Raw genomic sequence first — 144179 nt, forward strand, 5'->3', positions numbered from 1 at the left:
AAAGATTCCTCTAGCATTGGATTGGATGTTCATTTAGTTCCCCACATAGTGGGAACACTAGTCCGCCTCCAATTAACTCAACACGTTTTGCGAGATCTGCTTCATCAAAAGTACTATTCAGAAGGAATTAATCTATAAGAGAGTGCAAATAATAAACAAGGATAACATTTATATTATAAATACACTGGTATGAACAATCAAACAACACTTCCACCATCCCATGTGGGTACATAAACTCGAAGTATATATCCCTATCCTTCACAATTATGGGCCCAAATCCAACCGGTGGGAGTGGGAGATATAACTTATGGACTGGTGTCAACTCAGTCCAGAGGCAGTATTGAGATAATGACCAATGATTTCTGACTTCTCTCCAACTTTCTTAATGCTTGTGTAGAGTATAGTGGGCCTTGGCTGCTTAACAGCAGGGTCATGATTTCAGCTGGACTGTCATGTCTCCCAGGTGAGGTTACTGAGAAGGGAGCCTCCCCACTGGCTCTGTGAGAGGATTCTCATAGGGCAGTGGAGGAAACCCAATCAATGGCTCAGTCAGGCTTGTACAGTGCCTTGCGAAAGTATTCGGCCCCCTTGAACTTTGTGACCTTTTGCCACATTTCAGGCTGCAAACATAAAGATATACAACTGTAATTTTTTGTGAAGAATCAACAACAAGTGGGACACAATCATGAAGTGGAACGAAATTTATTGGATATTTCAAACTTTTTTAACAAATAAAAAACTGAAAAATTGGGCGTGCAAAATTATTCAGCCCCCTTAAGTTAATACTTTGTAGCGCCACCTTATGCTGCGATTACAGCTGTAAGTCGCTTGGGGTATGTCTCTATCAGTTTTGCACATCGAGAGACTGAAATTTTTGCCCATTCCTCCTTGCAAAACAGCTCGAGCTCAGTGAGGTTGGATGGAGAGCGTTTGTGAACAGCAGTTTTCAGTTATTTCCACAGATTCTCGATTGGATTCAGGTCTGGACTTTGACTTGGCCATTCTAACACCTGGATATGTTTATTTGTGAACCATTCCATTGTAGATTTTACTTTATGTTTTGGATCATTGTCTTGTTGCAAGACAAATCTCCGTCCCAGTCTCAGGTCTTTTGCAGACTCCATCGGGTTTTCTTCCAGAATGGTCCTGTATTTGGCTCCATCCATCTTCCTATCAATTTTAACCATCTTCCCTGTCCCTGCTGAAGAAAAGCAGGCCAAAACCATGATGCTGCCACCTCCATGTTTGACAGTGGGGATGGTGTGTTCAGGGTGATGAGCTGTGTTGCTTTTACGCCAAACATAACGTTTTGCATTGTTGCCAAAAAGTTTGATTTTGGTTTCATCTGACCAGAGCACCTTCTTCCACATGTTTGGTGTCTCCCAGGTGGCTTGCGGCAAACTTTAAACGACACTTTTTATGGATATCTTTAAGAAATGTCTTTCTTATTGCCACTCTTCCATAAAGGCCAGATTTGTGCAGAATACGACTGATTGTTTTCCTATGGACAGAGTCTCCAACCTCAGCTGTAGATCTCTGCAGTTCATCCAGAGTGATCATGGGCCTCTTGGCTGCATCTCTGATCAGTCTTCTCCTTGTAGGAGCTGAAAATGTAGGTCTTCGTAGATTTGCAGTGGTCTGATACTCCTTCCATTTCAATATTATTTCAATATTATCACTTGCACAGTGCTCCTTGAGATGTTTAAAGCTTGGGAAATCTTTTTGTATCCAAATCCGGCTTTAAACTTCTCCACAACAGTATCTCGGACCTGCCTGGTGTGTTCCTTGTTCTTCATGATGCTCTCTGCGCTTTAAACAGACCTCTGAGACTATCACAGTGCAGGTGCATTTATACGGAGACTTGATTACACACAGGTGGATTCTATTTATCATCATTAGTCATTTAGGTCAACATTGGATCATTCAGAGATCCTCACTGAACTTCTGGAGAGAGTTTGTTGCACTGAAAGTAAAGGGGCTGAATAATTTTGCACGCCCAATTTTTCAGTTTTTTATTTTTTAACAAAGTTTGAAATATCCAATAAATTTCGTTCCACTTCATGTTTGTGTCCCACTTGTTGTTGATTCTTCACAAAAAATTACAGTTTTATATCTTTATGTTTGAAGCCTGAAATGTGGCAAATGGTCGCAAAGTTCAAGGGGGCCAAATACTTTCGCAAAGCACTGTATCTACCCCAGAAGGCAGATTCTGCCGCAGAGGATTCTGGGAGTGGGTATATATTTAAAGGGAAGGCATGACGCAGCATCTTTGGCAGGAAGCAGAGTCCCAGGAGGGAGAGTACGGCTGTCTCTCCTCCTGTCAGAGGAAGCGGGTGTCCCGGGTGGCGGCCTGGGAATCCAGAGAGTGTGAAGCTGAGCTGTAGAGGGGATCCGGTGTGCCGAGAACCAACGGAGAGAGAGAGAGAGAGGGGTCCAGTTCCAGGAAAGCCTATAAAGGTCGTGAGTACTGTGGACTGCCCCTGGGGGTCTGCCTACTGTCAGAGGGGACCACTCCGGAGAAGGTTCTAGGGATCCAGGAGTCAGCTAATTGTGAAAGGGGATGCCTAGTCAGAGGACCCTGAAGTATTAGAGGGGGTACCTAGGTAAAGGACCCTGAATTGTGAAAGGGGGCACCTGTAGTTTGGGCCCTGAAGAGTCACAGTACAGTGGGAAGTGTACAAGGTTAAGAGTTGCAGCAGCACAGGTATCTTCACAGAGCTACCTCAGCCAGTGCAGGGCTGGAGGGAGCTGTTATGTGACTTTTGAGCTAAAACAGAGTGTCAGGAGTCAAGTGTTCTACAGTCCTGGATCTTCTGAGTTAAAGTCGAGGTTCCAGCACAGTTTCAGTACTACAGTATCTTTAGGTGTCAGGAAGCGCTGGTCGGCATTCAGCTAGCGTCAAGACGGTGCCAACAGGCATTTACAGGCATCATACACTACCTGTACTGAAAGAATACGGCTGCTACTGCCATCTTTCTGAAAATGCAGTTTGCCTGTCATACAGATTCAATGGATTTAATACTGTCTGTGTCACTGAGTTGGAACAATCATGCAGAAGCGGAAAGTCAGAGCTCCTAACCTGTTCTCTTGTTCTGGTTTAGTGATTGCAAAGGTACCAAATGGATCAGCATGACAGCCAGGAAGAAGGTATTTTCAAAAAGGAGATCTGCACAGGCAGCCTTTCTCAGTCCAGGTTTCCTATAGGGCCTTTTCACAGGATTGTGTCAACAGGCGCAATAACATAACGCATGTTACATGTGTTGGTGCAATGAACCGTCAGTCATTCTAGTGGCACCCCAACACACTTTGTGGACGGATGTGTATTGCGGTGCAGCACAGGACGCCCCAGTACAACACTAAGATGTGTTGCTATGGAACGCACTACCAGAAATGGTATATGCATTTTTTTGGTGCGTAAGGTAGCCAAATTAAATGAATGGGATGCCTTACCGCAATATGCACAAACGTGTGCGCTAATGCACTGCAATGCTGTGAATGGGCCCTTACCCTAAATATTTTGTCTTTTTCTAAGTGAAAAACAAATGCCATTGCAGCTTTAGCTGCGGTGTTCTCATTTCAGAAAGCTGGAAGGTATGCATCTGTTCTGGGAAAGTGTTTGTGAACGGGCATATCAGCACATCCCCTACATTTATCTTAGGTTGCAGATCTTTAAGAGATTTAGCCAAGCATGCATATGATCAGATCTGACATATCCTGATGCTTGATGACTTAACATAAACTTCCAGACCACGGGTGTGGGGGCAGTAAACGCGGCTGTACACAATGACATTTGCAATCCATGTTTCATATACATGAAAAGATTCAGAAAAATACACTTTTATTCCCCAAGTCTGTACACATAATGGTACTCTCAAACCATGCCTACTTCTTACAGTCAAAAGGACTACCAGCCAGGCAAAAAGCATTTTCAAAAGGAGATGAGGAAATGATTTCTCCCTACAGAGACACAGTTGTCAGCAGTGCTCAGTGGTTCCTCCTGGTGATCTCCACCACACCATTGTGTCTTGTGATGCTTGAAGGTCAGCAGGAGGAACCACTGAGCACTGTGGGGGACTCAGGATATCGATACTCATGGGAAGTGTCAGTTTGCCTGCAGAATTCACACAAAGATTTATTTTTAACATTACGACACTCTAGTGACATGGGCAGTGAAAATGGTAAAGCTGCCCATACACCGGTTTAATTTCAGCTAATTCCCAACAAAATTCACTTGGTGGGTGAACCTGTTCACCCCTCCCATTCAAAATCCTGCTACTGAAAAACTGAAGGAGACAGGTGGAAAGTTGTTAACTAAACAGTGCCTGCATCCAATCAAACGCAGGCAGTGTATGCCTATTTTGAAATCAGGCAGGGCTGGCTGTCACAATACAACAGCAGCGGGCATTCATCCATCCACATTAATGGAGGAATCTGTTAGATGTTCATAGATTGAACAGAAAAAATCTATATGTGTATGGCCGACTTTTAGATTTAAAGTCTTCTTTTACAGGCATGGGCGTCTGCAACGGGGGACAAATGCCTCCCCCTGGAATCTCAACTTCCCCTTTTTAAAGTGGTTGTCAAGCCACTTGATGCCATCCTGTCTGGTCTATTTAATAATCCTGTGTGCCTCTGTGTCTGTGTTTTTTTAAAAAAAGGCGTTCTTTACCAGTTTTCAGAGCGCCGCTCACGTGACCTGTCGGCTCTCTCCTCTCCCTGTCTGACAGCTGCCTGCAGCGGGTGGGGCAGAGGGTTCCTCGCTATCATAAGTCGGGAGGGTAGGAGGAGGGGAGGGGAGAGGCGGCCAGTCATGTGAGCGGCGATTGGTGCTCTGAAAACTTTAAACAATGGCTTATTTTTATAAAACACAGACACGGGCACACAGGATTATTAAACAGACTATAAACAGGATATGAAACTTTAAATGAAACTACAGCAGCAGGAGGGGAGGATGCGGGCACTGACACAGGAGCAGACAGGCAGGGAGGGAGGGGGGAGAGAGGGCAGAGGAAGACAGGAGGGCTGCGGATGACGGAGGCAAGCAAACTGACCACGGTGTTAGGGCTCAGCAGCCAGGGTATACTGTGGTCAGTTTACAGGAGGTAGGACATAGCCAGGCAGGATCAGCCAGGTATTTTAGGTGATACGGGGGGAGGGGGCAAATTACACAGCACAAGCACTGTGCTGTATAATATTTTTTTTTTTTTTGTGGGTTAACAAATGCTTTAAAAATAAAGACTCAAAATAAGTATAATGAATAAGCCCCTCCCCTTCATGACATTGTTGAAAAGGGGTGGAGCATGGGTCACCTTAAAATGATGCCCTCCCTGAAAAAAGTTATGCGGGCACTAGAGCTGCACGATTAATCGTATGAAAATCGCGATCTCGATTCACCCCTCCTGACGATCTAACCCTGAGATATGCTCGATTCTTTGCATAGCTGCATAGCAGAGAGAACAGCTGTGGAAAAAAAAAAAAAAAAGCCTCCCGACAAACAGCTATCAGCAAAGTCTCCCAGTAACTATAAACAAAAATGATTACATTGTATCTTTTCCTTCCCTCTGCCAGGGAGAAAGGAAGTTTAACCTCTTAAAGACTGGATCTTTTTCTGATATTTGTTGCTTGCAAGTTAAAATCAGTTTTTTTTTTCTAGAAAAGTACTTAGAACCCCCAAACATTTTATATATTTTTTTTAGCAGAGACCCTACAGAATAAAATGGCGATTGTTGTAATATTTTATGTCACACTGTATTTGCGCAGCAGTCTTTCAAACGCAATTAATAGACTTTAATGAATAAAAAAAAAACGTAACAGTAAAGTTATCCCAATTTTTTTTTTTGTTACACAGAGAATCGTGAGAGAATCGTGATCTTTATTCCAAGCTAAAAAATCGTGATTCTCATTTTGGTCAGAATCGTGCAGCTCTAGCGGGCACCCATGTTTACAGGTATGCCTGCTTGGACTTTTTCACTTTGATGACAGGTTCACTTTAATACTGTAGTACTATTGTAAACGCTGATGATTCTATGCATGGCCTGACTGCCATCCACATCTCAGGTGTGGAAAATTGGTAGGTGGATTTTCCCAGCCATCAGTATCTGATTCAGGGGGAATGCACTCTTCATCCGGAGGTGTGAAAGGCACTTAGATGCCAGAAGTGGATCTTGTTAGGCCCGGGGAACCCTGGGGCAAATCTAGCATCGCATCTGGAAGGCATACATTGCTTTTTGCAAGGCTAAGAAGTTCAGTCCTAGAAAGTACTCCTGTCCTTTCTCCAATCTGGCCTAAACCAGCATATGGCCTTGAACACTATCAAGGTGCAAATCTCGGCTCTAGAAAGCCTGTTTCAGAGACCCTTGGACTCTCATTACTTATTAGCAGGTCTTTTTGCAGGGTGTTTGCACACATTTCTCCCCCTGTACGTTCTCCTGTGCGACCTTAAAGCCTTACCCAATGCTGGAAGAAAAAACCCTTGCAGTGGGACCTCTCCACACTGCGAGGGTTAAATGAAGGGGAGATAAAAAGGCTGCATTTCTTTCTTTACCCCTGCCCTGGCGCTGTCCTCATTTCCCTCTTGTGCTCTCTTCTGTGCATGGCCCCTCTGCGTCAAGTACAATGCAGGGCTATTTATATGTAGAGGAGTGTGACCGTGGCTGGATGCGATCTAGAGAAAAGGCTGCGGGGGACTGGTTGCCCTGCTGAAACAAGGAACAAGGTAAGTATTACACCCTAGGTATGCATTCTTATGCAAAAATTAGCATTTAACCCTTGTAGTGTGGAGCATGCAACACTGCAAGGGTAGTTTTTTTTCTTGTGCCTGGAGTTGGGCATTAACCTGGTTCTTTCAGCCCATCAGTGGTCACCCTTCAAACCCATTAGAGATATATCCCTGTCTGACCAAACTCACATGGTGGCTTTTCTCATTGCTTTTACCTCAGGGCAGTGAGTTAGTTGCCTTATCCTATTGTAGCGCTACCCCCACAGGAGCCGCTGCTTATGTCGGGTCCTTTGTTCTTACTTTGACTCTGACAAAGGCTTCCACCCCACTGACACCTCAGGGTACGCCACTGTAGCAGCTGTATATTAGCAGTTTCCCAGTACCTTAGGGTCACACTGAAATTAGATTTGAGACTTCATAGCAAATAAGAGAGTATATTGTCAAGTAATTGTTAGAAAAGACAGCGCATAACATTGAACGAAAATATAACAGCATAACAAGACACTAGGTTTTTTTTGTTTTTGTTACTGAAATACACTCAAATCTGAACAGCATACAACTGTAGCCCTCCACACTAAATGAGCAGAAAAAGGCAACCCAGTATCAAAAAAAATAGACACAGGTTAGTTGCCAATGGGCTTTTGCAATGAGAGTCTAAGCCTAGACCTCTTGTAAAAGAAAATTGCAATGTAACAGTAACTACTCTCAAAAGTAAGTAAACTATGTGGACTGGAGTCTTTATAATTAGCCTTCTGCCAGCTACGTTGGGGCCCTTGAAGATGTTAATGCACTTAATCTTGTTGGGTAACCTTGCACCTAGTGATAGAGTCTTAAGAAGACAGAGGGCTCCTTAGGACACTGAAGTAGAATGTGTCAGATGAGATAATGAGCTAAAGTTCAGTTATATAAGCAAATAGGACTAGAGATGTATAGTAACTAAGTAGAACTACTTCACTATTGTACTTAAGTACCGAAAGGCGGTATCTGTACTTTTCTAGAGTAGAATTTTTTTCTCCTACTTCCATTTTTACTTCGCTACATTTTTTCAATGATTTTAATACTTCTACTCCAATATTTTTTTTTGTGCTGCATAGTTACTCGTTACAATTATAAAAATTACCACTGCCAGAACAGTAGATGGCAGGTTTCATGAAGCTCAAAACATGTGTATTATCAGCGCATACGAAAATAAAAGCTACTGTATGTATAAATAAAAGCTGCATTTGAAATAATAAAAAACAATATGATGTTCAAACTTTTGACTTCTTTCTTTAATAACTACATAACACAGTACTTGTACTTTTACTTTCAGTACTTGAGTAGCAATTTTTTTTTTTCAAAACTACTGGTACTTATACTTTCAGTACTTGAGTAGCAAAATTTTTAAAAAAAACTACTTGCAATACTTAAGTACAAAAAATGTTGAATACTTTAGTACTTCTGCTCAAGTCACTTTTTGATCGAGCACTTGTACTTTTACTCAAGTATGGGTTTCGAGTACTTTATACAACTCTGAATAGGACCAGCAGTGCTTACTAGCTGTCAAGTGTAATATTGGGTAGGGCAAAAGGTGATCAATCTTCACAAAGGATCTGCACAGTGTCAGCAAATAGGGCAATAATGGGTTAATGACATTCTCACCAACTCCCTCGGATCTGTTGGAGCAGGTTTTGCCGATAGAGGGGCCCTCCTTTAGCGTGATGAGGATTCCAGGTGGCTTCTTTTAGTTGTCTGGTGAATGGTGATCCCAGTGGTGCAGTAGCATTATGTTGGTGTCCCTGAAGCAGACCTGAATAGCAAGAGGACCAGATCAGTGTACAGAGCTGTATACTCTGATTCCCCCGGTAGCAGATAAATGGGCCTCAGAGTGGGATCTGGCGACAACAGGCAGAAAAGATACTCTACAGGTCTCAGTCCAGCATTCTACAGCTGCAGTGAGCAGCTCTCTTGTCTGGATCTTCCAAACACCCCACTCTTTCCCTGGCTTTTTTTTTTTTTTTGAACCAAACAAACGTTTATTGAGTTAAGCATGACATAGAAACATACAAAAGAAAAAATACCGTCAGACATTTGCACAAGTACAGGAGTACATAATCAAAAAAATGCAAGCCTCACACTGGGCAAAAAGTAAAAGGCATAAGAGTCAAACAGTAAGATAACAATACACAGGACGGGTCGTAAGCAGAGCCGAACTACCCATCTCAGTCCAACTCACAGTAGAGGCCATGGGCGCAGGCCCAGAAACCAGTCGCTGTGTCAAAGCATAAACGTACAGTATCCACTGTCTCCTAAGTCTCACATGTGTCAGGGGCCTCCAGCCACCTATCCCATATTTTGTTGTACCTTTTGGGGCAGCCCCTATTAGCATACATGACTTTCTTGAAAGGGAGAGTAGCGCTCACCGCTGCCTTCCAAGCCGCAAGGGTAGGGGACACAGGCTGCATCCATTTCAAGGCTATTACTTTCCTAGCAGTAAACAGGGTCTCCCGGAGAAATTGAACCATATGTTTGTCTGCATCCGACTCGGGAAGTATCCCAAGTAGGCATAGCTTGGGGTCCAGGGTAGTCGGGCATCCCATGCGGTCATGCAGGAACCGGACAACCTGCGTCCAAAATCCCATGTGCCCGAAGGTGCCCGGGGAGTGAGAACACCTGGGGCATGCAGAGGAGCGGTAGGAGTCAAAGCGAGCCAGTCGCACAGGAGTAAGATACGATCTGTGGACAATATAGATTTGAGTTAGCCGGTCCGACAATTTAGGAGAAACCAAGGTGCAAGCTTCCAAGGCCTCGTCCCACTCCTCGTCCCCCAGCTCTCCAGCATCGCTCACCCAGGACCCCCGCACCCCATATGCCAGAGCAGTCACCCGTTTGGTGCCTAACATTTCATAGAGCAACGAAATGAGCTTGCGGTGTTCCTGGCCCCTGATCACCTCAAGTATGTCAACTGACGGTAAGTCCGGGATGGCATGGGCAAATTGCCCTCTCAAAGCGTGGGACAACTGCAAATAATAAAAGTGCATGGATGCCGGGAGTTGGAATTCCTCCTGGAGTAGGCTAAAAGACTTAACAGACCCAGCAGAGACAACATGGGATAGCAAATATACATTCCTACGGATCCACACCCCAGGGTCAGGGATATGGAGAAGCTCCGGCAGCTGACGGTTAAACCACAAGGGAGTTATGGAATGCAAAGTCGCATCCCCGGTTCTGGACAACGCCAGGTCCCAGACCCGCCTATGATGGAACAAGAGACTTCCCCGAGGAGCCACAGGCGTAGACCCGGCAACACCTCTAAGGACATCACAGAACGGGTGAGGGAGCCGCGACTCCGCACCTCTGCAGACCAGCGCCATATACCTGACCGAGTCCTGTTTATCCAGATGAAAGAAATGCGATAATTGGGCAGCTAGGATAATATGTGTGTGGAAGATTCAGCGCTGAATAAATTAACTTGCAATGAGACCAGCAGCTAACACTCAAGGGCAATCCAACTCCTTCAATGAAATAAATAATAAATAGTGTAGCGCAGTCTATGATAGATTTTTGGGATTCAATCATTGGATAAAACACTTTAAACCAATAATAAATATATTAAATATATTAAAACATGTCTAAAAAGGAGATAGTCCATATAAGAGGCGATAACAGTCGGTAGAGGTAAAAAGTCCACTTGTGATATGGTGAAATAATAACAGGTGTGACTCTGGTGCTCAAATCCCTCCACCAAGCAATATCTGCCTCTCACCTCCAAACCATGACCCTGCAGGGCCAGAAAGCATAAACAATCTCCACAGGTAACCAACTCGTGTTGCTCCGATACAGGCAAGACCAAGACTCCAGCACTTGTCAGCACAAATAAGGATATCGCTGCAGCAGGTACAACTCACACTCGATTCCAAGTTTCCCAAGATATATAAATAAAAGAGGGGGAGATGTAGTGCTCTCTGTTGTAATACTGAAAGCTTTAATTCACTCAAAACATATTGCACTTACATTGTATCCGACCATAATAGGCATAGTAGTTGCAGAGTGTGCAGCGTGCTGGATGGTGCCTGGTTACTTCCTGGTTAACAGCCGTAGGACCGATTGACCAATCCCCCGTACGCGTTACGTCAGGTGGGCGTAGACTTCTTCAGCGGGGATGGTGATAGGTCGAAGGTCCGGCTTTTTATATTATCCCTAAGCTCCGCCCACTATGTCACTTCCGGCGTTTCACCATCGCCATGGAGACAGAGTGTCTCCTGAGACAGAGAGATAGAGGGGCGGGCTAAAAGTAATGATATTCATTCGGCCGTGTTTACAATTACATTTGTCACTAAGGAGCAGAGATGTATAGTAACGAAGTAGAACTACTTAAGTACTGTACTTAAGTACCGAAATGCGGTATCTGTACTTTCCTAGAGTAGAATTTTTTTCTCCTACTTCCACTTTTACTTCACTACATTTTTTCGATGATTTTGATACTTCTACTCCGATATTTTTTTGTGTGCTGCATAGTTACTAGTTACAATTATAAAAATTACCACTGCCAGAACAGTAGATGGCAGGTTGCATAAAGCTCAAAAAAATGTGTATAATGTCATTTGTAAATCAGCGCATACGAAAATAATAAAAGCTGCTATACCAAATCTTTCCAATAAAAAGAAAATATGAAAACAAACAAATAAATGGTGCTACAGTGCTTAAAGTGCATCAAGAAACTACTAACAAACACAGGTTAATCATTTGAATAAATCATTTGAAATAATAAAAAACAATATGATGTTCAAACTTTTGACTTCTTTCTTTAATAACTACATAACACAGTACTTGTACTTCTACTTTCAGTACTTGAGTAGAATTTTTTTTTTTTCAAAACTACTGGTAGTTTTTACTTTTAGTACTTAAGTAGCAAATTTTTTTAAAAAACTACTTGCAATACTTAAGTAAAAAAAATGTTGAATACTTTAGTACTTCTACTTAAGTAACTTTTTCTGCGAGCACTTCCACTTCTACTCAAGTCACTTTTTGATCGAGCACTTGTACTTTTACTCAAGTAGAAATTTTGAGTACTTTATACAAGTCTGCTAAGGAGACATACATATATCTCGGAGATCGGCCGAAGGATCACTTATAACAGCAGACTAATATTGTATGTCTTTCTTTACAGGAAGAACCATTTAGAAACTGCTCAAAGTTTTTTAATATTATTAAAAAACGAACTTATACTCAATCATTGATTTGTACTGTGTTGATCTTATAGGTCGTACGGCTATATTAGCAACCAGACACCAGATGGCAGCACTTTTGCTCACTTACATAGGGAACAGTGTTAAATACAATAATATACATAAAACACATTATAACCACATAAAAACATATAAAATCGTACATAAACCCCAATAAAATAGTATAAAATTTACTAAATAAGTATTTAAAATTTAAATATCCTAAAAAGAAAAAACAATGACCATAAAAAATTATCTGTCTGAAATAAAACAATTCAGATCAAAGTCGACATTCAATCCTAGGGGCGTTAAGACTTTAGCCTCATAAATCCAAAAGGATTCGCGACGACTTAATTGTCTGATGAAATTACCACCCCTCCAATGGTAGCTTACTTTTTCAATCCCCCAGAATTTTAAGGTGCTTGGATTTTTATGATGATAATTTTTAAAGTGCCTAGATACACTGTGGGTAATAAGCCCCTTCCGTATGTTGTTGACATGTTCCCCAACACGTACGTGTAGAGCCCGCGAGGTGCGTCCAATGTATTGTAACCCACAGTCACACTCTAACATGTAAACCACACTTTGTGTGGCACATGTTATTAAATTTTTTATCAAATAGCTTTTTTGTGTGACCGTGGATACAAATTCCTTGCGTTTTTTGATATTTTTCCTGCAACTTTTACAAGTAGCACACTTCCCGCACGCATAAAAACCTGCCAGGAAAGGGAATATACCATTGCTCTTCACCTGGGGTGGATCAACTACTCCCGGGGCAACTTTGTCTCTGAGGGATGGAGCTTTCCTGTAAACAAATTTGGGCTGCTCTGATAAGACAGGGCCCAATACCCTATCCTCTCTCAGAATGGCCCAATGCTTACGGATGATTTTTTCAACTTTTTTATGTTGGATATTATAATCTAAGACCATTCGGAATTGCGTATCCACTTCTCTAGATCTGGAATTATCCAAAAGGCGATCCCGACTTGTGTTTTTAACCCATTCAAGCTCATTTTTCACATTTGTTTTATCGTATCCCTTTTCTAAAAACCTTCCTGTTAAAACCTCTGACTGTGTAATAAAATCCTCCTCAGTGGTACAGTTACGCCTTAAGCGTGTAAACTGTCCACGAGGGATATTACACAGCCACTGTCTGTGATGGCAACTGTCAAGGGGGATAAAAGAATTTCTGTCTGTGGGTTTAAAATAATTACGGGTTTTAAAAACACCATCTGCTTTGTACACTTCCAAGTCTAAAAAAATTATACTCTCATATTGCAAATTCCATGTAAGAACAATATTCTTTTCATTGTTGTTTAATTTGTTCATAAACGCTTCCAAACTCACCATGTCCCCCCACCAAACCATGAATAAATCATCGATATAGCGACGGTAACATATGAGCTGTGGGGGCAAATCTTCAAACACAGTTTCTTCCTCCCAGTGGGCCATAAATAAGTTGGCCACACTGGGAGCAAACTTAGCCCCCATCGCAACTCCTTTGACTTGCAAATAAAAACTATGGTTGTACCAAAAATAGTTCTTCTCAAGACAAAACTTTAAGCTCCTCTGAAGAAACCTAATTTGCTTTCTAGGTAACTGTGAATGAGATAGACCCCATTTAACCGCACTCAGTGCATCCGAGTGGTCAATAATGGTGTACAATGATCCAACATCCGCTGTAATCATTATACATTCAGTGGAGCTTGGTATTGTATTAAGTATTTGTATAATATGTTTAGTGTCTTTAAGGAACGATTTGGTTTTTTGTACAACCGGCTGGAGGAAAAAATCTATGTATTGACCCAACCTGGCCGTGATGGAATCAATCCCATTAACTATGGGGCGGCCAGGTGGGTTTTCCAGCTGTTTGTGTATTTTTGGCAGAAAGTATATTATAGGCCTCCTACAAAATAAGGGGTCTAGATACTGGGCCTCTTTATGAGTGAGGACTCCACTCCGTTCGCCTTTAGTAGTTAGACCATGTAGTTCTTCTTTGAACTCTAACATGGGGTCTTTAGACAAGATCTGATATGTGGAGTGGTCACTCAGGAGTCTCAACATCTCATTTTTGTAATAACTCCCACTGAGTACCACCAGACCCCCCCCTTTATCTGCCGGACGTATAACGATATCACTCCTTTTTTCCAGAGATGCAATACCTCTTTTGATACACAATGGGTCATACGCTTTTTTATACTTCAATTTATCAAGGTCACTACACACCATGTGTTTAAACACATCTAGGTGCTTAGTGTCCTGTCCAGGCGGATTGAAGGTTGATTTATTTTTTAGGGAGGAATGGTGGTATGTAGAGGAGGCGGAGTTGCGGGTAACAGGATTAGACAAGAAATATTTTTTAATGCTTAATTGTCTAGTAAATTTCTGTATATTAACATAAGTTTGAAATTTGTTCAAATTCCTGATAGGAGCAAATTTTAGCCCCTTATCCAAGACTTTGAGTTCGTCCTCCGTGAGGGGAACTCCACTCAAGTTATATATTCCTGTACCTATCGTGGCCTCTGCCTTTTTGGTTCGTCGTCCTCCTCGACATCCTCTCTGTTTTTTCTTTTTCCTACACTCTGATTGGCGTTTTCTAGTTGGTATTGGTTCCCCCTCCAATTGTAATTCTGGATTGGGGTTCTTGGGGCTGGGGACTGGAATTGGGTCCGTGGTCCCCTCCATGGGGACCTCCCTTCCTCTAAAAAATATTGTTGTATGTCAACTGACGGTAAGTCCGGGATGGCATGGGCAAATTGCCCTCTCAAAGCGTGGGACAACTGCAAATAATAAAAGTGCATGGATGCCGGGAGTTGGAATTCCTCCTGGAGTAGGCTAAAAGACTTAACAGACCCAGCAGAGACAACATGGGATAGCAAATATACATTCCTACGGATCCACACCCCAGGGTCAGGGATATGGAGAAGCTCCGGCAGCTGACGGTTAAACCACAAGGGAGTTATGGAATGCAAAGTCGCATCCCCGGTTCTGGACAACGCCAGGTCCCAGACCCGCCTATGATGGAACAAGAGACTTCCCCAAGGAGCCACAGGCGTAGACCCGGCAACACCTCTAAGGACATCACAGAACGGGTGAGGGAGCCGCGACTCCGCACCTCTGCAGACCAGCGCCATATACCTGACCGAGTCCTGTTTATCCAGATGAAAGAAATGCGATAATTGGGCAGCTAGGTAATACCTTGCCAATTCAGGAACCGCCATGCCCCCTAACTTGGTGGGTTTCTGGGTGTGCTTCCAGGACAGCTTGTGTCTGGAGGAACCCCAAATAAATGATCGCAGCAAGCTCTCTAGAGTCATAAAGTATCTATACAGAATATAAACCGGAGAGTGCCACAGCAGGTATAGGATTTTGGGGAGCAGGATCATCTTCACCAGGCCCACCCTGCCCATGATGCCCAAAGGCAACCTAGCCCAAACCTGCGTTTTGTCCTTAACCAAGGCAAAGAGGGGTTCAATATTTAACGGGATATAGTCAGGAAGGGATCTAGTCACCCGGACCCCAAGATGCTTGAATTCCGACACCCGCGACAGGGGGAGCGACGCTTGGTCAGCTGCTGGGGGGAAACTGTCTATAGGAAGGACGTTGGACTTGTCCCAATTGACCGTCAGACCAGAAAATCTCCCGAACCGCTGTATGACCTCCAGGCAGGGGCAGACTGGCAACTTTCAGCCCAGGGGGCAAGTACAAACCAGAGGCACACGGTGCAGCGACTTAGCCCCTCTCCCACTCTCTCTCTTCCCGGCCTCCTTGTGACCCCCATTGCAGGCTGAAGCTCCGCTCCAAGTACTCTCTACTCACCGGCCGGATCTGGTTTCCCCACCTGACCAGCAGGGGCGGTTGGGGGGAGCGGGGACAGTTCGGTCAGGGCTGGCTGGAGGAGGAGAGTCTCCAGTGGGGCATGGAACCGGCCTCTGCTCGGACATAGCTTACACCATCCATGCTGGGGGGGAGGGCAGCACTCTGTCCTTGTCTTAATCCCACCCTCAGTAGGTCAGCGGTGGGGACTTTTTACTTCTCATCACCAGGAATCCTTTAGGCATATCTGTGGCAGAAGCAGTGCAGCCTTTTTATGGGGCATCAGAGTGGCCTGGGTGGCAATTGCCCCCCTGCCCCCTGGCCCAGTCCTCCCCTGCCTCCAGGGCACGCCTCAAAGAGGGTCCGGAGTCTGCCAGGTACAGGATCATGTCGTCTGCGTACAGCCCAATACGCTCCTCAAGGTCCCCGCGGCGGAGACCCTTAATGCCTGAGTCCGCCCGGAGGGCCATCGCAAGTGGCTCGACCGCCAGGGCATACAGCAGTGGGGAGATGGGACACCCCTGACGCGTGCCACGAGAAAGAGGAAAGGACCTAGAAGTCCAGCCATTGGCCACCACCCGAGCCCGAGGTTGACTGTATAATGCTGTAAGCCATTTTATGAACTTCGGACCGAACCCAAATTTACGGAGACACTGCCACAAGTAGGACCACTCGACAGAATCAAAGGCCTTGGCGGCATCCAAAGTCACAACAACCCTGGTACCGACACAGTCATGGGGGGCCTGCATGTTCATGAACAAGCGCCTGGTGTTGAACGCCGTATTCTTGGCCGGCATGAATCCCGTCTGATCGGGGTGTACCAAGGAGAGGATCACTACATTGAGTCTAAGGGCAAGTACCTTGGCCAGGATTTTAACATCGCACTGTAACAGTGAGATGGGCCTGTAGGATTCCGGATACCGGGGATCCTTGCCAGGCTTGGGGAGCAAAATGATCAGTGCCTCACACATCGAGGCAGGTAGAGAGCCCAACTCAAATGCCGCCTCAAACACCGCGAGCAGACGGGAGGTCAAGGACTCCGCATACTGCAAATAAAACTCGATGGGGAGACCATCAGATCCAGGCGCTTTAGCCCTAGCAAAACTAGAAATGGCAGAGACTATTTCGGTCCGAGAAATCGGGGCCTCAAGCACCGCTACCTGTTCAGGGGTCAGTGCAGGGAACTCCAGGGTATCCAGCAAACCGGTCAGATCCAACGGGTCATAATCCACCTCAGAGGAATAAACCTCGCTAAAGTACGAAGCAAATAGCTCCGCCACAGCCGCTGGATCCGAAGAGTCCCCCAGCACCGAAGGGTGAAGTGTAATCATCACGGACGGTCTATCGTCCATATGTGCCAAATAGGCAAGCAATTTGCCCGATCGCTCACCATGCTCAAAAACGCGTTGCCGGCTGAAAAATAATTTATGATTAGCCCGTTCCTGGAACATATGGTCCAGGGCCCTAGACCGTAGTTTGAGTTGGGAAAGTGCGTCCGGCGTCGGAGAGCCGGCATATTCAGCCTCCAGTTCAGCCAATTGACGTTCAACAGTAAGTAGGTCTGTCCGCGACGCCCTGCGATGTCGAGCTATACGCGACGTCAAAAGTAAACGTGCATGGCCCTTGAAGGCCTCCCACACCAATAACGCGGAAGCAGTGTCAGAGTTGGAGCTGAAAAAAAAGTCCCATTCTGTCGTCAAGGAGTCAATGTCCGGGATAGTCTTGAGCCAAAAGGGATTCAAGCGCCAATGTCTCTGGGGAGGGGCGGTAAGCGGGGACAGAGTAGCCATGTACGGGGCGTGGTCCGAGAGCAGTCTCGGGCCAAAACGGGCACCCAGAAGCCTGGGCAGAAGGGCCTGGGAGATCCATATACCATCAATCCTAGACATGGTGGAGTGGGTCGTGGAGAAGCACGAGTAGGCCCGTGCAGTGGGATGTAAACACCTCCACGAGTCAAAGAGGTGACAGCCGGACAACAATCTATGGAAGCGCGTGGCTCTATCCGGGCAGGGTGGGGAGCCCGGGGCACCCACCCTATCCAGAAACGGATTGGAGACCGTATTAAAGTCCCCCATCCAGACTGCAGGAACCGAGGGGTACCTTGCCATAAACATCATGCCCTCCGTCAGAAGGGTAGCACTAAAGGGGGGAGGAAAGTACCAGGCTAAAAGAAGAATGTCATGCCCCCCTATAGCTCCAGCCACAAAGACATACCTACCCAAGGGGTCCGTCACCACCTCCCTCACCGCGAAAGCCACAGACCGGGAGACCAGCAACGACACACCCCTCGAATGAGAGGAGTGTGACGCATGAAAAGCCCAGCGGTCCCACGGTCTGCGGATGGCCCCGAGTAAGTTACCCTCAGCATGCGTTTCAACTAGTGCAATGACATCCGCCCTCTGTTCCTTGAGGTAGGACAGGATAACGGTGCGCTTGACCTTGTCTCGGATGCCCCGCACGTTCCACGTAAGAAAGGTCAGCCCTGCCATATCATCAAGGAGGAGAGAACATGTCGTGGCACAGGACGTGGACAGCAATCCGGGACAAGTTTAAACTGCACCCGCCGCCCATGGCCCGAAATCCAGGAGACCAACCAAACAGTGCTAAAATATAGGGTAGTGCAAATACATGTCAGTACACAAATCACATAGCATAACTCAATAAACATAAACCCCCACCCCCCACCCAGCCCAACACACACCCCAACTTGTGTGAGCATCAATCCCAGAACCAAACAGTCCACAGGCAGCAGTGACCAGCCGCCCCGGGTAGTTCCACCAAAAGGCGAAGCCCCCCAGGACCAAACAGAGCACCACGAACCCGTGGGGGTGAACAATCTCCGAAGAGGGGTCCCATTTCTGGAACGTAACAGTGAGCACAAAACATGACATCGAAAATTCACAGTACCCATGGTGGGCATAGAGGCCTCCCGGCCGGAAGGCAAAAGTAGAAAGAAAAAGTCTGTATCGGCAAACCAGATCAGAAAAAGAAAAAAGTTCCAGGGGGGAGGGGGAGGGAAAGGGTCCGTTCGACCAAGGGGAGTCAAAAGGGGGGCAGGTAAAAGGTAAACAGGCATCCCATGAAGGAGTTCATTCCAAGGATACTAGAGTGTCAGGGGGACAAAGGGAGTGCCAACACGAGCTTCCAAGGCATGCAGGGCAGGTGAAGGGAGTGAGAATCAATGCAATGGGAGAACCATCAGGGCAGTTCAGGCTGAAGTACGTACAGTCTTCCAATGTACTCAGGGGCGGGGAAGGGGCAACAGACTCACCGCTCACGGCAGACGATCCAACCAGGCTATCGCAGCGTCAGGGTCCTCGAAAAAATGTACTCTATCCTCACCAACCACTCGTAGCCTGGCCGGGTATAACATCGCATACTTGAGGTTGCGGGTCCTAAGGCGCCTCTTGACTTCTCCAAACTGGCTGCGCTGCTTCTGGACTTCCGCCGAGAAGTCCGGGAACGCCATGATGTTATGGTTGTCCAGTGGGATATTCCCCCGCTCCCTGGATAGCCGGAGCACCGCATCCCTATCCCGAAATTTCATGAATCGGGCGATAAAGACCCGGGGTGGTGCACCTGGGGGCGGCTTCTTAGCTGGCATTCGGTGCGCCCGTTCCACAACAAAGGCCTGCGAGAATGCCTCCCTGCCGTATGATTTAACCAGGAGATCTTCCAGGAACGTGGCAGGGGACAACCCCTCCGCAGCCTCCGGCAAGCCAATAAAACAAACATTATTACGCCGGGCTCTGTTCTCCAGGTCATCCTGTTTATGTAGCAAGAACTGTATATCCCTGGCGGCCTGTTCATCAGCGTTCTGTATGGGGGGTAAATCATCCTCCACTCTGGAGAGCCGTCCCTCGGCTTCCGACATCCTGCCCCTCAACTTCTGAAGGTCCTGCCTGAGCAAGGATATGTCCACCTTTACCTCCTCTATTTTTGTGGTAAGGGACGCCTTGCAATCCGTGATGGCAGCCAGGATGATCGCCTGGTCCACAGCCTGTGCCGCTGCAGTGGGAGCTGGCTGGGACGGTCCGCCATTTTGGGCCACGCCGCTCACCTCTTGGCGCCGAAACTTCTCCAGCTTAGCCGCCGCTTCGGATGGCCGTTTCGGTGGAGACATGACCAGGGCTGGATGGCGGTGTCCACCGGCGGTCGGGGGTAAGGGTATCGCTCGAGTTCGGAGCCGCAGGATGGCTTAAACGGAGATCCGCCGGGAGAGCCTCTCTAGAACACGTCCGCTCACATAGGTCTTCAGGCCACGCCCCCCCCTTTCCCTGGCTTTTTAATTTATCCCCCCCCCCCCCATCCCAGTCTCTGGCTTCTCCTGCCTCTCAGACTTCTGGGGAATTGCAGTTCGTCAAACTCCCATTAGCACAATGTTTTAAATGCTGTTGAAGATCTACACTTCCCAATATTCTTTACTTCCCAAAATGGTTGAGGAAAGGGTCAGCATCTCAATGCCCCCATTTTGTGTCCAAAAGGAAGAATTGCATGACTCTGTAATTTTACATTATAGTCTATGAATGTACTGCATAACTCAGTAACCGCATTCCTTGGTACTCTGTAAGGCTCCTTTCACACATGCGGACACTTCATTTCATCAGTTCAGTCACGTCAAAATGGATGAAGTATTCGTCCGTTTTTCATCTGTTTTCTTTCACATCCACTACCAATGCAAGTACCATTTGTAAGTTTACATCCGTTTTTTGTCCAATCCATTTTTTTAACGGAAGAAAAATAGAGCTTTGATCAGTTTAACCGGTTGCCGACCGCCGCAAGTACATATACTGCGGCGGTCAGCCCCGGCCAGGCAAAGTGACGTATCGGTACGTCACTAGCCTGTCACTAGCTTGTGAGCCAATAGCGGGCGAGCGCGCGCCCCCGGAGGCGCGCTCCCACCCCGGCTCGTTCCCTAACAAGTCCGTGCATGTGACCGGTGGACCCGATGTCCGCCAGTCACTCGCGATCGTCCGCCGTGAAGGGAGAAAGGCAGGCGGCTAATGTAAACAAAGCCAACAATCAAAAAGGACAGATCCTGCACATGCTGATATACAACAAGTACAAAGAGGAGTACTTCACCAGCCCATGGCGCTGTCCATGTGTTCACCTCCTTTGTTTGTATGTTTTATAGCTGAAATGTCCTGGTTGCTGCTGGTCCTCTCTCACTCCACTGGGGGGGGGGGGGGGCGGATCAAAACAATTCAAATCTGTAAAGAAAAGCGCACGCAACCTCAGGCAATAACGCTTTAATAAAGGACAACAACACAGTACATTGGAATTGCACTCACACTTTTCCTTTAAGACAATCGCTTTACAGCATTCCAACAGGAGCTACTCGCTCCTCCCGTCCCTCCAGATGGTGACTCTGCGGTCTCCTCATTCGCGGCTGCCGCCGCTGTTTCCCCGCTCTCCTTCACTTCCTGTGTTGCCTGGTCACCGGATGCCGGTTCTAGTGCGCCTGCGCACTATACCAACGTAATCTACGGCGCCTCAGGAGAGCCTCAGCCAAAGCCGGAGCCACAAGTTGTACGGAGCTGCGAGGTGGGAGATTCAAGACACGGGTGCACTGCCTCTGCTGTTACTACGGACAACGCGTTTCGGAGGCGGAGCCTCCTTCCTCAGGACCTGAGGAAGGAGGCTCCGCCTCCGAAACGCGTTGTCCGTAGTAACAGCAGAGGCAGTGCACCCGTGTCTTGAATCTCCCACCTCGCAGCTCCGTACAACTTGTGGCTCCGGCTTTGGCTGAGGCTCTCCTGAGGCACCGTAGATTACGTTGGTATAGTGCGCAGGCGCACTAGAACCGGAATCCGGTGACCAGGCAACACAGGAAGTGAAGGAGAGCGGGGAAACAGCGGCGGCAGCCGCGAATGAGGAGACCGCAGAGTAACCATCTGGAGGGACGGGAGGAGCGAGTAGCTCCTGTTGGAATGCTGTAAAGCGATTGTCTTAAAGGAAAAGTGTGAGTGCAATTCCAATGTACTGTGTTGTTGTCCTTTATTAAAGCGTTATTGCCCGAGGTTGCGTGCGCTTTTCTTTACAGATTTGGAATGTAAACAAAGCCGCCTGTCATTCTTCCCTGTGTAAAAATGGAGATCATACGGTTCTACTATGTAGGACCGTTGATCTCTGTTCTTACACCAGTAGCCACATCCAATCACAGTTAGAAGCACGCCCCTAGGGACACACTTAACCCCTCCTTCCCCAATAAAGTTAACCCCTTCCCTCCCAGTGTCATTTTTACAGTAACAGTGCATATGTATAGCACTGATTACTGTAGTAATGTCACTGGTACCCCCAAAAGTGTCAAAAATGTCAGTCAAGGGTCCGATCTGTCCGCCACAATGTCGCAGTACCGCAAAAAAAAATCACAGATCGCCGCCATTACTCGTTAAAGAGAAAAACAACAAAAATGACAAAAATCTTTCCCTTAGTAAACGCAATAACTTTTGCGCAAACCAATCAAAATACCCTTATTGTGATTTTTTTTTTACCAAGCATATGTAGCAGAAAACAAATTGGCCAAAAATGTTAAAAAATTTTGATTTTTACATTTTTTTGGGGGAATTTCATATAAAAAAATGTGAAAAATATTGTTATTTTTGCTAAATTGTCGCTCTTTTTTTGTTTATAGCGCATGATTAAAAAATCGCACAGGTGATCAAATACCACCAAAAGAAAGCTCTGTTTGTGGGAAAAAAAGGACGTCAAATTTGTTTAGGTACAGCGTCGCACAACCGCGCAATTGTCCGTTAAAATCACGCAGTGCCGAATCGCAAAATAGGCCCTGGTCAGGAAGGGGGTAAAATCTTCCGGGGCTTAAGTGGTTAAAAAAACTGATGGTGAAGGGCTTTTTCTATTATTATACAAGGACAATTTTGTCCTAAGGCCTACAGCCTCTTTTCTCCCTAAGGTAGTTTCCTACTTCTATCTCAGTTAGGACACTGTCCTCCCCTTCTAATGTCCTGCTCTGAAACATTACAATGAAAATTTCATTCCATGATGTGGTACAAAAAGTGAGAGTCTACCTCTTGACTGAAGTCTTTTTTCGGCAATGAGATTCCTTCTTTGTCCTTCCTGCAGGTTCTCACAGGGGTTCCCTGCTTCTTGCTCCACCATGGTAGGTTAGACAAGTCATTCAATGGTTGGGGTTCCTCCAAATGTGTGCTGCAAGCTGCTCTCTCATTCTCTTGAGCCCTTCTGGACTTGTCTGCTACATGGACCTATTGGCATTGTTTGCTGTGTTGCCCATCTCTCACCTGGACTACTGTTCGACATCCCATGGTTATGACTCTGATCTTGTGTCCTGTACTGTAGTCCAAGAAATTTATTTTTGTAGCAGAATGGACACTAAGAATATGGTTTGGATTATTTCAAATGGGACAGAAATATTTGTCAACAATATATCTCATGTATATCTCATGTTAAGGCCCAGCTGCCTATTGCCAATAAAATATTGCTCCACACAGTCAGACTCATAGCACAGAGTAATATCATCACCTCAACCATCTGTCTTCCACACATTATTGAATATGCTGATTTACTCACCTGTTATGTACTGTGGGCAGAGGCGTAACTAGAACCTTCAGGGCCCCGATGCAAAAAACCATGAAGGGCCCCCCAGTCCCCTGGCCGGGGCCCTTCCCTTCAAGCCCGGGGCTCTTCCCACTAATCCTGGGGCTCTTTACTCTCGTTGCATGGCCTTCTATTATGGTCCCACAGCAGGATCCTTTCACAAGTTCTGCAGTGGGCCCCCTTCCTGCAATCTTGGGGCCTCCCCACAGTGGTGCAATGCCAGGGCCCGGTCGCAAGTGTGACCTTTGAGATCCTGGAAGTTCACCCACTGGTTTGCTACCGGGCCCCCTGGAGCATGGGGCCCGGTAGCAATTGCAACCCCTGCAACCCCTGTAGTTACGCCCCTGACTGTGGGGATGTGTTTACACTTATAATAATGTGTATTGTACTTCAGGAGCTTGATTGGTTGTGTTGTGTTGGTTGAGTCTGTGAAATGTTTACTTGTCCCTAGTCCCCTCTCAGGTCCAGCTGGAAAATGATTTAAAAAACCCTTGCATGGGGAATCATATAAAAGCCAGCTGTGGCTGAATACCAGTCGTTGTTGACTCCCAGAACTGTGTGTCGTTCAGTTACTGGGGGGGATTCTGCCTTGGATATGTTAGTACTTCCTCAGCTTCAAGGATCATACAGCAGAGATACCTTGGCTGGGTATTGGAACTCCACTACAATTTTATTTAAGGCTCTGTCCAGTTTCGGTGCAGAGTCCGATGCGGTTTCCACTCAACGGTTCAGGTGTGATTTAGGTGTGAATTTGACACTGAAATTGCCCCTGAACTGAACTGTAAAACACAGAGGACCCTTTTAAAATTTGCACCGCAGCCGGCCCCCATATATGTGAACTAGCTCCACTGAACGCTGGTCTGATTCACATGTTATATGAATCAGATGCGGTTCAAAACGCATCTGATTCACATATAGGTAAACCAAGCCTTCAGGTCAACATTCCTATTATTATAACCTTTTAGCCCCATCTGCTTGCCCTCACCTTGACCACAACATTTATAGTGGGCAATATGTCCTCAGATCAAGTTGTAAACCTTGTCCAAGGTCTGCAGCCAACAGTGAGGCCCCTTTTTACAGTTGTGCGACTTGGGACTGCAAAGTCGCACGACAAGCCATACTCCATGATTTACAATGAGTACCATTCATATCTGTGTGAGTTCAAAGTCGTCCCTGCACTACTTTGGTCCGACTTTGATGCATTTGAGGTCCACAGACATAGGCATTGCTTACAGTCCAGTCAAAATCGCAGAAAATCGTGGTGAAAAAAATTGTGGCAAAATCGCGCAACTTTTAGGTCGCACAAGTGTGAAAAGGGCATGGGTGAGAAAGTTCTCCTCTGCTCTGAGCCAACAGGCATCTCTTCACCATAGACTGTAGGGCTCGGTTCACACTGTGGTCCCGCAGCAATAAATGTGCTAGCGCGTGTTACTGCAATGCATGAGAACATGCCTTTTGTGTATTGAGGTGCCATTCATTCCTAATAGCACCCCACATACCTTGCTGATAAAGATGCATTGCAGCGCAGCACAACATAGTGTTGCGCTACCGTGCATTGTCTTACAGAAAAATAGTACATGTACATCTTTTGGTGCAATAGGAAGTCCATTCAACTGAATGAGCTGCCTTTAAAGCAACATGTGTCAATGTGCATGCGTCCAAACTTCCACACATACAGCACCTCTCCAGTTCTCTGCCCCATGCAATCTCCATGGACATCTAGAGCAGTGGTCCTCAACTCCAGTCCTCAGGGCCCACTAACAGGCCAGATTTTAAGTATTACCTTGGGGAGATGCAGACTAGAGTACTGCAGACTTGTATAAAGTACTCGAAATTTCTACTTGAGTAAAAGTACAAGTGCTCGATCAAAAAGTGACTTGAGTAGAAGTGGAAGTGCTCGCAGAAAAAGTTACTTAAGTAGAAGTACTAAAGTATTCAACATTTTTTTTAATTAAGTATTGCAAGTAGTTTTTTCAAAAAATTTGCTACTTAAGTACTAAAAGTAAAAAGTACCAGTAGTTTTGAAAAAAAATTTCTACTCAAGTACTGAAAGTAGAAGTACAAGTACTGTGTTATGTAGTTATTAAAGAAAGAAGTCAAAAGTTTGAACATCATATTGTTTTTTATTATTTCAAATGATTTATTCAAATGATTAACCTGTGTTTGTTAGTAGTTTCTTGATGCACTTTAAGCGCTGTAGCACCATTTATTTGTTTGTTTCATATTTTCTTTTTATTGGAAAGATTTGGTATAGCAGCTTTTATTATACACAGCCTTTATTTTCGTATGCGCCGATTTACAAATGACATTATACACATTTTTTTGAGCTTTATGCAACCTGCCATCTACTGTTCTGGCAGTGGTAATTTTTTTAAAAGTAACGAGTAACTATGCAGCACAAAAAAAAAAATACTTGAGTAGAAGTATCGAAATCATCGAAAAAATGTAGTGAAGTAAAAGTAGAAGTAGGAGAAAAAAATTCTACTTTAGGAAAGTACAGATACCGCATTTCGGTACTTAAGTACAGTACTTAAGTAGTTCTACTTCGTTACTATACATCTCTGGAGTACTGCAATCACTGAGCAGCAAATTATATCACCTGGGATGGATTTCAGTTATCTTGCAAACCTGGCCTGTTAGTGGGCCCTGAGGACCAGGGTTGAGGACCACTGATCTAGAGTACTGTCTCAAAAAAGCCCCTCTCCACTTGCTGCTGAAAGATATAGATGAATAGGAGCCACACACTAGAGATCTCTTCCTTCTTTATTGAACCATCCATTATATAGCTGCTTCCATGATGTCCCTGCCCAAGGATCACCTTGCCTTCACGTGTTACACCAAGGCTTGATTGCAAGGAGCATAGTGCAGCAGTGTGAACCTAGCTTAATGGCTAGCTTACCATGGCTAATCTCTCTAATTGAAAATGCTTAGCCCAATAGGAACAAGTAATCTGCTGGCTTTACAATTAAAAGCTCAAAACAGAGTGACAAAATGTGAGCATGACTAGGATGATGAAAGACCTTGGACACCCTGGGGTAAAACAGAAAAACAGGTTCTTCTGCATGCATATCCTTATGCCTAGCCAGAGATGGCCTTGCAGTGGGAGGGGCTTGAAGGGAGATCATTAAACAGAAACTGTGCCTAGTCACTATATACACCGCACACATATAACAGTCCTCATACCCACAAAATACTCCTAATTACTGTGCAACAACTGACAGACTCACAGACACAAATAAAACTCAGGACATATTTTGTCTGACTGAGCCTACCTTAAAGGAGAACTTCATTAAAATCAGCAACTGTTAAGAGAATGAAGACCTTGGTCAGGACTATGTAACATACAACATAGTGTATACAGTGCAGGGGTCAGGGGTACAGTAGGTAACATACAAAACAACATATAGAGTGCAGCAATCAGGATGAACCCTCTGTTCACATCAGAGTGCCCCTTACATCAGTGTCCAGAGTTCCCCCTACATTAGAGTCCCCAGAGTTCCCCTTTACATCAGGAGATGTTCCTCCTTAAGTCAGAGTCCACAGCGTTCCTCCTTGCATCAGGTTCCGCAGAGTTCCCCCCTTTCATTGCAGTCACCCCTTACAATAGAGTTCCCAGCATTACCAGTGCCCCTCTTACATCAGAGTCCCCAGAGTTTCCCTTCACATCAGAGTCTGCAGGGTTCCCCCTTATAGTGCATATGAGAACTCTGCAGACCCTGATGTAAAGGAGAACACTGTGGACCCTAGTGTAAAGGGGAACTCTGCAGACCCTGATGTAAAGGGGAAACTGCGGACCCTAGTGTAAAGGGGAACTCTGCAGACCCTGATGTAAAGGGGATTTCTGAAGGCCCAGATTTAAAGGAGAGCTCTAAGGACCCATATTTAAAGGGGTATACTGCAGACTCTAGTGTAAATGGGAACTCTGATAAAGGAGGTTTCTGGCCACTAGGGCCCCCCACCTATATCAGAGTCCCCAGAGTTCCCCTTCACATCAGAGTCTGCAGGGTTTCCCCTTATAGTGGAAAGGGGAACTCTGCAAACACTGATGTAAAGGGCAACTCTGTGGACCCTAGTGTAAAGGGGAGTTCTGAAAGCCCTGAAGTAAAGGGGAACTCTGCAGGCTCTGATTTAAAGGGGAACACTGCAGACTCTAGTATAAATAGTAACTCTGATGCAAAGGGTTTCTTGTCACCAGGGCCCCCTCCTATATTTACAGAGTTCCTTCTTGCACTGTAAGAGGGAACCCTGCAGACTCTGATGTAAGGGGAAATTTTCAGCCTTCAAAGTAAGGGAGCTCTGATTTAAGGGGGAACACTGGGAACTATAATGTGTGTGTGTGGGGGGGGGGGGGCTCTGTTGACCAGTGAGCCCTTATATCAGAGTTTCCCCCTCACTCCAGAGTCTGCAAAATGAATATGCTAAGTTAGTGGGGAAACTCATTTAAGAGGGTAGTAAGGACACTGATATAAGGGAAACCTATATATCAGTGTCCCCTTACCTTGGGGTCCCCACTACCCTCTTACATCAGTGTACCCCCTCACCTTAGGGTCCTTAATCCCCTCTTACTTCAGTGACTCCCCCCCACAGACTCTGTTTGGCATATCAGTCAGTCTGTGGCTTGTAGCAGTACAGTCACTGGACTTACACTGTACTGTAGCATTCTCCTCCTCTTGCTACTCCCCCTTCTTCCAGTCTTATCTTTTAAAGTTGTGGAAAAGGTGGCAAGCGCCATGACGTCACCGTGCACCTGGACCTGAGGCCTGTCTGAGCCGAAGCCGTGTTGAGTGGAGCCAAGCTGAGACAGAGCTCAGTTGAGCTCAGCTGAATACTAATAGGCAAACTCCGGATGTGCGCGTAGGCAGTTCTAGAGCAGAAGACAAGTGGATTTTTTACGGGCACTTTTCCGCTTCTTGTTACTGACCTGGAAGCAATATATTATATAGTATAAAATGTCTCTCCTGGGTACTGGTGTTGCTGTTTCTGGCCAGTATGGCAGGAAAATAAATGAATGGACTGCCATTTGCACTCCGTTTCATTCATTGGAGGCCTCGTGAATGAAAACCTGTCACCAAAAAACTCATCACATAGGAGGCTTTTTGTCCTGTGTGACAAATAAAAAACGTAGTAAAAAAAAAAAAAAAAAGAATAACGTAAAAATTAAAGCTACAACCAAGCACTTAAAATCCCCCTCAAAAACTTTTGAACCCCCTTCCCCCACATACAAACTCTGTCAACTCTGATATAGGAGGGGGGCCATGGTGACCAGAAACCCCCTTACATCAGAATTTCCATTTACACTAGAGTGTGCAGTATTTCCCGTTAAATCAGGGCCTGCAGAGTTTCCCTTTACATCAGGGTCCGCAGAGTTCCCATTTACATCAGGGTCCGCAGAGTTCCCATTTACATCAGGGTCCGCAGAGTTTCCCTTTACATCAGGGTCCGCAGAGTTCTCCTTTACATCAGGGTCCATAGAGTTCCCCTTTACATCAGGGTCCACAGAGATCCTCTTTACATCAGGGTCCGCAGAGCTCCCCTTTACATCCGGATCTGTAGAGTTCCCCTTTACATCAGGGTCCACAGAGTTCCCCTTTACATCATCAGAGTTTGCAGGGTTCCCCCTTACAGTGACAAGGGGAACTCATGCCCTGATTTAAACAGTTGCTGACCGTCGCACGCACATATACTGTGAAACGGCGACTCCTATAGGCAAAATCACATACCTGTACATGCCCCTACCTGTTGCCGGTGCCCAGCTCCCGCTGTGATTGGACACAGCGGGAGCCAATCATCGGGTCCGACAGACCCACCAATCGTTCCCGACAGAAGCAGAACGATGGTCTGCATCAAGAGAAGACAGATCCTGTGTTTCTGCTAAACAGGAACATGGATCTCTGTCTTTCTACAGTACAAGCACCTCCCCCACACAGTTAGCAAGCACTCCCAGGGAACACATTTAACCCTTTGATCGTCCCTGATGTTAACCCCTTCTCTGCCAGTGTCACTACAGTGACAGTGCATATTTTTTAGCTGACATGCCAAACAGAATCTGTCACTGATGTAAGAGGGGAGTGAGAACCCTAAGGTGAGGGGGTACACTGATGTAAGAGGGTAAAGGGGACTCCAAGGTAGGGGGGCACTGATATACAGGTTTCCCTTATATCACTATACTGGTGTCACTGGTCCCCAAGAAGTGTCACTTAGTGCCTGATTTGTCCGCCGCAATGTCGCAGTCCCACTATCAGTCGCTAATTGTCACCATTATCAGTAAAATAAATAAAGAAATAAAAGTTTGATAAAAAATATCCCATAGTTTGTAGATGCGATAACTTTTGTGCAAACCAATCAATATACGCTTATTGGGATTTTTTTATTTTACCAAAAACATGCAGCAGAATACATATTGGCCTAAACTGATGAAGAAATTTGATTTCTTACATTTTTTTATTGGGAATGTTTTATAGCAGAAAGTAAAAAAATCATTTTTTTTTTTTTCAAAATTGTCGTTCTTTTTTTGTTTATACTGCAAAAAATAAAAATCGCACAGGTAATCAAATACTACCAAAAGAAAGCTCTATTTGTGGGAAAAAAGGACATCAATTTTATTTGGGTACAGCGTCGCACAACTGCGCAATTGTCCGTTAAAGTAGCGCAGTGCCGTATCACAAAAATGGCCTGGTCATTAACAGGGGTAAATCTTCTGGAGCTGAAGAGGTTAGAGGGGAATACTGCAGACTCTAGTGTAAATGGGAACTCTGATGTAAGGGGGTTTCTAGCCACCATGACCCCCCTCCTATATCCGAGTTTACAGAGTTCCCCTTCACATCAGAGTCTGTGGGGGATCCCCCTTGCAGTGCAAAGTGGAACTCTGCAGACTCTGATTTGAAGGGAAATACTGCAGACTGTAGTGTAAATGGGAACTCTGATACAAGGGGTTGCTGATCACCATGGCCCCCCTCCTATATCAGAGTTTACAGAGTCCCCCTTCGCATTAGAGTCTGCAGGGATCCCCCTTGCAATGCAAAGTGAACTCTGCAGACCCCGATGTGAATGGGAATACTGCAGACTCTAGTATAAATGGGAACTTTAATGTAAGGAGGTTTCTGGTCACCATGGCCTCCCTCCTATATCAGAGTTTACAGAGTTCCCCCTTGCATTGTAAGGGGAAACCCTGCAGAACACTTTTCTGCTGTTCAAGGACATTAAATAATCCATTTTATTACAAACTGTTTATAAATGTAGTCTCTGCTTCCTGTTACTGACCTGGAAGCAATGTATAAAATGTCTCTCCTGGGTGGGGGTGTTGCTGTTCCTGGCCAGTATGACAGGGGAAGAAATCAATGGACTGCCATTTGCACTCCATTTCATTCATTGGAGGACATGTGAATAATAACCTGTCACCAAAAAAATCATCACATAGGGGGGCATTTTGTGATTAAAAAAAGGAAGTTTAGAAAAAAAAATGTAAGCTACAGCCAAGCAACCAAATGACCCCCTATTTTTTTTTTGTTACCCCCCCCCCTTCCACATACAAGCATAAATGCACGTTAGGGTGCCTACGCATGAAAATGTTGATTGCATTTGCAGTACACGTTACATATCGATGCGCACACCGGAGTGAGAGCAATAATTCTACGCCCTTTATTCACAGCGAACACTAAACTGATGACCTATAGGAGCTGCTAAAGCACCCCCTATAGAAAATATAGGATACCGATGTATGCCACTGTGTCACGGGCACACGGAATTTCAAGGCTTGGCATGTTGGTTAGCTATTTACTCGGGGCGACCTCAGCTATTATATTTTATTATAAAATTGGGAGATAATTTGTGTTTATGATGCATAAAATTACCTTGAGTGCATTTTTAAAGAAATGTTGTGTTTTGTAAACTGTGACAAATAGGAACCCCCACTAGTTTATTCTTTAGGGTGTCTCCTTGCAGAATATATGGTGTGTGTGTGTCAGGGGAAGAATGATGTGTGTGTGTCAGGGGAAGGGTGATGATGTGTGTCAGGAAAGGATGATGATGATGATGATGTGTGTGTCAGGGAAGGATGATGATGAGTGTGTCAGGGGAAGAAAGATGAGTGTGTCAGGGAAGGATGATGATGTGTGTCAGGGGAAGGATGATGTGTGAGTCAGGGGAAGGATGATGTGTGTGTCAGGGGAAGGATGATGTGTGTGTCAGGGGAAGGATGATGTGTGAGTCAGGGGAAGGGTGATGATGTGTGTCAGGGGAAGGGTGATGATGTGTGTCAGGGAAGGATGATGTGTGTGTCAGGGGAAGGATGATGTGTGTGTCAGGGAAGGATGATGTGTGTGTCAGGGGAAGGGTGATGATGTGTGTCAGGGAAGGATGATGTGTGTGTCAGGGAAGGATGATGTGTGTGTCAGGGAAGGATGATGATGATGTGTGTGTCAGGGAAGAATGATGATGTGTGTGTGTCAGGGAAGGATGATGATGTGTGTGTCAGGGAAGGATGATGATGATGATGAGTGTGTCAGGGAAGGATGATGATGATGATGAGTGTGTCAGGGAAGGATGATGATGATGAAGGATGATGATGATGAAGGATGATGATGAGTGTGTCAGGGAAGGATGATGATGAGTGTGTGTCAGGGAAGGATGATGATGATGAAGGATGATGAGTGTGTCGGGGAAGGATGATGATGATGATGATGGTGAAGGATGATGAGTGTGTCAGTGAAGGATGATGATGATGATGGTGAAGGATGATGATGTGTGTGTCAGGGAAGGATGATGTGTGTGTGTCAGGGAAGGATGATGATGATGAAGGATGATGAGTGTGTCGGGGAAGGATGATGATGATGATGATGGTGAAGGATGATGAGTGTGTCAGTGAAGGATGATGATGATGATGGTGAAGGATGATGATGTGTGTGTCAGGGAAGGATGATGTGTGTGTGTCAGGGAAGGATGATGATGATGATGAGTGTGTCAGGGGAAGGATGATGATGATGGTGAAGGATGATGAGTGTGTCAGTGAAGGATGATGATGGTGAAGGATGATGAGTGTGTCAGTGAAGGATGATGATGATGATGATGAAGGATGATGATGAGTGTGTCAGGGAAGGATGATGATGAGTGTGTGTCAGGGAAGGATGATGATGATGAAGGATGATGAGTGTGTCGGGGAAGGATGATGATGATGATGATGGTGAAGGATGATGAGTGTGTCAGTGAAGGATGATGATGATGATGGTGAAGGATGATGATGTGTGTGTCAGGGAAGGATGATGTGTGTGTGTCAGGGAAGGATGATGATGATGATGAGTGTGTCAGGGGAAGGATGATGATGATGGTGAAGGATGATGAGTGTGTCAGTGAAGGATGATGATGGTGAAGGATGATGAGTGTGTCAGTGAAGGATGATGATGATGATGGTGAAGGATGATGAGTGTGTCAGTGAAGGATGATGATGATAATGATGGTGAAGGATGATGAGTGTCAGTGAAGGATGATGATGATGGTGAAGGATGATGAGTGTGTCAGTGAAGGATGATGATGATGGTGAAGGATGATGTGTGTCAGTGAAGGATGATGATGATGATGATGGTGAAGGATGATGAGTGTGTCATTGAAGGATGATGATGATGGTGAAGGATGATGTGTGTCAGTGAAGGATGATGTGGAAGAAGTGAAGCGGAGGATCCTCCAGACATGCCTGGTCCAGCATCGGATATGAGGGAGGGGGATGGGGCGGGGTGATGAGTTCACAATGCCGCATTCAGAGCAGGGAGCAGAGTCCCCCCCCCCCCCCTCGGTCTGTAGGATGGTCTCCCCTCCTGGTTGGTGGTTCCTCCGGTGACGTGGCTCGGTGCCCCCCCCTCCCCATAGTGCGGACTCCTTTGTGGTAGAGCCGGCTGTGTGTATCCGACCCGCCGGCGGCCCATCGGAAGGTGGGGGAGGGATGGTGAGGTGATAGGAGAGGAGATCCTGGCCCTCCCCAATGCCTGGCCCGGACATTCCTCCTCTGGGGCGCCCGCTGCCCGTCTGGATCCCCGGATTGCTGTGTGTACACATGGCCGGCTCCGCACTGCACTCTGTCTGGCAGCAGAAGGATGTCATCATCACCTTCATCCTCCCCATACTACTCCTACCCCTACCACTAGGGGCGCAGACCAAGGTGAGGAGGATGGGGGGGTACAGGAGACCATTACACTGGGGCCATTCATTGTCACATATAGGAGGAATGGCCCATCAGTAGCTGCAGTCAGGGATGGGGGACTGTCTCTGTTCCTTTTCCCAGTACCATTCCCAGTCCTCGTCCTTTTCCCATTACCATTCCCAGTCCTCGTCCTTTTCCCAGTACCATTCCCAGTCCTTGTCCTCTTCCCAGTACCATTCACAGTCCTCGTCCTTTTCCCAGTACCATTCCCAGTCCTCGTCCTTTTCCCATTACCATTCCCAGTCCTCGTCCTTTTCCCAGTACCATTCCCAGTCCTTGTCCTCTTCCCAGTACCATTCCTAGTCCTCGTCCTTTTCCCAGTACCATTCCCAGTCCTCGTCCTTTTCCCAGTACCATTCCCAGTCCTCGTCCTTTTCCCAGTACCATTCCCAGTCCTCGTCCTTTTCCCAGTACCATTCCCAGTCCTCGTCCTTTTCCCAGTACCATTCCTAGTCCTAGTCCTTTTCCCAGTACCATTCCCAGTCCTCGTCCTTTTCCCAGTACCATTTCCAGTCCTCGTCCTTTTCCCAGTACCATTCCCAGTCCTCGTCCTTTTCCCAGTACCATTTCCAGTCCTCGTCCTTTTCCCAGTACCATTTCCAGTCCTCGTCCTTTTCCCAGTACCATTCCCAGCCCTCGTCCTTTTCCCAGTACCTTTCCCAACCCTCGTCCTTTTCCCAGTACCATTCCCAGTCCTCGTCCTTTTCCCAGTACCATTCCTAGTCCTCGTCCTTTTCCCAGTACCATTCCCAGTCCTCGTCCTTTTCCCAGTACCATTCCCAGTCCTCGTCCTTTTCCCATTACCATTCCCAGTCCTCGTCCTTTTCCCATTACCATTCCCAGTCCTCGTCCTTTTCCCAGTACCATTCCCAGTCCTTGTCCTCTTCCCAGTACCATTCACAGTCCTCGTCCTTTTCCCAGTACCATTCCCAGTCCTCGTCCTTTTCCCATTACCATTCCCAGTCCTCGTCCTTTTCCCAGTACCATTCCCAGTCCTTGTCCTCTTCCCAGTACCATTCCCAGTCCTCGTCCTTTTCCCAGTACCATTCCCAGTCCTCGTCCTTTTCCCAGTACCATTCCCAGTCCTCGTCCTTTTCCCAGTACCATTCCCAGTCCTCGTCCTTTTCCCAGTACCATTCCCAGTCCTCGTCCTTTTCCCAGTACCATTCCTAGTCCTAGTCCTTTTCCCAGTACCATTCCCAGTCCTCGTCCTTTTCCCAGTACCATTTCCAGTCCTCGTCCTTTTCCCAGTACCATTCCCAGTCCTCGTCCTTTTCCCAGTACCATTTCCAGTCCTCGTCCTTTTCCCAGTACCATTTCCAGTCCTCGTCCTTTTCCCAGTACCATTCCCAGCCCTCGTCCTTTTCCCAGTACCTTTCCCAACCCTCGTCCTTTTCCCAGTACCATTCCCAGTCCTCGTCCTTTTCCCAGTACCATTCCTAGTCCTCGTCCTTTTCCCAGTACCATTCCCAGTCCTCGTCCTTTTCCCAGTACCATTCCCAGTCCTCGTCCTTTTCCCAGTACCATTCCCAGTCCTCGTCCTTTTCCCAGTACCATTTCCAGTCCTCGTCCTTTTCCCAGTACCATTCCCAGTCCTCGTCCTTTTCCCAGTACCATTCCCAGTCCTCGTCCTTTTCCCAGTACCATTCCCAGTCCTCGTCCTTTTCCCAGTACCATTCCTAGTCCTTTTCCCAGTACCATTCCTAGTCCTCGTCCTTTTCCCAGTACCATTCCTAGTCCTCGTCCTTTTCCCAGTACCATTCCTAGTCCTCGTCCTTTTCCCAGTACCATTCCTAGTCCTCGTCCTTTTCCCAGTACCATTCCCAGTCCTCATCCTTTTCCCAGTCCTTGTCCTTTTCCCAGTACCATTCCCAGTCCTTGTCCTTTTCCCAGTACCATTCCCAGTCCTCGTCCTTTTCCCAGTACCATTCCCAGTCCTCGTCCTTTTCCCAGTACCATTCCCAGTCCTCGTCCTTTTCCCAGTACCAGTCCTCATCTTTTTCCCAGTACCATTCCCAGTCCTTGTCAGTTTCCTAGTGCCATTCCCAGTCTCTCCAGTTCCCTGTCCTTTTCCCAGTACTTGCACCATTCCCAGTGTTCACCCTTTTCCCTGTCACTTTCCCAGTACCATTCCCAGTCCCTTTCCCAGTACTGTTCCTAGTCCCCAACTCTCCTTTTCCCAATTTCAGTTCAAGACCCTTTTCCAGTACCATTCCCAGTCCATCTCCTTTTCCCGGTTCCAGTACCTGTTTCTTTTCCCATTACCGTTCTCTGTCCCAGTACCAGTCTATGTCCCTTTCCCAGTCCATGCCACTGTACTGTTCCCTGTCCCTTTCCTAGTACCATTCCTAGTCTCTCTCCCATTCCCCGTCCCTTTCCCAGTACCTGTGCCATTCCCAGTTCTCATCCTTTTCCCTGTCCCTTTCCCAGTACCATTCCCAGTCCCCAGCTCCTTCCCAGTTTTAGTACCAGTTGTTGTTCCATTTCTAGTACCATTCCCAGTTCCTGTTCAATTCCTTTTCCCAGTATCATTCTCTCTCCTTTTCTCAGTCCCAGTACCTGTCATTTTCCCAGTTCTAGTACCAGTTCTTACCCCGTTCCCAGTCCGTTTCCCAGTACCCGACTTGCTCCTTTTCCCAATTCCAGTACCAGGCCATTTTCCCAGTACCATTCCTTGTCTCTTTTGCAGTTCCATTTCCAGTCTTTTGTCCCTTTCTCAGTTTCATTCCCAGTCCTTGTCTGTTTGCCAGTACTGTTCTCTGTCCCAGTACCAGTCCCTCTCCCTATCTATACCAGTTAGGGTCACTGTTCTGTTTCCTGTCCCTTTCCCAGTACCATTCTCTGTCCCAGTCCCTCTCCCTTTCTTTGTACCAGTGCATGCCACTGTTCTGTGCCTTGTCCCTTTCTCAGTTTCATTCCCAGTTCTTGTCCCATTACCAGTCCCTCTCCGTTTCTTAGTACCAGTCTATGCCACTGTCCCTTTCTCAGTACCGTTCTCTGTACCAGTCCCTCTCCGTTTCTTAGTACCAGTCCATGCCATTGTCCCTTTCCCAGTACTGTTCTCTGTACCAGTCCCTCTCCGTTTCTTAGTACCAGTCCATGCCACTGTCCCTTTCTCAGTACCGTTCTCTGTACCAGTCCCTCTCCCTTTCTTAGTACCAGTCCATGCCACTGTCCCTTTCCCAGTACTGTTCTCTGTACCAGTCCCTCTCCGTTTCTTAGTACCAGTCCATGCCACTGTCCCTTTCTCAGTACCGTTCTCTGTACCAGTCCCTCTCCCTTTCTTAGTACCCGTCCATGCCACTGTCCCTTTCCCAGTACTGTTCTCTGTACCAGTTCCTCTCCCTTTCTTAGTACCAGTCCATGCCACTGTGCCTTTCCCAGTACTGTTCTCTGTACCAGTCCCTCTCCCTTTCTTAGTACCAGTCCATGCCACTGTCCCTTTCCCAGTACTGTTCTCTGTACCAGTCCCTCTCCCTTTCTTAGTACCAGTCCATGCCATTGTCCCATTCCCAGTACTGTTCTCTGTACCAGTCCCTCTCCCTTTCTTAGTACCCGTCCATGCCACTGTCCCTTTCCCAGTACTGTTCTCTGTACCAGTCCCTCTCCCTTTCTTAGTACCAGTCTATGCCACTGTGCCTTTCCCAGTACTGTTCTCTGTACCAGTCCCTCTCCCTTTCTTCGTACCAGTCCATGCCATTGTCCCATTCCCAGTACTGTTCTCTGTACCAGTCCCTCTCCCTTTCTAGTACTAGTTCATGCCACTGTTCTGTCCCTTTCCCAGTACCATTCCCTTTCCCAGTTTTACATTACTAGTTCGTGTCCCTTTTCCAGTACCGTTCTCTGTCCCATTACCAGTCCCTCTCCCTTTCCCAATACCAGCCCATGTCCCTTTTCCCGTCCATGTCACTGTACTGTTCCCTGTCCGTTTCCCAGTCCCTGACTCAGTCCTATTCCCTGTCACTGCCCCTCTCCTATTCCCATTCCCTGTCTCTTCCAATGTTGCTTACCCAGTCCCTGTCCTGATTTGCAGTCCTGATCAGGTCCATGTGCAGTGGATCCTCTTATCTGCACCCCCCCCCCCCCTAGTCTCTATGTATTGGTTAGTGAAGTAACAATGTATCAGTCTGATTGGTATGTGATGGAAGGAATGGTGTATGCTGTATGGAGGGGCCCTTCCCCCGATCTGATAGGAGGTATAGGAATATATGAAGGGGCCCTTCCCCCGATCTGATAGGAGGTATAGGAATGTATGGAGGGGCCCTTCCCCCGATCTGATAGGAGGTATAGGAATATATGGAGGGGCCCTTCCCCCGATCTGATAGGAGTTATAGGAATGTATGGAGGGGCCCTTCCCCCGATCTGATAGGAGGTATAGGAATGTATGGAGGGGCCCTTCCCCCGATCTGATAGGAGGTATAGGAATATATGAAGGGGCCCTTCCCCCGATCTGATAGGAGGTATAGGAATGTATGGAGGGGCCCTTCCCCCGATCTGATAGGAGGTATAGGAATATATGGAGGGGCCCTTCCCCCGATCTGATAGGAGTTATAGGAATGTATGGAGGGGCCCTTCCCCCGATCTGATAGGAGGTATAGGAATGTATGGAGGGGCCCTTCCCCCGATCTGATAGGAGGTATAGGAATGTATGGAGGGGCCCTTCCCCCGATCGGATAGGAGGTATAGGAATGTATGGAGGGGCCCTTCCCCCGATCTGATAGGAGGTATAGGAATGTATGGAGGGGCCCTTCCCCCGATCGGATAGGAGGTATAGGAATGTATGGAGGGGCCCTTCCCCCGATCCGATAGGAGGTATAGGAATGTATGGAGGGGCCCTTCCCCCGATCCGATAGGAGGTATAGGAATGTATGGAGGGGCCCTTCCCCCGATCCGATAGGAGGTATAGGAATGTATGGAGGGGCCCTTCCCCCGATCTGATAGGAGGTATAGGAATATATGGAGGGGCCCTTCCCCCGATCTGATAGGAGGTATAGGAATGTATGGAGGGGCCCTTCCTCCGATCTGATAGGAGGTATAGGAATGTATGGAGGGGCCCTTCCTCCGATCTGATAGGAGGTATAGGAATGTATAGAGGGGCCCTTCCCCCGATCTGATAGGAGGTATAGGAATGTATAGAGGGGCCCTTCCCCCGATCTGATAGGAGGTATAGGAATGTATGGAAGGGCCCTTCCTCCGATCTGATAGGAGGTATAGGAATGTATGGAGGGGCCCTTCCCCCGATCTGATAGGAGGTATAGGAATGTATAGAGGGGCCCTTCCCCCGATCTGATAGGAGGTATAGGAATGTATGGAGGGGCCCTTCCTCCGATCTGATAGGAGGTATAGGAATATATGGAGGGGCCCTTCCCCCGATCTGATAGGAGGTATAGGAATGTATGGAGGGGCCCTTCCCCCGATCTGATAGGAGGTATAGGAATGTATGGAGGGGCCCTTCCCCCGATCTGATAGGAGGTATAGGAATGTATGGAGGGGCCCTTCCCCCGATCTGATAGGAGGTATAGGAATATATGGAGGGGCCCTTCCCCCGATCTGATAGGAGGTATAGGAATATATGGAGGGGCCCTTCCCCCGATCTGATAGGAGGTATAGGAATGTATGGAGGGGCCCTTCCCCCGATCTGATAGGAGGTATAGGAATATATGGAGGGGCCCTTCCCCCGATCTGATAGGAGGTATAGGAATGTATGGAGGGGCCCTTCCCCCGATCTGATAGGAGGTATAGGAATATATAGAGGGGCCCTTCCCCCGATCCGATAGGAGGTATAGGAATATATAGAGGGGCCCTTCCCCCGATCCGATAGGAGGTATAGGAATATATAGAGGGGCCCTTCCCCCGATCTGATAGGAGGTATAGGAATATATAGAGTGGGTTCCTCCATTCTGTTACACATACAATAGGAGGAGAGGGAATCTCATTCATAGAAATAGAAAGTGACTCATTTACAGTCAGTAATCCTGAGCTGGGAGAAGTATGGGGAGTACATTGGCTGTCCTCTCCCTCATACAATGCTACTTTCCTGGCTGTCATGCTGACCCAGTGGCTTTCGTAGGTTGAGTCACTAAGCTGGAGAAAAGCATGACGACTGAACCGTATATGTGTTCCGGATCAGCCACTGGCTTGGCATGGCAGCCAGGCAGATGGCATTATATAGAGGAGAGGTCCGCAGTGATGCCCCTTCTTCAGTAGAGGCTTCTTTAATCTCTTTTTTTTTTTTTTTTAAAGCCCCCTCCTAGTTCCTTAGACCCCGTTCAGTCCCACCAACTGATCTCTGATCACCGGGTTTCCCATTACATTCAGTGGTGGCGATCTCACCTGAGCGCAGTGCTAACGGAGGCTCCTCAATCAAAAATCTACATGAGAGCTTCTTTTGGGGTGTTTTGACCCCATTTGACTTTATTAGGAACGTCTGAGAATCGCACGTTTTCTTGCCTAGTAACTAGATTTTCATTGGCTCAGAAAAACAAAAAAAAAAACAAATGGTTCAAGCTTAAATTACGGCAAACATGTGTGTACAAAAATAGACCAAAGACGCTGAGCTCCGGTGTGATGGAGGCCTGGGATTTACCTTTCCTGGTCCCTGCTTCATAGTTTTCTTGGTGTCTTTATTGGGGAGCCCACACAAGCCGATTATCACTAGTTAGGCCCTGTTCACACATGGGCGACTTTTCCTGTGACTTAGGACTGCAAAGTCGCATGACAAATAATACTCCATGATTTCTAATGAGTGCCGTTCATATCTGTGCGACTTCAAGTTGCAATGACTTCAAAGTAGTCCCTGCTATACTTTGTTCCGACTTTGATGTGTTTTGAGGTCTATAGACCTCAAGATTACGCAGGCATTGCTTCAATTCCAGTCGAAATCGCTGTAAAATCATGCGACTTTCAGGTTGCACAAGTGTGAAAGGGGCCTTAATCCTATGGAGAATTAGGCAGTGAGCTTTTCATAGGACTGAATGGAGATTGCAGAGCACATAGGAAGATTTTGACAAATGGAGTCAGAAATCGCACACGATCAGGGAAAGCTGGTCATATGCAAGTGGATTCCCAAACGAACGTTTGGTCTACAGTCCACGTTCCTGTGCGATTTGTCAGCTCATTCATTAGAATGGGCTGCAAATCGCACCTGAACGCACAAAAAGTGCATGAACTACTTTTGAAAAATTTGTTGCACCAAACGACATGGTACTGCGGTACCAAGCGATGTGATGCTCGCGAATGCAGTGCGTTTATGATCTTCGCTTGTAGTGTAATTAACCACTGGACCCCTGGAAGAATTCCTCCCCCCCCCCCCCCCCCCCCCATGACCAGGCCATTTTTTGCGATACGGCACTACGTTATTTTAACTGCGCGGTCATTCAACGCTGTACCCAAATAACATTTATGTCTTTTTTCCCACAAATAGAGCTTTATTTTGGTGGGATTTGATCATCACTGCATTTCTTTATTTTTTGCACTCCAAACAAAAAAAAATGACAATTTTAAAAAATAAACAATATTTTTTACTTTGTTCTATATCCAGTGAAAACATTGAAAGAATCAAATTTGTTCTTAAATTTAGGCCAATATGGATTTGGCTACATTTTTTTGGTAAAAATAAATCCCACTAAGTGTATATTGATTGGTTTGCGCAAAAGTAGCGTTTACAAACCTATTACTAAATATGGGATATTTTTATTTTATTTTTTTACTAGTAATGGCAGTGATTAGCGACTTAAAGCGAGACTGTGATATTGCAGCGGACATTCTGACACTTTTTTGGGGACCAGTGACACTAAATACAGTGATCAGCGCTAATAATATGCACTGTCACTGTATTAATGAGACTGGCTGGGAAGGGGTTAACATCAGGGGCGATTAAAGGGTTAACTGTGGGCCTAGCTGGTGTTTTACTATACTGTGTGAGGTGCTTTTACTAGTGGAAGAGATGGAATTTATTCCCTGCTTTGCAGAGACACAAGGTCCATCCCCTCCCCCGTGTCAGAGCGGCGATCTTCCTTGTTTCATAGGCAGATCTCAGTTCTGTGTCTCTGCCCGATGATCAGCAGGTGGCGGAGGACATCGAGTACAGTGCACCCGCCGATCGGCTTCCGATGTGTGTAATCACAGCAGAAGTGAGCCCCCTACCTGGAAGTGTTGGATCACATATATATATATAATGTGTGTGTGTGTGTGTGTGTGTGTGTGTGTGTGTGTATATATATATATATATATAATATATATATATTGTGTGTGATCTGGCGCGCAGGTGCCACTCTGTAGCTATAGGGTGGACCTAAAGTGGTTAACAATGTATTGGTGCCTGCAGCAGATCGCAAGGGCTGTGCGTTTTAAACATGGGAAATGGGCACAGAGCTTTCTTTTCCAACATCGTGTTCTGGTGTAAACCGGCCCTCACATTTTTTCATCACTACCCTCCAAATTAAATGTCGATTTGACCCCATTATTTATTAGAAATCAAATGAACATTCCTAAAACAAAACATTTTGAACAAAGTACGGTCAGCTTATAGCCCGCCCTACGCTAGTTGAATTTCCGTTAAATTTTCAGTTAAAGAACATTTTGTTTTTCGAAAAATGAGTCCCCGTTTACACTTGGTTATTTGGAATTGCGGGCAGAATCGCTGTGATTCTGCCTGCAATTCCCAGTTGCTGCAAAATGCCCAATGCACGTTCGGGTGCCATTCATTCTAAAGGGCAAGGCACACATGGTGCGATTTTGGTGACAGAGACAAGTGGCAAAACGCACCTTTAGACCCGGTTCACACTACTCCAGACTTGGAACGCGACTTGGGGCGACCTCAAGTCGCCCCAAGTCGCTTGTCATTACAAATTCAATGTAAATGAATAAGAGCCATCCTAATATGCACTACTGAAGTCGCTCCGACTTCAGAAAAGGTTCCTGTACTACTTCAAGGCGACCTCTATGCGACTTGGGCACATAGATTTCAATGGGAGTCGCCTCGAAGTCGGATCCTTATCTATTTTCAAGCCACTGTGATCAGACTTTCCAGGAAGAAGAAAAAGATTACCCAGGCATTCCCCACAGACAAAGTCGCCTATCATTTAAGTCTCTTCAAAGTCGCGCTAAAGTTGCCCTAAAAAGTCGCTCCTTCATGGGGCGACTTTCTGGTCGCAGTAGTGTGAACCGGCTCTCGACCTCCCTGGCGGTAATCCTGAGTGTGGCTCAGGGTTAATTTTCAGTACCAAAAGTGGTAACCCCGAGCCACACTGTAGTATCCCTGTAGTGACACTTACCTTGTCCCTACAATCCCCTGATATCCCCTGACCAATTCTGGGTTCCTTTCCCTGCGAGTGCTGGAACTGGGCAGGAAATTCAAAAAGTAAACACAACATGACATGATACATTGTAATACATTGTAATCTGTTAGGATTACATTACTGTAGCAAACCATTTCATCTCAGTTTTGTCCCTAATGCTTTGCTCAGTGCCCTGCCTGCACTTTTACTCTTCTTTCTGCTTGGAAACTTGAGAATGTCCATGACATCTAAAATGCGTCCCTTTGGGTCGGTTTTATACCAGCTAGAAAACAGCAATAGTAAATTCGAATTAATTGCAGAATTGAACGATCGTGATTCATGGGGAAATTCGTCATTGGACACTGAAAGTGATGACAGCGACGATTCTGCGACTGAGCTCAGTGAAGTGCGAACTTGGTGCTCTATTGACTGCGGTACCGATCAGGTATTGCTCCCAAGATTCTCATTTACTGGAGCACCTGGTATGAAAGTAGATGTTGAACACGACAACCCCTTGGCATACTTAGGGCTCTTTCACACGGCCGCTCCGTGTGAGAACTCCGCTGTGGGACTTATTTTTTTTTTTTTCACGGAGCGGATGACATTTGTGTCATCCGCTCCGTGTGTCCGCATATCATCCCATCCGTTTGCGGATGATATGCGGACATAATGTAAGTCTATGGCATTGCGGATGTCAGCGGGTGACACCGCTGACATCTGATTTTCCTTCCTTTCCGTTTTTTGAACGGAGAAAAAATAGGGTTCTGTTCCGTTGCAAAAAACGGAACAGAACTGAAAGGGAGAAAATCGGATGTCAGCGGATGGTATTCCGCTTACATCCGCAATGCCATAGACTTACATTATGTCCGCAAATCATCCGCAAAAAAATAGGATGATTTGCAGACACACTGAGCGGCCGTGTGAAAGGGCCCTTACAATTATTTCTGACGGATGAGGTTATTGAAAAAATAGTTACCGAGACAAACCGGTACAAAGTGCAACAATTAGCTACTCTGCATCGGAAGTTTTCAAGAAGCAGAAATTGGGAACCAGTGACGAAAGATGACATTTGGAAATTTCTGGGCCTAATAATACATCAGGGAGTGGTGAGGAAACCCCTGCAGAAGTGGTATTGGACAACCAATATATTACTTGTCACTCCATTCTTCGGCTCACAGTACAGAATTACCCTAGGGGATCATGAAATATTTACACTTCGAAAACAGCGAAGAATTTGATGAAACTACTCATCATGCACCAAAACTAAGGCTACATTCACACCTGAGCGTAGTGTTTTTGCGCAGTTTTTACCGCGATTTAAAGGCGTTTTTACAGGCGTTTTTTTGTGCAGGCGTTTTTAGATTGAATAGAAACCAATGGAAAACGCCTGTAATCTGCCCAAAAAGAAGCTCATGTACTTTTTTGAGCGTTGGGCGTTTTGCTCACAGCGTCAAAACGCTCAGATGTGAACAGGGACCATTGAAATTAATAGGATTTGTCTTGTTGGGCGTTTTGAGAGCTGATCCTAGAGCAGAAAAACTCCCCAAAAACGCCCCAAAACGCCTACATGTGACCGGAGCCTAAAGAAAATTTGGGAAGTATCTCAAATGATTGTAAAGAATTTGGAACAGAGCTATGTGCCAGAAAAAGATATATGCATAGATTAAAGTCTAAGGAAAGGCTCAGCTGGGTACAATACATTGCATCAAAGAGGGCACGATTTGGCGTAAAACCCTACATGCTAAGCGAATCGTCAACTGGCTACATTTGGAATTCAGTGATATACACTGGAAAAGGAACAAAATTCAATCCAAATTACAGAAACTATGGAATGGCAACATCTTCTGTTCTTTCACTCATTGAGCCATTGCTAAATCATGGCTGTTGTGTAATAACCGACAACTTTTATACGTCTCCTGAGCTTTATGAGTTTCTTCTGCAAAACAAAACAGATGCCTATGGAACCGTAAGGGCTAACCGGCGCGACATGCCGCCAGTGTTTGGCAATAAGAACCTGAAGACTGGAGAAATGGTTGCCTGGCAGAAAGGCAAAATGTTGGCACTGCGATGGCGTGACAAGAAAGATGTGTGCCTAATGAGTACAGTTCATAATACCTCCACCGTTATGGTACGCACGAAAGGTGGGAAGAAATCATGAAGCCACAAGTAGCGATAGACTACAATAACGCCATGGGAGGTGTCGACTGAGCCGACCAAGCAATGACATTCTACCCAACAATGAGGAAACAGCAAAAGAAGTAATTCAAGAAGATCTTCTTGAGCAATGCTTGTGGAATGCCTACATTCTGCTAAAAAAAGAGTGACAAGCCTGTGATTCATTCGGACTTCATATGGAAAGTTGCCGAACGTATCTTTGTGAACCACCAAACACCATCAATGGCTGTGAATAGAGCTGGACGTCATGCTGTTGGCGTTGTCAACCCGGAACGCCTGACTGGTCGTCACTTCATGGACTACATTCCACCAACTGAGAATAAGTCCGCACCTACAAGGATGTGCGTGGTTTGTTGCTCGAAGTGAGATGACCGTGGAAAGAAAATTAGAAAGGAAACCAGATTCTATTGTCCCGTTTAATGTCGGACTTTATGCAGTCCCATGTTTCAAAATTGTTCATACCCAGGATGTTTACTAAACCAATATGCAGTGTCTAGTATTACAGTGATATTGCACCCTTGTTTGGACAAATTTCAGTGTTTTTGGTTTGATTACCTATTGAATTAAATGTATTATTATATTATAATTTATGATTTTATGTTTCAAACTTTATCATACCCGGGATGTCTACTAGACTCTTGTTTGGACAGATTTAAGTGAGTTATTCCTAAGAAATAGTGCCGGTTCACACTAACGCGGCACGACTTCGGGGGCGACCTGTGAAGTCGTGTGCACCGCGACTTTGGCACGACTTGTAGGGACTTCATATAATGAATGTCTATGTAAGTCGCTCCGAGGTCGCCCCGAAGTAGTACATGACCCTTTTTCTAAGTCGGAATGACTTGTGTCGCTCCTATTAGAACGGTTCCCGTAGCACAGAATGGACCGCGACTTGTCAGGCTGACCAGTTGCCTGACAAGTCGCGGTAGTGTGAATGGGGTCTTACAGGCCTACAATATAAAACAACACATTTCCATGCAAAACAATGTACCGCTTTGACATACAAAAATACTGACATAATCAGACCGCCAGGGAGGTTAAAAACGCATGAAGCTTGCCATCTAAAAAGGAGCAGGAGCTTTTTTTTAGGCAATAAACACGCATAGAGCAGCCCAATGAAATGATTGAGCTGCCCTTTGTGCAACACGTGGAATTGCGGGAAAAATGGCCACACAAAACCACGAGCGGGAACTTGCATGTATGAATGGGGCCTTAGAGGGGGTAAAATGAACGTTTGTTTTCGACTAAAGTGAATTCAAAGGAGCCAAAATTTTCCTTTTTTTAATGAATGAGTTTCTAACTGAGTGTGGTTTTTATTTAGGACAGTCTGTTCACTCCAAAATTGAATGTTTCAAATGACAATCGTAATGTCATTGAATGTACTGTTCAGTATGTTCATACAAATGTTCATATGAACGTTCGCTCAAAAATCTGCTAGTGCATAACCAGCTTTTTACTCACCTTTCCCTGATCCTGAAAGATTTGAACTGGGGGCAGAGGATCTAGGAAGATGGGGGGCAGAGGATCTAGGAAGATGGGGGGCAGGGGAATCGAAAAATCTAAAAATGTTAGCGTTCTACTTTAACATAAGGATGTCATTGGTGACCTTCATGTGGAAATGTTGGGTGTTTGGCTTTCATGGTAATTCATTCATCTAGAACACTATGCAGATGAGGTGTTCCAGCTTCTCTCAGAGTTTTTGTCCAATTGTTTTTTCTTTTTTTGCTCATTTCCCCTGTAACTCTTAGTCCCCGTTCACACTAAGGCGACCTGTGAGGCGACCTGGTCGCCTCACAGGTCGCCGTAGGTCGCCTTCCATAGGGAAGCTGCGGACCCGTTCTAATAGGAGCGTCACAAGTCGCTCCGACTTAGAAAAAGGGTCCGGAGCTTCTTTGGGGCGATCCGGAGGCGACCGCCATAGACTTCAATGTTATGAAGTCCGTGGTGGCCGCTCCGAGGTCGCGGCGCGCTTCTCGCACCGCGACCCCGGAGGTCGCCCCCCCAAGTCGGATCGCGTCAATGTGAACGGGGCCTTAGATAATTGAACAAACATTCTAAAAACAAAAATTTTCTAATGAAATTCTACAGGTGTAAGGCCAGCTTAAAGCGGTTGTAAAGGGGGGGGGGAGAGAGAGGGGAGAGAGAGAGTGTCCTGGGGGGGAGGTTACACACCCTGCACTCTGTTGCACCCCTGAACACTGCACTCTGTACGTAGCGCACTCCTGAAATCTGCACTCTTAAGCTCTGCACTCTGTAGGTAGCGCACCCCTGGGCCCTGCAATCTGTAGGTAGCGCACCCCTGGGCCCTGCACGCTGTAGGTAGCGCACCCCTGGGCCCTGCACTCTGCAGGTAGCGCTCCCCTGAGCCCTGCACTCTGTATGTAGCGCTCCCCTGAGCCCTGCACTCTGTATGTAGCGCTCCCCTGAGCCCTTCCATCTGTATGTAGCGCTCCCCTGAGCCCTTCCATCTGTATATAGCGCTCCCCTGAGCCCTGCACTCTGTATGTAGCTCTCCCCTGAGCCCTTCCATCTGTATGTAGCGCTCCCCTGAGCCCTTCCATCTGTATGTAGCGCTCCCCTGAGCCCTGCACTCTGTATGTAGCGCTCCCCTGAGCCCTGCACTCTGTATGTAGCGCTCCCCTGAGCCCTTCCATCTGTATGTAGCGCTCCCCTGAGCCCTTCCATCTGTATGTAGCGCTCCCCTGAGCCCTGCACTCTGTATGTAGCGCTCCCCTGAGCCCTGCACTCTGTTGGTAGCGCTCCCCTGAGCCCCGGCGTCTGTATGTAGCGCTCCCCTGAGCCCTGCACTCTGTTGGTAGCGCTCCCCTGAGCCCTGCACTCTGTTGGTAGCGCTCCCCTGAGTCCTGCACTCTGTATGTAGCGCTCCCCTGAGCCCTGCACTCTGTTGGTAGCGCTCCCCTGAGCCCTGGCGTCTGTATGTAGCGCTCCCCTGAGCCCTGCACTCTGTTGGTAGCGCTCCCCTGAGCCCTGCACTCTGTTGGTAGTGCTCCCCTGAGTCCTGCACTCTGTATGTAGCGCTCCCCTGAGCCCTGCACTCTTTATGTAGCGCACCCCTGAGCCCTGCCATCTGTATGTAGCGCACATCTGAGCCCTGCACTCTGCAAGGTAGAGCACCCCAGATAGAACCAGACCTTTGGAGGCAACCATACTGCTGATGCTGACTGGGATGAAACTTAAGTATAACACCCTGTTCTATAGTTTTCCCTTTGCTTCTCCCCAGCTGTTACATAAAGGGATATGTAGGGAGGTCAGGGGCAGAGGAGCTGGGCCAGCACGACAGTTTAGACACCCCCCAATGGCACCAAGGATGGGGAACTGTGGGTGTGCTAGGGAAATAACTCTTCGTGGAGTGGTCAAATGCTAAAGCAAGCTCAAAGCAGGTTGCAAGTAAACAAAGTGTAATTTATGAAATAAAAATGCTGCAAGTAAGCATTTCTAATATTTAATCACTCTTTGTAATTCCCTGCTTTTATAGGTATTTTTTCTCAAAACTTGATGCCCAGTGTTCTGTATTGTTGAGTCTAGTGTTCAAATAGATTTCTAAGCAATAAATAAAAAGTTTTACGTTTTGGCTATTCATTAAAAGAATTCTTGTGACAACACCTGGTACCTATCACAGTTTAGGCTTTGTGAGGTGGTGGTGTGATTCCCAGGAGCGGGGTAGAGCAGTAGCGTGCAATTCACAGTGCCTGATGTTCATTCCCAGAAATGATATCCCTTCCAAGATTTGAGCAGTGACGGCCTCCAGGGGAGCCTAGACAAGCAACCGCCATCTTGACAGGTTCTCTTTTTAACTATTGCTTTGTTACCAGGAATCTACATTTCTTTTTTTTTCAATCCTCTGATTGGTGGCTGTTTTCTCCCTGTGTCCTCTCAGCGGCACCGGCGTTTTCGCTATGGGCACCCGGCTGTGACAGTCTGGTGCCCACATGAGCTGTACTGCACTCTGTGACTGGTCCCCATTGCCTTCTGGGACCTGTCATGTGTCCCAGAAGACTTTTTCAGGGGGGGGGGGGGGGAGAAGAGCTTCCACTTCTGATTGCCTAAGGCAATCAGAACGGAAGTGGGAGCAGGTACCTGTCAGTCAGGGACCCGCTTCCCCCCCCCCCCCCCCTTATCCCCAAAAGCTCCATTTGACAAACAGAAGCCGGGGAGGAAGCCTTAAAGTGGATCTTCCCCTTTTGGGTGGTGCTCCGCTTTAAAAATGCTAAATTCTTATGCTGCTAGCATTAGTAAATTGATAATGGATAGGAAAGTATACCATATTTACTTCCACATTTTTAAACTTTTTTTTATTTTTATTTTTTTATATATTTCTTCAGTTACTTCCTGGTTTCCAGGCCTAGGCCAAGATGGTGTCCTCATACAACCCAGGAGTCTTTAGGAGTTGAGGAGGGGTTTTCTCAGCTAAGCACACCTTCCTGCCTGTATGCCTGAGCTAAGAGCAGATGGATTCCATGATGTAAATGCTACATGAATGCCGGTTCACATATATGAGATGCGGGAACCCTGTGATTCCACTGCGGGTTCCTGCATCGCTTTCAACTCGCAGGCAGTTCACACTGCCATATGCAAATCGATAGCGGTGTCAATACCAAGTTAACAATACCAACAGATCAATTTGCATATAGCAGTGCGAACTGTCAGTTCGGAGATGAATCGGATCGCATAGGTGTGAACATCCATGTGATCCGATTCTGGTGCAGACCCAAAAAAGGGTCGTGTGCGAGTTGTGTCCGAATGCAATGCAAATTCAGACATACAATCTGTATGGCTGAATTTGCATTGCACAGACATTGCATGCGATTTGCAGAGCAGTGCGGTGCGAATCACATGCAATGTCTGTCATGACATATGTGAACCGGGACTGAATCATGTGCCCTTACTCAAGATGGCCACCGCTAGAAATGCTAGGGGGTGTTTATCAAAGTGATTTCCCATCAAAATAAAGCTTGGAAATGTGGATGGATGGGGGAACTTGCTTTGAATATTAAAAATGAATTAAATAGCATTTTTAGTTTGTGGTGCTCAGATGCCGTATTTCTGTTTGCATACAAACTGTCATATTCCTTTTTTTTTCAAAAAATATTTTATTGAAATATTAGAACATTACAAAAAAGAATAAAGAGAATGGTCAAATACAGTATAACAAAGTATGCCCAATAGTACCTCTCTTCGATTCGAGAGGTATCTTGCATATAGAATACATAACAATGAGAAGAATCTTGACAAAGCACAACAAAATTAATCATAACAAAACCGGGCCCTTCAGCACGGGAGTGAAATTGCAGTACGGAGTGGTGGGGTACAAATTAGAGATCGACCGATTAGCGGCAAAGCCGATATATCGAGGGCCGACATGCACTTTTCCTGATATATCGGAATCTGCCCTGGAGGTTAATGATATTGCCGATATTTCGGGAAAGTGCTGTACCGGAGTGATGCCTGCAGCTAGAGGCATCACCCCGGTACAGGCGTCCATAGCCGACGGTCGGCTGTCTTGTAATGACAACCGATGCGGCTGAGAAGCCGCACGGCTGTCATTACAAGGAGCGGGAGGGGACGCCCTCCCCATCCACCGCCTTCCGCGGGTCTCCCATCCTACCGGGAGACCTGGGCAACCATCCTGCATGGCCGCCGAAGAGAAGACCCGATCAAAGCCGCATTCGACTCTGATCAGGTCGCCGTGTAAAAACCCGGAAGTGATGTTGTGACATCGCTTCCAGGTACTCAGCGCCAAACTTGGCGTTTTAAATGCTTTTAAGTGCAGAGGAGGGGTTTGGGGTATTTTAGACCCCCAGATCCCTCCACAAGAGTACCTGTAAAAAAAAAAAAAAAATGTTAATGTACGAAAATATCGGCCGATACCGTTTTGTGATGACCAAAAAATCGGTATCGGCAATAAAAAAAATAATATTGGTCGATCACTAGTACAAACGGTCATATTCCTATTTGTTAACATATTAAAAAGTTGTCCACATTTCCTAGATGACTTCTCCTGTAGTTTAGAAACTGTAATTGCAGAAGTTCAAATATGAATGAGGCCTAACTTTTACAGCAGTAGGTGAAGAAGTGTAGAGCGTGCGGCCACGTGTCCGGGGAATGGAGATCTGATGCAATGTCCAGGACTTATTTCATGGACGGCACTTATAGAGTAATCCTGTCTGTAAGGAAACTGTATCTGTGGTGGAAGTCAGAGAGGCCTTCATAGGACACAATGCAGGGCCTGTTCTGGGTTACTGTGCCTCCAGTGTACACACCTTACTGAAATGCTGCCATTGATACTCGTATAGTAAAGACTTCTCAGAGGAGAAGCGCTAAAATTGGCAAGCGGAAAATACAGTCATCCAGGAAGTCTGTGCTGGTGGTTACATAGTGATCAACACAGCTAAAGGCCGCAGACGTGAGGGACGAGGACTGAGATATCATTTGGTTACAGTTCCTAATGAGAACATATACTGCATTTACTGTTCCTGTAAATTTTTTAGTCTTTTTTTTTGTGATTTTCAGATTTTCTTTAACCACTTCTGGACCGGAAAGTTTTACCCCCTTAATGACCAGGCCATTTTTTGCGATGCGGCACTGCGTTACTTTAACTGACGGTTGTGCGACGCTGTACCCTAATAAAATTGATGTCCTTTTTTTCCCCACAAATAGAGCTTTCTTTTGGTGGTATTTGATCCCCTCTGTGATTTTATTTTTTATTTTTTGCGCTTTAAACAAAAAAAAAAAAAAAAAAAAACGACAATTCAGAATTTTTTTTTGCATTCTGCTATATAACATTCCAAAAAAAACCGAAAAAATCTAATTTTTCATCCTTTCAAGCCAATTTGTATTCTGCTACATATTTTTGGTAAAAAAAATTGCAATAAGCGTATTTTGATTGGTTTGCGCAAAAGTTATCGCGTCTACAAACTAGGGGAAAGATTTGTATCATTTTAATTTATTTATTTATTCTTTACTAGTAATGGGGGCAATCTGCGATTTTTAGCGGGACTGCGACATTGCGCCGCGGACAGATCGGACCCCTAACTGACATTTTTGACACTTTTGGGGGGACAAGTGACATTACTAAAGTAATCAGTGCTAAAAATAGGCATGGTTACTGTAAAAATGACATTGGCAGGGAAGGGGTTAACCCAGTGGTGATCAAAGGGTTAAGTGTGAGCCTAGGGGAGTGTTTTCTGACTGTATGGGGGATGGGGATTGGCTTGGGAAATGACCATAGAGACCTGTGATCCTATATAGAAGAAGGGCGACATAACATGTCACCCATGAGAGAGGTGAGCGGTCGGCACTTCGGGGCTTCATTCTTAGGTAAGTATTTCAGTATTTATTGCGATGCATACTAGCTCATTATGTGTTTTTCTTTCAGGTGTTGGTTTAAAAAAATAAAATAAATTGGAGGATTACAACCTCTTTAACAATGTATATAGAAGGATCACAGGCGCTCTGTGATCATTTCAAAGAGAAGAATGGACAGCTGTGTTTACAACAGCTGACTGTCTTTCTCTCTCAGCGGGGAGCGATCGCAGGTGCCCCGCGGCAATCGCATCCGCCGGTCCCGTGCATCTGCATCCCCGCTGCCTAGTAAGAGCGGAAGCACACCGCTGGCGGCGCGCCCCCGCCCCCCAGCACCATGCGCGCAACCGACATAGAGCTACGTCGTTTCACGCAGCCGAGCCAGCCTGCCGCAGTAAAGTGTAAGTTCACCCTAAAACTGAAGTCCCTGCATATACAGACCTCCACAATCTAACACTAACCGATCTAGCCCTGTAAAGAAGAAATCCGTAAACTTAACCTTTTTTGAAGCCGATCAGTCCGGTCTCCAGCGGCAAAAGCTCTGCAGAGGACACGGCTGACAATGGCTGTGAAATGAATGGGGAGTGACGTCACCCATAGCCGGGGCTGACAACTCAGCGTAGGATCGGGTCAGATCGGCCTGAAAAAAAAGGTACGTTTACGGATTTTCCTAAAAAAAAAAAAAACTGCGTTTGAAAGACTTCTGCTCAAATGCCATGTGACATAAAATAATTCAACGATCGCAATTTTATTCTCCAGGGTCTCTGCTAAAAAAAAAAGATATATATATATATATATATATATTATGTTTGGGGGTTCTAAGTAATTTTCTAGCAAAAAGTACTGATTTTAGCTTGTAAGCAACAAGTGTCAGGAAAAGGCTTAGTATTTAATAGGTTAAACTACCCTCACTTACAGACAGAAGTTTATTACTTTGCTCTAAAAGAACATGATACATTGTAAAACATTGTGTGCAAACTGTGCATAGTTATCTAGCAGCCTTAACAATGTTAATATACATTTGCCTGAGGCTCTCTTTTTTTTTTTTTTCAATGACAGCTGTGAGTTGAGTAAGCAGAGGACATGCTGTTTTAAGATCGTGAGATGGGGGGGGGGGTAGAATCGAGATTGCGATCTTTAAATGATTAATCGTGCAGCTCTAGTTTTGGGCCATCCCTCCAGATCAGTTGGTGGAGGGGGGGGGTTATGGTGTGGGGTTGTTTTTCAGGGGTTGGGCCTGGCCCCTTAGTTCCAGTGAAGGAAACTCTTAAAGTAGAAGTTCAGGCAAAACCTATTTAACGCTAAACCTGCTCTCTGCCACACTCTAAACCTAGTCTATCTAACCCTGTAATGCAAAAATTGCAATATTTAGCCATTTTGCAGCTGATCCGGTCCGGTGCCAGCATCAGCTGTCAGCGGCGGCTTCAGTGTGGAGGCGGGTGCAGGAGGAGAGGCCGCCTAAAACGGAAGCCCCATAGTAAGTCTAAGGGTGATGTCACTTCCCAGCCATTTCACAGCCGTTGTCTGTCCTCTCCTGCACACAGCTTCTGTCGCATGAGATCGGACCGGATCAACTGCAGAATAAGTAAGTATAGCGATTTTGCTTGTGGGTGGGCAAACTCAATATTGAACCCTACAGACTAAGACTGGGATGCCATTAAATTTCATGTGTGTGTAAAAGCAGGTGTCCCAAAACTTTTGTGTGTGTGTGTGTGTGTGTGTGTTTATATATATATATATATCAGGGCATGAAAAATTTGCTTAGAATCTAGGAGCCAGCTAAAAAAGTTAGGAGCCAGTTTTTTAAATCCACTGCCCAGCGCCCAGAACTGAATTTCCGGGGCGTCAGGCAATAAAAAATTGCTCACGCCTGGTGCCAAGTGTTAAAAAAATGAAAATGAAAAAAAAAAAAGTGGCCCTGACGAGGCTGCACTTATGGGCAATGATGAGGTGGCACTGCCAGGCGACACTGATGAGGCTGCGCTGATAAGCACTGATAGGCTGCACTGATAGGTGATGCTGATGAGGCTGCGCTGATGGGCACTAATAGGCTGCGCTGATGGGCACTGAGGAGGCTGCATTGATGGGCTGAGCTGATGGGCACTGATGAGGCTGCACTGATGGGCACTAATGAGGTGGCACTGACGGGCAAAACTGATGGGCATTGATGAGACTGCACTGATAGGTGGCACTGATAAGCTGGACTGACAGGTGGCACTAATGAGCACTGATAGGTGGCACTGATAAGCTGCACTGACAGGTGGCACTGATGGGAACTGATAAGCACTGATGAGGTGGCACTAATAAGCACTGATGAGCTGGTGATGCACTCCCAATCAGTGCTTGCAACTCCAGTGTGTTCCAGTTCCAGAGAAAATAAAAAAGTAGAACATGCTGCATTTTTCCTGCACTGGACTGTACTGGAAAGCTGTAAAGTGCATCAAAAACGCACTGAAACACACGTCCTTATTTAGGGTTAAGAAAAAAAAGGGGGGTGGGGGGAATGCACTGGACTGTATAAAAAAAACACACTGGAACGCATAAAAAACACGCCTGCAGTAAAGCATCTGGAATGCATCAGACTGTGTTTCTATGGTGTGAACTGGCCCTTAAAGCAGAGCTATTGGCACATTTTTTTATTTTTTTTTTATTTTGCGTTCTTAAGACCTAGTTTATCCGAGCAATTGTTGGTACTTGGGTGAATATGTGAATTGGTTCCAATAGATCTTTCCGTGTAAGCTCCTCCATCTCTTGAATATCATTCGCCCTGGCAGACCATTGTCTGAGTCGGGGGGGGGGGGGCAGGTGGGATGTACCCCCCCCCCCCTAAGGAATGCATGTCTTTGCTGCCTTTGGTAGCTGGATCAGCATAGATTTTTTGTACCTTTGGCAAGACATAGGAGTCAGGTGGAAGAGTACCGCCGCCGGTTGGCCTACTAGAGCAAATCCTGTGGTTTGGTGTATGTCCTCTAAAAATGTATGCCAAAAGGTTTGTGGAGCTGGACATTCCTAGAATATATGTAAGAGGGTTTCCCTTTTAAGTACCGCACCTTGGATTTTTTTTATTTTTTAAAGCTATGCAGCCCAACAAACGTGGATGAATGATTGGAAGGGCTGGACTGCTCGTAGTACGCTATTCATATGTCACTGGGTTTCAAATAGAGATGGGGACCAAAAAAAAAGAGTCCCCTGACTAAAGGTACAAAACTAACAATCTTTATAATTGTTCTGTTTTTCAGGAAGCAGCATGTGCTTATGTACTACTGGTCACAGCCACATACTGGATCTCGGAGGCCATTCCTCTGGGTGCTGCGGCTCTGGTCCCGGCATTTATGTTCCCACTCTTCGGTATCATGAAGTCAAGCGAGGTAAGTAAATTCTTAGTGTTAACTTTGCTTGTAATGACTTTCTGTTGAGCCCTTTATCTGTAAAGGAGACCTATTGTTTCTCTTTTAAAATAACCTATTATATTCTGTATTAAAATATACCTTTTTATAAAAGGATTTTTGTAATTAAAAATATATTTAATATGTATTACATGTAGCAAGCAGGCAGAGCTTTGTGCCCGATTTCTTTGCCTTGCAAAATCTCTCTGAGGGAGATTTACTAAAGCTGGTGTACGCAGTCTGGTGCCGCTGTGCATAGTAACCAATCGGCTTCTAGGTTTTATTGTCCAAGCTATAGGCCTCTTTCACATGGGGCCGAATCTGTCCAAGAGGATCCGCCTGCTCAGCAGAAGATATCTTCGCTGAACCCCGCTGAGCAGGCTTTGACAATAAAATTACAAGTCCGTGTCCACTCCACTATGCAGAGCGGACACGGACACAGCCCGCTGCTCTCTATGGGGTGGTCAGATCCGCTGGATGGATGGAAAACGTATCCCCATCAGTCTGTTAGCGGATCGGATGCCGGCAGGTGACAGCAGACAAAAAGCGGGACATTCTTTTGCATGGAAATCTGCTGTTTTACATTTAAAAACTCACCTTCCCCTGTGATCTCCCGCCATCCTCCCCCGCCGTCCTCCCGCTGTGTGCTCGACCGATAGCGGCACCTGTCTTCCGGTTCCCTTCCCTGCGAGCGTTGCAACGCAGGGGGGTGGAACTGGCGGCAATTTAAAAAATGTAAATACACCAAATGACATGATAACAAAGCTGTGATCCTAACGGATTACACTGTATCATCCCATTTCACCACAGGATTGTACCTGCTTTCAAAATTCCAAAATTTTCCAGGCACACAGCACAGGCAGGGCACTGGAAAAGTCACCAGGTGCAATCCTGTGCTGAAATGGTGTAATCTGTTAGGATCACAGCTTTTGTATCATGTCATTTAGTGTTTTTACACTTTTGAATTTGCCGCCGGTTACACCCCCCCCCCCCCCCCCCCGCGTCGCAACTCTCGCAGGAGGGAACCAGAAGGCAAGTGCTGGCAATTGGCCATGCACAGAGCGGGGAGAGAGTGTGAGGATGGTGGGGAGGTGTTTTGTGAATGGGCGAGGGTTGAGGAAAGTGATGGTACATTCTTGTGAGCTTTTGTCCAGCTAGACTCCATTTTACATGGAAAAAAATAAGTGTGTGTAATATATATATATATATATATATATATATATATATATATATATATATATATATACCCGATTCCAAAAAAGTTGGGACACTGTACAAATTGTGAATAAAAACAGAATGCAATGATGTGGAAGTTTCAAATTTCAACATTTTATTCAGAATACAACATAGATGACATATCAAATGTTTAAACTGAGAAAATGTAAGGGAAAAATAAGTTGATTTTAAATTGCATGGCATCAACACATCTCAAAGTTGGGACAATGCCATGTTGGGACAATTACCACTGTGTGACATCCCCTCTTCTTTTTATAACAGTCTGCAAACGTCTGGGGACTGAGGAGACAAGTTGCTCAAGTTTAGGAATAGGAATGTTGTCCCATTCTTGTCTAATACAGGCTTCTAGTTGCTCAACTGTCTTAGGTCTTCTTTGTCGCATCTTCCTCTTTATGATGCACCAAATGTTTTCTATGGGTGAAAGATCTGGACTGAAGGCTGTCCATTTCAGTACCCGGATCCTTCTTCTACGCAGCCATGATGTTGTAATTGATGCAGTATGTGGTCGGCATTGTCATGTTGGAAAATGCAAGGTCTTCTCTGAAAGAGACGACGTCTGGATGGGAGAATATGTTGTTCTAGAACTTGGATATACCTTTCAGCATTGATGGTGCCTTTCCAGATGTGTAAGCTGCCCATGCTACACGCACTCATGCCACCCCATACCATCAGAGATGCAGGCTTCTGAACTGAGCGATGATAACAACTTGGGTTGTCCTTGTCCTCTTTAGTCCGGATGACATGGCGTCCCATTTTTCCAAAAAGAACTTCAAATTTTGATTCGTCTGACAACAGAACAGTTTTCCACTTTGCCACAGACCATTTTAAATGAGCCTTTGCCCAGAGAAAACACCTGCGCTTCTGGATCATGTTTAGATATGGCTTCTTTTTTGGCCTATCGAGTTTTAGACGGCAACGGCGAATGGCACGGTGGATTGTGTTCACCGACAATGTTTTCTGGAAGTATTCCTGAGCCCATGTTGTGATTTCCATTACAGTACCATTCCTGTATGTGATGCAGTGCCGTCTAAGGGCCCGAAGATCACAGGCATCCAATATGGTTTTCCGGCCTTGACCCTTACGCACAGAGATTGTTCCAGATTCTCTGAATCTTTGGATGATATTATGTACTGTAGATGATGATAACTCCAAACTCTTTCAGATTTTTCTCTGAGAAACTCCTTTCTGATATTGTTCCACTATGTTTTGCCGCAGCATTGGGGGAATTGGTGATCCTCTGCCCATCTTGACTTCTGAGAGACACTGCCACTCTGAGAGGCTCTTTTTATACCCAATCATGTTGCCAATTGACCTAATAAGTTGCAAATTGGTCCTCCAGCTGTTCACTATATGTACATTTAACTTTTCCGGCCTCTTATTGCTACCTGTCCCAACTTTTTTGGAATGTGTAGCTCTCATGAGATCCAAAATGAGCCAATATTTGGCATGACATTTCAAAATGTCTCACTTTCAACATTTGACATGTTATCTATATCATATTGTGAATAAAATATAAGTTTATGAGATTTGTAAATTAGTCCATTCCTTTTTTACTCACAATTTGTACAGTGTCCCAACTTTTTTGGGTTTGTATGTATGTTTATGTGTGTGTATGTGTGTGTGTATATATATATATATATATATATATATATATATATATATAATTTACTTATATTTTTTTATTGTCAAAAGTTTGTCACATGAACTTTAATGGCATCCCAGTCTTAGTCCGTAGGGTTCAATATTGAGTTGGCCCACCCTTTGCAGCTTCAACTCTTCTGGGAAGGCTGTCCACAAGGTTTCAAAGTGTGTCTATGGGAATGTTTGACCATTAAGACTGGGATACCATTAAAATTCACGTACGTCAAAAGGCAGGCATCCCAATACTTTTGACTATATAGTGTATATTCTATTCTATCTATCTTTTAGTTGTATTTTCAGATATGTTGGTGGGTGTCCAGTCACATGTTATTTTATCACAGGTAGCATCAGAATACTTCAAGGACATCCATCTACTTCTGTTTGGTGTCGTGTGCCTGGCCTCCTCCATCCAAAAGTGGAACCTGCACAAGCGGATAGCACTTTGGATGGTCTTGTCTGTGGGCAGCCAGCCTGGATGGTAAGATTTTTTTGCTCTTGTTGTGCTCTGTACTTGCTCTGACATGTTAGTATCAAGCCAACAATTAGTCTGCACGCTGGGACTAGGCTTGTCTCGGTTCCTGACTACAATATGCTGTACAGAAATAGTATCTTTGATCTCCTGGGTCAGTAATGCAACTGGCAGTAGGGCAGTGTAGTAGTTTACCTCTGAAAATAGACTGTAAAGTGAACTTGTAATGTACTTTGCAAATTCTCAGAACATTTTTCAATGGTCTGCCCTCTGCGGGCCACGCCAAGCAGGGGAAAAAAATGTGGGCCACCTCTACCGACGTCTGCTTCTTTCCCTATAAAGATCATCATCTATTAAGCCCCAGCATCACTATAGGTGGGCTGTAACGCCCAGGGAGTGGGAAGGTCTGCACAGTCACATGACTGCTGTGATTTGGCTGTCACAGTGGTCATGTGACCAGAAGCGATGATTACTAGAGACTGGGAGCTGTTGTTGACAGCTCAGTCATTGTGCGGGGAACGCACTCTCAACTCAGAAGCCTTTGCTGCCCATGGACGCAAATGTGCAGCATGTGGGTGTTAAAGCCCACTCTGTTCACCGCCGCATTTATGCACTACGGTGACACCAAGAGTGCTACTAAACTTTACCAAGACTGAATTACATTTTAGAAACGTTACTTTTCCTAACTTACAAAGTTTGCATTAAAGATACTTTAGTTTCATGTATGTTTAAAAAACAATGTTTGGTTTCTTTTCATTTAAAGTGTATCTAAACCGAAGCTAAAAATGTACTGTAATATTGTAGCTTCCTAGTCAATGAGGTGGCTGCATTCGTTTTATTTTTTCAAGCCTCTTTGTTTATTTTCACCTATTGATCCTGCAAAAAACCCACGTACTGTGCCTGAGTGGCTGTACTCGCTCCGCCACTGTATCTCTGGAGAGTGCCTTGGCTGTCACCCTAAGCTGTTCTCCTGATATGGACTACATGCATGTTCATATCTGTTCATCTCTATTACATGGTGGCATGGGGCAGTTAGGCACCTCCTGTGCTGTGTGTGAGGCAGTTGGGTGCCTCCTGCGCTGCTTGGGGGGGCAGTCGGGTGCCTCCTGTGCTGTTTGGGGGGGGCAGTCGGGTGCCTCCTGTGCTGCTTGGGGGGGCAGTTGGGTGCCTCCTGTGCTGCTTGGGGGGCAGTCGGGGGCCTCTTGTGCTGCTTGGGGGGCAGTCGGGGGCCTCTTGTGCTGCTTGGGGGGCAGTCGGGTGCCTCCTGTGCTGCATGGGGGAGAGTCGGGTGCCTCCTGTGCTGCATGGGGGAGAGTAAGGTGCCTCCTGTGCTGCATAGGGGAGAGTCGGTGCCTCCTGTGCTGCTTCGGGAGCAGTTAGGCGCCTCCTGTGCTGCATGGGGGGCAGGCGGGTGCCTCCTGTGCTGTGTGTGGAGCAGTCGGGTGCCTCCTGTGCTGTGTGGGGGCAGGCGGGCACCTCCTGTGCTGCATGGGGGGGCAGTCGGGCGCCTCCTGTGCTGTGTGGGGGGCAGTCGAGTGCCTCCTGTGCTGCGTGGGGGGCAGTCGGGGGGGCAGTTGGGTGCCTCCTGTGCTGCGTGGGGGGCAGTTGGGTGCCTCCTGTGCTGCGTGGTGGCCAGTTGGGTGCCTCCTGTGCTGTATATTGCTTGATGCATATCGCGGATACACTTGGACATGTGTCAGCATTTTGAAATGAACAGCATCTAACATATAATAGATTTTTCTATAGTGCTATTACACCAGTGTACAGGGAGTGATACATGGTTTTGTGCTTTTGATGATATAAGGCATTTTTCTTAAATGCTCTTTAGAAAATACCCATTCCCCAAGAGAGCCAAAAATGAAAAGCTTTTAATTTCCCTGCAATCTGTTTTTATGGCAATCTACATTTCATTGCAGATGCTTCTGGGCAAGTCTACAGAAGGCGTTAAACGGGTGTATTTACTGCTGGGGAAAAGTGACTTGCTTATTACCAAGACGTCACTGGGCCTGGTGTCTCCTTTCACAGTGATGTCATGATCCAGATGTGGGCGATGTGACAGCTTGTTTCCTGCATTTACAGAGAAACGATTACACACAAATGGTTGCTCAGTAACTGTCGGGAAATGCAGAGTCCTCGTGTGTGTAATTGATCTGGCTAGAAATATAGACTGTTCTGTTGCAGTGAAGCTTGCAAGCCGAAGCAAGATAAAAAGCTGACTGTTCAAAGGAAGTCTACTCTGCTATTAACCCTGCATTCCAGATTATCCCTCCTGCAGTCTCAGTTGCCTTACATTTCTCTCTTGCACAGTTTCAGGAATTTCTGGACTCATTCAAAGGGTTCATTGGTTTAGGTACTTTTTTCTCATTGGCCCTATTCAGTATATAGCTCTGATTGTTACAGTTGAACTTCAGGCAGTTCCCGGCATAAAAACTACAGTTATGGCAATTCTTTACGTAATTACATGATCCATTCTGAACCAATGTAACTGTATAATATATCATAGCTGTTGGATCCCTGTGGAAACTGGAAATCAGTGTAGTAGGCACCACTATGCCAGTGATCTCCACTAGCTTACGGATCCCGTGCCGAGCAGCTGCCCCTTTGCATTGTGAACAGAAGAGGTTGCTCATTGGGCATGGGCACCAGTCACAGAAAACTTTACATTTGCAAAGCATTCTCTGATTGGATAAAGTGGAGAGGCAGGGTTGTGATGTCACACCCTTCACCTCGTCCAATCAGAGAACACTTTGAGTTCATTAAAAAATGTAATGTGTTCTCTGAATGGTGCCCGTGCGGAGTGATCGTCCTCCTATGTTTAATAAGCAGCAGAGCAGTTTCTCAGCACTGGAAGATCCCTGTAGGAGTGGTGCCTGCTTCAGAGATTTCCAGCTTCCACATTGATCTCAGGGGTATGGTATATGTATAGTTACATTTGTCCAAACTGTACCAGTGACGCTATGTAAAAAATGCCATACCTGGAATTCATCTTTAGGTACCTGAATTTTACTTGATATAAGCCTATTGCAGTAAATGTACAGCAGAGCTCTAAACAGAGGAGGGAGAAACAGTGCAAGGAGTCATTCAGTTGTGCTGCAGTTCTCATCTGATAACCTGTAACATGCTGATAGGAGGAGAGAGCAGGGTAATAGAGATGAGCTTATCAGTCTACTGCTTCTCCTTTCACTGTCAAGTCTCAGACTAAGAGAGAGACTGACAGGACCTGTAAGTATTAGCCGCTGCAGATAAAAAAATGTCCTGCCAGACAAGTCTATGTTGTGTGGCAGAGCTGTGTAGGTCTTAGAACTGGATGGATAGAAATACAAAATGCTTTGGCAGGCAAGAAAGCTTCCATATACAGTATTTATTCATCTGTTTGTTTAGTGGTTTTCCTGAAGTGTACTCCAAAAACGAATAATGAAAATTTACTAGAGTGGAGCTAAACCAATGAAGATGAATTCTGATTAGTTGCAAAGGTTTGCTCTTGACAATTGTCCCTTTAAAGTGTATCTAAACCCAAAAACAGAGAAAGCATATTTTACAGATTGCCTGTTAAAGAGGAAGTAAACTTCCATCTTTAAAGTTTGCCTATAATAAGGCTTAAGCCTCATACACACGCAACGATTATCGGCCGACCGGTTGTCCGTCTTTTGTCCAGAGTGGTGTACACCCCTCACATTTTTGTAAACATTTTATTATGTCTTTTTATGTGACAACACTGAAGAAATAACACTTTGCTACAATGTAAAGTAGTGAGTGTACAGCTTGTATAACAGTGTAAATTTGCTGTCCCCTCAAAATAACTCAAAACACAGCCATGAATGTCTAAACCGCTGGCAACAAAAGTGAGTACACCCCTAAGTGAAAATGTCCAATATGGGCCCAAAGTGTCAATATTTTGTGTGGCCACCATAATTTTCCAGCACCGCCTTAACCCTCTTGGGCATGGAGTTCCCCAGAGCTTCACGGGTTGCCACTGGAGTCCTCTTCCACTCCTCCATGACGGCATCACAGAGCTGGTGAATGTTAGAGACCTTGCGTTCCTCCACCTTCTGTTTGAGGATGCCCCACAGATGCTCAATAGGGTTTAGGCCTGGAGACATACTTGGCCAATCCATCACCTTTACCCTCAGCTTCTTTAGCAAGGTAGTGGTCATCTTAGAGGTGTGTTTGGGGTCGTTATCATGTTAGAATACTGCCCTGCAGCCCAGTCTCTGAAGGGAGGGGATCATGCTCTGCTACAGTATGTCACAGTACATGTTGGCATTCATGGTTCCCTCAATGAACTGTAGCTCTCCAGTGCCGGCAGCACTCATACAGCCTCAGACCATGACACTGCCACCACCATGCTTGACTGTAGACAAGACACACTTGTCTTTGTACTCCTCACCTGGTTGCCGCCACACACGCTTGACACCATCTGAACCAAATAAGTTTATCTTGGTGTCATCAGACCACAGGACACGGTTCCAGTAATCCATGTCCTTAGTTTGCTTGTCTATATTTAAAGAGACATTCACCTTAAAAATCCATTTAACTGAGTTAACCACATAGAGTGTCTTCTGTGCATGTTTAGAACAAATGTTTATTATGTTTTCATCCTGATCTTTTTCTTTTTGTGTTTCTAAGGCTATTACTAGGCTTCATGAGCTGCACGTCTCTCTTGTCCATGTGGTTAAGTAATACTTCTACAGCTGCCATGGTGATGCCCATCGTAGACGCCGTACTGTACCAACTAAACAGTGCTTCACCGGAGGAGAGAGCTTTAACAAACACTAAATCAAAACCAGCACCCAACACTGAAGGTATGGCACATTTAGAAGGACAAAATGTGATCTATTAGTTAGCAGTTCGGTCATCTACTAGTAAAACAGATTTGCATATAGTCTTTGCTAATTGGAAACTGTAGGTATGTAGTAATCCCTGGGGCCACGCTGGAATTGTCTAGCATGTTAAATTGATTGAATAAAATAATATTAAAAATTAAGAATTTTAGCAAAACTTCTAATCTCATTATCCACAAAATCCAGCATGATGCCCAGACTTTAGGAACCCGTTCATGACATATGCATCGGGCTACACTGGGCAACTTTGCCAAAGGTGCAGTTCTTACACATAGAGAAGGCAATTTGACGTAAAGTTTAATTGAAGGCAAAACTTAAGTTTTGGATAGAGTGGAGAGGGATTAAAACTGCTGTCTATGCCCTGTAAGGCCCCTTTCACACAAACGTGTCGATTGGGTCCAGCTGCCCTTTTTTAGGGGGACCCGATCGGAACCTCTATACTTCTCTATGGAGTGGCGGGTGTAAATGGACACATTGCCTATATCCAATCTGATCCAGTCCCCTCCTGTCCAGCGGATTGTATTGGATAGGGGGTCCATTTACATTTGGCCGCCCATAGAGGAGAGCATGCTGTGCCCGTGTCTGCTCTGCATGAGCCGAGCAGACGTAGACCTGTCATCTGCCTGATCAGTGGAGAGATCCTGTGCTGAGCAAGCGGATCACAAAGTCTGTCCCGTGTAAAAGGGGCCTTAAGGAGAATCACCCTCTATATTTGTCCTTTTTACTGTTATCATTGAGAGTGAAAGTGAAAGAAAATTCAAAATTTTGGGTTGTCACTAGAACAGGAATAAAGGGGAAATCTTTAATTGAGAACAATCAAAGATTGTCTCGCTTCGGAGGAATTTCTCACTTCCTGTTAGGGCAACGGAGCAGGAAGTGAAGGGAAATCTCCCCAGTGGGACACAGGTGGCAAAAAAAGCTGACAAGGGTTATAATGCCTCATTCCCTCGAGCGTACTCAAATGTAACCCTTTGCCATGTTTGCTCACACAGGATGCACAGGTGCTTGTGCATCCCTGTGCAGGGAGTTGCATTCATGTCAGTTGGAATGCAGCGGCTGCATGGACACTGCCACTGCTTCCAATTTGACAGCCACGGGGGGTGTACAGCTCCAAACACAGCACTTTTTTGGGGCCGCACACCTGCATAGCTTTCAGTAGCAGCTGTGTCCATGCAGCTGCTGCGTCATAACTGACATGAATGGACTTCCTGCACGGAGATGCATGGAACAACTGTGCAGGCAAACACAGCCCTTGCACAGGCGTACGCTTAAGTACACCCATGTGATTTAGGCCTCACTCTAATGCTGGCCATACACTAGCCCAAAAATTGTTCGAAAATCTGTAGTTTGGACCGTTAGTTCGTTTTTTTGTCCAGTTAATGGGCACAAATAGAAAATGTGTTTTAACTTTTTAGAGTCGAAAATCGAAGGAACAGGTTGGAAAATTCTGCCAAACGAACAATAAATTGAAAGGTTAATGTGTTTCTCGCCCAAACTGTTTGCGCTAGGCATTTGTGACAAAACTAACAAAAAACTGATTTATTTATATCCATTGAACGATTTTTCGATCAAATCTCAGTCATTATATGATGGCAAAATCTTTTGCTCTCGCGGCCCAGTGTTCGGTATTCGAAAATGAGTTTGAACGATTTTTCGTATAGTGTATGGCCAGCCTAACCTACCAAATTGGGGACAAACTTTTGCCTTTAGTTCTACTTTAAGTTCTATGATATCAGTTTACAACTTTTCACTGCAGTGGTGTGTGCTAATTTTATAAAAAAAAAAGTAGGACATGCAGTACTTTATTTGTTAACACAGCGTGTTGCGATGTTGCGACGCATCGCTGCGGTAATCAAAGATGAATGAGCTGTCACTTTGTGACATTTCAATAATGTTGAAAAAAGAAATTAAACTGTGCGATGCCTCGTTTATGAAATATCGGCACCCCTCTCTTCACAGCACACACCAGAACCCGTGGGATAATTTGGCTGCTGTTGTGAATGAGCCTGAAATCTCAGGGCAGCAGTCACACAAAAAAGACGAAACAAAAAAGCACACAGGCATCGTGAAATGCTGCAGTAGGCATTTTAATCAAATGAAAGAAAGGTGTTTAACCACTTAAGCCCCGGAAGATTTTACCCCCTTCCTGACCAGGGCCTATTTTGCGATTCGGCACTGCTTGACTTTAACGGACAATTGCGCGGCCGTGCGATGCTGTACCCAAACGAAATTGACGTCCTTTTTTTCCCACAAACAGAGCTTTCTTTTGGTGGTATTTGATCACCTGTGCGATTTTTTGATCATGCACTATAAACAAAAAAATAGCGTCAATTTTGCAAAAATAACAATATTGTTCACATTTTTTATATGAAATTCCCCCAAAAAAATGTAAAAATCTAATTTTTTTAACATTTTCGGCCAATTTGTTTTATGCTACATATGATTGGTAAAAAAAATCGCAAAAAGCGCAAAAGTTATCGCGTTTACTAACAAAGGGAAAGATTTTTGTCACTTTTGTTGTTTTTTTTTTAACGCGTAATGGTGGCGATCTGCGATTTTTTTTTTTTTTGCGGTACTGCAACATTGCGGTAGACAGATCGGACCCTTGACTGACATTTTTGACACTTTTGGGGTTACCAGTGACATTTCTACAGTAATCAGTGCTATACATATGCACTGTTACTGTAAAATTACACTGGCAGTGAAGGGGTTAACTTTTTTTGCGAGGGAGGGGTTATGTGTGTCCCTAGGGGCGTGATTCTAACTGTGGTTGGCTGTGGCTTGAGGTGTAGGAACAGTGATCAACGGTCCTACATAGTAGAACCGTATGATCACTGTTTCTACACAGGGGAGAATGACAGGCGGCTTGTTTACATCAGCCGCCTGCCTTTCTCCCTCTGCAGCGACGATCGTCAAGTGGCCGGCGGACATCGGGTCCGCCGGTCACACGCGAGGGGGGGTCCGTGACCATGCGGGAGCACGCCTCCAGGGACGCGCGCTCGCTCCCTAGACCCTCACAGGCTAGCGACGTAGATCTACGTCACTCCTGTGAGGGGCTGACTGCCGACGTAAATAGTCATGCGGCAGTCGGCAAGTGGTTAAACGGACTTCATATATCAGGCTTGTCATATGGAATTAAATTGCAGCAAATGTAACTTGTAATTCCATTCACAGGGGTCGATTTACTAAAACTGGAAAATGCCAAATCTGGTGAAGCTGTGCATGGTAGCCAATTGGCTTCTAACTTCAGCATTTTCAATTAAGCTTTGCCAAAAAAATCTGTAAGATGATTGGTTTTCCATGCAGAGCTGCATCAGATTTTGCACTCTCCAGTTTTATTAAATTAGCCCCACAATCTCCTCCCTTGCAGTCTCGCTAGCTGTCGAGTGTCACATTGATACCACTACCGCGTGTCCTAGCTGACCTGTTTCGAGGATGGTCTATCTTCATCAGAACTCTGATGAAGGAAAATTATTTGACTATATAGGTGTTTTGCAATGCTGGTGCTTCTTAATCCGTTTAAAAGACGACCTGAACCCCTCGCTACATACAGATCATTGTTGGCCTAACCTAAATTCTGAAAACGTTTTTAATTGAAAAAACGGTCTGTCTTACTCAACTATTCAGTGTTTAGTGGGTGACTTTTTATTCTTCAATTGTTTTACAGAGTTGGTTTAAACTAATGGATTGCTTTGAGTCAGTCATTGTTCAAGTGTAACTAAAGGCAAAACCTTTTATTAGATTTGAATAGAATAGTTAGGGGATAGAACTAATGCCAGGATCTTTTTGCTGCTTGTATCCCTATTAGGAAGAGTCACCTTCTCTAAATGTCCTGATCATCAGTGTCACAGGGAATTAAAGTGGTGGTAAATTTACATTTTCGGTTTCCACCAGGAGTAGGGGAAAAATCTTCCATTGGGGACCTTTGTGCCTGGGACAGCTATCTAAGGCCGGCCATAGACCAATCAAAATCCAGTCAGGTCAGCAGGAACCAGCTGAATTTCGATTCATCTATGGGCGGGCTGGTTGTACTGAAGTTGATCTATTGTTCAACTTCAATCTAACCAGCCTGACGTGTTTGTTTTGCGTGTGATCACAGCCGGTGACAGTAATCATTGTGTTCTGGCAATGGGGAAACCTCTTGCTGTCAGAATACAATAATGCAGCTGGAGGGCCTGGAGCATTTTTTCTTTGCTTCAACCTGTGGTTAAAGAAAAGAAAATTGCATTATCTGTGGCTTTCTTTAGAGGGGCTGTCGCTCACATTGAATATATATTCTCCAACTTCCTGTTGAGTCTACAATACAGGAAGGGAAGAGAAATCTCCCCAATAAAACAATGGCAAGAAAAAACAGACAGTGTTTTTAACCCTCCCTAATGAATAAAAAAAAAATGGCTTTAGAAGCCCAAGGCCTGCCATACAGGGAGCAAATTTCTAGGTTGCAGGAAATAAATTTGCTTGATTTCCCCCATCAACACAGACCGTGTTGATGCGGGAATCTCTCCTGATGGGCCATTGTCTGCTTCTGGCGGGGGGAAAGCCGTCTCCACCAGAAAAAGACAGTAATCCTTGCTATAGCCACTAGTTATAATCGCAGGTAAATCCTGGCATGCTGGTTGTACCTAGGTTGATCGATCAATCAACTTGGTAGATTCAGCCTGCCCTTACACGGTTCGACTCTTGACTGGTTCCTGCTTAACTGGCCAAGATTAGGACCGTGTATGGCCTGCTAAAGTGTAGTAAAAAAAAAAAACATCAGCACAAGGTAAACTTGTTAAAATCAATGTGATGTGCCCCTTGTAATGCTGGCTGGGGCTTTAGTTGAAATCTTGTATCCTCTGATGCCCTCCCTACCCCTGCAGGTATAACCGAAGAACATGTCACATGCATTTATCAGAACTGCTGACTATGCTTGCCCTTTCCACCCCCCTCCATTTATAGAAGCTGTACTATAGCTTTCATGGATGAAAAGCAATCTATATGGAGGGCAGGTGAACCTTTCATTCACCCCCCCAGTCCTCCGTTCCTAAAGCACCTTCCATTGCTGGAAGTTATTTTACAGCTTCTGTGAATATGGAAGGGGCAGTGTATAAGTGTATATGAGTGGTTCCTCGGCTGCATTAAGCCCCACACACACGCACTGAATGGTTACAGCAGTGAGGGTTAAGGGGGGATCAGTGAATGGAAGATTTCAACAGAAACACTAGCCAGCAGCACAAGGTACCCATTGCACTGATTGTAAGTAATTTCCCTTGTGCTGTTTTTTTTTCCAGCTGATTTAGCAGGGACCAGCCGAGATTCGATCCATGTGTGGGCAGGCTGATTGTACCCAAGTCAATCCATGAATCATCTTAGGCATAACCAGCCTATCGGATATTTTACATACAGTTAATGCCTGTAGCTATAGCCACTAGCAGTAGTCATTGTGTGGCTCAACGATCCCTGCGCCCTCCCGCTGGCAGAGCACAATAGTGCTGCGAGAGGCATTCCCCCATCAACACTGACTGAGTTGATGGGGGCATTGGGGGATTTCTTACCTTCCACACAAGTGAAGAACATGCCCCCATCATCCCCCTGTGGGATCTTCCACCATTAGAATACACTGATCAGCAGCTGTGGACTTACAGAAGTTTTCCAGCATGTCCCTTTGACAGAATTGGATCAAACGATCAACTTTTGTCAAGCAGGGATGGTCAAAAACTGATCGAAATTTGTCTGGCCCCTGCTGAACTGGCCAAGTTTCTAATGGTGTATGGACAGCTTTAGTTTGGTTAATATCTTTGGCAGGTTGTATTGCTATTATGACCCACCTAAACAAAATATGTCAACTTTCCTGTTTTAATTTCTTTAACAGATACTACAAAAATTGATCTTGAAAGGTAAATATTACAATTTGTATTTAATGGCATTCTAGAGGAAAACATGAATTTTTTAATATTTTTTTGTTAAAATAAATCATCGAGTTTGTGAGTGTTTGTTTGTGTGTGTGTGTGTGTTTGATATATATAGGAAGTACATGTGTATATAATTTCAGATTGCACAACACATATTTGGTATCCGCGTGCATGCCAGAATAAGGCAGACCATACATTATGCAATTTTTTTTTCCTTCAACCTTAAGGTGAATGACACAAAATTGCTTGATTCCTCCATCATCACAGTCGGTGTTGATAGGGGAATCCCTCCCACAGCATTATCGTGTTCTGGTGGCAGGGAGCGCAGGGAGCCTTCTCCACAGAATACAGTGATCACTGCTGGCAGCTATAGCCACCTGCATTACTTGGGGGGGAAAAAAAACCCCAAAAACGACATGCTAGTTGTACTGAAGTTGATCGATGGATCGACTTGAGTACAACCAGCTTGCCCATAGACAGATCAAAATTCGTCCTGTTCCTCCTGAAAAGGCTGAATTTTGATTTGTCTATGGCTGGCTTAATGAAGAAGTACATCCAAAGCTCATTTGGCTGTACTTCCTCTGTGGATCACAGGATGGCAGTTCGTTCTGCACTCCTGTGACCCGTTTTCAGCAGACAGTGGGCTGAAACCTGCTGTTGGCTAATGTCACAGAGCCGGTCCAGGCTCAGGAAAGATCACGACCTTATGGTCGGGATCCACCCACATGCCTGGACCAGCACCGGCTCAGCCTCTCAGCAGGCTGCTGAGAGCCTGAGCCGGCCGCTCCTGCCCCCTCCACAGCCCAGCACTCCAGTGAGCACTGGAGGGGCAGAGCATAGAGCTGTTACTGACAGTCACCAGCTCTCTGCTCAGGGAGCTCTGAGAACCGAGCATTCAGCAGTGTTTGAACGCTCAGTTCTCAGCCTTAGAGCTGGCGGGGTACAGTTGCAGCATCAGTCTGCTACCAGAGCGAGCGTTGTCTGCTACCAGAGCGAGCGCTGTCTGCTACCAGAGCAAGCATTGTCTGCTACCAGAGCAAGCATTGTCTGCTACCAGAGCAAGCGTTGTCTGCTACCAGAGCAAGCGTTGTCTGCTACCAGAGCGAGTGTTGTCTGCTACCAGAGCAAGCGTTGTCTGCTACCAGAGCGAGCATTGTCTGCTACCAGAGCAAGCGTTGTCTGCTACCAGAGCAAGCGTTGTCTGCTACCAGAGCAAGCGTTGTCTGCTACCAGAGCGAGCATTGTCTGCTACCAGAGCGAGCGTTGTCTGCTGCCAGAGCGAGCATTGTCTGCTACCAGAGCAAGCGTTGTCTGCTACCAGAGCAAGCGTTGTCTGCTACCAGAGCGAGCATTGTCTGCTACCAGAGCGAGCGTTGTCTGCTGCCAGAGCGAGCGTTGTCTGCTACCAGAGCGAGCGTTGTCTGCTACCAGAGCGAGCGTTGTCTGCTGCCAGAGCGAGCGTTGTCTGCTGCCAGAGCGAGCGTTGTCTGCTACCAGAGCGAGCGTTGTCTGCTACCAGAGCGAGCGTTGTCTGCTACCAGAGCGAGCGTTGTCTGCTACCAGAGCGAGCATTGTCTGCTACCAGAGCGAGTGTTGTCTTTCATACCAGGATAATCATTTTGCAGTGCTGGGAAGTAGATGCTGTAAAAATATTTGACTGAATGTCTGACATCTAAATGTCATTTCTGGTTTTCTTTCAGCAATAATATTTTGGATAATGGAACCGCAAGCACTGAAGAAAATGAGGTTTGTTGGCGCACACCATCCTCTACGTGTCATTTTTTTTTCTTCTTGTCGGAAGCGATTTCTATTTTTTTGTTCCTTCAGTAGATAATAGGGAGACTAAGATAATGAAGTTCGATGTTGTGGCTTCTTCTCCAGGAGGGAGAAAAGGGGATTTAGGAGCACTGTCATAATTGTGTCTATTATTGCCAGCCTACGCCTCTATCTATGATTTATCTGGCATCAGGTTATCATAGTTTCTTTAGGGGGACCCATGACTTACATCCAACAATTCATAACAAATCAATTTGGTAGGATTTGGATCAACAAACATGCCTGATCCTTTTTCAGTTAATATTTAACAGATTAGAATCGATTGATTTGTGCATTTTATAATAAAATTATCTTCTATGCGGTTTGGATGGTTATGTGCTGCTTCCTGGATTGATTAAGCAATTTAATCAATTCTAAAAAGCAATGTAATGGTAACTCACCAACTGGTTTGGTCTTTGTATGTATGGGGACTGCTAGAACTCATGAATACATTACTGTCATGCTGGAATTTAAAGCAATTGTACCTTTAAAGATGAATTCCCGGTATGAATATTTTTTACTTGCTTACGTTGGTACAGCTTGGACCAATGTTAGTATGTATATTCAATATCTGGCTGATCCCAGTGGAAGCTGGAAATCCCTACGGTAGGCTCCGCTAATAAAGTGATCTCCCCTTGCTTCCAGGTCCTGTGAACACAGGAGGTCGCCCGCTCGGCATGGGTGCCATTTAGAGAACACTTTACATATTCTCAATGCATGCAAAGCATTCTCTGATTGGATGATGCAGTGAGGCAGGTGACATCACAATGTTCACCTTGTCCAATCAGAGAATGCTTTGCATTCACTGAAAAAATGCAAAGTGTTCTCTGGCTCTGCTCTGGTGACATGCTGCTAAGCGAACACAGAAGTCGCCTTGCGCTATTCAGGGGAACATTTTGCATTTGAGTGTAAAGTGTTCTTTGATTGGACAAGGTGGAAATTGTGACATTACCGCTCCTGCCTCTCAAGTCCTTAGATTTGGGGGCTGCATTCATGTTTTTTTCACGCTTTTTAAACATTTATTGCTCTTTCGTTCATTGATGGATACAGCTCCTGATTCTTCTTAAAGATTGGCTACTCTGCCCCCTACAGGAGTAGGACACTAGGCAGGAAAAAGCTTGACTATGCCTATGGGAAGTCCCAGGGGGCATACACCCACTCTCAGCTATAGGCACTATAGTTTTTTTCTGCCTTGTCGGGAGTAAGCACCTACTTCCTTGCTGGGATCTTTGGTCCTAGCGATTTTTTTTTTTTTTTTTTTCTTTTCAAATTAAATTTTATCCTATAATATTTGTTATTTTGTTCCTGTGAGAATCTGCAATCAATTGCCGGACTGGGCTACGGAATGGATAATCTAGATCCAAAGGGTCCCCCCAGTCTGGCCAGTGAGTGCATGCAGACCGCAGCTCCCCACTAGGTCGGCCGAGACATAGTCCCACTGGACAGGGACTGGCCTGCGAATTAAACATCTCACGAGGACACATACGACCTGGCCTCGGCCTGAGTCGCAACGTTTCTCCTGGCCGACAGCACCCACATTACGATGGAGCAGTGGTCTGTCCGGAGCGGTGCCCACCCTGTTCCTGGTATGGTAAGTAGCTGTCCCCCCGCTACTCCTGGAGGGTTTTGGGGTGGACGTGGGCCCCTCCCTGGGACGGTGGGACACCCGGGTTCCCCTCTTTCCCCCGAGCGCCTCTAACACTTTGGTGGTCACTCTGCCCCCCCCTCCCTGGGTGAGATTATGAGCTGTCTGTTGCCACATGCTCTTAAGGGGGGGGTTGGTTAGAGTTTCTGCTGACCGGGTTTTCCCTGATGTGCAACGGGGGGGGGGGGGTTGAGCAGGGTTCCCTGCCACCCTGGGGGTTGGTGACTGGGGTAGGGATGTCCTCTGGGCTCCCTGCGGCAGTTGTTGGGCTGGGGGGGAGCAGAAAGTTTAGCATCCGCAGATACTTGCCTCACGCGGCCTACTAAATGGAAACTACGTGAGGCGGCCCCTGTGAAGGTGGCTAAAGCCACTGCCTACCATTTGGGCATCCACCCTCCTCTCTGCTGCCCCAGGGTAGTCTGTTCCGCTGCGGCTTGCGTTCAAGCGGCTGGGCGCCCACAAAAATGTAGGGCGCGACATGCGGCCTACTAGGCTATGCGGCCCAGTCGGGCGCCCTTGTTGCATTTTAGCTGAAGCCCCCACTCTCTCTTTGGGCATCTGCCAGGCTGGGATCTGTGCACTTGAGGCTGGGCCTCCACAAAAATTTAGGATGTGGCTTGCCTTGGAAGGGGTGGCGCTGTGGGGGCACTTTATTTTTTAATGACAGCCTTGCCACCATTATTGTGTGGGGCACCTGCCCCTTTTAGCGCTGTGAGACCATCAGGGTACCCTGCCTGTGTGTCCACGTCACGGCGGGCGGCCCCCTTTTAACAGGGCTATTTCCTATCATACTCTCTATGAAGTGCTCAGAGGGAGACCCCCTTGTTTTTTTTGCGGGGTCCAGTATGTGGTCAATTCGTGGGCTCTTGGTCAGCGTCCCCTTTGCGGGATCGCAGTTGGCTACCTCCCTTGATTTTTATGTTTTCCGGGTAAGCTTAGTATATAGCGAACCTACTGGGTCTGCGTCCTTGCACCCTGAGTGCTCAGATGGTGAGGTTGATTCCTCTGCTCCTCTAGCTGCGCATGAAAAGGTGCTGGTGGATGCACTGTTTTTGTCAGTGCATGACACTATAAAAATGAAGGTTGCGGCTGATGCTGTGTCGAAGGTGTCGGTCCCTTTTTGCACCCACTGGCCCTCCAAAGCGGCGAGGGCATTCCTTTTTCCGCTTGCTTTCACAACATTGTCACAAAACAGTGGGGTTGTCCAAAACGCAGTGGTTCCTAAGCGATTTTTGCTTGCGTGTCCTTATGAGGGTTAACTGCGCTAGAGGTGGACGGTCCTGTAGTAAACACGTCGGTTTCCAGGTTAAATAAAGCTACCTTCATTCCGGTTGAGGAGTCCCCAGCTTTTAAATATCCAGCTGATAGGAGGGCGGAAGCTCTGGCCCGCCATATGTTCGTTGTGGCTGATTCGGCACTTAGCCCGGTATTTACTATTGCTCTGGTGTCACAAGCTCTGACCGAGTGAGTTAAACTCTGGGAACTGGAGGGGAAACAACTCCCCCTGTCTTGCGGAGCTGGCGGATCAGTTGGTCCAGGGGCTACAGTTTATCTGTGATGCCACTTTTGGATGCGGCTCCTTTGATTTTTTAGTCTGTCTGTATCAGCAGTGGTCCTTTGGCATATTATCTGGCTGAAATATTAGTCTGCGGACCAGACTTCTAAGAAGGCCTTATCTGTTCTCCCCCTTGTAGGGGATTGATTGTTTGGAGGCTACTAATAGCAAGGCGCCCTGTCGCGCCTCGGCTCATAGAGGTTTTTTCGTCCCTAAAGGGATCAAAACTCAGGGACTACAATGGAGGTTCCAAGAGGGCTTGGTCTGGCAAGCCACAAGCGGGCTCTTCCAGACCTGTGGTCAAGGCTGCCCCTGCATGAAGGGGCGCCCTCACCTGTATCTGGGGTGTGGGGACGTCTTCACTGGTTTTTCCGGATCCATGGACTTCCCTGGTATAGGACACGTAGGTCCACAAATTTATTCAGTCAGGATACGAGATCGAGTTCGGTCTTTTCCTTCGGAAAGGTTCTTCCCTTCCAACCTGCACTTATCCCCAGATCACTTACGGGTCTCTTTGGGGTAGTGCAAGACCTGTTCCTTCAAGGGCAGTTCCGATTTCGGAAGGTTTTCAGGGGTTTTTACTAAAACCTCTTTACAGTTCCCAGGAAGGAAGGCAAGGTACGTCCAATTCTGGACCTCAAGGCGCTAAACTGCTTGTGCGAGTACAGAAGTCCATTCAGACGGTAGTGGTGTCCCTACGTCAGGGGGATTTCTTCTCGTTTCTATCAACATCAAGGACGCCTACCTGCACATTCTAATATGTGTCGGTCACCAACGCTTCCTCCGTTTTGCCGAGGGTGAGGAGCATTATCGGTTTATGGCATTGGCTTTTGGTCTCACCTCTGCTCCTTGGGTCTTCACACAAGTGTTGGCCCCTTTGCTGGCACTGTTTGAGTGAGTCAGCGGGAGATCGCGGTACTGGGGTACCTGGACGATTCTCCTTCTGCGAGCGGAGTCTCCGACTGCTCTGATGGACAACTGGAGATTGCTCTGCAAACTCTGAGGGAGTTCGGTTGGATTCTTAATCTTCAGGAGTCTGCTTTGGTTCTGTCCACCAAAACTGGACTTTCTGGGTCTGACTCTGGACTCGACCTCAGCCAGCATGTTTCTTCCTCTGGAAAAACTCCAGACATTGCAGAAGGCAATTCAGCTTCTGTTGTTCAGTAGATGGTCATCCCTCCGTGCTTGCATGCTGGTGCTGGGCCTGATGGTGTCCACTCTTAAGACAGTCTGTTTGCACAGTTCCACACAAGATCTCTGCTAAAGAGATTCTGGTGAAATGGGACAAGGATCCACAGTCTCTAGAGGTGGCTTCATTCTCTGGCAATTTGACAGGGAAAAATCATTCTCCCCCTTGTACTGGACGGTTGTCACCACGGATGCCAGCCTGTCCAGGTGGGGAGGCTTCCTCAGCACAGATGTGCTCAGGGGGTCTGCCATTTAATGTTCTGGAAATCCGAGCGATCAGCCTTTGTCTGGCTCATTGGACAATTCGTCTTCAGGGGTGTCTGGTACGAATTAATTTGGACAATGCCACGGCCGTGGTCTATGTCAATCGCCAAGGGGGGGACAAGTAGTGTCCTGGCGGCTCTGTAAGTAGCCGGCATTCTAAGGTGGGCTGATCAATTTGTTTAAGCCCTCTCAAATTTCTGCCATGACTCCTGTGCAGGATCAAAGCAGAAGGGAATCAGTCCAGACTGACCTCGCCAGCCTTGGTACGCCGATCGGTTATGGCTGGTCGACGATGTTCCTTGGGGACTTCCTCTCAGGGAGGATCTGCTGTCCCAAGGACTGATCTTCTATCCTGCTTTACAGTTGCTGGCTTTGACGGCTTGGTTGTTGAATGCAAGATGCTGAAAGATGGAGGTTTGTCAGTGAGTCCGTGATTCCTATGCTGTTGACAGCTAGGAAATCTACTTCTAGGAATATCTACCATTGTACGTGTAAGACGTACATTGCCTAGTGCGAGTCTCTTAGGGTTCATCCTAGCTCCTTCTCGGTGAATCGTATCGTAACCTTCCCTCATAGGGGGGTTTTACAGAAATTGGCCTTGAGTACCATGAAGGGCCAGGTATTTGCCACTTTGGCGGTCTTTTTCCAACGACCTTTGGCCTCACACTCCCTGGTGCATACCTTTCTTCAGGGTGTCCGACATTTGGTTCCTTCAGTGTGGGCTCCATTGCCGACCTGGGATCTAAATCTGGTGCTTTCAGCTCTAAAGAAGCCTCCCTTTGAAAATATTCGGGAGGTTTCCCTGCTTGTGCTGCCCCAGAAGGTGGCCTTTTTTTGTGGCTATCACCTCTGCGCGCACGGTGTCGGAACTGGCGGCGTTATCCTGTCATTCACCTTACTGGTGATTCTCAAGGATAAGGTGGTGCTTCGCCCCTGTCCGTCTTTCTTTCCTAAGGGGGTTCCTGACTGTCATTTGAATGAAGACATTGTGTTGCCTTCCCCGTGTCCCAGGCAAAACATCCGAAGGAAATTGCCTTGGATGTGGTCCAGGCAATTAGGGTGTACCTGGCACCTACTGAGTCTTTTAGGAAGTCAGACTCTCTATTTGTGCTCACGAACGGACCCCACAAAGGGTTGTCCGCTTCTTCTGCAACCATTTCCAGATGGGTCATATTTAACAATTTAAAATCAGGAGCTGTGTCTGTCAATGAAAGAAAATGGGATTTTTGATTTATCGTAAAATCAATTTCTCTTATGTTCATTGACGGACACAGCACCCACCCCTCTGTGGAGTTGGCTTTCTTCTGACACTGCTTGTAACAAAACTGAGTACCTATAGCTGAGAGTGGGTGTATACCCCCTGGGACTGCCCATAGGCATAGTCAAGCTTTTTTCCTGCCTAGTGTCCTACTTATGTAGGGGGCAGTGTAACCAATGGTTAAGAAGAATCAGGGGCTGTGTCCTTCAATGAACATCAGAGAAATGTATTTTATGTTAAGTCAAATTCCCATTTTTCACCTTATGATCCTGCCAGTAACACATTTTCTGTCCTAGGGTAACAAGGTTTATTTGCCTTACGGAGTCCATGAGGGGGCAATTCTGCCACCCTATTACAGAGTTACAGAACACCTTCCCTTATCTTCTCCAAAACACAGAGTATAGAGGTGTTCTGTAGATCACAGATATAATTTGGAATAATGCTAAGTGATAACAGAGGCAGAGTACACAGAGAATTAGCAGCTGACTGAATTTCTGGTGGGGTTAAGTTTTTTTTTTTTTTTTTTTTTTTGCAATTATCAAAAAGGAAAAACAAAATGCTTTCAGTGGTATTGTTCACAGAAATTAAAGGGCACAAATAAGTTAATTGTAGGAGTTAATTTATCTTTTTAAATGTATTTTGGTTTTCTTTTCCAGGAAGAACCAGCTTTTGAAAGCAGACGATCCTCAAACCAGGTAACTAGCCACAGTCCATACTACATAAAGATGCGTAATTTCTATGACATCATCATGTCTTAAAATGTTGGGCTTTTCTCTTATTGCAAATGTTATCACTCCTGGCTGACTGAAGAGCAGACTCTATGCAGCTGAAACCTCCTCTCTACATTTATTCTCTAATTGCAGTGAAATGCAGATATAACTGCAGCCAAATACATTCTAAACCAGTGGTCTCCTAACTGTGACCCAGGGGCCGAATTTGGCCCTTTCCTTGTCTTTATCTGGCCCTTGGAGCACTATTCCACCAACTTATGCCAATGATGGGACACCATTCCTCCAACTGACATCATTGATGGCACTATTTCTCCCATTGATACCAACAATGGGGCCTTCTTCCTCCCATTAAAACCTATGATGGGGCATTTTTTATGCCCACTGATGCTGAGGCATTTTCTGCTCCCACATTCTACCCCCCCCCCTTTAAAGTTTGAAGGACAGTAAACTGGCCCTTTGGTTAGGAAATTTGGAGACCCCCTGCTCTAGAGCTCTTCTCATGTTATGCACTAGTGGAACTCTAAAGTAGCTTTTTATGCAACTTTTAGTATTTATATCTTTGCTTTCCTAAAGTGGAACCAGTAGATGTTTCCCAAGCTAGAATGAAGACTGTTGGTTTCTGCAGAAATATATACAATTATTTTACCAAAAATAGTTTCCATTTTTTTGTCTGATGGGGCAGGGTCCTCTTCAGGGTCTTGGGGCAGATCATGCTTCTTCCTGCATAGAGCCTGTCTTCATCCCTGCATTTCTATAGTGGACATATGCTTTTCCCTGTGTAAAGCAAAAGGATTAGGCCCTCCACATGGGGCGATCTCTGCCAGGAGTCCGCTTTCTCAGCTGTTGATCTGTCCACTGATCCCCGCTGAGCAGGCGGATGACTGATCTGTGTCCGCTCTGCTTACACAGTTTGGACACAACCCATTCTCCTCTATGGGCGGTCGGATGTAAATGGATCACCTGTTCTTTTACACCCGACTGTCATCTGATCCAATCTGGCCAGATGGAGGGGAACAATTTCCCATCTGTCTGTTGTTAGCGGATCAGATTGGATGTAAGCTGGAGTAAACTGACACAGGTCTGTTTACACCCACCGTTTTTCAGGCGGACCCAGTCGGACTGTTAGTGTGCAAAGGCCCTTGCTTTTAGAGCCCGAGTTGTTGGCCATTGGGCTTGAGTCAATTACATCAGTTTGAGACTTTTCAGAATTCATTGACAGTTGCAGTTGACCTCCTTCTGACCTGCTTGTGACTTGCTTCTAGTTCAGATGCATTCCCATAGACTTGTATGGAAATGAAAAACCTGTCTAAAAGCCCAATGACATAGGTCCTAAAGTCAGACACCCCACATAATTTAAATCTTACCTTTGCTGCCCTGTCACTAGGAGGGAGAAAGGAAGCTCTGTGTAAGCTCTCAGTCTGGCCCAACCAGAGTTTGCACAAAGCTGTTGTCTGTCTCAATGACAGCATAGGGCCAATCACAATCACCAACATCATAGCTGTCTTACTATAGAAAGGGGAACAAGTCACATGCTTCACCATACCAGCAAGTATTTCTGTTTACTTCCAGTGGAAAATTAATATGTGGGAATTTGAAAAGAATGTGAATCTATGCAGGAATGTATGCAGATTTCTTAGAGTTTTCAAGTTTACCAACGTAGGCTGGTGCTGCTAAACTTGGCCTTTGGCATCTAGGCTTCAGTTACTTCTGGACACGAAAGGGTGAGGGCAAGAAAAGATTAGTGGCATTTAAAAAGAGAGAAAATGCACTAAATATATATTTGTATTCAAATAATTTCAAGGTCTATTTCATGCTGAAAGATTCTTCACCTATGCAAAAGTTATTTGAGTTGGTTATTTTGTTGGGAAAATTATCAGATGGTAAAATAGGAAATCTTATCAAACTGAAATGTTTGTGCCGAGTACAATATTCATGTATCTTTCATTGCTTGCTTTCTTTGTTTGTCTCCACAGTCTAAATCTGGTCGCTTCTACCGAACTAAGCGCGATCACATGATGTGCAAAGCCTTCTCTCTGGGCATCGCATATTCGTCAACCATTGGTGGGATGGCCACGCTCACAGGAACTTCCACCAATCTCATATTTATTGAACAGTTTGAAACGTAAGTAATTGGGTCACATGACCAGCAGCTGTGCGTTCCATGGTCTTTTGCTTCATAGAACACATTAGAGCAGGGTTTCTCAACCAGGGTTCCTCCTGAGGTTGCTGGGGGTTCCTTGAAAAATGAGAAATTTCTGCCTCTCAGCTAGGTTTCCAATGACACCATTGTTCCTTTTAGCTCTCTGTAAGGGGGTAATTCTTCCCAATGATGACAAGAGTAAGGAGCATTCTTCCCACTGACTGTCACACTAATGTGTCATGAGTTGTAGATTTTTAATTTTTAGCAGGGGTTCCCCAAGACCAGAAATTTATTTCAAGGGTTCCTCTGTGTTGAAAAGTTTGCTGAAGGCTGCACTAGGGGGTTCATTTACTAAAGGCAAATAGACTGTGTACTTTGCAAAGTGCAGATTCTCCTGAGCTTAGTACATGAGGTTAGGCTTCACTTTGCAAAGGCTACCCAATCATGTGAAAGGAAGAAAAAAAAAAACAGCATTTTTGCTTGAAAATGATTGGATGATGGAAGTCAACAGAGTTTCTGCTCATTTACTAAGCTCTGGAGCAACTGCACTTTGCAAATTGCACTGTCTTTTTCCCTTTAGTAAATCAAACCTAGGTCTCCTGTATTACCCGGTCTGACAAAGGATGCTAACCAGATTGGTCTTGTATAATGAAAAGAAGAAACTGATCTGTTCTTATTGGGTCTTTTGTCCTCTAGCCACTTTACCACCGGAGGATTTTGCTGTCTTAGGTCTGGGCCACTTTTTGCGATTCGGCACTGTGCGAATTTAACTGACAATTGCGATGCCGTACCCAAACTAAATTTATGTCCTTTTTTTTCCCACAAACAGAGCTTTCTTTTGGTGGTATTTGATCACCTGTGCGATTTTTACTTTTTGCGCTATAAACAAAAAAAGAGCGTAAATTTTGAAAAAATAACAATATTTTTCACATTTTTTTATATGAAATTCCGGCCCCAAAAAAATGTAAAAATCTAAATTTTTTTAAATTTTTGGCCAATTTGTTTTCTGCTACCTATGTTTGGTAAAAAAAATCACAATAAGCGTATTTTGATTGGTTTGCGCAAAAGTTATTGCGTTTACTAACTAAGGGAAAGATTTCTGTCATTTTTGGTGGTTTTTTTTTTTAAAGAGTAATGGCGGCGATCTGCGATTTTTTTTTTTTTTGCGGGACTGCGACATTGCGGCGGACAGATCGGACCCTTGACTGACATTTTTGACACTTTTGGGGGTACCAGTGACATTTCTACAGTAATCAGTGCTATACATATGCACTGTTACTGTAAAAATGACACTTGCAGGGAAGGGGTTAATTTTATTGGAGAGGGAGGGGTTAATGTATGCCTGGTGCTTACTAACATGTGTGGGGGGAGGTGACTGAGTGACACAGGGACAGATCGCATGTTCAGCTATGCTGAACCCTGCAATCTGTCACTGTTTGTCACTTAGGAGATCCGCCCGCTTTGTTTACACAAGCGGGCGGATCTCCAAACTAGATTCCACGACGATTGGGGAGGAGCAGCGGCGATCGCCGCTGCTCCTCCCCTGGCCCGACTCCCGCTGTGACTGAAAACAGCGGGATCGAGCCTCCGGCGGCGCGCGAGCACTGCCCACAAGGGGAGGAGTCCAGCGACGTAGGTCTACGTCGCTGGGCGGAATCAAGCCACTTTGCCGCAGTACAGTCCCAGTGACTGGTCGGCAAGTGGTTAAGGCTAATGGGCATTAGTCAAAAAATAACTAACTTATATGTATTAATACATTGCATCAACAATACTATAAAAATAAAACGGAGCTAAATACTGCACATACTGTAAAATAAATTGAATAGTCAAGCCTGAACATATCACAACAGTAATGGGCCTCAATAATGGCTAGAGCAGCACATCATGGCCAGATTTTGGTGGCCATATGCCTTATGCAACTGTAGTACTTCTTGGTCAGCGTAATGTTTAAATGTGATCAGCATAAATTGTTAGATTTGAATGCTTAATTACTGTCTGAACAAAGTGTGATGGAAGTGTGTTCAGTTAGGGCTTGTTTAAATGGGTAGCTGGGGGCAGTAAAACACACATAGTTGAGCCATATATTTACCACTCCCCCGCCGTTCCCCCTTAAAGTGTTTGTAAACCTCAGACATGTAACAGAATTGAAACACGAACATATCCTTCTCTATAGTATGTACCTGTCTCAATTAAGAGCACTAAGGGGGAGATTTACTCAAACTAGAGCCCTCAGAATCTTGTGCAGCTGTGCACGATAGCCAATCAGCTTCTAACTTCAACTTGTTGAATTAAGCTTTCACAACAAAACCTGGAAGTTGAGTGGTTTCTTTGCACAACTGCACCAGATTTTGCACGCTCCAGTTTTAGTTAATTTCTCTCTAGGCCCTTGTTCACATTGGAGCGACTTGTCATGCGATTTGACAGATCAAATCGCATGACAAGTCACGCCCTATTGTTGGCAATGACAATGTTCAAATTGGTGCGACGCCGACTTTGCAGTGCTGCATTGATTTGAAAAAGTAGTTCCTGCACTACTTTGGCGATTTTGAGTGCAACTTGCATAGATATCTGTGCATGAAGCCGCACAGATGTCTTCAAAGTCACACCTGAAGTCGCACTGAAATGGGGCCTTAAATGCGATTTCAGATATAGTCACATGATTTCAAGGCCACATTTAATGTGAATGAGGGCTGAGTGTCATTTCTGTCTGCTGCTTAGGTCCTCTGCTATCAGCATGAGTCACTTCTGACAAGTTTTCCTGACACCAAGAGAAAATAGGTGATAGGGTAGGGATCTCCAGCTGATTGACAGCCTCTGTTTCTGTTGGGGGGGGGGGGGTGTCCCTCCATTTAGCTGCTGTAACTGCAGTTCTACTCAACTTTTTTTTTTTTTTTTGGACAGCTCAGACAAGCTTCATAAATTCTGGATTTTGAACAAATGTAGAGAAGAAAAGACTACAAATAAACAGATGCATCTTATGTAGGAGGATTTGTTTCATCTTTGTGTAGGGCAGTCACCTTCACTGGGTATATGTAAGGTTTTACAACCACTTTAAGATGCAAACGCAGCGGCTAGGGGCGTTCACATGTTGTGATGCCATGCTTGGTGGTAGCAGCAGGAATGAAATCCTCTGTAGCATTCGGCTGAATGCGACCCATTCAAATGAGAAGTAACCACCCTTCAGTGGTTTTCCTTTCAAAATGCACTTACCCTTAAAAATCAAGCCCTCCTCTCCTTATTTTGGTTGGGTTCTTCTCTATTTCATTATTGTAGGGGGTGTAATGAGATGTACAATGAAATACCAGCTCTAATATGATATGAACGTGTATGTATTAATTTCTTCTGTCCTTTCCATCTTCATGCAGTCGTTACCCTGGCTGTCAGTTTGTGAATTTCGGTTCCTGGATCGCCTTCTCATTTCCTATTGCATTCATCATCCTGATATTTACCTGGATGTGGATCGCTTGGTTATTCCTGGGTTTCAGGTAAGGGGAAAATTGGCTTATTGAACTTTGTCATTTTTCCTGTCCTCTTCTCCTGCTACTTGTAGGAGGTGATCAGGACTTGGGAGGACAAAGAGGACGAGGTGCTGGATGATGTGTTTTTTTTTTGTGTGTTTCCTCGCTATGGATGCTAATAATATATAGCTGCTGCCCCCACTTAAACAATCTACTGTGGTAGTGTCTAATAATTTGCAAAAAGGAGTGGGTTTTGGCACTGCTTTATTCATACCTCATAATGTTAGACTAAATATGTCATGTATTAATCGTGCTGGATGGGACTTTCATCTGGAGCAACTGGCCCATTAGTACCATAGGATGACCAATGTGCAGGACCTCTGACTCTTTGGAAACCTCTCATGTGGAAAGTATAGAGACTCTGTGAATGCTCGTTTGCTTGACTGTCATGCGGATCCTTCGGCTTTGAATGGCCTAGAACAAGTTTTGAGTGCTGGCTACTTTTTTACTGGTCAGTGACTCAGAGCCAGTGACAGTCAAGCAACCAGCATATTCAGGAGGATGTCGGAAATGGCAACCCATATATTGCTTGCATGACAAGTGCCCTTTCATTCTGTTTAAACAACGTGAGCCTCATTTATTGTGGGTACATTCCACCCTGATGACTTTAAGGAATATGTAAACCCAACATTTTATATTCCTGATATATGCCTGCCGTACCATGTACTTGTATGAAAAAGCATCCTGTTCTCTTTGTATTACTTAATTTGGGTGAAATCCCTGGTGTTCCTGCCAGTCACCCCCCCAGCTATTCAAATTGAAGATCAGTGTGCTGCTGTTTCTCCGCCCCCCCCCCCCCCCCCCCGCTCCTATGCATTTGAGAATAGGGAATGTGATCACTTATCAAAAAACATTATAAATACCTTTTTTTAACTTTTTTAGATCTATACACAGATGGTTTTCCTTCTATTTCTATTATAGACTGGATCGGTTGTTTTACAAGGTGATCACTTACAACTGCCTTAACACCTTTAAGACCGCCCGCCGCAGGCTGCCTCTCCTGCGCGAACTGACTTAGACCTACTTGGCAGCGGGGATGCCGATGCATGGGGCCGGCGGGACCTGTGATCGCTCCCCACTGAGAGAGGACGGTCGGTTGTTGTACTCTCTGAAATGATCACAGAGCGCCTGTGATCCTTCTATATAGAATCACAGGTCTCTATGATCATTTCACAAGCCCATCGCCCATAGAGTAATGCCTCGTACACACGCAACGATTGTTGGCCGACCGATCGGCCGTCTTTTGTCCAGTGTTGTTGTGTTGGTTGAAATGTGCTCTAGACTGCACACGAATTTTATCGGCCAACAAAAACCAACTTCAGAAGTGATGTTATGCTCTGGTTTACTTTTCGTGTGTTTTTTCTTCTCTGAGCATGCCCAGTCTTGATCATCACATTTTTGTCTGCCGAAATCTGTACTGACTGAAGAACAATCGGCCGTTCTGTTGACGGCCAACAAAAATTTTATAGCCTGCACACCAGATTTTGTTCGGCCGAAAAGTCGCAGTCGGTTGTCGGAAGCATCATACTAACAAGCCGACAATCGGCCGATCGGACGTTTGCCGAAAATTCACGGCCAACAAACGTTGCGTGTGTACGAGGCTTTAGAAAACACTCCCCTAGGCTCACACTTAACCCCTTGATCACCCCTAGGTTAACCCCTTCCCTGCCAATGTCATTATTACAGTAACAAGGCATTTTTTAGCACTGATTACTGTAGTAATGTCACTGGTACCCCCAAAAGTGTAAAAAATGTTAGTCAGGGGTCCGATCTGTCCGCCGCAGTCCCGCAAAAAAAAATCGCAGATCTCCGCCAATACTAGTAAAAAAAAAAAATATATAAAATGACAAATCTTTCCCCTAGTTTGTAGACGCAATACATTTTGCAGAAACTAATTAAAATACGCTTATTGTGGTTTTTTTTTTCCCCAAAAATATGTAGCAGAATACAAATTGGCCTAAAAGAATGAAAAATTAGGATTTTAAATTTTCTTTGGAGAATATTATACAGCAGAATGTGAAAAATAGTTTTTTTTTTTTTCTCAGAATCGTCGCTATTTTTTTGTTCATAGCGCAAAAAATAAGAGTTGAGAAGGAACCAAAGAACAGCCATATTTTAGCCCTGTAGAGTAGTAAGCAGAGCCTGCGTATGTAACAATCACATCACATCAATTATAATGCATGTACATGCATTATAATTGAAAAACCATGTTTTTTAAATGTTAGCATACAGTGATAAAGTGTACATCAAGCTGAACTTTTACATTTAAATCTTAAAAAAATAAAAAATAACCCTGTTTTTCGAGTTTATACAAAGTCAATACAAAAAGTTTACTCTATGTTATTTTTCCAGTCTAAAAGATATTCAGTGCTGTCGAAAATCGAAATCTTCTACGGAAGATGACTCGAGGAAGATTTTGAGACAAGAATATGAAAAGCTGGGTCCCTTAAGGTATTTTTTTTATGGCAACTCAAGTGATACAAATAACCAGATACCTTTTTTGATACTGAATTATGCTGAAGATGAAATAATTTTAGTGTGAATATTTAAAAAGCCCATGTAAATCCTCCAGTGAGGAGGCTGGATTTCTCTCACATCTTGCTAGGCAAAATGAGAAATGAGAGGCTTTTTCATCATATCCATGAACTCCTGTGGATAAAGCAATATGCTGTCAATCTAAAGGGCTGTGGGCAGAGCTAGGCATGGCTATTTATTAATGGGAATAATAATGATGCCAGCATCTAAGCAGCTACAGCAGCAACAAGGGTGACAGTGATCGTACTGTGTAAGCAAGAGTTATGTTGTCCTATCTTAAGCCCCATACACACGTAGCGATCGTCGGCTGAACGATCGGCCGTCTTTTGTCCAGGGCTGTCGTGTCTGTTGAAAACTGCACACGAATTTTGTCGGCCAACAGCAGCCGACTGCAGAAGTGATGTCATGTGATGGTTAACTTTCCGTGTGTTTTTTCTTCTCTGAGCATGCCCAGTCTTGCAAATCTGCTGATTGTCGGCCAAATTCTGTACTGACTGGCGAACAATCGGCCGTTCTGGTGTTGGCCAACAAAAATTTTAATGCCTGCACGACAGATTCTGTTCGGCCGAAAATGCGCTGTCGGCTGTCGGAAGCATCATACTAACAAGCCTACAATCGGCTGATCGGTCGTCAGCCGAATATTTACGGCCGACAATCGGTACGTGTGTACGGGGCTTTAGTAAGTGCCGATTCAATGGTTCTGCCTACAGGATCAACAGGTATTTACAAAATGTTCCAGAGAAATAGAGAGCCCAGTCTAAGTGGGCAGCCTACACAGCATGTGTTATTTTATAGTTTGACCATAGTTCTCTAATTTTATAATTCCAGGTCCTTACCATGATGCTGTTTTGTTAATGGGGAACATCTGTTTTCTCAAGATCTGACAATAAATGTTATTTTATTTCCTTGCAGCTACCAGGAGGTTGTAACGCTCACAATCTTCATGTTAATGGCCTTGTCTTGGTTCACCCGGGATCCCGGATTTGTCCCAGGTTGGGATTCACTGTTTGGACTGTGAGTTGTGCTAGGTGGATAACACAATTTTTTATGATTTCTGTCACCGATCTTTAATTTGATGTACACCTCATGAATGTTTATCTACATAATCGGGGACATTTATCAAATATGTCACACAGCAAGGGCAAGCTTACCAGAAGCAGCAAGACAGATTATAGGACAGATTTACCATAAGGTTGCAGCCTGATTAATTAATTCCCCCCCCCTGGCTGCTATAAAATACTGTGACAGACTAAACCTGTGCCTGAGCACTTCTTAAAGCAAAACTAAAGTTCTCCATACTTAAAGCGGTTGTAAACCCTAAAATAAAAAAAACCTGCAATACAAAGGCATAATGAGCTAGTATGCATCGCTTACTAGCCCATTATGTGTAACTTACCTTAGAACGAAGCCCCGACACGGACCCCCGGACATCACTGCGGGCGCTGCCATGATCCCTCGCCGTCTCTTCCAGGTTCGGCGGCTCCGGCGCGGTGACTGGCCGGAAGAGACGGCTCCGGTGCGATGATTGGCCGGAGCCGCGATGACGATTTTCTGGCAAGCTCCCGGCAAATAAATTGAAGGTCTCCCCGGACCTTCAGAGCGCATGCGCCGCTCGCGCGAGCGGCTGCATGCACTGTAAATATCTCCTAAACCATGCCGGTTTAGGAGATATTATTTGTACCTACAGGTAAGCCTTATTATAGGCTTACCTGTAGGTAAAAGTGTCAAAAAGCGGGATACTACCGCCTTAAGTCTGCTTCAACTGTCAGACGCCGGTGAGGTTGCTCACGGGTGCTGGCATATTCTCCCTGTCTTTTTCTGGGTTCCAGTCTTTGGCCATCTTGATTAGCTGGTGCGGGATGATCTCACTCTCACGCATGTGCAGGAGTGCAGTCCTCCCAGCACACAGGTACTGTGCCAGAATTTAAACTAAGCTACGCATGCGCAGCTCAGTGTACGTTCTGCAGAAGACTGTGAGCAGGCAGGTAGATTAATTTTATTGCAGAAGAGACATGCATGATCTAGGCTGATCAATGCAGCTCAACACACATAGTATAAACAAGCTCTTAATGAGGAAGTAAACTTCCTTCTTTACGCTTTACCTATAGGTAAGCCTATGATAAGGCTTACCTATAGGTAGTGTAAATATCTCCTAAACATGCACCGTTTAGGAGATATTTACTGTACATGCAGCCAGTGACATCACTGGCGCATTTGCTCTGAAGGGACGGCCGCCTGTGCCATTTCTTCAGAGCCCTGTGCTGTGCCCAGGGGCTCCAGCGCACAGGTAAAGATTGATGCTTTCTCCAGTGATGACATCGCATCTCTGGGATGCTTTGTTTTGAGGTACAGTATCTCACAAAAGTGAGTACACCCCTCACATTTTTGTAAATAATTTATATCTTTTCATTCGACAACACTGAAGAAATGACACTTTGCTACAATGTAAAGTAGTGAGTGTACAGCTTGTATAACAGTGTAAATTTGCTGCTCTCTCAAAATAACTCAACACACAGCCATTAATGTCCAAACCGCTGGCAACAAAAGTGAGTACACCCCTAAGTGAAAATGTCCTAATTGGGCCCAATTAGCCATTTTCCCTCTCCAGTGTCATGTGACTCGTTAGTGTTACAAGGTCTCAGGTGTGAATGGGGAGCCGGTGTGTTCATTTTGGTGTTATCGCTCTCACTCTCTCATACTGGTCACTGAAAGTTCAACATGGCACCTCATGGCAAAGAAGGATCTGAAAAAAAGAATTTTTGCTCTACATAAAGATGGCCTAGGCTATAAGAAGATGGCCAGGACCCTGAAACTGAGCTGCAGCACGGTGGCCAAGACCATACAGCGGTTTAACAGGACAGGTTCCACTCAGAACAGGCCTCGCCATGGTCAACCAAAGAAGTTGAGTGCACTTGCTTAGCGCCATATGTAGAGGTTGTCTTTAGAAAATAGACGTATGAGTGCTGCCAGCATTGCTGCAGAGGTTGAAGGGGTGGGGGGTCAGCCTGTCAGTGCTCAAACCATACGCCGCACACTGCATCAAATTGGTCTCATGGCTGTCGTCCCAGAAGGAAGCCTCTTCTAAAGATGATGCACAAGAAAACCCGCAAACAGTTTGCTGAAGACAAGCAGACTAAGGACACGGATTACTGGAACCATATCCTGAGGTCTGATGAGACCAAGATAAACTTATTTGGTTCAGATGGTGTCAAGCGTGTGTGGCGGCAATCAGGGGAGGAGTACAAAGTCAAGTGTGTCTTGCCTGCAGTCAAGCATGGTGGTGGGAGTGTTATGATCTGGGGCTGCATGAGTGCTGCCGGCACTGGAGAGCTACAGCTCGAGGGAACCATGAATGCCAACATGTACTGTGACATACTAAAGCAGAGCATGATCCCCTCCCTTCAGAGACTGGGCTGCAGGGCCGTATTCCAACATAACGACCCCAAACACACCTCCAAGGCGACCACTGCCTTGCTAAAGAAGCTGAGGGTAAAGGTAATGGATTAGCCAGGCATGTTTCCAGACCTAAACACTATTGAGCATCTGTGGGGCACCCTCAAATGAATGGTGGAGGAGCGTAAGATCTTTAACATCCACCAGCTCCGTGATGTCGTCATGGAGGAGTGGAAGAGGACTCCAGTGGCCACCTGTGAAGCTCTGGTGAACTCCATGCCCAAGAAGGTTAAAGCAGTGCTGGAAAATAATGGGGGGCCACACAAAATATTGACACTTTTGTTGCCAGCGGTTTAGACATTGATGGTTATGTGTTGAATTATATTGAGGGGACAACAAATGTATACTTTTATACAAGTTGTACACTCACTATGACATATCCCCCAACCCAGTTTTCCCATATAAGATACAGTAGATGAATTGAGGCTTTCAATAACCATAATGAAGCCTCATGCTAAAGTACACACAATACTGTATGTATTTTCCCTCTCATGCATGTGAGCCCTCCGGTTCTGTTGATTTGGCAGTTTGCACAGATGTTTGCTTACATTCTTCACATGATAGGTGTGTTTATCAAAGTGTTACCTGTAGACATAAGCAGATCCAGAAAAAACTTTCATTGATTTCAGCTGGTTCACTCTGGGCGCTCGATCCCGCCAGGAAGCTGACACTGCAGTCCGCTAATCACAGGCAGTGAGACATTTCCCGTTCTACAGCTGCACAGATCTGGAAATGTCTAAGTGCCTGCGATTAGTGGAGTGAAGTGTTGGCTTCCTGGCGGGATTGGGCACGTGTAAAATCGAGCATGCCCGAGCCCATCTCTACTGGTAAAGTGGTGCAAAGAACAAATGACTAATTGAAGAAGCAGAGGACATGCAGTAGTATGATCATGTCCCAAGCGTTGAGGGTTTCTCACCCTGTAACCCCCTGTGCATTTAAAAGCTGAATCCCAAGTTTTATCCTATCAAAGGATGGATGGGCTTCAGATGGAAAGTCCACTACTGCTTGGACGTGACCTGATAAATCCTTCATGTAGAGTAAGTTTTACCAGTATACGAATAAAGCTGGGTGAATTTGAATCTTTACTGGCATAGCAACTTCTTTTTTGCTTCTCACTAATAGAATCCAGATTATTCCCTTCCATCCTTCTAAACACTACTTTACAAACCTACTTTACATAATGACGTCTGAAATCCTGAAATCTGACTGCATTCTATTGGCAACACAAACCTTTCCTGTAATGGAGTTAGTATGTAGACCCCCCCCCAGGAGATTTTCTTGCAGTGATATAACATTTTGTGCATTACGATTTAACTTTTTTTATGCCTTTCCTTTACCAGGAAAGGGTATAAGACGGATGCTACCTCAGCTATTCTCTTTGGATTTCTGTTATTTATTATACCTGGACGCAAGCCCAGCTGGCTGCGCTGTAGATCAAGAGGTAAGTTGTATATAGCTGTATTCCAGGCCTCTGGCTATTAAGCTTTGCATGCAAGTCGGTTTCAAGCAACACTCCAAGATAGACTTGGACGTGGTTATTATGAGCATATGTATGCAAATGTCCTGTTTGAATTGGACTGTCACGTAAAGCAAAGCTCCACGCATAAGGGGGAGCTCCGCTTGTTTGCTTCCTTTTCCCCTCTGCTGCCACATTTGGCACCTTTCAGGGGGGGGAGGTTACCTGTCAAAACCGGGTATCCGCTCCCACTTCTGGAATTACGGCAATCTATGAAATTTCCGGCCTCTCCTCCACCCCCCTGCCTTCTGGGAGACACACAGGTCCTAGAAGACAGCGGGACCATTCTGAAAACGCAGGGCAACTCGCACATGCGCAGTAGGAAGCAGGCTGTGAAGCCGCAAGAAGCTTCCGCCTGCACCTGGAGCAGATGGATGGCTTGGCTTCGAGTGCCGACATCGCGGGTTCCCTGGTCAGGTGAGTGTCCTTATATGAAAAGTCAGCAGCTACAGTATTTGTTGCTGCTGACTTTTTTTTTTTACAGGCTGGAACTTCTCTTTAGGACGACTTATTCATGTGAGTGCCAGTCTACACCTCTGGCCTCTGTTGGCTATAGTGAGAAGGGATTCAGAACATCTATTACGTTTGGTCTGATGTTTCAATATAGTACATGCGTCCCATTTGTGGGTCGCAGCCCCACCCATTCCTGCTAAACCACCTCTGCTGGTGCTGTGTTGTTGCTGATTTTAATGACCTAAAATGTGTTTTTGGTTTCATTACCATTTCCTTTATATCTACAATGTCCTTTGTTTTATTATTCTAGAAAAGTCTAAGCCTTCCCAGTCTGGGGAGTCCACACCGATGATCACCTGGAAAGAGTTTGAGGAATGTATACCTTGGCATATCGTCATATTGGTTGGAGGGGGTTTTGCCTTGGCTAAAGGATGTGAAGTAAGTCATCCCCATGTATCGTCAGTAACTCAGAATTCTGTTTTTATCATAACATTAGAAACAGCGGAGCTGGGGATCTTGCAGTAAATTTCTTCATCCCACATGGGATGTCTGTCTGACGAGCTGCTTGCCGATTTCTCTTTTGTAAATACATAAATGAAAGAGCTGTTGAAATAAAACCCTTTCCAGCCATCCTACTTATAGTGCAGGTTAGAAAATTTAGGTTGACCCTTGTTTGACTCTTTAACCACTTAAGCCCCGCAAGATTTTACCCCCTTCCTGACCAGGGGGTATTTTGCGATTCGGCACTGCGTGACTTTAACGGACAATTGCGCGGTCGTGCGATGCTGTACCTAAGCGAATTTGACGTCCTTTTTTTCCCACAAACAGAGCTTTCTTTTGGGGGTATTTGATCACCTATGCGATTTTTTGATCATGCGCTATAAACAAAGAAAAAGCGACAATTTTGCAAAAATAACAATATTTTTCACATTTTTTTTATATGAAATTCCCCCCAAAAAAATGTAAAAATCTAAATTTTTTAACATTTTTGGCCAATTTGTTTTATGCTACATATGTTTGGTTAAAAAAAAAATTTCGTGCGGCATTCGGCAAGTGGTTAAGTAATGTCTTTTTTTTTTTTTTGTGCATCATCTTTTAGGATAACAAAAAAATATATAAAAGAGGTCATGGGGCTTTGAGTAAGGCCAACCACTTTACCAAAGTAGATATGTAAAGTACGTACGTTAACAAGTTGGTTAGAGAAATGGAACAGTACAGCGAAAATAAATGCAAAAAAAAAAATTGTGGGATATATTCCTCAGCCTCAGGTAGATACTGATTTCTAGATCTCTTTGGATTATGCTCTTGAAGAAGCGGATAGGGTTCCGCGAAAAGCGTCAGATGCCAAGTGGTTTTATTCATCATGTCTATATCAATCATGTATTTACTTCTTATATATAATATCATGTAATTGTATTATGTATTTACTGTATCTATCATGAATTGTTATATATATCAGTTCTCAAATACATAGATATTTTTTACTTCATGTAGGAATTGTTTTTATTTTTTTGCATTTATTTTCGCTGTACTGTTCTATTTCTCAAAGTCCCATGACCTCTTTTTTATATATTTTTTTGCATACATATTAAGGGATGGAGGGATGGAGGCCCCCCACTGTGGTTGCTGGTTTTAGATCTGTAGCACCCTACAGGTAGGTGCTAGGTAAAGGTATAGTGGGCCGTGTCTGCCTAACTGCAGGGCTGTGATTTATTTAGTCAGGGTGTCATGGCTTCCAGGTGTGCCTGCTGAAGGGGGAGTCTCTCCACTGGCTCCTGTGAGGGGGTTCTCATAGGGCGGTGGAAGAAACCCAATCAGGAGACACATCCAGGCTTGTAACTACCCCAGAAGACAGATTGTGCTGCAAGGGATTCTGGGAGTGGGTATAAGTTTGGGGGTGACACATGACACAATGTCTTTGGCGGGAGCAGAGTCCCAGGATGGAGAGTGCAGCTGTCTCTCCTCCTGTCTGAGGAAGAGGATGTCTCGGGGGGGTCGCCTGAGAATCCAGAGAGTGCTGAGTTGAGCTGAGGGGATCCGGTGTGCCGAGAGCCTGCGGAGAGATTGAGGGGTTCAGTCCCAGGAAAGCCTACACAGGTCATGAGTACTGAGGATTGCCCCTGGGGGTCTGCCAGAGTTGAAGGGGACCACTCCGGAAGAGGTTCTGAGATCCAGTGCCAGCTAGCGGAAATGGGGTACCTAGGTTGAGGACCCTGAAGTTACAGAGGGGGGTACATAGACAGTGAACCCCGAAGGATTCAAGGTTCAAGGTGGCACCTACTATTGGTCCCTGAATTGTACAGAGAGTGTGACAGTTGGGATTTACAGTTCTACAACATACTACCTCGAGCCAGAGCAAGGCGGGAGGGAAGTATTCAGTGACTTGTTGCAGTGTAACAGTGTTAGTGGTTCTACAATTTCACAGTCCTGGATCTTTTGGACTTTAAGTCAAGGATTCAGCACTTCTATTAAGCTACAGAGTATTCTCAGAGTTAGTGAGTGTTGGTTGGCGTCAAGGAAGCGCCAACGGGCATTTTTCAGGAACCAAGTCCAAAGCGTACATAGCTGAAGCCTAAAGGAGTATCCCACTCATTCCCTTCTCCCATCCCCTTTATCTCCAATAAAACCACAAAACCAAGATGCCGGAGTTGTCCATGTCTCAGTCTCTACATCCAGGGCCGCAGCTCGCATGGGGTGGAAAGGTAACCGGTAACAATGGCAGACCAACATCAGGCCACAGGCCTGGAAAACCTGCTACAGATCTTATAGGTTAAAGCTGAACTCTAGACAAACATATAAATATGAAATGCAAATAAGGGAGCTGTTGTAACTGTTTGCCTATGCAGTCCAGAAAAGTATATAGCACTGTTACACAGTACAACTAGGAAAATGAACCCACTTTCTTTATTCTACTAAAAAGAACTCAGTTGTGTCTTCTATCTACTCCTATGCTGCCCTTAGATGGGTGGAAAGCCCAGATGAATTGCAATCCATTTATGGGCACTGTGCTATAGTCTGCAGTGCTGATTAGTGTATTCTAATGGCGGAGAAGCGTCCCCACTGTCAGAATACAATGACACCCTGCAAGTATTTCCCATCCCCCTCGAATGTGTGAATGGGGTCATCGGCTCAGTTTTTTTATTTAACCTGCATGAACAAAAAAATAAAAAACTGACTAATCTATGGCTAGCTTTAGTCTGTTGACTAGGCAGTGCAAGAGACACTGGAGTTGATTTACAAAAGGCAGCTAGACTGTGCACTTTGCAGTTGCACTCTGTTAGAGCAAATGCTCCAGAGCTTAGTAAATGAGCAGAAACTCTTCCATCATCCTATTATGTGCACGCAAAAATGCTGTTTTTTTAATTTTCCTTGCATGTGATTGGGTATTCTTTGCAAAGTGAAGCTTTACCTCATTTATTAAGCTTTGGAGCAACTACACTTGCAGAGTGCAACTACACTTTGAAAAGTGCCATCTATGTGCCTTTAGTAAATCAACCCCACTGTAAAAAGGGAATTGTGGAGGCTGTCAAAACTTTGTGCCTAAATAAAGTGCTTTTGAGTGTTCTTTACCTCCATGCTTGTTCTGGGAATCAAGCCAAAGCTTCAACATGACTACCGGGGTACTAACATTCTCAAAAGCAGTGTTTCAAAATGATGTCCTTTGCGATTCTGATATAACAGAGTCCCTTGAAAGAGGAGCAGCAGCAGATGGATGAGGTCATCTCTCTGCTCAGTCTGCTCTTTCCTCTTATCAGTATTTTCCTTGGTGGCATATTTACCTGCAACAGTGCTCCTGACCATCCATCTCCCTCCATGAATGCTGTTATACACGGCATCAATATTTGGCTTCATTAATTTGTGTATTTTATATCTGCCTCGAGTTTACCTTTTAGGCTCCATGTACACGGGACTTTGTAAATGGCCATTTAGGAGCAGTTGGGCGTTTTTTTCTGAAGCCCCTGAACCCACCTCTATGTTATCTTATCTGTCCATGTACACAGGGTCGTTTACAGTCATTTGCAGGCAGTTGAGTTCAGGGACGTTTTTTGGAACGCAATTATTTGCGTTTGGCGCTTGCGTTTTTCCATTTTAAAGTGGAATCATTTTTTTGACCTCTAGGAACGGTTTTAAACGCAAACGCCCGCTAAACGTGGGTGCAAACGCGACACAACGGACGTATTAAACGTCCTAAAAAAAAAAAAAAATTCCAGCATTCAAGGGACTTTTAACAACGTCCCGTGTACATGGAGCCTAACTCTTGCGTATTTTTCTTTGCACAAATATAACCAGTATACTCAGTGGTGGGATTCAGCCGGTTCGCACCGGTTCCATAGAACCGGTTACTAACTTTCTGCAAGTTCGCAGAACCGGCTGATCCCGGGGAGCAGAGCAGAGCGTGATGGCCGGGGGGGAGCAGAGCAGTGCGCCCCGACCCGCCCATTCTGTGACAATAGCGAATGAAAATTCGCTATTGTCACACGGATCCTCCTCCTGGCCAATCAGGGAGCGGGTCCTCCCGCTTCCTGATTGGCTGAAAGGCAAACCCCCGTGCCATTGGACGAGGAGGCGGGAGGACTGAGGACTTGGAGACGCGGGGAGCCGGGGACTGAAGAGAAGCCGTCCGTGAGGTAAGTGCATGGGTCTCGCGGGGGGATCACTGGCACTCTGCAATGATTGGGGGCAATGCTGTGGCGCTCTGCAATTATTGGGGGCAATGTTGTGGCGCTCTGCAATCATTGGGGGCAATGCTGTGGCGCTCTGCAATCATTGGGGGCAATGCTGTGGCGCTCTGCAGTCATTGGGGGCAATGCTGTGGCACTCTGCAATCATTGGGGGTAATGTTCTGGTCACTGTGCATTGAAAGGGGGCACGCTGGTCTCTCGGCATTGAAAGGGGGGCACGCTGGTCTCTCTGAATTTAAAGGGGGGCACGCTGGTCACTGTGCATTGAAAGGGGGGCACGCTGGTCACTGTGCATTGAAAGGGGGGCACGCTGGTCATTCTGCATTAAAAGGGGGCACGCTGGTCATTCTGCTGGGAAAGTCGGAACTGGTTACTAACATTTTTGAATCCCACCACTGAGTATACTGTATACAGACCATGATTGGCAGCATTTTACTTCTATTCAAATCAGTGGCGCATAATTTGATTGGCTGCTGTGACTTACTGCACTTTTCACATCATTGAACCCATTGTAATGAATGGATAGTAGAATTGTTTAAATAGTACAATGTTCATCTTGTTTTTTTTTCTTGGTTCAGGTCTCTGGCCTTTCAACATGGGTTGGACACAAGATGGAACCTTTAAGCAGCCTGCCTGTCTGGGTGATTGTACTGATCGTTTGTCTACTGGTGACATCTGTTACAGAAGTGGCAAGCAACCCGGCTACTATCACCATATTCCAACCCATCCTTTCTTCTCTGGTATGTCACAAATTCAGAAACGGTGTACAAAATGCGATTTCTAGTGCACCTGTAGATATCAGACAACATTTGCCTGTTTGATTGTCACCTGATCCACCCTTACTATGGTGAAGTCTCCTATCTGTGGGTGGCCCCTGAGCCACTATTGTAAGGAATAAGTGATTGAAGGTTAGAAGCAGAATCTGATTACTACTGCTGTGCTCCTTCCAGTCCCTGCCCCCTTACCCATATATTGGCAACGTTTTATTTCAGAAGAGTGGCACGTTTGTAAAATGCTCTGCCATGCTCTGTTTTCAGGTTGGTTGCTCTTCCATGTTGCTGTTATTTACATGCCAGCTATATTTGTATTAATGTATTGTAAATCAGCCACATTGTTTATTGTACTGCAGTAAAGTAATAGGATTGTGGCTCCATTGGACGCCATGGCAAGCAGTCTAGACTTCCCAGTGTATTAGCGGCAGTGAAAACTGTGGTCATGTGCTGCCACCTGGTGAAACCAGAAAGTATGTTTTTTTTTTTTTTTTTTTTTTTTACAGTCATACACAAGCACTTAAAAGTGTATTGCCACTTCTGCAGTCAAGTTTGAGAAACACCCGCTATATGTTTGTATTACCACAGAACACATAAAAAAATACAAATTTTTACTTTTCTGGTTGTTTTTTTCGGAGCAGGATATACACAGGACTGCAAACTATTCAGAATAATTTCAGAAGGACTTGGTGGGGACAGATTGAGTTTCCTCAGAATAGCATACAATGATGAATCCTAGCCTCAAGATCTTTAACCCCTTGTTAAGACTGGCAGTGTAGAAACCTAGTTTAACCACTTGCCGACCGCCGCAAGTACATATACTGCGGCGGTCAGTCCCTCACAGGCAAAGTGACGTATGGGTACGTCACTAGCCTGTGAGGCTCTGTGGAGCAAGCACGCGCCGCCGGATGTGCGCTCCCGCTCAGTCACGGACCCCCCCCCCCCCCGCGCGTGTGCCCGTCGGACTCGATGTCCGCCGGGCACTCGCGATCGTCCGTGACAGCGGGAGAAAGGCAGGCGGCTAATGTAAACAAGCCGCCTGTCATTCTCCCCTGTGTAAGAATGGTGATCAAACGGTTCTACTATGTAGGACCGTTGATCACTGTTCCTACACTTCAAGCCACAGCCAATCACAGTAAGAATCACGCGCCTAGGGAAACACACCACCCCTCCCTCTCAAATAAAGTTAACCCCTTCACTACCAGTGTCATTTTACAGAAACAGTGCATATGTATAGCACTGATTACTGTAGTAATGTCACTGGTAACCCCAAAAGTGTCAAAAAAGTCAGTCAAGGGTCCGATCTGTCCGCCGCAATGTCGCAGTCCCGCAAAAAAAAACGCAGATCGCCGCCATTACTCGTTAAAAAAAAAAAAAACAACAAAAATGACAAAAATCTTTCCCTTAGTTAGTAAACGCAATAACTTTTGCGCCAACCAATCAAAATACACTTTTTGCGATTTTTTTTTTTTTTTTTTACCAAAAATATGTAGCATAAAACAAATTGGTCTAAAATGTTAAAACATTTTGATTTTTACTTTTTTTGGGGGGGGAATTTCATATCAAAAAATGTGAAAAATATTGTTATTTTTGCAAAATTTACGCTCTTTTTTTGTTTATAGCGAATGATCAAAAAATTGCACAGGTGATCAAATACCACCAAAAGAAAGCTCTGTTTGTGGGGAAAAAAAGGACATCAAATTCGTTTAGGTACAGCGTCGCACGACCGCGCAATTGTCCGTTAAAGTCACACAGTGCCGAATCGCAAAATACCCCCTGGTCAGGAAGGGGGTAAAATCTTCCGGGGCTTAAGTGGTTAAAACTTCTAATGGGGACTGCCAGCACAGTACAGATAGGGTTAATATTTGGTAAACCTTATCTTCACAGCTTCCTCCTTAACATTACAGGGGGAACTGGGTCCCTAATTTAAAGAAGAGCTCTAGTCTGGGCAAATAAATTAAATACTGTAGCTGCTGACTTCTAATATAAGCTCTGTCCAGGAATTCAGCAATGTCAAGCCGATTCTTCACATTGGCTCCGGGTGCAGGCGCCGGCATCGTCACTAAGGGAAACTGTCAGTGAAACCTTCAGGCTTTACAGCCGGTTTCCTACTGTGCATGCGCGAGTTGCTCTACACTTTCTGAATGGTCCTGCCGTCTTCTGGGACTTGTGTGTGTCCCAGAAGGCAGCAGGGGGAAGGAACAAGGGTGTCAAAACAAGGGTGCGAACAAGTGGAGCTTTCCCTTTTGGGTGGAGCTCTGCTTTAAGCAAGTAAAAAATACTTATTGGTTCTAAAGTCTTAATGTTTTTACCTTAATGCATTCTATGCATTAAGGTAATAAAACCTTCTGCACTGAAGCTTCTCCCCCCCTTTTTCTTACTTGAGCCCGATCCGATCCAGTGACATGCCTTCAATCAAATGCTGTGACACGGGAGCGAGGGGCAGGGCCGAGCTGCCCGCTCTGTGTCAATAGGCGCAGGCAGGGAGGCTCGGGCGTTCTCTCAAATTGGATGCAAAAGTGTAAATACACATTAAAGCAGGTCTAAACTCAAGAACAAAAATGTAATGTATTGCGGCTTACCAGTCCTTTAGATGTGGTGGCTGCTATAGTTTTTTTTCCCCCCACTTTTTTTTTTCTATATTTTCACCCAGCCAATAACGCACCTCTTTTTCTCAGGGGACAACACTCTCTCTAACCAAGCTGTAATGATAGAGAAGCAGCATTGTCATCCTACTACAAGACTACAGATCCCCTCCCCTCTCTTCTCCATAACAAGTAGAGGAGGGGATCTGTAGTCCTCAGGTAACTTGGACAATGTAACTGATAGGACCGCAGCGCAGGAAATTACCAGATCACAGGATTTATGGCAGGCGCCAGGTATTTTTTTGCACTTAATGGATAGGACAAAATGCTTTCAGTGGTATATTTAACAGACAAAGCACCAAATAAGAATTTATTGTTGGGGGGGTTACATGCACTTTAACAAATCGTAGGCAATATTTAGGCTGCACAGAGATTTTACAGTGCAGATGAACATGCAGGTGCAATCCACAGCCACCCCAGAGTGCTCCATGAATTCACAAAATCTTCTTTGCTAAGTCTTCTTGACAGGTAAGACTGGTAGCTGTGGATTCTAATCTACAGTCCAGAATGGTATCCCTCACCCTATGGTTATTGTTCTACAAGCCCTGATGAAGGGGGAGTAATGAACCCCTGAAACGCATTGGCTTAAAAATATTTTAAGCCCGTACATACAGCCTGAATATCGGGTGGTATCAGCCGGTTCAGTAGAAACTGGCTGATGTGTATGGCAGCTGGTCCAACAGAATCTGGCCAAATTTCCGTCTTCTGTCGAAGGGACAATGACCGGAAAAGGTCTGCTGATCAGCATCTGATCAGCGCTCTCAGCCAATGGCTGACTGGTGTGTTCTGACGGGGGCGGGGGTTGCCCGGTCTCCCCCCTCTCAGAACACAATAGCTCATCGGGGGAGATGGCTGTACTAACATTGCATAGTTAGTAAAGGATCTCCTCCCGAGTTGCCATTTTTTTTGGGGAAGAGGAATTTATCACAGCAGGAGATCATGGTTGTTGGTGAGCGGCCTCTAGGACCTCTTATCAAATACAACAAATCAGCACAAGGTTCAGTACTCCTATACCACAAAAAAAACAACCTGTGATTGGACATCGAAAGGAGAAGCAGAACCTCTGTCACTCTGATTTCTCCTCTTATCAGCATGCTTCTTGTCAGCACATGCACTGATTGGCTTTTTTATGCTGCTGCTTTTTCTCACACTCCAGCCCTGCTGTATAGGGACTGCAAGAGGGTGATAGCAGGTCAGATTTAGGAACTTAAAATGCTTGCATAAAAAAAAACATGTAAGTATACAAATATTATAGTGGTAGTGGGACTTTAAAGTGTTTATAAAGGCATTTTTTAAAAAATACCAAACATGTTATACTTACTTGCTCTGTGTAATTGTATTGTACAGAGCAGCCTCGATCCTCCTCTTCTTCATGCATGAAGGTAAAAAAAACCCTTCTGCCTTTATAACCACTTTAAGAGTATCAGAATCATTACATAAAAAGAGAAAACAAATTTATATAAAACTTTGTGTATATTTTTGATACAAGACTTGTTTAAAAATGCATATATTTCTAAAAACATGTTTTTCAAATTTTCCACTTGTTTTTAGATATATGTGGCCCCCACTACCACTATATTTTATCTTTGTATGCCTACATTATCAAGGCATATGATGCCTAGCTGGCCCTCCCACAATCCACTTTACTGTTTGTGCTAATGATCTATTATTGATTACATTATTTGTGTCTTCAATATCTGCCTAGAGATTACATTTATCATTAACCTGTACATTTTATATTTTTGTTTTCTTTTGGATAAAGGCTGAAGGAATCGGAGTGAACCCCCTTCTCGTAATTATACCAGCTACAATAAGTGCCTCATGTGCGTTCCTTTTGCCTGTTGCCAATCCTCCAAATGCCATTGTGTTTTCTTATGGCCACTTAACTGTGCCAGACATGGTGAGTAGATCATACCCATTCATTTATGTATTTTTTCTTTTAGAAATGGCGCAAACTCAAACAAATGTTTTCAGGAAAAGAGAAGAATACATATTTTGGTCACTTATACACCACACAGTGCAAAGCACTTCTAAAAGTGGATAACAGAATAACATATTATCTATACATACTGCAACCAACATTTTTAGTGGCAGGCTACTGTAGCTGTAAAAGATGGCTACAACATGCTTTTGTAGATAGAGCTTTGAAGAAATCTGAAGATCCAGCCAGACGCTGTGCACTTATCTTTTTAAATTTGGACTTGCAGAATAAAAACTATTTTTTATATATGTTCCTCAGTAGCCACAAATGATGTAAAACCCACTTTGAGTGCACCAAATTATTTTGCCAACCTATATGTTCTCTTATAAAAGTTGCAGTGACACCATCACTTTACTACATATAGCCTGTGCAAAGAGCAGAGCTGTGGGAGGGAGGGGCCAAGCAAGCCCATCCACTACAGGCTGCTTGGGGAAAATTACAGGAGGGGGCGGAGACAAGACCAGTCACTCTGCACAAAGAGGGAGAGCAGCAGTGACTGGTCTTTATTAGAGGAAGTTCCTGCACAGGGGCAAAATGCAGACATTGTGGCACGTAGGATTACTGCACAGATATGGAAGAAATACGCAAAGAACAACAACATTTAAGTAACTATACACACAGGTCTTGTGCTTTAAACTGAAATCAGAGCTAAATAAATCTGGTCTAAAGTAAAGCTTTTGATATATTGTATTTGAATATTTAAACATGGCGCACTTCAGCTTTGCTCTAAAACGTTATCTTTGTTTGCTTTTTTTTAGATGAAAGCTGGACTGGGGACAAACCTTATCAGCATGCTGACGTTATGTTTTGGACTTTATACCTGGGGAATACCTATGTTTGATCTAGACACCTTCCCTGACTGGGCGTCACACAATGCATCAGCAGTAGCATCTCCATAATGATATTTTTCTATCTACATTTTCTAACTGGAACAATGCAAATTTAGACTGGGAACTCAAACACTTCTTAGACAAGTCTGTCTACCATTTTCCACCCTGTGAGGTCATTGTTGGCTAAACATCAGGAGCATAAGGGTTTGCTGGAGACTTGTAACATCATTGAGATATGAGGCTTGGTGATGTCACTTGTGTCTGGAAATCTCTTAAAGACCAACTGAAGTCCTAAAAATATTCAGCCAGGCATGAGGCTAAGTTTACACAGCTTTAACACCAGTATAAGGAGCCTTATTTTCAAAATGAAAACTCAAGCCCTCAAAAATTAGTCATCTGGCTGAAATTAAAGCTTATTATCTTTGTGTAAAGCTTTGTGAATTGGGCCCATTTTTCTAAACCTAAATTTTTTTATGGTCTTCCTTCCACTTTCCTTGTAGCAGTTGAGTAGGATGTCCAAATATGTCTGCACATGGTAGTGGGCACTAGAGTTTGACCACCCTGCCCAGTGCTCTGTGTAATCTAATAGACCTGGTCAGACACACCCTCTGGTTTCCTCTGCATTAGAAGTCTTTCTAGGATCATGTGGTGAGGTGTGTGGCTGTCGCTCAGCTATGCCAGTACAGAGCACTGCAGTAGGAGGGCAGGAAGTCCATTAAAGCAATTCCAAGCTAAACTTAATAGAGAAAAAAAAAAAAAAGTATAGTCTTTGGATATTTGTACTCCAGTACATGGCATAAAAATGGATATTTGTACTCCAGTACATGGCATAAAAATGGATATTTGTACTCCAGTACATGGCATAAAAATGCCCAAGTACAGGAGCACAAAGTGAAAAGAAAAGGTATAATAATATGATTGGGCTTTGAAGTGATTTGGCTCATAAAATGTGTGCTTTCATTGTCCAGGATTTGTTTTTAAATTAATTAGGTGAATCCAATTCAGAAGGCCTTTTGGTAAATTTTGGCGCTTTTCCACTGCATGGAACCGAACGGTTCGGCTCGCTTTTGCGCTTTTCCATTGCATGGTACTGCATGGTACGGTGTTGGAACGGTACGGTACGGCGGCGCTTTTCCACTACATGGAACCGAACAGTACGGCTCGCTTAAACAGTACCACCTCAGTTGTGGTTCCAAGAGGGCCGTACCGGTACCATATCCCACAATCCTTTACATGCAGCCTTGACTGTTTGTCACTACTAACCACTGATTGGTCAAAGAATCATTGTTATCCCACCCACTTTACTTTAGTGGAAAAGCAAACCGTACCAAACCGTACCGGACCGTTCCAACACCGTACCATGCGGTACCATGCAGTGGAAAACCAAACAGAACCAAGCAGCGCCGAGTGGAGCCGAGCCGGTACTTGCAGTAGAAAAGTGCCATAGGAGTATACCTCCTAGTTTTACCAGTAGAACCTTCTTTCTCTAATTTGACTGACTTTACATCATTGTTTGGACAGTATGAAGAGGTGTACAAATTGGTATTACTTGTATCAGCCAATCAAATTGCATCTTTTCGTCAGACTAGAGCAGTCAAAAGAATGAAAGATGTATTCAAGAAAGCATAGTCCTGGAATCTTAATATTATCCTAGTGTCATAGGGGTATGTGACTAGGATGTCTGGATTTTTAGGGCTGGCAGCTTCTCCACGCCAATGGACACCCCGCTGTCTCCTTGGTTTGTAACTTAGGAAATCTGAGATCAAAGCACCACACCAAAATGTAATTGTCCAGACAGATTTATTTTAGGATTAGATGAGAATAACATTGTCACAAGGTCAACGCGCTTCGAACAACATAAAATACAAACATTTAATATATAATAAAGTAACCTACCTTTTTAAAATTATTTTTTAGATTAGGTTATAATATTTAATATTGTAAATGTATAATATATTAGATGTTTGTATTTTTTTAATGTATTTTATAAGGTTTGTTATCTAGCTCTGATGAAGGGGTGTGTTGACCCCCCCCAAACATGTTGGATTTGTGACCATATTTTTCTCAACTTACTATGGAATAAATCTGTCGGGATGATTACATTTTGGTGTGGCGCTTCAATCCCAGATTTCCCTTAGGTCTAATTTACACTATACAAGGCGGCTAATTGGAGAGCTGCCGGAACGATCATTACTCCGTCCGCTCTGCCCTGCCGGCTGCATCACACTGCTCCCCTTTTCTTTTTTATTGTTTTGAACAAGCCTTATTTGAAGTGTACTAAACATATAATTCATTCACTGCAATGTCAGGCGGCACGCTGCACTGCCTGACACTGCAGTGTGATTCGGCCCGGTGCACTGCGATAAAATGCAGCATGTCTGCATTTGTTGCAGCAGCGTATCGCTAGGCTGTGTTGCAGTGTGAATGGGAAACATAGGAAACAATTGTATCCTGTGTGTGCCTGCGGTGACAGACGTTTAACCATGCAGTAAAACCTCTGTCACTGCACATAGTGTGAATTGGCCCTCAAAACAATGAAAATGGAGCGGGTTCCATGTATACATTTTACCGTTTAAAAAGAAAAAAAAGTGTCTATTGGCCTTATCCAATAAACAGTGCAAGGAACAAGAGCGAAATGCAGGAACACGTAGCAACCAACATTCACTTTGCTGGGGTTAGCCCAATACAAGGCGATTTTGGTTCATTGCTATGCCCCAGCACTTTTTTGTTGCACCTTTGTTTGTGTCTATGATAAAAATTATGTAAAATTGACCAGGTTCACTGAAAATAGCACACAAAATAACTTTAGTGCTAATTATACACTGATATACTGTGCCAGGTTTACTACAAAGCCGCAGCTGGATAAAAAAGGAAAAATGTGGACTAGCTTAACTCCCAGCTTTGCCCATCATTTGTTTCAGAATTAGAAGGCTGGAGAACTAAAGCATGTGCCATGGCATGCTAACTGAGCTTCTATAATCTGTCTGAAGTGGACAATAGACTATCTGGGGCAAAGTTATTCTTTCCAAACAACAATTTCACTTTTACCTGTAAAGGTTCAAACTGCATCACTGGTTGGGATTACTTAAAAAAAGGGATTATAAACTCTGCAGGTAGATTATATGTCTGGAATCTTAAAAAGTTGCGAAATTCTTCTAATTTATTTCATTCCAACCCCTTGTGCCATCTCATTGTTTTAGACTAGAAGAACTGATCTGGTCATCCATAGCAACCTATCCTCTCCACACTGCACTGCATTCTGGGAGAATGAAAAGGAAAATCTGGTTGCCATGGACATCAAGAACAGCCCTTATTATGGGATGACCTAGTATATAAAGCATCCATGCTGTTGAAATAGATTGGCTTTGCATGGAAAAGCTTGGTCAAACAGGCCCCCAGAACATCTGTAGAACCTTCTTTCTTCTCCTTTAGATTCATACAGGAGATTGTAGGCAAATTTGTACAAGCCATTTAAACTGTATGGCGTTATCTCCAGTTGTGATTGAAGAGTATCCAGTATCTGACATATGTTGCCATCCTAATTTAAAAGCACCAGCTGCCTGGCTGTCATGCAGTTTCTTATCATGGTCATGCACCTTATGAATCACTGACCTGCAGCAAGCATTAGGCTATTGAAGTCAACTCTTCTGATGCACACTTGTTCCAGGTCAGTCATTTAAGTAATAAAGACACAACCATTTTTCCCATTCGGGGGAAAGTGACAGTCTCTGTAAAGCTCACTCCTCACCCACCTATAATCCTCCTTCATCCGCAGTTGTAACCCATGTGCAGGTTCTGTGTCAGATGACATTGGAGCTTACACAGGGCTGATGTAACCCCATCACACCCAACATTTTGGAAAATGAATAAGAAGTGCTGATACCCTCTGGTTTCTATATGCTTTTGTTTTATATTATTTTCTTAATTCCATGGTATGACAGTAGTGAGTATTGAGAGTCTGCATTTTGGGGCTGGCAGCTTCTGCCCAATAAAGGGCTTCCAAGGTCACCTTGGGTTGTGGTAGAGCTTGGTAAATGTAGAATTGAAGTGCCACAACATGACATTCAAGTAGAAATACAAATGTATTCCAATGATTGTTTGCAAAGCCAACGCGTATTGGGGACTTCATCAGGGCTTGAAGAATGTAACAAAGACACAGTGTATGTGGATTCAATGATTGTGGTATGGTTGGATCTTTTTGGAGTTCCGTCATAGAATTCGTCTGCAGCTGGTTCTGGCTAGGCCCTGGATATTTATGACAACTTCAATTAAGTAATGGGGAATACAACTAGTAGATCAGGAGGGGTTCATTTAAAAAGTGACTTTGCCTTGAATGGACAGTGACTGAGTCTCTATAAATGTAAAGGATCTACATGACGACATCCAGGCAACTAGAACTTTCGGGAGGAATTTGGCAACGCTTGTGTCTCATAACTGGTTCCTTTAATTGCTTAGTAAATAACTGTCAGTGATCTGTATAACAAATAGAAGAGGGCGCCAGATCAGTATAAGAAGAATTAAAAGTGTAATTTATTAAGTATCACTTACATTTAAACAAGCTGTAAACTGCACACAGGGCTGGTATAGTTGCTCAGATGAAAGTAGTGGTCTCAGGTTAGCCCGACGAAGGAGGCAGGGCCTCAGAAACGCGTTGCGGCCCGTTCTCTCTCTCTCTGTCTGTCTGCTTGTGCACTCAGCTGCAGTAGTGTGTGTCAGAGTCCCGGAGGCCGCTGGTTCTCCCCACGGTGATTCCTGGTCTGTGTCTGTATTTGCTCTCCAGTCCATCGAGCCCACTACTTTCATCTGAACAACTATACCAGCCCTGTGTGCAGTTTACAGCTTGTTTACATGTAAGTTATACTTAATAAATTACACTTTTTATGTTGCTTATACTGATCTGGCGCTCTCTTCTATTTGTTGCATGCCTTTGAGAGATCCCAATACCCATCGAGGAGCTGCCGGTGAATGGATGTGTCCTTTCTCCTATCAAGATTACCATCCCCCTGCAATAGTCTTCAGTGGACTCATATGACTGTTTGTTTGGCCAGTGAAGTGCTGATTCACCCGCTTTTCATTAGCAGGGGACTTTTGGCTAGTGATCTGTATAAGCCCACCATAAAAATATTTCTTTTTTTTTTAACCATGAAGAAGAATTAACCATGAAGAAGAATTGTAGCTTTTGAGGAAAAGCATTGTATTGAGCATTCTCAGACTGAACAGGTGTTCTTCGAAGTGTACAGTGCAGTTACTTTTGGTGCTAAATATGGTAGAAAAGATACTAGTAGAAGTTTGTTAATGTGCTTGTCTCCCTTCCCAGGTACCAAGCGGCTGAACAGTGCAGGATTCACTGATCGCTGGTACCTCGGGTAAGGAATGGCTTAGCAGTGCAGTACTGAGACCTGATGATAGTAATGACTGGGAACGACAACATCCCTCCACAAGCCAGGAGCATGGCATACTCAAAGCTGTTACAGATATTAAAAGCTTTTGTATGCTCTTGTTGAATTGGCATTAATCGCTCTGTCTGTGAACTGCAGCCGTATGGGCAGAACTATTATATGTTCCTTTTGGCATGTGCTGGACAATGCTTATTTTTTTATTTGCACAGTAGGGTAAAATAATTGCATTATCACAGGTCGATTGCACAAAAGCTCAAATTCTGTTTTTGGGAGGATTTTTTTACTATAAATTATGTATCTTATTAACCTGGAGAGACTAACAATAGACTCCAAGTGTTTAATAATAATAATAATTTTGAATAAAAAAACGCAGTGATTGTATTCTTGCTTGTGTTGTAGCCAAATTATTTCATGCTTGGATTGGGAGGTGACTTTGCTTTAAAGTGACAATATACAATTTTTTTTTTTTTGCTGTTGTAATCTGACTTCCTGTTAGAGAGTGGCTACGTTCATTCTCCATGGTCCCTCTGTATGTAAGAACGTAGTCCCCCTCTCTCTTGCTCACTCTCAAGATAGACTATGGGATTTGCAGTGTGCATTGAGCAGTGCACATGATCACAACTATCATGCACTGCTATTTACAAGCAAACGAATGAAAGAGGGAAAAAGAGGGATTCATGAGGACAGTACGAGGAGGAAGAAAAATAGATTACCAGGGCCATAAAGTAATATATGGGTTATATTTGGAGAATACAGATACAGTTTATTGTCTCTTTTAGGAGTCATTATTCTTTTCAGAAGATTGGTAAGACCAAAAGTAAACAGTCCAGATGTCAAAAGCTATCAGGCCCATTCTCGTCTGTGTGGATTTCTTCAGTATTGGTCTGGAGTGTTCACCTAAGAGATAGAAGCTCCATCAGGATGAAGGGACTCCTTTTCTTTGGTATTGGTCTGGTGCCCGGCGGATGGTTCTTCCTCCCTTGTTCCTCAGTGAGTACAGCGGCAGGGAGGTTCTGCGGGAGCCGATGGCAGAGAGTCCCTGTCTCTTCCCTACACCGAAACCATACTTCTGTGTTTATACATGACCGTAGATATCGGTATGTACAGGACAAGTGCCGAAGGTGGCAGAATGGAGTTCTGTCATGTTCCGGCTGAAAATGAAGCACTGCTACTATATCTACTACAAGCAGAAATTAGCTGAAATATACAATATTCATATTAATAATAACAGTATAATTTTTTTCAAAGTATTACCTACTATAACAACTTCAGGCAGAAAATAGTTGAACATATAACATATATAATATTATTAATTATGATGATACTATAAAAAAAAAAAGAAAATAACAAGCAGATTTTATTTGTTTTGTTTTTTTTTCTAAGCATTATCTACAATATCTACTTTAAGCAGAAAATAGCTAAAAAAATTGGATTTTTGTCATACCGTAAAATCCTTTTCTTTTGATGTTCATTGACGGATGTAGTCTCTGATCTTCATATCAGTAGAGTTATACTGCCCCTTACAGGAGTAGGACCCTAGGCAGAAAAAAGGTTCTGGCTACGCCTCTGGGCAGTCCCAGGGGGCATACCCTCTCTCCCTGCTATAGGATGTCAGTTTTGAATCAAAGCAATGTCTGAGAAAACAATACCAACCCAACTCAATAGAGGGGCGGGTACTGCGTCCGTCAATGAACATCAGAGAAAAGGATTTTATGGTAAGACAAAAATCCAATTTTCTCTTATCATTCATTGACGGATGCAGTCTCTGATCTTCATATCAGTAGGGACATCACAAAGCAGTGCCATAAAAATGAGGGTTGGGAACAGCAGGTAAATTAATTCCCAAAGACTAAAACATAGCCAATCAGGCAACATAGGACTCATCAGAACAACAAGATGAGACCCACCTAAAAAACATTAAACACCCTCATGGATGTGCCCTAACGGTACATAGAGTATTACAGCACAGGGACGTTCTGTAAGTTGCCAGAGGTACTGTATACACATCCAGCGGGCTAACATTTTTAGTAGGGATGTTCTGTAACTAGCTGAAGCTACAGTACCTGGCATATAAGACGTCCCCCGATTTTTGGGGTATTTTTTTATTATAACAAAAGTCGTCTTATACGCCGGAAAATACGTTACACCAAACTGCACCGTTCCCCGTGGGTCTCCCCAAAATTTTTGACCGCCCACTCCCGCCCGCAGCAGAGGTAAAACCGCCCGCTCCTGCAAGATTTGCATTGGGTCCCGCAGGTCCCACGGGAGCCCAAACCCAATGCAGCCCTCTAATCCAAAGTATGTAGTGCAATTTCCTTAAGATGTTTAGGCTTAGGACACAAGAAGGGTGACACGGTATCCTCATTTTAGTGGAAACTGGAAACCACCTTCGGAAGGAAGGATGGATCCGGACGAAGCACTACTTTATCCCTGCGAACCACCATATAGGGGGAACGACAGGATAACGCCTCCAGTTCTGACACCCTGCGCGCAGAAGTAATAGCCACCATGAAGGCCACCTTCTGGGATAAGGTAAGCAGAGGAATCTCCCGAATACTTTCAAAAGGAGGTTTCTGGAGAACCTTGCCCTTTAAAGGCCACCTCCACCTGGGACACAAAAAATTCCAGGACCGCCGAAAGTGCATCTATGGACAGCTGGGATCCGGAGGGCCCTGCAGGACTCCTTACACATTTTAAATACATTTTCTTCAACTTTTGTTGACAGGCTCCCCTGGGGGACATGTTACACCAGGGGAGCCTGTCAACAAAAGTTGAAGAAAATGTATTTATTTATTTATTTTCATCCCACCACGCTACAGCGCCCCCAGAGGTCAGGCAGAGTGCACTGAAGACCTCCAGCAGAGAGAGAGACCCGCCAGACTCACCACCCTTCACCAAAGATGCACCAGGAGGCCCAGAACATTTGCACAGCACGTTTCTGCAGCAATCTCCATCCAAAAAGAAAGATCTGAGTCTCAGCACTAGGGTAAAGGGAGGGGCTCCACCATCAGAAAAAAACGCCTCCAGGAACTCCAAAAACATGGCAGTCAGTGAATACTATTAGAAATCCACCACAAAATGGACACCAGGTGTACCAATATGGCCGTCCATCGAATCTTGCAGCACACATGGACTACAAGAAAATGGCAGTCCCGTACGGCCTGCAGAGCTACTAAGGACCCTCGTGGGGACCCCCCAGCCTCCTGGATGGGTTCGACAGGGAAGGGGGCCCTGGGAGTGCAGGTAAAACCCCCGCATGATCATTCGTCCATCACTGGCTGTGCACTCCCCGGCCCCCACCTTCAGCCTAAAGCTCGGTCCCAGCCCCCAGGAGTAGTTACAAATGTCCCATAGCCCCAGTAGTGGGGGGGGGGGCAGGCAGGTGGGGGGTGCGTGACAGGACAGAGGGGAACCCGGGGTTGTGTGGGTCTGACCATCCTAGAGAGGGGCCTGCGTCCACCCCAAAACCTGCAAGGGGAAGAGCGGGGGAACATGTACTCACCAGGAACAGGCGGGTGCCATCTCCTGACAGAACTCCTCTCCACCGAAGTGGGGGGGCTGTCTGCCAATAGGAACACTGCAACTCGGGCCAGGAGCCGGTCGTATGTGACCTGGGGAAACGTTTAACTTGCGGGGCCAGTCCTACAGTGGAGCTGGGGTCTGCGCGCGCTTGCTGGCTGGCTGGGGTGACCATTGGATCTAAATATCCAGCCCGTTGCCCAGATCCGGGAAATAATTGCTTGTAGATCTCACAGAAAAAAATCCAGAGAAAAGCTAACTAGAAAAAATACTATCTAGAAAAAAACTTTTGCCAGGACCAGAGATCCCAGCAAGGAACTAGGTCCTTACTCCTGACTAGGCAGATTAAAACTGACATCCTATAGCAGGGAGAGAGGGTATACCCCCTGGGACTGCCCATAGGCGTAACCAGAATTAGTTTTTCTGCCTAGTGTCCTACTCCTGCAGGGGACAGTATAACCCTACTGAAATGAAGATCAGAGACTGCGTCCGTCAATGAACGATAGAGAAATATATATATTGGTATACAATTACCATCTCTGCCCATATTGTCTTCCAGGGCTATGGGTTTTGGAGTTGCAGTGTACCTCACTGCAACTAACGTGCACTGCTTGTCCCAAACAGGCATGAGGGGAAAAAGGAGGGGTGTAGGAGGGCCATTAACTAATGGATGTGTATGGATGTTTACTGGAAAAAAAAAAAGGTTATTATTTAGTGTAAAAAAAAAAAAAAAAAATCCGGCCTTCTTCTCTTTTAGCTTGCCAATCCCTACATTCACCCCCCACCCTCCACCACACCCCTTTCCACCCCATGCAATTGCCTCGAGGGTTATTAGCTGTCATTGCCCATGTAGCCGGTGCAACGAATTTGAAATCCCCGATCATCCTCCTATTCTTTTTGTAGGGCTTCTGGGACAGATCACAGTGATTGGTCAGTGCTGGCACGTGACTGCTTTGACCAACTGGAACTGCTCTGATCCATCCTAGAGGTAGTACATAAAAGGGAAAGAAGAGAGAGGATTTCAAATCCCCGGACCGCTACACATGCTGAGTGAGCACTGGCAGCCCATCACCCACAGAGGTAAGTGCAATGGGGAGGATGTTTGTTGTTAGTTCACCTTTTCTGACAAGGTTGCGATTTTATAAAATGAGTAAAGGTGAGTATTTTGCTGTTATATTTTGAGTTTGTTTCTAAATTTTTTAGACTGGTCTGGAGTGTTCACCTGAGAGATAGAAGCTCTATATATTGGTCTGAAGTGAACACACGGTGCCTGTCAGATGGTTCTTCCTCCCTTGTTCCTCAGTGAGTACAGAGGCAGGGAGGTTCTGTGGGAATCGATGGCAGAGAGTCCCTGTCTCTTCCATACACAGAAACTGTACTTCTGTGTTTATACATGACAGTAGATATCGGTATGTACAGGACAAGTGGCGGGATGGAGTTCTGTCATGTGTCGGCTGGAAAAAAGTCCTGCTACTATACCTACTACAAGCAGCAAATTAGCTAAAACTATCCTATATTCATATTAATAATAATAATAGTCTAGTAATTTTTCTTCCAAGTATCACCTACTATTACTACTACAGGCAGAAAATAGCTAAAAAAATATTTATATTGGTATACAATACCATATCAGCCTATGTTATCTTCCAGGGGTAAGGGCTTTGGCTTTGCAGTGTACATGACTGCAACTAACGTGCACTGCTTTTTCAAAACCGACGTGAGGGGAAAAAGGAGGGCCATTAACTAATGAATGTTTACTAAAAAATAAGGATAATGTTTAGTGTAAAAAAAAAAAATCCGGCCTCCTCCTCCCCTTATAGCCGGCCAATCGCGCTCCTTTTTTGTAAGACGTGAATGAAGTGACACTAAATTCTGGTTTATAAAAAATCATCAAAAGACGTTGTCTGGGCGTTTTTTGATGACGAAACGTTGGCGACTCCAGACACAACGTCAACACGCCCCCTGGAAGAAGCCGGCTGTTTGATGATACACTGTGTGCTGTTTGGGAGACTTGCGGGACGCCGCGCTCTTGCCCTATGACCAGCTTATTCTACATGCTTGTTATCGTCTGTAATGTGTGAGTAATTTTTTAATAAATACTGCCTATTATTTGTTACGGGATCACGCTATGGGCTTCTGTTTCTTTTCCGCATATTCATTTATGGTTGATGGAACTATTTGAGGAGTACTGAGCCTGACATCCCTTAATTACATTTGATCTTACCACTTATCTGGAGAGGTGGCCCCTCCTATTTGGGAAATAGCTACGGAATTCTGAAATGCCTGGATCTAACATCTGACCATACTGGTTTGGTTATAAGTTGGGAGAGGCTGACTCATTCATTTGAGCAGCCATGGAATTTTGGTAAGCTGCTCAATATACCCGATCACAGAGGTGTCCCCTTCTCACACTTCCCCTTGGTGTCAACTGGAAAGAATCCCTTCCTTGGAATATCTTGCATGCGGATTTATTTTGTTTACACTTACTTTTGCGGGACTGTATTCATTAATTTGGACACTACCTCTCTTTTTTTCATATATTCCTTTATGAGCATTTTAATTTGATTTATAATTGTATTCATCTAATTCTAGCGCTGCACTCTTGAGTTATAATTTACGTTTGAATCACTGTCAGTTGATTTCGTGCCAGCTGCTTTTTTCTTAACTTTCACTCATCACAAGGTCATACTAGCGCGGAAATTTCCTATATATAATTTTATATAATGTCTAATGTTTTGTTTGCTATTAATATTTGGAGTTGTTGCTACATTTTGTGAACTGATCTGGAGTGTTCACCTGAGAGGTAGAGGTTCGATCAGGATGATGTGACTCCTTTTCTGTAGTAGTAGTGTGGAGTGTTCTCCTGAGAGGTGGAGGTTTGATCAGGATGAAGGGACTCCTTTTCTTCTGTATTGGCATAGTAAGCAATCCTGAAAGGATCCCTCTGGATGTAAATGGAAGGGGGAAAAACCCTTGGGACTGCAGTGATGTGGATTTGGGTAAATAAAAAGACATTTTCTATTTTCCGCCAGCAATTAATTAGGGGCAGGTGAGACTTTAAACTCTGGTCCTCAGATAGCTCTGGGCAATGGGTTTTTGGCTATGGGTTTTGGAAGGCAGAAAATGGCTAAAAAATATTTTATTGGTTTACGATATTATATTTGCCTATGTTTTCTTCCAAGGCTAAAGGCTTTGGGCTGTGGTTTTGCACTGTAAATGACTGCAACTAACGTGCACTGCTTTTTCCAGACTTGAGGGGAAAAAGGAGGGGTGTAGGAGGGCCATTAACTAATAGATGTGTATGGATGTTTACTAAAAAATAAGGGTAATGTTTAGTGTAAAAAAAAAAAAAAAATCCGGTCTCCTGCTCCCCTTATAGCCGGCCAATCACGCTCCTTTTTTGTAAGACGTGAATGAAGTGACACTAAACTCTGGTTTAAAAAAAATTGATCCAATTCAGGATAAAATTTAAAATGTAAACTAACTCCCTACAAAATAGCCCCCCCACCACACCCCCTGAAATTGCCTCGAGGGTTATTAGCTGTCATTGCCCAAGCAGGCAGTGCAACGGATTTGAAATCCCCGCTCATCTTTCCCTTCTTTCTGTAGGGCTTCTGGGGCAGATCAGAGTGATTCTGATTGGTCAGTGCTGGCACGTAACTGCTTTGACCAATTGGAACTGCTCTGATCCATCTTAGAAGTACTACACAAAAAGGGAAAGAAGAGAGAGGATTTCAAATCCCCAGACCTCTACACCAGTTGAGTGAGTACTGGCAGCTCATCACCCACAGCAGTGTGGAGGATGTTGGGTGTTAATTTACCTCTTTTTGACAAGTGTGTCATTTTATATAATGTCTGATTTTTTGCTATTGATATTTTGAGTTGTTGCTACATTTTGTAGTCTGACCTGGAGTGGTGGAGAGTTCAATCAGGATGAAGCGACTCCTTTTCTGTAGTCGTAGTCTGGAGTGTAACCTGATAAAGGGTTCGATCAGGATGAAGCGACTCCTTTTCTGTAGTAGTAGTCTGGAGTGTTCACCTGAGAGGTATAGGTTAGATCAGGATGAAGCAACTCCTTTTCTGTAGTAGTATTCTGGAGTGTTCACCTGAGAGGTGGAGGTTCGATCAGGATGAAGCGACTCCTTTTCTGTAGTAGTAGTCTGGAGTGTTCTCCTGATAAAGGGTTCGATCAGGATGAAGCGACTCCTTTTCTGTAGTAGTAATCTGGGGTGTTCACACCTGAGAGGTGGAGGTTTGATCAGGATGAAGCGACTCCTTTTCTGTAGTACTAGTAGTCTGGAGTGTTCACCTGAGAGGTGAAGGTTCGATCAGGATGAATTGACTCCTTTTCTGTAGTAGTCTGGAGTGTTCACCTGATAAAGGGTTCGATCAGGATGAAGCGACTCCTTTTCTGTTGTAGTCTGGAGTGTTCACACCTGAGAGGTGGAAGTTCGATCAGGATGAAGAGACTCCTTTTCTTCTGTATTGGCATAGTAGGCAATCCTGCAAGGATCTCTCTGGATGTAAATGGACCATTAACTAGTGGATGTGTAAGAGGGATGGGCTTTAAATAAGAAGCCATACTTACCTGATATCACTTACCTCATTCAGCCTTGGGTCTTTTGGCTTCTTGAGGGTTGCTCTGTGCTGCCTTCCTTTTGTGATCTTTGAATTTAAAGGCATCCAGGAGACCTTCATACACCAGCTCTTTGTATTTAGCTCCTTTGTTCACTCGGGAAGAGCGTCTCTGGTTGCTGGTGGAAGGCTCCTGGGTTGATGAGTTGATGGAAACATCCCTCCTCTTGACTTTGGTGGCTGGTCCATCTTCAGCCTTTTTCTTTCCGGATGTCTTTGGGAACCTCACTGGATAATGGAAGATAGGCACCATAGAGAAGGTTGTAGCCAAGTCCAACAGTTGTCCAATGGCCTCAGTCTTCCCAACCTTTCTTCACTGCAGATGGCTCACAGCCACCATGATGTCCTTCTCTCTCTCCTTCCCGGTGGAGTGTGAAGAGGCGCAATTCAGAAGGAGAAAAGGGTCCACTGGTCCCCAGTTGAAGGAGTCCTGATCCATTTTTTTAGGTTGTTGGTAGTTCTCCTAGTAGTATAGCTAGCGACCAACTGCCGTTTTGGTGTGAGGTTGTTTATATCTGCAATAATAGTAATATAAAATATATAATAATATAAAAAGTAATCTAAACAATGTTAGTATGATAATAGCAATATGAACGGGTAGTCTGGAGTGTTCACCTGAGATGTAGAGGTTCAATCAGGATGAAGCGACTCCTTTTCTGTAGTAGTCTGGAGTGTTTACACCTGAGAGGTAGAGGCTCAATCAGGATGAAGCGACTCCTTTTCTTTAGTAGTAGTGTAGAGTGTTCACCTGAGAGGTGGAGGTGCAATCAGGAAGAAGGGACTCCTTTTCTTCTGTATTGGCATAGTAAGCAATCCTGCAAGGATCCCTCTGGATGTAAATGGACCATTAACTAGTGGATGTGTAAGAGGGATGGGCTTTAAACATAAGAAGCCATACTTACCTGATATCACTTACCTCATTCAGCCTTGGGTCTTTTGGCTCCTTGAGGGTTGCTCTGTGCTGCCTTCCTTTTGTGATCTTTGAATTTAAAGGCCTCCAGGACACCTTCAGACACCAGCTCTTTGTATTTAGCTCCTTTGTTCGCTTGGGAAGAGCGTCTCTGGTTGCTGGTGGAAGGCTCCTGGGTTGGGGAGCTGATGGTAACGTCCCTCCTCTTGGCTTTGGTGGCTTGTCCATCTTCAGCCTTTTTCTTCCCGGATGTCTTTGGGAACCTCACTGGATAATGGAAGATGGGCGCCATAGAGAAGTTTGTAGCCAAGTCCAACAGTTGTCCAAGGGCCTCAGTCTTCCCAGCCTTTCCTCCCTGCAGATGGTTCACAGCCACCATGATGTCCTTCTCTCTCTCCTTCCCGGCGGAGTGTGAAGAGGCGCAATTCAGAAGGAGAAAAGGGTCCACTGATCTGGAGTGTTCACCTGAGAGGTAGAGGTTCGATCAGGATGAAGTGTCTCCTTTTCTGTAGTAGTAATCTGGAGTGTTCAAACCTGAGAGGTGGAGGTTCGATCAGGATGAAGCGACTCCTTTTCTGTAGTAGTAATCTGGAGTGTTCACCTGAGAGGTGCAGGTTCCATCAGGATAAATTGACTCCTTTTCAGTAGCAGTAGTCTGGAGTGTTCACCTGCTAAAGGGTTCGATCAGGATGAATTGACTCCTTTTCCGTAGCAGTAGTCTGGAGTGTTCACCTGATAAAGGGTTCGATCAGGATGAAGCGACTGCTTTTCTGTAGTAGTCTGGAGTGTTCACACCTGAGAGGTGGAGGTTCAATCAGGATGAAGTGACTCCTTTTCTGTAGTAGTAGTGTGGAGTGTTCACCTGAGAGGTGGAGGTTGTATCAGGATGAAGGGACTCCTTTTCTTCTGTATTGGCATAGTAAGCAATCCTGCAAGGATCCCACTGGATGTAAATGGAAGGGGGGAGAACCCTTGGGACTGCAGTGATGTGGATTTGGGTAAATAAAAAGACATTTCTTCTTTTCTGCCAGCAATTAATTTAGGGGCAGGTGAGACTTTAAATTCTGGTCCTCAGATAGCTCTGGGTGATGGGTTTTTGGCTATTGGTTTTGGAAGGCAGAAAATGGCTAAAAAATATTTTATTGGTATACAATATTATATCTGGCTATGTTGTCTTCCAAGGCTAAAGGCTTTGGGCTGTGGCTTTGCATTGTAAATGACTGCAACTAACGGGCACTGCTTTTTCCAGACTTGAGGGGAAAAAGGAGGGGTGTAGGAGGGCCATTTACTAATGGATGTGTATGGATGTTTACTTAAAAATAAGGATAATGTTTAGTGTAAAAAAAAAAGTCCGGCCTCCTCCTCTCCTTATAGCCGGCCAATCACGCTCCTTTTTTGTAAGACTTGAATGAAGTAACACTAAATTCTGGTTTAAAAAAAATTGATCCAATTCAGGATTAAATTTAAAATGTAAACTAACTCCTTACAAAATACTCCCCCACCACCACACCCCCTGCAATTGCCTCAAGGGTTATTAGCTGTCATTGCCCAAGCAGCCGGTGCAACGGATTTGAAATCCCCGCTCATCTTTCTTTTCTTTCTGCAGGGCTTCTGGGGCAGATCAGAGTGATTCTGATTGGTCAGTGCTGGCACGTAACTGCTTTGACCAATTGGAACTGCTCTGATCCATCTTAGAAGTACTACATAAAAAGGGAAAGAAGAGAGAGGATTTCAAATCCCCGGACCGCTACACCAGCTGAGTGAGCACTGGCAGCCCATCACCCACAGCAGTGTGGAGGATGTTGGGTTAGTTCACCTTTTTTTGACAAGTGTGTCATTTTATATAATGTCTCATTTTTTGCTATTGATATTTTGAGCTGTTGCTACATTTTGTAGTCTGGAGTGTTCAACTGAGAGGTGGAGGTTCAATCAGGATGAATTGACTCCTTTTCTGAGTAGTAGTCTGGAGTGCTCACCTGATAAAGGGTTCGATCAGGATAAAGTGACTCCTTTTCTGTAGTAGTCTGGAGTGTTCACACCTGAGAGGTAGAGGCTCAATCAGGATGAAGTGACTCCTTTTCTGTAGTAGTAGTCTGGAGTGTTCACCTGAGAGGTTCGATCAGGATGAAGCAACTCCTTTTCTGTAGTAGTAATCTGGAGTGTTCACCTGAGAGGTGCAGGTTCCATCAGGATAAATTGACTCCTTTTCAGTAGCAGTAGTCTGGAGTGTTCACCTGCTAAAGGGTTCGATCAGGATGAATTGACTCCTTTTCCGTAGCAGTAGTCTGGAGTGTTCACCTGATAAAGGGTTCGATCAGGATGAAGCGAATCCTTTTCTGTAGTAGTCTGGAGTGTTCACACCTGAGAGGTGGAGGTTCAATCAGGATGAAGTGACTCCTTTTCTGTAGTAGTAGTGTGGAGTGTTCACCTGAGAGGTAGAGATTTGATCAGGACGAAGTGACTCCTTTTCTGTAGTTGTAGTCTGGAGTGTTCACCTGAGAGGTAGAGTTCGATCAGGATGATGTGACTCCTTTTCTGTAGTAGTAGTGTGGAGTGTTCACCTGAGAGGTGGAGGTTGTATCAGGATGAAGGGACTCCTTTTCTTTAGTAGTAGTGTAGAGTGTTCACCTGAGAGGTGGAGGTTCAATCAGGAAGAAGGGACTCCTTTTCTTCTGTATTGGCATAGTAAGCAATCCTGCAAGGATTCCTCTGGATGTAAATGGACCATTAACTAGTGGATGTGTAAGAGGGATGGGCTTTAAACATAAGAAGCCATACTTACCTGATATCACTTACCTCATTCAGCCTTGGGTCTTTTGGCTCCTTGAGGGTTGCTCTGTGCTGCCTTCCTTTTGTGATCTTTGAATTTAAAGGCCTCCAGGAGACCTTCAGACACCAGCTCTTTGTATTTAGCTCCTTTGTTCGCTCGGGAAGAGCGTCTCTGGTTGCTGGTGGAAGGCTCCTGGGTTGGGGAGCTGATGGTAACGTCCCTCCTCTTGGATTTGGTGGCTTGTCCATCTTCAGCCTTTTTCTTTCCGGATGTCTTTGGGAACCTCACTGGATAATGGAAGATGGGCGCCATAGAGAAGGTTGTAGCCAAGTCCAACAGTTGTCCAAGGGCCTCAGTCTTCCCAGCCTTTCCTCCCTGCAGATGGTTCACAGCCACCATGATGTCCTTCTCTCTCTCCTTCCCGGCGGAGTGTGAAGAGGCGCAATTCAGAAGGAGAAAAGGGTCCACTGATCCACAGTTGAAGGAGTCCTGATCCATTTTTTTTAGGTTGTTGGTAGTTCTCCTAGTAGTACAGCTAGCGACCAACTGCCGTTTTGGTGTGAGGTTGTTTATATCTGTACTAATAGTAATATAAAATATATAATAATATAAAAAGTAATATAAACAATGTTAGTATGATAATAGCAATATGAACGGATGAAGCAACTCCTTTAGTAGTAGTCTGGAGTGTTCACCTGAGAGGTAGAGGTTCGATCAGGATGAAGTGTCTCCTTCTCTGTAGTAGTAATCTGGAGTGTTCAAACCTGAGAGGTGGAGGTTCGATCAGGATGAAGCGACTCCTTTTCTGTAGTAGTAATCTGGAGTGCTCACCTGAGAGGTGCAGGTTCCATCAGGATAAATTGACTCCTTTTCAGTAGCAGTAGTCTGGAGTGTTCACCTGCTAAAGGGTTCGATCAGGATGAATTGACTCCTTTTCCGTAGCAGTAGTCTGGAGTGTTCACCTGATAAAGGGTTCAATCAGGATGAAGCGACTCCTTTTCTGTAGTAGTCTGGAGTGTTCACACCTGAGAGGTGGAGGTTCAATCAGGATGAAGTGACTCCTTTTCTGTAGTAGTAGTGTGGAGTGTTCACCTGAGAGGTAGAGATTTGATCAGGACGAAGTGACTCCTTTTCTGTAGTTGTAGTCTGGAGTGTTCACCTGAGAGGTAGAGTTCGATCAGGATGATGTGACTCCTTTTCTGTAGTAGTAGTGTGGAGTGTTCACCTGAGAGGTGGAGGTTGTATCAGGATGAAGGGACTCCTTTTCTTCTGTATTGGCATAGTAAGCAATCCTGCAAGGATCCCTCTGGATGTAAATGGAAGGGGGGAGAACCCTTGGGACTGCAGTGATGTGGATTTGGGTAAATAAAAAGACATTTCTTATTTTCCGCCAGCAATTAATTAGGGGCAGGTGAGACTTTAAATTCTGGTCCTCAGATAGCTCTGGACGATGGGTTTTTGGCTATTGGTTTTGGAAGGCAGAAAATGGCTAAAAAATATTTTATTGGTATACGATACCATATCTATGTTGTCTTCCAAGAGTAAAGGCTTTGGGCTGTGGCTTTGCATTGTAAATGACTGCAACTAACGGGCACTGCTTTTTCCAGACATGAGGGGAAAAAGGAGGGGTGTAGGAGGGCCATTAACTAATATATGTGTATGGATGTTTACTAAAAAATAAGAATAATGTTTAGTGTAAAAAAAAAAGTCCAGCCTCCTCCACCCCTTATAGCCGGCCAATCACGCTCCTTTTTTGTAAGATGTGAATGAAGTGACACAAAATTCTGGTTTAAAAAAAATTGATCCAATTCAGGATTAAATTTAAAATGTAAACTAAATCCCTACAAAATACCCCCCCCCACCACCACACCCCCTGCAATTGCCTCAAGGGTTATTAGCTGTCATTGCCCAAGCAGCCGGTGCAACGGATTTGAAATCCCCGCTCATCTTTCTTTTCTTTCTGCAGGGCTTCTGGGGCAGATCAGAGTGATTCTGATTGGTCAGTGCTGGCACGTAACTGCTTTGACCAATTGGAACTGCTCTGATCCATCTTAGAAGTACTACATAAAAAGGGAAAGAAGAGAGAGGATTTCAAATCCCCGGACCGCTACACCAGCTGAGTGAGCACTGGTAGCCCATCACCCACAGCAGTGTGGAGGATGTTGGGTTAGTTCACTTTTTTTGACAAGTGTGTCATTTTATATAATGTCTGATTTTTTGCTATTGATATTTTGAGCTGTTGCTACATTTTGTAGTCTGGAGTGTTCACACCTGAGAGGTAGAGGCTCAATCAGGATGAAGCGACTCCTTTTCTTTAGTAGTAGTGTAGAGTGTTCACCTGAGAGGTGGAGGTTCAATCAGGAAGAAGGGACTCCTTTTCTTCTGTATTGGCATAGTAAGCAATCCTGCAAGGATCCCTCTGGATGTAAATGGACCATTAACTAGTGGATGTGTAAGAGGGATGGGCTTTAAACATAAGAAGCCATACTTACCTGATATCACTTACCTCATTCAGCCTTGGGTCTTTTGGCTCCTTGAGGGTTGCTCTGTGCTGCCTTCCTTTTGTGATCTTTGAATTTAAAGGCCTCCAGGAGACCTTCAGACACCAGCTCTTTGTATTTAGCTCCTTTGTTCGCTCGGGAAGAGCGTCTCTGGTTGCTGGTGGAAGGCTCCTGGGTTGGGGAGCTGATGGTAACGTCCCTCCTCTTGGCTTTGGTGGCTTGTCCATCTTCAGCCTTTTTCTTCCCGGATGTCTTTGGGAACCTCACTGGATAATGGAAGATGGGCGCCATAGAGAAGGTTTTAGCCAAGTCCAACGGTTGTCCAAGGGCCTCAGTCTTCCCAGCTTTTCCTCCCTGCAGATGGTTCACAGCCACCATGATGTCCTTCTCTCTCTCCTTTCCGGCGGAGTGTGAAGAGGCGCAATTCAGAAGGAGAAAAGGGTCCACTGATCCACAGTTGAAGGAGTCCTGATCCATTTTTTTTAGGTTGTTGGTAGTTCTCCTAGTAGTACAGCTAGCGACCAACTGCCGTTTTGGTGTGAGGTTGTTTATATCTGTACTAATAGTAATATAAAATATATAATAATATAAAAAGTAATATAAACAATGTTAGTATGACAATAGCAATATGAACGGATGAAGCGACTCCTTTTCTTTAGTAGTCTGGAGTGTTCACCTGAGATGTAGAGGTTCGATCAGGATGAAGCGACTCCTTTTCTGTAGTAGTCTGGAGTGTTCACACCTGAGAGGTAGAGGCTCAATCAGGATGAAGCGACTCCTTTTCTTTAGTAGTAGTGTAGAGTGTTCACCTGAGAGGCGGAGGTTCAATCAGGAAGAAGGGACTCCTTTTCTTCTGTATTGGCATAGTAAGCAATCCTGCAAGGATCCCTCTGGATGTAAATGGACCATTAACTAGTGGATGTGTAAGAGGGATGGGCTTTAAACATAAGAAGCCATACTTACCTGATATCACTTACCTCATTCAGCCTTGGGTCTTTTGGCTCCTTGAGGGTTGCTCTGTGCTGCCTTCCTTTTGTGATCTTTGAATTTAAAGGCCTCCAGGAGACCTTCAGACACCAGCTCTTTGTATTTAGCTCCTTTGTTCGCTCGGGAAGAGCGTCTCTGGTTGCTGGTGGAAGGCTCCTGGGTTGGGGAGCTGATGGTAACGTCCCTCCTCTTGGCTTTGGTGGCTTGTCCATCTTCAGCCTTTTTCTTCCCGGATGTCTTTGGGAACTTCACTGGATAATGGAAGATGGGCGCCATAGAGAAGGTTTTAGCCAAGTCCAACAGTTGTCCAAGGGCCTCAGTCTTCCCAGCTTTTCCTCCCTGCAGATGGTTCACAGCCACCATGATGTCCTTCTCTCTCTCCTTCCCGGCGGAGTGTGAAGAAGCGCAATTCAGAAGGAGAAAAGGGTCCACTGATCCACAGTTGAAGGAGTCCTGATCCATTTTTTTTAGGTTGTTGGTAGTTCTCCTAGTAGTACAGCTAGCGACCAACTGCCGTTTTGGTGTGAGGTTGTTTATATCTGTACTAATAGTAATATAAAATATATAATAATATAAAAAGTAATATAAACAATGTTAGTATGATAATAGCAATATGAACGGATGAAGCGACTCCTTTTCTTTAGTAGTCTGGAGTGTTCACCTGAGATGTAGAGGTTCAATCAGGATGAAGCGACTCCTTTTCTGTAGTAGTAGTCTGGAGTGTTCACCTGAGAGGTAGAGGTTCGATCAGGATGAAGCGACTCCTTTTCTGTAGTAGTAGTCTGGAGTGTTCACCTGAGAGGTGGAGGTTCGATCAGGATGAAGCGACTCCTTTTCTGTAGTAGTAGTAGTCTGGAGTGTTCACCTGAGAGGTGGAGGTTCAATCAGGATGAAGTGACTCCTTTTCTGTAGTAGTAGTGTGAAGTGTTCACCTGAGAGGTAGAGGTTCGATCAGGATGAAGCAACTCCTTTTCTGTAGTAGTAGTAATCTGGAGTGTTCACACCTGAGAGGTGGAGGTTCGATCAGGATGAAGTGACTCCTTTTCTGTAGTAGTAGTAATCTGGAGTGTTCACACCTGAGAGGTGGAGGTTCGATCAGGATGAAGCGACTCCTCTTCTGTAGTAGTCTGGAGTGTTCACCTGAGAAGTGGAGGTTCGATCAGGATGAAGCGACTCCTTTTCTGTAGTAGTAGTGTGGAGTGTTCACCTGAGAGGTGGAGGTTTGATCAGGATGAAAGGACTCCTTTTCTTCTGTATTGGCATAGTAAGCAATCCTGCAAGGATCCCTCTGGATGTAAATGGAAGGGGGGAGAACCCTTGGGACTGCAGTGATGTGGATTTGGGTAAATAAAAAGACATTCCTTATTTTCCGCCAGCAATTAATTAGGCACAGGTGAGACTTTAAACTCTGGTCCTCAGATAGCTCTGGGCGATAGGTTTTTGAAGGCAGAAAATGGCTAAAAAATATTTTATTGGTATACGATACCATATCTGCCTATGTTGTCTTCCAAGGGTAAAGGCTTTGGGCTGTGGCTTTGCATTGTAAATGACTGCAACTAACGTGCACTGCTTTTTCCAGACGTGAGGGGAAAAAGGAGGGGTGTAGGACTGCCATTAACTAATATACGTGTATGGATGTTTACTAAAAAATAAGGATAATGTTTAGTGTAAAAAAAAAAATCCGGCCTCCTCCTCTCCTTATAGCCGGCCAATCACGCTCCTTTTTTGTAAGACATGAATGAAGTGACACTAAATTATGGTTTAAAAAAATTGAACCAATTCAGGATAAAATTTAAAATGTAAACTAACTCCCTACAAAATACCCCCAACCCCCCCCCCCCCACCACACCCCCTGCAATTGCCTCAACAGTTATTAGCTGTCATTGCTCAAGCAGCCGGTGCAACGGATTTGAAATCTCCGCTCATCTTTCCCTCCTTTCTGCAGGGCTTCTGGGACAGATCAGAGTGATTCTGATTGGTCAGTGCTGGCATGTAACTGCTTTGACCAATTGGAACTGCTCTGATCCATCTTAGAAGTACTACATAAAAAGTGAAAGAAGAGAGAGGATTTCAAATCCCCAGACCGCTACACCAGCTGAGTGAGCACTGGCAGCTCATCACCCACAGCAGTGTGGAGGATGTTGGGTGTTAGTTCACCTTTTTTTGACAAGTGTGTCATTTTATATAATGTCTGATTTTTTGCTATTGATATTTTGAGTTGTTGCTACATTTTGTAGTCTGACCTGGAGTGTTCACCTGAGAGGTGGAGGTTCAATCAGGATGAAGCGACTCCTTTTCTGTAGTAGTAGTAGTCTGGAGTGTTCACCTGAGAGGTGGAGGACCGATCAGGATGAAGCGACCCCCTTTTCTGTAGTAGTAATCTGGAGTGTTCACCTGAGAGGTAGAGGTTCAATCAGGATACAGCGACTCCTTTTCTGTAGTAGTAATCTGGAGTGTTCACCTGAGAGGTGCAGGTTCCATCAGGATGAATTGACTCCTTTTCAGTAGCAGTAGTCTGGAGTGTTCACCTGATAAAGGGTTCGATCAGGAAGAATTGACTCCTTTTCTGTAGTAGTAATCTGGAGTGTTCACCTGAGAGGTGGAGGTTCAATCAGGATGAAGCGACTCCTTTTCTGTAGTAGTCTGGAGTGTTCACCTGAGAGGTAGAGGTTCGATCAGGATGAAGCCACTCCTTTTCTGTAGTATTAGTCTGGAGTGTTCACACCTGAGAGGTAGAGGTTCAATCAGGATGAAGCGACTCCTTTTTTGTAGTAGTCTGGAGTGTTCACCTGAGAGGTGCAGGATCCATCAGGATGAATTGACTCCTTTTCTGTAGTAGTAGTCTGGAGTGTTCACCTGATAAAGGGTTCGATCAGGATAAAGTGACTCCTTTTCTGTAGTAGTCTGGAGTGTTCACACCTGAGAGGTAGAGGTTCAATCAGGATGAAGGGACTCCTTTTCTTCTGTATTGGCATAGTAAGCAATCCTGCAAGGATCCCTCTGGATGTAAATGGACCATTAACTAGTGCAAGGGTCTTCAAACTATGGCCCTCCAGCTGTTCAGGAACTACAATTCCCATCATGCCAAGTCATGTCTGTGAATGTCAGAGTTTTACACCGCCTTATGGGATGTGTAGTTCCGCAACAGCTGGAGGGCTGTAGTTTGAGGATCCCTGAACTAGTGGATGTGTAAGAGGGATGGGCTTTAAACATAAGAAGCCATACTTACCTGATATCACTTACCTCATTCAGCCTTGGGTCTTTTGGCTCCTTGAGGGTTGCTCTGTGCTGCCTTCCTTTTGTGATCTTTGAATTTAAAGGCCTCCAGGAGACCTTCAGACACCAGCTCTTTGTATTTAGCTCCTTTGTTCGCTCGGGAAGAGCGTCTCTGGTTGCTGGTGGAAGGCTCCTGGGTTGGGGAGCTGATGGTACCGTCCCTCCTCTTGACTTTGGTGGCTTGTCCATCTTCAGCCTTTTTCTTCCCGGATGTCTTTGGGAACCTCACTGGATAATGGAAGATAGGCGCCATAGAGAAGGTTGTAGCCAAGTCCAACAGTTGTCCAATGGCCTCAGTCTTCCCAGCCTTTCCTCCCTGCAGATGGTTCACAGCCACCATGATGTCCTTCTCCCTCTCCTTCCCGGTGGAGTGTGAAGAGGCGCAATTCAGAAGGAGAAAAGGGTCCACTGATCCCCAGTTGAAGGAGTCCTGATCCATTTTTTTAGGTTGTTGGTAGTTCTCCTAGTAGTACAGCTAGCGACCAACTGCCGTTTTGGTGTGAGGTTGTTTATATCTGTAATAATAGTAATATAAACAATGTTAGAATGATAATAGCAATATATTCAAATAAAAATGCTAATAATCGCAGTCAATTGCAGGAAACACAATATGATGATGTGACTTGGTCAGCTCCCAGTGCAGGAATGACTTGAAACCACTGGCAATCCAGTTTTAACTGGTCTGCAGCCCCCTGTGACATCACACACCTCACACCACCTGATACTTTTCAGGCCTGGACACTTTGGGAATACCTTGGTCATGTAACACTGTAGCTAGAGCTGCACGATTAATCATATGATAATCGCAATCTCGATTCACCCCCCCCCCCCCCTTCACGATCCCAATCCCGAAATTTGACGATTCTCAGTGTTATATGTGTCTGGGTATGACATATAGCCAGACATCCCAAGTCTCTGGCATGCGAGCTGCAGATGTCTGACACCCGGGCGATATCCTAGCTGTCTGTGTCAGCTTAGATGACAGAATGGAGCTGATGCTTCCTGTTTAGTTCCAGCTCCGTTCTGTCACATATCAAATGCACTCTTCTGTCTCCTCTTTAAATTTGGCTTCTGCCACACACCTTGATCTGCACTCTTTGGCTAGTAGGGTCCTGATGACGCGGTGTCGCGAAATGCATTGAGGTTGGTCCAACTACTACTTCCAGTTCGTCACTTCCGCCCTCTGTTGGAACGCACATTGGAACGCACGCTGAACCCAAGCAGCGTTCAGGCATATTTACCTTTTGCTGTCTGAATGTGCCGATTGTGGAACTTTTAAATTTTATAATAGTCTACTCTGAGCCCAGGGAGGCCACCCATCAAAATTATACCATCCATCTTAAGGAGGCTATTTGCAAATTTTAGAGCGAGCTGGGTCCTGGAGGCCCTCAGATTTGTAGTTACCCTCACACTAACGGGTGAAGGAAAATTTAAGCACAAGCACTTTTTAAGCAAGAAGATTTGTTCAGCACCTTTTGTCACTTTTGTGGTGGATTACTTTCACTGGAAGATTTTTTTGCACTTTATGGATTCACTGACTTTATGCAAAATGTATGTTATGCAGCTTGTGCACTCAATGAATTTTTGCACTTTATGAATTAATGAATTATTTAATATTTTTATGCTTGAATCATTTTTTTAATTATTTATTCATCTATTTATTCAGCACTAGCACTTTTAGATTCGGCACCTCAAATTGCTCTTTTTCTCATGTTTTTCTATCAATATACCTAGGGTATTCACCAATCTACAATTGCCCTCGGTCGACTCTAGCTCGAGAGTCTTGGCCTCACTTGACATTGAGAAGGCTTTCGATTCTGTGGCCTGGCCTTACATGTTCACTGTGCTCGAGACCATGGGTTTTGATTCAGAGTTCCTAAAATGGGTGAAGCTTCTATATTTATATCAAACGGCCCATGATAAGGTGGGAGGCAAGCTCTCGGAAACCCTTTAGAGTCGGGAGGGGGTACAAGGCAGTGCTGCCTGTTGTCTTCTGCATTATTTGCAGTGGTGATGGAACCAGTGGTAATGACCTTGAAGTGTGCTACTATGGTAGCTGGTATCTGAGTGGGAACTATACTGGAAAAAGTGGCCATGTATGCGGATGACCTCATACTATTTTTAAATGACCCGGGCCCTCTCTTAAGGAGGCTCTACATATTCTTTCAAACTTATCTAAGTTTTCTGGTTTGAAGGTTAACTGGGGAAATCACAAATACTGCCCATTGGCCCTGATGCTGGTTGAATGGCTGATCCCAATCTACTGAACAGATAGAATTCGGTATCTAGGCATAGTGATTTCTCCACTCTCCTCAGATTATTGTGAATTGAATCTAGTCCCTCTACTGAGAAACATGAAGATCAAATTAAAGGCCTAGGCCAACCTCTAGCTGTCTTTAGTGGGCAGCATTAATCTATTTAGGATAAAATTACTACCTGGGTTTCTTTCAGTTACAACATTCCCCTGTATGGATCTCCAGGAAATATTTTAAGCCACTTATCTCCAGTTTGAGGTATTTTCTTTGGGGTTCTCAATAACCGAGGTTTAAATGAGCAATGTTACAACGACGCTGGCTGCAGGTTGGGTCGGCATGTGCTGATCTTTATAGCATTTTTTTGGCGGCTATGATGATGCACGCCCATAATTGGCTGATAGCGGATGACTCCAATGCCACTGTGGCCTTGGAGGCATCCTGTATGAGGCGCCTAAAAATCTTTTGTACAAAGGTCCACATGCACACCTTCCCTTGACAATTGCAATGAAAGCTGCCCTAAGGGCTTGGTCAGTAACCCGAGCGGAGGGACCTGTTCCCCCTGTGCACATTTCTCCATATACTCCATTGTGGCTGAAACCGGAACTCCCGGAATTTGCCTCAATACCTGACCCCCAGGTCTGGGCAGTTAAGGGCATTAAATACCTAGATCAAATCTGCTCAGGTGGAAACTTAACCACTTGCTGACCAGCCGCCGTAGTTTTAGGTTGGCTCTAATACACAAAATGACATACTTGTACGTTCCTTCGTGTAATAGATAGTGAGGGCACGCACACGCTGCCGGAAGCATGCACGCGCACCGATTGGCCAGAGGGGGAGCGGGTCACGTGGACGCCATGTCCGCCGGCCATCCGCGATCGCTCCCCATGGAGACAGAACAGCGCCCTGCCGATGTAAACGTTGCAGACCGCTGTTCTGTCAGAGATAAACACAGGGATCCCGTGTTCTTCCTATTTAGGAACACAGGTCTCTGTGTTCATCCAGTGAGTCAATCCCCCATACAGTTAGAAAGTATCCCCTAGGGACACACTTAACCCTTTGATCGCCCCCCGGGTGTTAACCCCTTCTCTGCCAGTGTCATCATTACAGTAACAGTGCATATTTTTAGCACTGATTACTGTATTAGTGTCACTGGTCCCCTCAAAAGTGTCAGGTGTCCGATCTGTCTGCCACAATGTCGCAGTCCTGCTAAAAATCGCTGGTCACCGCCATTACTAGTAAAAAAAAATAAAAATGACAAAAATCTATCCCCTAGTTTGTAGACGTGATAACTTTTGCAAAAAAAAACCAATCAAAATACATTTATTGGGACTTTGGTAATTTTGGGAATACATATTGTGCAAAACTGAGAAAAAAAAAATAGATTTTTTATTTATTTATTTTTTATTGGGAATGTTTCATAGCAGAAAGTAAAAAATATTTGTTTGTTTTTTTCAGAATTGTCACTCTTTTTTTGTTTATAGCGCGAAAAGTAAAAATCGCACAGGTGATCAAATACCACCAAAAGAAAGCTCTATTTGTGGGAAAAACAGGACTTCAATTTCATTTGGGTACAGCACCGCACAACCGCGCAATTGTCTGTTAAATCACGCAGTGCCGAATCGCAAAATAGGGCCTGGTCTTTGAGCAGGAAAATCCTCCGGGGGTTAAGTGGTTAATATTCTTTTGATGCAAGAGATACAACAAGGTTGATATTGATATAGAAAAAGGTGTCGATCACTTATTATATTTATAATCGCAGAAAGGATCAAAGGAATAAGTGTGGTAAGAAAAAGCAGCCAAAACACCGCTCGCTGGGATAACGGCTGAGCGGCTATTTAGCCACATCGGCTGGTATCTTCTGAAAGCCGACCGCCGGCTCTAAAAAAACGTACTGGGCTGATGCCTGCAGCTGCACCCATCATCCCGGTACAAGCACTTCTGTAAGCCAAAGTACAGGGACGTCAGTTTGTGGGAAGCGGTTAAAGACCTTTGATGTGCTGAAAGAGCAGTTTGAGCTTCCTAATGTCTATTTCTTTATATATTTACAGCTCAGGCATGCATTTCAGGCCCTAAAAAATTCCACAAAGTGTGGGATATTTGGATTGAAACCCCTTCTACTAACCGGACCCAGACCTTTCGAGTTAAGTAGCTATATCTTCTTCAGTGTTCCGGTGGGCGCAAAGTGCAAGAGCAATTACGGGGACCATGTTTGGCTTGACATCTAGTGATCTGAGGTTTCCACCTTTTCCTAGTCCTTGCAATGGACACCAAAGTCCTATAAAAGACCTAGGGTAGCGAGTGTATTACTAGTTTAACCACTTGCTGACCGCTCACATGGAGGGTACTGCGGAAAAGTGGTTCGTTATCGTCCAGCAACGTAGACCTACGTCGCTGGATACCGCTCCCTCACGGCGCCGGAGGCTCGCTCCCGCTGTATTCAGACACAGCGGGAGTCGGGCCAGGGGAGGAGAGGCGGTGATCACCGCCGTTCTTCCCCAATCGTCAGGGATCAAGTGAGGAAATCCGCCTACTTGTGTAAACAAAGCGGGCGGATCTCCTAAGTGACAGACGGACAGATTACAGGATTCAGCATAGCTGAACCTGCGATCTGTGTCTGTGTCACACAATCCCCTCCCCCCACACACGTTAGTAAGCATGAGGCATACATTTAACCCCTTGATCACCAATAAAATTAACCCCTTCCCTGCCAGTGTCATTATTACAGTAACAGTGCATATTTATAGCACTGATTACTGTAGTAATGTCACTGGTCCCCCCCAAATGTGTAAAAAATGTCAGTTATGGGTCCGATCTGTCCGCCGCAATGTCGCAGTCCCGTAAAAAATCGCAGATCGCCGCCATTGCTAGTAAAAAAAAATAAACACTAAAAATGACAAATCCTTCCCGTAGTTAGTAAACGCGATAACTTTTGCGCAAACCAATCAAAATACGCTTATTGTGATTTTTTTTTACCAAAAATATGTAGAAAAAAACAAATTGGCCTAAAATGTTAAATTTTGATTTTTAAATTTTTTTTGGGAATGTTTTATATATCAGAATGTAAAAAATATTGTTTTTTTTTTTCAAAATTGTCGCTCTTTTTTCCAAAAATTAAAAATCGCACAGGTGATCAAATACCACCAAAAGAAAGCTCTATTTGTGGGGAAAAAAGGACCTAAAATTTATTAATATAATTAATTTGGGTGCAGTGTCGCACGACCGCGCAATTTTCCGTTAAAGTAACGCAGTGCCGAATCGCAAAATATAGCCTGGTCAGGAATGGGGTAAAATCTTCCGGTCTTAAAGCGGTTAAAAATACGCTCATTGAGAATTTTTTTTGTCAAAGACATGTAGCTAAATACATTTTGGCCTAAATATATGACAAAAATTGAATATATTGGATATTTTTTAACTGTCAAAGTAGAAAATGTCAAATTTTTCGCAAGATTTTCACTCTTTTTTTTCAAAAAATTAAAAGCGCAGAGGTGATCAAATACCAGCAAAAGGAAGCTCTGTTTGTGGGAAAAAAAGGACATAAATTTTGTTTGGGTACGGTGTTGCATGACCGCGCAATTGTCAGTTAAAGTCGCGCAGTGCCAAGTTGAAAAAAGTGGCCTGGACGTAAAGCAGGAAAATCCTCCGGTGGTAAAGTGCTTAGGTGCCATTTTAGGCACTACTGTTGTTATGTTTTATCTTGTTGTTTTTTATGTGTATGTATTGAGCCTGGGTATGCCATATAGGCTCTGTTTTATATTTAATATTTTTTGCCAAAAAGCAATAAAGAGAATTTTCAAAAAGAAAAGTTTGTCGACAAAAAGCCCCTTTGTTTTTAAAAGCCTCAGACATTCCTAAAAGCACCTCAGATTGAAATACAGTTTTGACTAAAATTTCTTTTTTTATCAGGACAAGTAGATTGGGACCCTAATTAAGTCCCTTAGACCAGTAGTTTTTTTATTTTTTCTATTTGCACAGTACCACTTCCACTTATGCCTGAGTGGCCACTGATCTCCCCCCCACCATCGCCCGCACTCAGAGCCGGTGTTCCGTGAAAAAAACCATACCCGTGAAAATTCCCTACCCTCGTCACTTCCGGTGCACCTACGTCGCACCTACGTCATAGAACAGCTGAGCAGGATACCATTGCGCATGCTCAGAGGTCCGGAGGGTAGGGAATTCACGGGGTACTGTGTTGTAACGTTACACCGCATCGGGAAAAGGGAACGGCATCCTGGAGCAGTGAGAGGAGAAGTGACAGAGTGGAGAGATGGCATCAGACCGTACACACACACAGTTTGATTATCGCCCCCTATCTCCTCCAAGGGCTGCTCATCTCCCAGCAGCAGGAAATGTGGATAGGGGGCGGTAATCACACTGGGGGGGAATATTAGTTTATGCTTTGGATTTTTGTGGAGAAAGGCAGATGGGCAGCTATCTGTGAGAAGTGTAATCAGGATGACGTGAGGGGGAGGGGGATTTTCTAGAAGGAGGAATGGGGAGAATATGTGCTAGGAGTAGGGTTTGAGTAGAGATGGGGGGGAATGTTTGTGCTAGAAGAGGGTGGGAATTTCTGCTAAGAGGGGGGGAATTTATGCTGGGGGGAAGATTTGGGTATGGAGGAAGAATTTGTGCTAGGAGAAGGGTAATTTGGAGGTGGCTGTGGATTTAGAGTTTGTGTGGGGAAAGGTCGGCTGCAAAAACTGCCCCCAATATGTAAAGCAGCAAATAAATCGGGTCCAGGTGTGCAAGTGGAATGTGAAGGGTAGGGGAACACGGGCATGGAAAGGGAAGGTGTTTAAGCACACCTGGGCAGCAGAGGATTTAGTTGTGCCATATATTCATTCAAACGCAAAAAATAGTATTTTATATTGGAAAAGTCGCAGTGTTTTATTAGTACATAGACATTCAATTATTCATTTAAAAAAAAGAAAACACAAACACGGAAAATATTTGAAAAATAGTACAAAATATACAAATACATATAAACAATCTATAGTCAGGTTTATTGGTGAGGAATTGGGGGGGATTTGTGCTCGAAAAAAGGATGGGGGGGGGGAGGTGTGTTCTAGCAGGAGAAATTGGGTGGGATTTTTACTAGGAGGAGGGAGGGATTTGTGCTAGGAGGAGGGAGGGGTTTGTGCTGGCAGGAGGGATTGGGGGGGTGTTCTGGCAGGAGGGATTGGGAGGGAGATTTGATTTGTGCTGACAGGATGGATTGGGGGAGGGATTTATGCTGAGTGGGGAACTGAGGAAGGAGTATTTGTGGTAGAAAAAGTGATTGGGCAATTTGTGGTGGGAGGAAGGATTGGGAGGGCGATTTTTGCTAGAAGTGATTGGGGGGGATTTGTGCTAGAAGGAGGGATGGGGGATTTGTGCTAGGAGGGAATGAGGGGATTTATGCAAGGAGGAGGTATTGGGGGGTAATTTGTGCTGTGAGGGTGGATGGGGGGATTTGTATTAGGAGGAGGGATTGGGAGGGGGATTTGTGCTGAGAGGAGGGATTGGGCGAGGGTGGATGCTGTGAGGAGGGGTTTGGCCAGGGGATTTCTGCTAAAAGGAGAGATTGGGATGGGGTTTGTGCTGTGAGGTGAGATTGGGAGGGGGATATGTGCTAAGGGTAGTAATTGGGAAAGGGATTTGTGCTAGGAGAAGGGATGGGGGGGGGGGGTGTGTGCTAGAAGTGATGAGGGGATTGGTGCTGGGGGAGGAATTGGGGGATATGTGCTAGGAGGAGGGATGGGGGGGATTGGTACTGGGGGAGGGATTGGGGGGATATGTTCTAGGAGAAGGGATTGGGGTTTGTGCTAGAAGTGATGGGGGGATTGGTACTGGGGGAGGAAATGTAGGAAATGTTCTAGGAGCAGGGATTTGGGGGGGGGGGGGTTGTGCTAGAAGTGATGGGGGGATTGGTGTTGGGCGAGGGATTGGTAGGATATGTGCTAAGAGGAGGGATGGGGGGTTGTGCTAGAAGTGATGGGGGGATTTGTGCATGGGAGAGGAATTAGGGGGAAATGTGCTAGGAGTAGGGATTGGGGAGGGGGGTTGTGCTATAAGTGATGGGGGATCGGTGCTGGGGGAGGGACTGGGGGGGAAATGTGCTAAGAGGAAGTGATGGGGGATTGGTACTGGGGGAGGGATTGGGGGGATATGTTCTAGGAGAAGGGATTGGGGGGTTGTGCTTGAAGTGATGGGGGGATTCGTGCGGGGGGGGGGGGTTGGGGGGAAGTGTGCTAGGAGTAGGGATTGGGGATGGGGGTTTGTGCTAGAAGTGATGGGGGAATTGATGTTGGGCGAGGGATTGGGGGGATATGTGCTAAGAGGAGGGATGGAGGGTTGTGCTAGAAGTGATGGGGGATTAGAGCTGGGGGAGGGATTGGGGGGGAAATGTTATAGGAGAAGGGATTGGGGGGTTGTGCTAGAAGTGATGGGGGGGGGATTGGTGTTGGGGGAGGGATTGGGGGGAAATGTTCTAGGAGGAGGTATTGGGGGGTTGTGCTAGAAGTGATGGGGGGATTAGTGCTGGGGGAGGGACTGGGGGGATGTGTGCTAGGAGTAGGGATTGGGGGGTTGTGGTAGAAGTGATGAGGGGATTGGTCCGCGGGGGGGGGGGGGAATGTTCTAGGAGGAGGGATTGGGCGAGGGGAGTTGTGCTAGAAGTGATTGAGGGGTTTTGTGCTGTGATGGGGAATTTGGGGGAGTAGATTTCTGCTAGCAGGGGGGATTGGGGGTGATGTGAATTAGGAGATAGGATTGGGGGGGGGAAGGTTTGAATGGGGAGGAGGGGGGCTGTCAGGTAGGTTGTTCGGGGCTCCCCTGATTTATAATGGCAGCTCTGATCTCCAGTGTGAAAAAGTGATTTCTCTTCCTACAAAGCAGAAAGGAGGAGAGGAAGAAAATCACTGACAGATCATTCTCAGCACAAGCCGGGTCCAGGTCCCCCATCCCGACATTGGACCCGGCCTCACCGCTAAGGTTACATCAGAACTAATGACACTTTACTTACTATCTCTCCTTAGTCCAAACTATAGATAAGACGAAGAAGCAGTGGCTGTGATCTGTGAGCGATGTGTAATCTCCGATCAATCCGCTATAGGGCGCTATGCCGGCAGCGAAAGAAAAACACTCCGTCTCCGTGGCAACCTAGAGTAAGAATGGCGATGCTCCGCCCTCGCGGGGAATGACATCACCGCCTTCACCGCCAATCAGAGGAAGCGCGCTCCGCCATTGCTTGGTGATCAAGTAGTGTAGAGAGGCACGCGCTGGCTGTATGGCCGCTCATCTCCCCTCCAGACTGACAGGAGAGGCCGATACATACAGTGGGTACGGAAAGTATTCAGACCCCCTTAAATTTTTCACTCTTTGTTATATTGCAGCCATTTTCTAAAATCATTTAGGTTCATTCTTCTTCCTCATGAATGTACACATAGCACCCCATACTGACAGAAAAACACAGAATTGTTGACATTGTTGCAGATTTATTAAAAAAGAAAAACTGAAATATCACATGGTCCTAAGTATTCAGACCCTTTGCTGTGACACTCATATATTTAACTCAGGTGCTTTCCATTTCTTCTGATCATCCTTGAGATGGTTCTACACCTTCATTTGAGTCCAGCTGTGTTTGATTATACTGATTGGACTTGATTAGGAAAGCCACACACCTGTTTATATAAGACCTTCCAGATCACAATGCATGTCAGAGCAAATGAGAATCATGAGGTCAAAGGAACTGCCTGAAGAGCTCAGAGACAGAATTGTGGCAAGGCACAGATCTGGCCAAGGTTACAAAAAGATTTCTGCTGCACTTAAGGTTCCTAAGAGCACAGTGGCCTCCATAATCCTCAAATGGAAGACGTTTGGGACGACCAGAACCCTTCCTAGAGCTGGCCGTCCGGCCAAACTGAGCTATCGGGGGAGAAGAGCCTTGGTGAGAGAGGTAAAGAAGAACCCAAAGATCACTGTGGCTGAGCTCCAGAGATGCAGTCAGGAGATGGGAGAAAGTTGTAGAAAGTCAACCATCACTGCAGCCCTCCACCAGTCGGGGCTTTATGGCAGAGTGGCCCGACGGAAGCCTCTCCTCAGTGTAAGACACATGAAAGCCCGCATGGAGTTTGCTAAAAAACACCTGAAGGACTCCAAGATGGTGAGAAATAAGATTCTCTGGTCTGATGAGACCAAAATAGAACTTTTTGGCCTTAATTCTAAGCGGTATGTGTGGAGAAAATCAGGCACTGCTCATCACCTGTCCAATACAGTCCCAACAGTGAAGCATGGTGGTGGCAGCATCATGCTGTGGGGGTGTTTTTCAGCTGCAGGGACAGGACGACTGGTTGCAATCGAGGGAAAGATGAATGCGGCCAAGTACAGGGATATCCTGGACAAAAACCTTCTCCAGAGTGCTCTGGACCTCAGACTGGGCCGAAGGTTTACCTTCCAACAAGACAATGACCCTAAGCACACAGCTAAAATAAAGAAGGAGTGGCTTCACAACAACTCCGTGACTGTTCTTGAATGGCCCAGCCAGAGCCCTGACTTAAACCCAATTGAGCATCTCTGGAGAGACCTAAAAATGGCTGTCCACCAACGTTTACCATCCAACCTGACAGAACTGGAGAGGATCTGCAAGGAGGAATGGCAGAGGATCCCCAAATCCAGGTGTGAAAGACTTGTTGACTCTTTCCCAAAAAGACTCCTGGCTGTATTAGATCAAAAGGGGGCTTCTACTAAATACTGAGCAAAGGGTCTGAATACTTAGGACCATGTGATATTTCAGTTTTTCTTTTTTAATAAATCGGCAACAATGTCAACAATTCTGTGTTTTTCTGTCAGTATGGGGTGCTATGTGTACATTCATGAGGAAGAAGAATGAACTTAAATGATTTTAGCAAATGGCTGCAATATAACAAAGAGTGAAAAATTTAAGGGGGTCTGAATACTTTCCGTACCCACTGTAGCTGGAGCGAGGATTAGGCTTTTCCTCCCTCCAGCCTGAAGGTGGCAATAGAGAGCACCGCTGTGCAGTGAGGGAAGGCTGTCCTTTATTTATCTCCTTCTCACATTGCTGGTGGATGGAGACGATCCCCAGTGTGGTCTGTAAGTAGGGGGGGGGGGTGAGGGGGTGACAACTCAGCACCAGACCTTCCCTCTCTACTCCTCTGACACCCTTCCTCTCCTCCTCACTCCTCTCATCACACCTCTCCTCCTACTCACTCCTCTCCTCCTCACTCTCATCCTCCTCACTCCTCTCCTCCTCACTCTCATCCTCCTCTCCTCAAACCTCTCCTCTCCTCCTCACATCTCCCCTCCTCCTCACACCTCTTTTCCCCTCCTCCTCACACCTCTCCTCCTCATCACACCTCACCTCTCCTCTCCCCTCCTCCTCATCCCTCTCCTCTCCTCCTCACATTCCTCCTCTTCACCTCCTCACACCTCTCATCTCACCTCTCATCTCCTCCTCACACCTCTCTTTCCTCCTCCCCACACCTCTCATTTCCTCCTCCCCACACCTCTCCTTTCCTCCTCCTCACACTTCTCCTCCTCCTCCCCCCACATCTCTCCTTTCCTCCTCCTCCCCACACCTCTCCTTTGCTCCTCCTCCTCACACCTCTCCTCCTTCCTCACACCTCTCCTGTTCTCCTCCTCCTTACACCTTTCCTCTCCTCCTCCCTCCCACCTCTCTTCCTCTTCACACCTCCCCTCCTCCTCACACCTCTCCTCCTCCTCACACCTCTCCTGTTCTCCTCCTCCTCACATCTTTCCTCTCCTCCTCCCACCTCTCTTCCTCTTCACACCTCTCCTCCTCCTCACACCTCTCCTGTTCTCCTCCTCCTCACACCTTTCCTCTCCTCCTCCCACCTCTCTTCCTCTTCACACCTCCCCTCCTCCTCACACCTCTCCTCCTCACACCTCTCCTTTCCTCCTCCTCACTCCTCTCCTCCTCACACTCCTCCTCACACCCCTCCTCTTCTTCTCATTACAATCCTCCTCTACTCCTACCTCTCCTCCTCCTCCTCCTACCTCTCCTCCTCCCCACACCTCTCTTCCTCCCCACACCTCTCTTCCTCCTCACACCTCTCTTCTTCATCACACCTCTCCTCTTCTCTCCTCCTTACACCTCTCTTCACCTCTTCCTCACACCTGTCTTCTCCTCATCCTCACACCTCTCCCCTCCTCACACCTCTCTTCCTCCTCACACCCCTACTCTCCTCCTCTTCCTCACACTCCTCCTCACACCCCTCCTCTCCTCCTCCTCACACCCATCCTCTTCTTCTCATTAAAATCCTCCTCTACTCCTCACACCTCTCCTCCTCCTCCTACCTCTCCTCCTACCTCTCCTCCTCCTCACACCTCTCCTCCTCACACCTTTCTTCCTCCTCACACCTCTCCTCCTCCTCACACCTCACCTTTAATTTTCCTCACACCTCTCCTCCTCACACCTCTACTTCTCCACACACCTGTCCTCCTCACACCTCTCCTCTCCTCCTCCTCTTCACACCTCTCTTCCTCCTCACACCTTTCTTCCTCCTCACACCTCTACTCCTCCACACACCTGTCCTCCTCACACCTCTCCTCCTCCTCACACCCCTCCTCCTCCTCACACCTCTCTTCCTCCTCACACCTCTCCTCTTCTCTCCTCCTTACACCTCTCCTCACCTCCTCCTCACACTTGTCTTCTCCTCATCCTCACACCTTACCTATAGGTACTGTAAATGTCTCCTAAACATGTACCATTTAGGAGATATTTACCTTACATGCAGTCAGTGACATCACTGGTGCATGCGCACTGATGGAACGGCCGCTCGTGCCATTCCTTCAGAGCTCTGTGCCGTGAACATCGGCTCTCGTGCGCATGCGCGTGAGTGATGTCATCACAGCTCCAGCCAATCAGGTGGCTGGATGCTGCAAACCCGGAAGAAGGGTGACTGAACATGTGAGAGAGGTGAATGGGCGGCACTGCGGGGCTTCGTTCTAAGGTAAGTTTTTTTATAATCAGCTAATATGCGATGCATACTAGATCATTATGTGTTTGTCTTTCAGGTGTTTGTTTTTTTTTTTTTTTTTTTTTTAATTTTCTGAGGCTTACAACTTCTTTAAAAGTGTAGATAAACACACTTAGGGCTCTTTCACACGGGCGGTCCGATCAGATCCGCCTGTCAGTTTTTTAGGCGGATCTGATCGGATGCCCCATTCAGCCCTATGGAGCAGCGGATGTCAGCGGTGACATGTCCACTGACACTCGCTGCCCTCCGCATCCGATCCTGTCCGTGAAATCCGGAAGGATGGAAACCCTATTTTCCATCCGTCCAGGGGATCGGATTGGATGGGATCGGATGAGAGCGGACAAGCTGTCCGCTCTCCTCCAATTTCCCATAGAGAGCAGCGGGGCTCTGACACCTCCCTCTCCGCACTGTGTGCGTGTGTGGAGACGGAGCTGTCATCCGCTGGCTCAGCGGGGATCGGCGGATCGATCCCCGCTGAGCAGAGCACGGTCCGCAATGGAAGGCAGACCATGTGAAAGAGCCCTAAAGTAGATATGGTGATGAAAAATATACGAAGATTATTACACATTACAAGGGCCTTATGTATAATAATTAGTATTATATTTGGGTGCTCCCCTTACCTGCCAATCAGATTTGTATCTACTTTGATGTTAGAACGCCTGTCAGGATTTTATTGCTCTTTGTGTCTCTATTCGGTAGATTCACTCCCTATTCATCCTGTTTATCCTGTTTACCGATATCACAAGAAAATCCCACATTTTGGGTGTCACACAGAAAGGAATAAAAGGGAAGTCTTCCAGTGGGGACACTAGTTCTGGTGACAACTAAGGATTCCCTCACTTTGAAGGGATTTCCTCTCACTTCCTGTTTTGGCTATGGGACAGGAAGTGAAGGGAAATCTCCTCAATGGGACACAGGTCAAAAATAAAATAGACAGGGATTATAACCCTCCTTTACTCTATTCAATATAGTGTTGTGTCTCGCCGTGTGTTGTGTCTCGCCGTGTGTTGTGTCTCGCCGTGTGTTGTGTCTCGCCCGTTGGGGGAATTTGGCCCTCTGAGAAAATGTGTTCTCCCAGGAGGTGGGGCTATGGGAGAGCGCAGTGACTATCGCTAGCGGCTACGTCTGCTGGCAATGTTCACCTGTAAAAATCCAACATGCTGATTGCACCCAACTCGATTGATGGGTGTAGCCAGCCTGCCCATGGATGTCTCATGTCTCATCCGTCGTATATCTCGTATCTCGTATCTTGTCCATCGTTGATTGAATTGAGCCCTCTGATCAAATGTGTAGCCAGCCTGGCCATGGATAGATCTCATATCTCATTATCTCATATCTCATATCTCGCCCTCTGATCAAATGTGTTCTCCCAGGAGGGGGAGCTATGGGGGGCCTGTCGGAGAGCACAGTGACTATCGCTCGCTGCTACGTCTGCTGGCAATAATCACCTGTAAAAATCCAACATGCCGGTTGCACCCAAGTCCATGGATGGGTGTAGCCAGCCTACCCATGGATAGATCTCATATCTCATTATCTCATATCCTCGCTCTGTGTAATTATTTTGCACAAAGCAGCCCCAATCCTTCTTCTCTCGGGTCCCCCACGGGCTCCTCCTTCCTGACAGATCCCTAAACAGGAAGCAGTTTTCTGCTATTCGTTTCCATTCAGACACATAGATGTAGCTTAGCCCCGCCCCCTCTTTTCTCATTGGCTCACTGGCTGTGATTGAAATCAGCGGGAGCCAATGGCTCAGCAAATGAGGAGGGAGAGGCCTCGGAGAGCAGCTGCTCTTTTTTGTGCACATCGCTGGATCAACATGGGACCTCAGGTAAGTATTAGGGAGGCTGAGGGGAACTGCTGCACACAGAAGGCTTTTTTATCTTCATACATAGAATACATAAAGGTAAAGATCTTGAGCCTTTAAGACCGCTTTAATTGAAGCTGAATGTTAGAAAGTGTTTGGTTACTATGTACACCTGCATCAGATTCTGTGTGCATCAGTTTTAGTAAATGTTCCCCAACGTGTTAAAAACAAACAAACATGTCAGCGCATGTCAATGCAAGCACAATTAATGTGCATCCATGCAAGCTACATGCAACAGCCATGGTGTGACACCAGGAAGGACTGAAGCCTGTAATACTTTTAGTCAGCCGGTAGGGGGAGCTATGACCACACATCTTTCCAAACTAGTATATTTCTTCTAAAATATCTCATTTTCTTTTTAGAGGTGCAAGCAATGCTGAACACAGAAGGCCTTCTTGCATATTTTTTTGTCCTTTGGCCATTTTGAAATGTGATTCTTATAATGTGCTCTACAAATTGAATTATGCAACATAAGACAGGTTTGTAAGTTACAATTAAAAGTGTAAATATTTTGGTACTATGTCACACTAACGGACTAAAGTAGATATGGTGATGAAAAATATACAAAGATTTATACACATTACAAGGGCCTTATGTATAATAATTAGTAGCATATTTGGGTGCTCCCCTTACCTGCCAATCAGATTTGTATCTACTTTGAGGTTAGAACGCCTGTCACGTTTTTATTGCTCTTTGTGTCTCTATTAGGTAGATTCACTCCCTATTCATCCTGTTTACCGATATCACAAGAAAATCCCAGATTTTGGGTGTCACACAGAAAAGAATAAAAGGTAAGTCTTCCAGTGGGGACACTAGTTCTGGTGACAACTAAGGATTCCCTCACTTCCTGTTTTGGCTAAGGGAAAGGAAGTGAAGGGAAATCTCCTCAATGGGACACAGATGGTCAAAAATAAAATGGACAGGGATTATAACCCTCCTTTACTCTATTCAATATAGGGAAAAAAAGTATTTTTTGCCTTCTACTCCAAATGTGAAACAACTCTAAAATTGAACTACATGATCTACGTGCGGTGGACTATACCATTTTTGCAATTTATGAGAACAGATAACGTGAGATCAATGCACAATTTATTGTCCAACACTTTTATGTTCAAATGCAAATTTCCAGAAAGAAAAAGTAGATTTATTTCCCATCCATAGTAATTCCACCCCAGAAAAAGATAATTTATACATACACTATATTACCAAAAGTATTGGGACGCCTGCCTTTACACGCACATGCACTTTAATGGCATTTCAACCCATTTTAGTCCGTAGGGTTCAATATTGAGTTGGCCCACCCTTTGCAGCTACAGTCAGGTCCATAAATATTGGGACATTGACACAATTCTTATCTTTTTGGCTCTATACACCACCACAATGGATTTGAAATGAAAAAAAAAAAACAAGATGTGCTTTAACTGCAGTCTTTCAGATTTAATTTGAGGGTATTTACATCTAAATCAGGTGAAAGGTGTAGAAATTACAACAGTTTGTTTATGTGCCCACCACTTTTTTAAGGGACCAAAAGTAATTGGACAATTGGCTGCTTAGCTGTTCCATGGCCAGGTGTGTGTTATTCCCTCATTATCCCATTTACAAGGAGCAGATAAAAGGTCCAGAGTTCATTTCAAGTGTGCTATTTGCATTTGGAATCTGTTGCTGTCAACTCTCAATATGAGATCCAAAGAGCTGTCACTATCAGTGAAGCAAGCCATCATTAGGCTGAAAAAACAAAACAAACCCATCAGAGAGATAGCAAAAACATTAGGTGTGGCCAAATCAACTGTTTGGAACATCCTTAAAAAGAAAGAATGCACCGGTGAGCTCAGCAACACCAAAAGACCCGGAAGACCACAGAAAACAATTGTGGTGGATGACCGAAGAATTCTTTCCCTGGTGAAGAAAACACCCTTCACAGCAGTTGGCCAGATCAAGAACACTCTCCAGGAGGTAGGTGTATGTGTGTCAAAGTCAACAATCAAGAGACGACTTCACCAGAGTGAATCCAGAGGGTTCACCACAAAATGTAAACCATTGGTGAGCCTCAAAAACAGGAAGGCCAGATTAGAGTTTGCCAAACAACATCTAATAAAGCCTTCACAGTTCTGGAACAACATCCTATGGACAGATGAGACCAACATCAACTTGTACCAGAGTGATGGGAAGAGAAGAGCATGGAGAAGGAAAGAAACTGCTCATGATCCAACGCATACCACCTCATCAGTGAAGCATGGTGGTGGTAGTGTCATTGCGTGGGCATGTATGGCTGCCAATGGAACTGATTCTCCTGTATTTATTGATGATGTGATGGCTGACAAAAGCAGCAGGATGAATTC

General features: G+C 45.3%; 2 protein-coding genes across 2 annotated transcripts in view; both read left to right on the forward strand.

Moving 5' to 3' along the window:
* Positions 1-33086: 33086 nt before the first annotated feature.
* Positions 33087-102844, forward strand: LOC309565683 (solute carrier family 13 member 1-like). Its single transcript, XM_082270654.1, has 16 exons — positions 33087-33463; positions 55521-55649; positions 58886-59022; positions 63640-63815; positions 69709-69733; positions 71449-71494; positions 78130-78168; positions 80178-80326; positions 83710-83829; positions 86215-86313; positions 87310-87411; positions 91191-91291; positions 92130-92257; positions 97080-97241; positions 101679-101816; positions 102656-102844. Exons 1-16 carry the CDS (start codon positions 33287-33289, stop codon positions 102794-102796), a joined length of 1869 nt encoding a protein of 622 aa, XP_082126780.1. The 5' UTR covers positions 33087-33286; the 3' UTR covers positions 102797-102844.
* Positions 102845-128579: 25735 nt separating this feature from the next.
* The window catches only part of CCDC73 (coiled-coil domain containing 73), a gene marked incomplete at its 5' end in the record, with an annotated part of 225926 nt that continues 210326 nt past the window's right edge, over positions 128580-144179 (forward strand). Inside the window, one exon of the mRNA XM_082270483.1 lies at positions 128580-128648. Within this exon, the coding sequence (XP_082126609.1) occupies positions 128580-128648 (69 nt within the window). The remainder of the gene's footprint in view (positions 128649-144179) is intronic.

Source organism: Pelophylax lessonae (genome assembly GCF_965119305.1).
Source record: "Pelophylax lessonae genome assembly, chromosome: 10".
In the NCBI taxonomy this organism is placed as follows: domain Eukaryota; kingdom Metazoa; phylum Chordata; class Amphibia; order Anura; family Ranidae; genus Pelophylax; species Pelophylax lessonae.

Coding starts and splice junctions, on each gene's coding strand:
- LOC309565683 (XM_082270654.1), top strand. CDS start 33,287: ATGCCTGGCCCGGACATTCCTCCTCTGGGGCGCCCGCTGCCCGTCTGG. Junction 59,023..63,639: donor GTGGGCAGCCAGCCTGGATG/GTAAGATTTTTT, acceptor TGTGTTTCTAAG/GCTATTACTAGGCTTCATGA. Junction 97,242..101,678: donor AACCCATCCTTTCTTCTCTG/GTATGTCACAAA, acceptor TTTTGGATAAAG/GCTGAAGGAATCGGAGTGAA.